The sequence below is a fragment of the Lepidochelys kempii genome, chromosome 15, assembly GCF_965140265.1.
Source record: "Lepidochelys kempii isolate rLepKem1 chromosome 15, rLepKem1.hap2, whole genome shotgun sequence".
Taxonomy (NCBI): domain Eukaryota; kingdom Metazoa; phylum Chordata; order Testudines; family Cheloniidae; genus Lepidochelys; species Lepidochelys kempii.
This window is the reverse complement of record NC_133270.1, coordinates 14,948,108-15,092,286: the sequence shown is the minus strand read 5'-3', so window position 1 is coordinate 15,092,286 and position 144,179 is coordinate 14,948,108. Positions and strand designations below refer to the sequence as shown.

The following is a 144,179-nucleotide window of genomic DNA, read 5'->3' as shown; positions in this document are numbered from 1 at the left end:
TTTGGGTTAACGGCGCTGCTGATTCTCACTATAACCTTCAGCTGGGGCACAGTCTCTAGAAATTATTTAAACGTTTTGCTTCAGCTGCCTTTGTTAGTGTTTTAGGCAATAACTTTATATACTTTTTTGTAAAATAGCCCTGCCTGAGTGCCCAGATGTTCAGTGTACGCCCCTTAGGTTTTAACACTTTATTGGCAGTGGCATGAACATGCCTAAGAACTTTGTCAGTACCCCCCATAAATTTGCTAACATTCCTCCGGTCATCTCCAAGTTGCCTCTTTCCTTTCAGAATAAGCCCACCTCCCTTAACGTTTTCCCCGCCTAACACCTATCCTGCTAAAGAGATTATCACACCTAATATTACATGCTCTCCAAGGCAACAGTATACTTCCTGTGGGATGGTGCCCAGGACCAGTGGGAGATTGGCCAAGGGGGCACATGCCCAGGGGCCCCGACCAATTGGGGGGGCCCCCAGAAAAATGGGTGCCCTTGTGCCCTGACCTGCTCCGCCTGCCCAGCGCTCCTGCCGGGGAGCCGGGTGGAGCTGTTCGGGCTTGCCCTGCTCTGCCCGCCCGGTGCTCCTGCTGGGGAGTGCGGGGAAGCGTCTCGACCCCATTTCCCCGGCAGGAGTGCCGGGGAGGGGGGACTGCAGGTGGAAGGGGTGGGGAAGGGCCCCCACTTGCCCTGGCGCAGGGCCCCACAAACCCCAATCCACCTCTGACCAGGACTATATGCATGATTCCAATTAGAGATCTAAGGGCTTGGCTAGATGAACAGTTAGCATGCCACAAGCAGGGGTATGAATCTACCCTGCACTAGCTTGCCTCACACTAACTGTCCATGTGGACCCTGCTGCCATGCACGAAACATTCGCTAGTGCACTTTGATCACCTCTGCTTCGGAACGGGAGTAGATCAAAGTGCAAGGGAGCAAGGCAATTAGTATGCAGCGGCAACACTAGTGCTCTGTAGATGGACACCCCAGGTTGCCTCACCGTATTTGTCCAGACAAGGCCTAAAATCCTAAATGAATACAGGAAGGGCTAAATGAGGAGAAGTGGAGAGCACCCATGACTCTGCTGAATTCAGGTTTGGCCCAAACACTGTCACCTCTTTTCCTTAGTATTCCATCCTTCTGCTGATTTAACGTAGTGTTTGTCTTTTTATCTGTGGTCATGTACTTTAATGGCTACAGTGATTTTTCTGTAACAATCCCCAGATCTTTTTCCTCCTTCATGTACATGATGGTGGTTGAATTTTGAACTCACTTAGTTCCTTGCCTTTGGCCTAAGCATTTTACATGTCTACACTGAACTGCATTATTCCTCTCCCGACCCAGTCACCAGGGCCATCCAAATCATTCTGAATCTGGCTTTCTTTGTTTCACGATTATTTCCCTCTGTTTTAAATATCAAGATTATCTATGAAGTTTTGGGTCATGTTCTGTATAGAAAGACAAATGTTTTCCTCTGTGATTTCTTGCAGAGTGCTCAAGCCAACCTGCAATTCAATTTGCCACCATTTTTGTTCACGAAATCTGCATGAAGTGCTCACGAAGGATATGTCTACACTGCAAAAAAAAAAAATGGTATGGTATGGTCTTAACCCAAGTTAGCAAACATGGGTCAAAATAGCTGTGAACACATGGCAATTCGGCTTTAAACTTAGGTCAGCAGCAGCTCTAGTTCAACCCCAGGCTCTTCTCAAGGTTTTAACTTGAGCTGCTAATCTTCATTAAAAGATGAATTGCTGAGTCTTCGCTGCTATTTGGAGTTTGCTAACCTGAGTTAAGAACATACAGGTATTTTCAGTGCAGACAGACTGAAGCAGCGAACACTCCTGTTTGAATCTATTTGTGGGCTGATTTTTTCTTTTTTAATAGTAACACCACTGCCGCGCTAGAAGCTCCCACAACCTATTTACACTGGGGTCATGGGGGAGCAGAAGGGGTGGAAGCAGGCACTGGTCCTGATTCTGCCCTGCTCTTCCCCCTGTGTGGTCGTTCCATTTGTGTAAATGCAGCCTAGTCAGAATTCTTCACTCACATCAGTTTTACACCCATTTTGTACAGGTGTAACTGATCACCCAAGGTGCAGCACAGGGGGGAACAGCTCCGTCTTGCCTTCCTAAAACACTACGTTGCTGAGGTGGCAGGGGAACATGTTGGGTAGTGGGACTGTTACAACTGCCCGGCAGTGTCCCCTTTGCATAGGCCCACCCAGATGAGCCCGCTCTGGCTATTGCGTTACCACCTTTCAAATGCAAAAAAACCCAGCCTCCTACACACAAGGAAAGCCTGCCACAACTTCAACCCCCAACCACAAGACAACTCCGGAACCCCTCCTTTCAGGAGCCTCTTATAGTATGCAGAGTGATAACACATATGGGTAAGATTGATACCATCACAGGTCTCCTCACTCTCCTGTGACTCAAACCCTCTCTCACACGCACATGCGTGCGGTGCACTGGCATGTTGCTGGGCAGACGCTGTTGTATTTTCAACAGTGTTAATCTGTTATTGCTTAAACTGTGGAAGTGGGAATGCGGCAGCATCTTTAGCTGGACACAGACACTTTCCCAGTGCACTGTGATAATAATGCAAATCTTTAGACCTATGTTAAAAAAAAAAACCCGGTAGATTAAATTATTTTTCTGGTAATTGGCACATCCATAAAAAAAACTGGCCAGGCTGGTCAAATACTGGCCAGGTGGTAACCCTAGCTGGCTACATCCTAGCACTCTCCAGTCAAATGAGAGCAGCCTCTTTTGCATGTGCTATAGGGTCAGAAAGGATTCCCTGAATCTTCTTCCCCCAGTGCACCTGAACCAAAATGAAAATAATTTGTCCCATATCAGTTTCTGCACAGGAACTCCTGAGTTTTACTCCTGGCTGTAACACTGTCAGTGTCACGGTGGCCCATGGTTAAGTGACAACCTTTCTGCCTCAGTTTCCCCATCTGTAAAAAGAGGATAACTGTGCTTACCTACCTCTTGGAGGTTTGAGGAGGATTAATTACAGGCTTGTAAAGTGCTTTGAAGAAGAAAACGGCATTGTACAGTAAGTGCTAAGCTAAGTATTAATTATTAAATGGCAATCAGACTTCAGGAGCTTTATAACAGAGAAAGGTTAAGAGAGTGTAATATCAGAGATACATGTAATGAAGCACTGCACTGCCCTCTAATAGTGCATGTAAAAAGCTAATAACCCACAGCAACAATTCCCACTCTGTGGCCTATGTAGAATATTCTGCTCTGCTGCTATAATGATGACACTTAGAATTAGACCAACATAACCCACAGAGCTCTGGGGGCTCATCATCTCTGAGATTTCACTTAATTATTGGCAAACTCTGTCATTTAGTATCCTGAGTAGGCTGCGCTATGTATAACCAACACATCTAATTTCATTTAATCTTGAATTGCTCCTATGAGTGGTCCTGAATGGAACCACATCTGGTATCTTGGCAACATCTCTTCTTCTCTTGGAGAGAGCTGTCCTTGAATCTATAAAATGGATCTCTTAAACAGGGGGTGTGTGAAATAAACCCCTTCCGAGAGCATGATGGAAGGCTTTGCGCACATGTACATTTGATCTGTTTAGGCTTTTAATCATGTTATCTAGGTAGATTAAGTCCATGAATGTTTGTGTAAGTGAGTTTAAGACAGGGCAGCAGATTTAAAAAAGCATTGAGGCTTCTTTGTTTTTAACTGGATCTTTGAAGACAGATTTGGCTGCTGCTATGCATGGTATGAAATGTTCCTGATTTCCCCTCTGCAATATACAGTTATAGGGGAGAAAATCAAGTGTATGATTAAAGAAAAAAAAAAGACTTAAAAACATGTTCAGAACTTGATGGCTCAGTTCCAAAATGTAACCTAATGAAGTCCAGAATGTTCGTATACTCAGGGCCAGCCTTGAGCACGAGCAGCCACTTGGGGTTTGCAGTTGGCCATTCACTGTCCAGCCTGCTCTCCCCTCCAGCAGAAAGTCTGCAGGGGAAGAAAACTCTCCCCGTCCATATCCTCCTTCTCCCTTTATCTGCCAGACAGAAGGGGGAGGCAATTCAGAACTCAGTTCCTTCCCCAGCGCCTTGGACCCTGCTTTTGCTGGGGGACCTGTGGAATGTAAAATGAGCCCTGGTAAATGAATGAGGATAGAACAATTTTTTAAAGCAGAGACTTCATCTCTGCACTCAACTGCTCTGATTCCATATGGTGGGAAATGCATAACTATTGCACACACAAAAGCTATTTCAGTAACTGTTTCTCTTTGTTAAACTGCAGAATAAGAGCTTCCTCCGTGATACCCAGCTTGCTTGCCTTTCAGTTATGATAGGCTTATGAAGTCATTAGATTTTCTTTAGATCCACACCACTTCCTAGTTTACAATAAGAATTGGTCCCACAAATCTGAAAGCATGAGGATTTTATTTATTTATTTATTTATTTGGTTTAGCACTACTGGCCCTCCACAGGGAATTCCAATCAGCTTTATAATGGGACTAGGATTGTGGCTATAAATATGGAAAGTCTGTCCCCATTTCATAATAAACTGCCTACGCTTGCAGAGGCAGATTTGGAAGTGTTCTCCCAGCTCCAGAAAACAGGTCCCTGCTACCTGAGCGGAAGGAAGATCTCTTGGCTGGTATTTATAGAAATAGTCTAATGTTCCTTCTAATCTGCAGCCAGCCAAGAGAAACGTCTTTGCACAAAAATATAGTGCCCTGATCCTGCTCCCACTAAAGTAATGGCAAAATACTCCCAATGGCATCAACGGGAGTAGGAGCTGGCCCTGAATTAAGAACAACTTTGGTTAATTTCTTCCTATGTTCTTCAAAGGTAGACAAAGCAAATGTTTTCAAGGAAGCTTAACTAGCTACAAGTTTGAAGGGGTAGAAATAAACTGTTACTGAGCTGGAAGGAGAAATAAACTTTAGGGGGGAAAATCAGAAATGAACGAGAGTTGAAATGTCAATGAGCTGTAACTCAGAAACCATTCGATTTGGGTTGGTTTTTTTTTTTTTTTTGCAGACTACTCTTTTGCCTTCAGAATAAATGCAGCAATTTTCAGGCCAAACCAACGTTCCACATTAAAGTTATAATGGGACTAGAATGAGGGAAGAGGGTCCCAACCTTAGTTATGGAGAGGCTGCTGCCTAGTTTGTAAACAAATTTTCCTGTAATATCAGTCCTTTCTTTCCCCAGTGGTGATCCACCGTCTCTGTACCGAAAGGGAAACCTGTGCTGTCTTTTATGGGAAGGATAGAAGAGCTCCTCCTAAAAGCTAGGATGATACAAGCTGTCATATGCCGTATCTACTGGCTCTTCCTCCCCTCCCCCACACCCTTTCACAACCTCTCCTAAGCAGAATGCAACACCAGTAATGTCGGCATTTGTTTAAACCCGCAGTGTTTGAGTGGCCCAAGAGCATTCCCCAATCCCTAATAAAAATAATACTTAGCACTTGCATTCTGGATTTACATCTTCAAAGCACTGGACAGGCACTCATTAGTTAATGTGTGTGAGCTAAGCACGTACAAGCATTACAAACCCTCCGATGACATTAACTTGAGGACTTTGGAGCTGCAGCATGCCGGAAGGATGATATTAGAATGATAGAGTGATATACTGTACAGTTCAACAGACTCAGCCAAGGAGTGGCATACCCTCACCCAGGCAAATGAGGAATTAATAATCAAAACATGGTGTCTTCAATTAGTGTTCTCTCATGCAATTCTACCTTTCACTTAAGGGATATCTTTCTGACTGGTTATCCTCCTGCATCATTATAGCCTGCTTCTTTCAGGTGTGGGATGGTCATTACTATTTATAATTTTTTTGTGGCTGTGGTTTGGTACAGTATCTTTCCATGGCCGCTCAGATAATCTTAGGAAATAAAAATGGCATAGGCCCCATGGGATTCCTGATCAAGTTTGAAGGGAGGAAACATCTGGAATGGAACTGGACTTGGTTGTGCTGCTCAAATAGTTCACACCAAAGTGTAACCTCCCTGGGGTACACTTCAGGAAGTCAGTGGAGTGATGCTATGGATGAAAATGGGACTTCCGATTCAAACAGAGACTCCACAGTTCATTTTGGTGTAGATCTAGTCTAATCAATGCTTACAACATGTTCCAAAAGTCAGGTTAGCCAGCAGAGTCTGAACAGAGCTAGGAGATTTGTGCTTGGTTTTAGTAACGATAGGCCTGACCCAAAACTTTTGAAATTTTAGAACCAAATCTGGGTACAAACTGTGTCTAGTTTGGAGCGACCTTTCACTTAAAATCCTGGCAAGAACACAGTCGCTGATGTATTATCCAGTAGTTTCATACTAGGGATGGTGCAACAAGCCAAGTCCTCCTTAAGTGCCCCCAGCATGGCAGGAAAGTGCCCTGTAGGTGCTCAGCCTCAGTTTCCCCCTTCTTGGGATCCCTCCAAACCTTCCTCCAGTACTCTCTGGGGCAGAGAACACCCTTGTCACATCTCAAAGGCATCACCCTTTTTCTTTGGAAGAGAATTCCTTCACCCTCATTCCTTCAGCTTGTCCCTCTTCCAGTTCTCCTGTCTCTCCATGTATTAGTGATAGAATCATAGAATCATAGAACTGGAAGGGAGCTCGAGGGGTCATCTAGTCCAGCCCCCTGCACTCAAGGCAGGACTAAGTATTATCTAGACTAGTGGTTCTCAAAGCTGGTCCGCCGTTTGTTCAGGGAAAGCCCCTGGTGGGCCAGACCGGTTTGTTTACCTGCCGCATCCGCAGGTTCGGCCGACTGCGGCTCCCACTGGCCGCGGTTCGCCGCTCCAGGCCAATGGGGGCTGCGGGAAGGGCTGCCAGCACATCCCTTGGCCCGCGCCGCTTTCCACAGCCCCTATTGGCCTGGAGCGGCGAACCGCGGCCAGTGGGAGCCGCGATAGGCCGAACCTGTGGACGCGGCAGCTAAACAAACCGGTCCAGCGTGCCAGGGGCTTTCCCTGAACAAGCGGCAGACCGGCTTTGAGAACCACTGATCTAGACCATCCCTGTCAGGTGTTTGTCCAACCTGCTCTTAAAAATCCCCAGTGATGGAGATTCCACAACCTCCATGGGCAATGTGTTCCAGTGCTTAACCACCCTGACAGTAAGGAAGTTTTTCCTAATGTCCAACCTAAACTGCCCTTGCTGCAATTTAAGCCCATTGCTTCTTCGCCTGTCCTCAGAAGTTAAGAAGAACAATTTTTCTCCCTCCTCCTTGTAACAACCTTTTACATACTTGAAAACTGTTATCATGTCTCCTCTCAGTCTTCTCTTCTCCAGACTAAACAAACCCAATTTTTTCAATCTTCCCCTTATAGGTCATGTTTTCTCGACTTTTAATAATTTTTGTCGCTCTTCTCTAAAATGTGGTGCCCAGAACTGGACACAGTACTCCAGTTGAGACCTAATCAGCACAGAATAGAGGAGAAGAATTACTTTTCAAGTCTTGCTTACAATACTCCTGCTAATACATCCCAGAATGATGTTTGCTTTTTTTGCAACAGCATTACACTGTTGACTCATATATAGCTTGTGATCCACTATGTCCCCCAAATCTCTTCCTAGGCAGTCATTTCCCATTTTGTATATGTGCAGCTCATGGTTCCTTCCTAAGTGGAATACATTGCATTTGTCCTTATTGAATTTCATCCTATTTACTTCAAACCATCGCATACATCGCATACATCTTCCCATGGCTCCCTGGGAGGGTCTCTGTTTTTGCTCCCTACCCTAGATCACTGTTCACAATCTTTTATTTCAAAAATCCCTTTCAATTCACTGAAGAAGTTAGTGCATGAAAAGAAAAAGTGGCTGGTTTGCTATGTAGGAAAAGGGAAGTGATTTTTCTAAAGAGCAGTTGGGTTTCAGTAGGAAGTAATAGCTTTCTGATCGGCCAGCTGTGCTCAGACTGGGGTTTGTGAAAACTTCCGAGCATGCACGTGTCCAGAAAATACCCTGATTTTTTCTTTAAAACATGATTTACTGAAAATCATGATCAACCGAAATAGCGAAAGGCTGTGATTTTTTTTAAAGCATTAGCAGATAAGGTTCCTCAGCAGCAGCGTTTCAGACGCAATGTTCTTCCATACATGGAGCTGCATTATAATTTCAGGGCAAATGTCACAGATTTTAGATCAACAGGAACAAAGCCAACCCAACAAAAACCAAAAAAAAAAAGGTGATGTATTCCTGGGAGAGCACAGTGAATATGTCCATGGTGACATTCAGAGTTCGGTCCACCTCTCTAATTACAGCCTGAGCTACAATACTTCTATATTCTCTTTCACCCTAGCATGAGGAGAGGGTGCTCTTAACAAGCACTGTAAGAGACCCCCCAGTTAAGCAGAAGGTGGAAGCAAACGCTAGTACCATATTATTAATCTTAAACTTAGTATTTACAATTTAAACACACTGTTCTTGTTGGCCTGTTTATTTTCCATTCACCTGATGCGCACTCACTGATCTGGGAAACACCTAGCAAAAATAAACTTTCTGAAGAAAAGCATAAAAGCTCATTCTACAGCTAGCCTTTCTGACTTACAGTCAGGATGTATTCTGTTTGTCAAAGAAAAAAAATGATTCCCGCCCCCGAGCTATTGCTTTAACTGCATTATTTAGCCTGGGTTCGCTACTGGTGCATTAGCGCTGTGACTCTGAGTTCATTATTTAGACCAAAATGTGGAGATGCACAAATCCTTGCTTTTATGGAGCAGGTGAGAATTCCAGGGTCTCATTCTGCTCTCCAAGTCCCCTTCCCAAATCCTTCTCCTTATGGCTTGCTTCCCACTACTAACCGGACACCCCGTCTCACATCACTTAGCTTATATTACAATTTAACCATTAAAAACAAATTTTTAAGAAGCCATTGGAACTAGGAGGACATCTCTGCTCAGTCGCTCTCCTTTTAGGTTGCATCCGGCATTGGTGTGCGTTTAGACTGTGAGCTCCTTGGGGCAGGGATTGTATCTTCTGACCTGTCTGTGAACCATGTGTATAGATGGCAACACTGTCACAAGTGGTCTCTGCCTTTGGGTGCTGAGCGTGAGACACGCTGTGCTTGATTTTCAAAGAGGGCTGAGCAGCCGCAGTTCCCACTGATTTGACTTGGCAATGCCTGTGTTCAGCAGTTTTGGAAGCAGATTGTCAGGTGTCTCAAGCCGAGTGTCTGAAAATCAAGGCGGCCAAATTCACTTATGACAATTTGGGGCCAGGTGAATAATATTGTTGCCGATGCACACCCAACCGTAGGAATTTTTCTTTGAGTGCTTAATACATTGGTTCCTAGAAAAAGCTGAAAGCAGGGGGTTGGACTAGGTGACCTCCTGAGGTCCCTTCCAACCCTGATATTCTATGATTCTATGAAAGGAGAATCTGGAGATTGCCCCCAAATTTTTGCTGTACATTTGAGATCTTGTTTTGAAAAACGCAGCCTGTTGTCAAAGGTGCATGCTCAGCCTGCAGTAAAACCATGTTCGCTTTGGCCCGTAAGTAAGCAGATGCATGTGCCGCATACCAGGGTGCGTAAGTGGTTCACAGTCTGGCCCTGAGCCTTCATTTAACAGCACAGCTGCCCGCGGGTTGACTCTTTAATAATGGGTTTTGCTTTGGCTTTGCCTGTCAGGCTGTAGCTCTCTCCACCTTCCGAATCCCATCTTCTCCCCTCCCCTCCCCCCAAGGATTTTGCCAGGGGTTGGGGGTGGGAGGGAGCAAGGATTGGGGGAGGAAAGGAAGAGCAGGATCAATCTTTTCTCCCCGACGTTGTGATTCTAAATTGTTCTCGCTCATAACAAGCCTTCCTGCTATTTACTAGTTAGATTATTGCCTCCCACAAGTAACCATTAAAAAGAGGAAGGAGGAGGGAGTCAGGTTCCCTCTTAAGCATTTAGGAAATATGGTGCATTTTAGAAGTAAACCCTAAGGGAGAAGCAGGAGGGCTACAGGCTGACCCTGCCCCACTGAAAGCAATGTGAGTGGGATCAGGCTGGACCTGAGCCACCACTCTGAGCGGGAGCTTGGCGCAGCTGTAGATTGATTCCTCCAGTGGGAGAAGACATCACACTGACACCCCACCCTGAAGATTGTACTGCTGCCAGAGGAACTGAAAAATTTTCCCTTCGCCTGCTACGTAACCTCTGGAGGAAAACTGAAAAGAATAAAAACAAATATGGGCTGGCTCTGGGGAAATGAAAGTAACAAAATGAAAAAATGGCATTATGTGTGGTGGGGAAATAGTTCCCTCCAGCTGTCTATATTACACCTATTGTAATAGGTTCTCTTCAATATCTTCATCAATGATTTAGATAACAGCAGAGAGAGTACACTTACAAAGTTTGCAGATGATCCCAAGCTGGGAGGGGTTGCAAGTGCTTTGGAGGATAGGATTAAAATTCAGAATGACCTGGACAAACTGGAGAAATGGTCCGAAGTAAATGAGATGAAATTCAATAAGGACAAATGCAAAGTATTCTACTTTGGAGGGAACAATCAGTTGCACACATACAAAATGGGAAATGACTGCCGAGGAAGGAGTACTGCAGGAAGGGATCCGGGGGTCATAGTGGATCACAAACTAAATATAAGTCAACAGTGGAACACTGTCGCAAAAAAAAGCAAATATCATTGTGGGATGTATTAGCAGGTGTGTTGTAAGCAAGACAAAATAAATAATTCTTCCACTCTACTCTGCACTGATTCGGCCTCAACTGGAGTACTGTGTCCAGTTCTGGGCACCACATTTCAGGAAAGATGTGGACAAATTGGAGAAAGTCCAGAGAAGAGCTACAAAAATAATTAAAGGTCTAGAAAACATGACTTTTGAGGGAAGATATTAAAAAATGGGCTTATTTGGTCTGGAGAAGAGAAGACTGAGGGGGACATGATAACAGTTTTCAAGTACATAAAAGGTTGTTACAAAGAGGAGGGAGAAAAATTGTTCTTCTTAACCTCTGAGGATAGGAGAAGAAGCAACGGGCTTAAATTGCAGCAAGGGCGGTTTAGGTTGGACATTAAGAAAAACTTCCTAACGGTCAGAGTGGTTAAGCATTGGAACACATTGCCCAGGGAGGTTGTGGAATCTCCATCTTTGGAGGTTTTTAAGAGCAGATTAGGCAAACACCTGTCAGAGATGATCTACATAATACTTAGTCCTGCCATGAATTCAGGGGACTGGACTATATGACCTCTCAAGGTGCCTTCCAGTCCTACGAAATTCTATGATTGTCCAAAAATCCCAGTCTCAGGAACTGTTTGTGTTTACCTGTGGATCAGATTCTGTTACCAGTTACAGCAGTACAAGCCTGGGGTAATGCCACTGACATGTAGATCAGAATCTGGCCCAATACAGATGTGCAAAAGGGTATCAGTCTATTGCTGATTGTTATTTTAAAATCTCAAACTTCTGATTCTTATGTGTCCCACAAGGAAATATACTTGGCTCACCTGTGGAGTGATTTTTTATTATTATTCCTCTTAAGAGACACGGGACAGATTGCAAACAAACAGCCTGCTCCTGCCCTCATTGAGGCAATGAGATTACAAACAAGAGTTCATTGCATGTTCCTCTGTGGGCTCTATGATACAAAGAAATAAATCAGAGCCATAGTAGGTAAGAAGGTGAGCACTGACATGCTAGCAGACCCCTGATCACCTTTGAGAGAAGAAATTCTGATATAGATATATATATATATGGATAAATTCACCTGGCCTTTAATGAAAATGAACAAATTCCAATGAGTTTCTTCCTCTGCCTGCTTTGCGATCTGCTTCAGCTTCATTTCACGTGCTGTCTCACACAATAGCCTCCAGGGATTCTCAGAGGAAAAATTTAGCTGCCTCACCTTCCATACCCGACTCTTGCCTTACTGCATGAAACTTATTTGCTTCTGTCCCAACAAATCAGCTTTAGTAATCACTGTAGTTAAGACTATGTCAACACTTCTTGTTCTAAGCTTTTCTTGTTGGGAATTTACAAGTTGGCTGTAAAAATTCCCTTTGGACTGAATCTTGGCATAGCCGGTGAACGCCTTTGAGCACATTATTAAAAAAAATAAAAATGTATTTGTTAGCGTTTAACCTGTTCCAAGAACGGTACATTTCAGTATTAAGGGTAGACACTGTATCATCAAGGCACAGAGTTAAAGTAACACCCCAAGCCACAGTTGTAGTGTGTAACCTCCATTAAAATAAGTCACCTTGGAATGTCCTGTGTTATCAGGCCTCTGTATTATTGACAATACGGGAATTTTCATATACTGAGTAGTGTAACAGGAATGAGAATACCTCCTCCCATGCTCTTTATGCTGTAATAAATACACTGCAAATTATCCTGTTTATCTACAGCTAAATCCTGTCTTCCATGCTAAGCAGCTGGTTTAAGGCGGGGGAGAGGGGCTTTCTGGAGCTGAGGAAGAATTATTTACATCTCTATCTTAGGCACTTATATGGTTCCCCCATCACCACCCCAGCACCTCACAATCACTAATCACTGTACCCTTGCAACACCCTTTGTGGCACAGAAGTGCTGTTATCCCCATTTTACAGATGGCTTACTGAGACCCCCTATGGCTGTAGTGCAGTCCTGGGGTGCAATCACAGCTTGCGTAGGCCTCCCCGAGCTAGCTTTCATCTACCTAGCTCAGGACCTGAGCAGAGAAGACATGGCGAGATGTGCTCCCGCACGGGCTCCAGAAGCCTGCCTGGAACGCTGGGTAATTATTTGCACAGCTAGCCTGTGCTGAAACGTGTGTTGCCACTGGCTGCGTTAAAGCTTGCTCAGGTACCTTACTTGAGTTTGCACTCACACCCTGTGATTGCAGGATAGACACTCAGTGACCTGCCCAAGAACACAGAGGGCATCTGTGGCAGAGCAGGGAATTGAACCCAGGTGTTCGGCTAGCACCCTAACAACTAGAGCATCCTTTCTCTCATGGAGGGTGCGGCGTGGCAGAGCAACCCATGGCCCTTAATATAGCTCTGAGGCTGCTGACTTGGGCTCATGGGCTTGGGCTGCAAGGCTAAAAGCTGGTGTGTAGACATTTGGGCTCAGGTTGGTGTCTGGGCTCTGGGAGGACCCTCCCCCTTCACGTGGTCCCAGAGCTCAGGCTCCAGCTCAAGCCCAGATGTCTACACAGCAATTTGACAGCCCCACAGCCAAAGCCTGGCAAGCCCAAGTCAGCTGACCTGGGCCAGCTTTAACTGCTGTGTAGACGTACCCAGTGAGTACAAGTGACTTCAGTGGGACTGCACATGAGTATGGTGGGCTAGATGTGATCCTCAAATTGTGTAGGCCTGATGCTCATCTCACCTTGGTGTAAATCAAGAATTCATGCCTTTGAAATCTGTATAAAACCAGTGTGAGATCAGAATGGGGCTCAATAAGAGCAAAAGAAATTTACAAAGCATGCTTTTGAGTGATATGGTCCAATGGCTTTTAATAATAAAAACTACATTATAAATGGCCAAGAAATTAATCTTTAAAAAGGCTGCAATACCCCATGTGTATTAACTATTTTTCAAAGACATTTCTTCTGGATTTTTGGTTATCTCCTTTAATATGTGTTGCTAGCTAGCAGAGCTGTTATGCTCTGTGGAGTAAATAGAATATGCATTTTTAAAACATTTATAAATATGTATTCACCCTATGGACCACAATGGCCTTGTACAAGCTGGGTTCTGATCTGTCTTGAGAGTAATGCAGTCTTTAAAAATAATTATAAATATACTGAGGTATATGCTCAACGCAATGCATGGGGATTTAGCCACATAAATTTCATTAACACTAATGAGAGGTGTGCAGCTAAAGCCCTGCTATCAAGACGTCGTGCATAAAGAAAAGCCTGTCTAATGATATATTTACTTATTAAATCAGCACAGCTCTGAACGGCATGACTGTTGATCAATTTTTATTTATTCTTTTTAAAAATGAAATTAACCACACACACACGTAGGCACTGTAGAACTGAAAATAATGACGGAAAATTAATTTTTGCTCTATTCATGAATTTGAAAAAAAATCTGTGAAAATGACTCTTCAGCAATTATTTTTTGCAATAGGCAAGTGGCAAGCATCCTCTGTGGACGCTGCTTGCATTGCAAATAATTCAGGATAAATACAGGTCCTGTTGCTTTTGTACCAGAATAAACAGACACTAATGTAAAGAGGACTCTGGTATATTTTGGTATTGTTGAAGTTATGGGCACACGCCACTGAAAGCTGGGAAATTCACACTTCTGGCTAATTTATACCTCAGCTCACTCACTCTCTGATGCCTTGTAAAAACTTTCTTCTTTCAGGAATAGTGGGAGTAAAGTGCAGAACTTCCTTGTTAACTGAATGCCCTGTTTTTAGTGCATGCATTTGGGTCACAAACTCGGGATTCTGTCACTACACTTTTGTTAATTCCTGGACATGAAAGAACGCATCATTATTTTGGTTGTAGTATCAAAAGCAATTGCTTATTTACTTTACTATATTACAAGTGGTCCCTTTGTTCAATGGATACCACATGTGTTTGCTGCCAAGTTCAGGGTCTTAACATGTTGCTCCAATGTATCATTTGAAGACTTTGGTGCCATCTACTAGATCATTGTATTATGGGGCCAAGTAAGGGCCAGCAGAGTAAAGGCAATTTATAACCCACATTGTGACATCAATCTAACCTAGCAACCTCCTTAGCAACACTGCCAAAGTATCACAATGTTGCCCCCATCACTCAGATGATATGAAGATAGCAGCATTGTTAGGGTGGGAGGCTGCCACTTTGGCCTAGCAACAAACAACTGCCTGACCTTGGGATCTATTGAAAGCTGAGAAGCCAAGCAGAACAGAGAGAGCACCACCAAATGAACCCCCTAGGTTCCTGCCTGTTTCTTTTATTTAACCTAAACAAATTCTTCAGTGAAAAAATATGGCGATCCATTCAGACAGTCTGCATGTGTATATTCAGGATTGCCTTTCCGTATTGATGGGTCTTCTGCATTGTGATTCTGAATTCTTAAAATCAGTACATACACACCAGAAAAAATAATCACTAGAAAAAATTCTCAATGGTGACAAACAAGTTAAATATTATTATTACAGTGTACTAGCTACGCTAGCATTGAGCTCTAGCAGCTGCAAAGAGGGTATTTGCTCACTTAAGAAAGCCAGTTGGAGCCAGTTTGTGTATAAGCATTCTGTCGCTTAAAATAACTAAATGGACATAAATCACAGGTTTTCTTCTTCTCTTTCCTCTTGTTACTTATTCAAATGAGCCCCCTACACATGCCATTGTGTCAATTCTTCTCCACATGCAGCTGCTGATGTAAGGTAACATTTTTCTTTTTCACTTATACACACACACACGTACACATTCAAGCATAGAATCACTTTAATATCTGCTACTGTACATCCCCTGTTGGGAGGCTAACTATATTCTGGAAATGTAAGGAGAAAGATGACCTAATTGGTCTTTTCAGTAGCTAACTATGATATTCCTAAAATGGGGAGTGAGGGGGGGTTGTGTTTTTAAGTTAAATGCCACTTCTTAAAGTTAAATGCCACTTCTTGTAAATGCCACACTTACAATGATTTGACAGGAAATTGAGAGAGAAACAAATACTAATTATAGGGGAAAAAGCCAAAGAAATGTTCTGAGAACGATGTATTTCTAGACAGGTGGCGCTGAGTCAATGTGAGACGCTGTATATTCTCCGGGAGAGGGAGCTTCTAGCCTGGTGCAGAGTCCTACTAAGTGAAATTCAGCTAGTAATATCAACACAGCAGTACTTCCCAGTGAGTAATAACCCATCTTCTAACAAAGCCACCTTGTACTCTGGCTAGTTCAAGGACCAAGTTAGGGAAGACATCTCACCCCCCTCCCCCACTTTCGCTGGCCAGTGCAAAGTGCAAATTGCAGCTGCCTTTACCCTGTTTAGCATTTGAGAGAAACAGATGACTTTAGTTTGGAGCAGCAAGACATGTCACAACGACCATTACATTTTCATAAGTGTGAATTGTTTCTGTCAAGGAAATTCACACTTGTACAGACTGTGTGTTTGTATATATATGAGAAATCTCTACACCTAATTATAAATATTTGAAAGGGAATTTCTTTGAGCATTTAATAATTTTCATTTGGTTACATGTTTGTTTTATTTAACACTTGGTAATCATCTTCAGTTTATAACCTGTTTTAAGAGAGCGCCACAAGTTACAGTCAGTTGCATATTAGTGGTAGACTTTAAAGGGTTAACATAGTTAAACTTGAAAGCTGACTTTGGTGATAGTATCAAGTGCTTACATAAGACTGAGGTGACTTACTATAGGCGACCCTTAGCACAGGTTTCATTGTGGTATGTTGCATATGTTTATTGGATCAGATTTTGGCTCTGAGCCCTGGCAAACCCACTGAACTTAAGAGGGTTGGTTGTATGATGTGACAGAGAGCAGAATTTGATCCATTATAGGCTTCATAAAGTACATACGTTATATGAATTTAAAATGGGTTCACACATGAGCCAAGGCTGGGAGAAATCTCTCGTGTCATTTAGTCCTGTTTCAGAAACTATCAGAGTTTTTAAATTGAAAAACTGGCTGATTTTGTAATACTGAGCCCAATTGCATCACCCTATAGAAAAGTCCACAGAGAGCGCTTCTTGGCCTCGGAGTGAGAGTTTCCTCCAAATCCTCCTGGGAAGTGATAGGAGGAGGGTATTAGCTAAGGAACCAGTGGGTCTAACTCCTAACCCTGCAAATCAGCTGGGATTCACACAGACCCTGGGGGAACTGCTGCCTCTTCATGGCTTCCTAGCCCCTTGCAGTTATCCCCTGCCACCGGCTCCTCTGTCCCGTGGGCTCTGCCTCTGGAACATTGTCTAGGAAAAGTGACAATGTGAAGGGCTGGGGCGGGGGGCACAAAAATGTCAATATAACCTCTGTCTCTCTTACTTTTCCATGAATTCCCTTCAGGGCTTCACAGGGAACAGTATTCATCCCCTATGGCTCCAACTCTGGCCTTCCTGCTCACAGCCTGCCCCTCTTTGTCTCCCAGCGTGGGGGGCGGGACAGTACCACAGAGACAACTGAGCCCCCCACTCTCTGTGAGATGGAGTACGCCTCCCTGCCTGGACTTCAGAGGGATTTTGGGCATAGTGTAGTTTACATATTTTCCCATGTATGGTAATCTGGCAATCTGAAGTAGATAACATGTGCGATGCACTTTGTAAAATATATGAGAAGCATCTTATCTCCCCACCTAGTACTCAACAACCAGCACCTCTGCATTACACTCACATCATGGGCAGTCTGAGCTCTCTCCAATTCCAGTGTTGGTATTCCCATGGGATTCCGAATCTGGCTCGGGCTGTTGTCTCTAATAGCCAGTGCAGTGCCATTCACAATCTAAAACTCCAGTGTAACGAATAACAAGAGGGAGACCCAGTGGGACCCAGACAGCAAGAAGGCGATTTTGCTGTCTGTGCTTGCGATTATTCAGTGTGGTTCATTCCTTTCCAGCTTCTGAAACAGAGTAATTGGGGCAAAGACCAAAGTCAGGAACAACTGCTCAGAAGAAGGATAAAAGATTCCTTCATGAATCTATTCAAGAATGAGGCGATGCTTTCAGGTGACAGATATTACGCATACATTTGATTTTTTAAAAATCTGTAAATTTAGATTGTTTGTTAGCAACAATGGATTTTTAAACAAAAAGCTAAATTAATCCTTAAAAAATGAAATCTTTATCTCATGCTCTTAAAATTGCTGGTTCCCCCAGAGTGAGATGAATGAAGCTGGGCCACTGAAGCCAAGGAATTACTTATATTCTACAGAGGGAAAATAAAATCTCGTGTCTCTACTGAAGGCCAACACCAACCTGAGAAATAATGAGTTTCTGGGGCAAAGATGAGGGAGGAAATCTGGGAAAGCTTGGGATGTTTGGATCTGGGGTCTTTGGTTGATTCATTCAAGACAGGGTGGCAGGCCCAGAATCTGAATCCAATTCAGCTCCTGGATTTAGGTTTGCGGCCATCTCTGGTGTACAGCATGGTAAGCCCATACGTAAGTGCCTAGGAAGATGCAGCATCACTTGAACACATACATGCTTTGTGGGTGGAGGGGAAAGCAACCCAGCATTTGAGAGAGGAATGTGGCTATATATAAATATAAGGATCTTCAGTGCCTGTGGCTGTAGTTAATGCCAAGGTCAACTTTTTCAGCTGACACTTGTGCCTTCAGGCTGGGGGAGGGTTAGTTGTATTTTGCAGTGAAGCCACAAGATGTCAGGAGATCGCTGCTCTGATTCACTAATTTGTTAGCTGAGTACAGACTGTTTTAAGGGATGAGAACAGGCTGCAAGGTTTTATCCTCATTTGTAGAGCTGGCCTGTTTCTTAACTATGCTGTCCGGCCTAGTTCCCCATACCCCTTCTGTTTCTCAATGCGAGCAAGCAAATAAGAAATTCTCCATCTTGGGATAGCTGTTCTCAGCCCCTTATTTCCACGGCTTGCCGATTCCCTACCAGTGTGTCTCTAGGCACATTTCTTCCTTTTTAACTGTACTTTCGTTACTGGTGGACACTTCCATTTGAGGTCCTGTCAGTTACAGCATATTACACAATCACTGACTTAACCCAATGTTTTAAGCAACCTGCATCGTATTCACTTACAGTTCCCCCGTGTGAAATTCAAAACTCGGCTCGTCACGTACAAGAGAGCAGCAGTTTGCTAGAACAATCATGTTAATAAAAATTTGAACACAATCTTACAAACTGGTTGTGAAACTGAGCTGGGACTTGCGTCCGAATTCACCATGTTGTGCCTGAACGGCGTTAAAAATAAAGGAAAGTGAATAATGTGTATTTCCCATTGGCAGCATGTGTCCTTCCAGTGAGAACTGTGATGCCAGTTAACATCCTGAGTGAAATGTGAAAATACTGCAGGATTCTGCTTGTGGGATAAACCCTTTCCCTGCAGGTAGAGTGCATTCATTTGGGGCTTATTAGCTGTTTGTGCCTAAGGTAGATTGCAGTTTCTGCCCATAATTCACAATGAGAAAAGCCCTGTTTGCATGGTTCAATCCCTATACAGTAGTTAGGATTCAGGTAATTGCTGTTCCTTGCACAGAAATTGCACATGGGCCAAGAGAAAGCACTCCTTTTAATCCAGACTGATCACAGAGCTAACATCTGGAATTTTTGTGGGGCATTATCCAAGGGAGCACTAATAGCAACCATTTTGTTGCTTTTTATCAGAGCAAGAACAAAATGGTGGCCTGGAAAACCTGCCTCATCTCTCTCTCACATGCGTACATTCAGCCATGCACTTGTCTATACATGCAGAGCGAAACCCTCTTATAGAGAAGTCTTTTTTTCCCACAGAACCGCCTTACTGTCAGCAGATATTCACTGTAACCAGGACCTGCACAATGAAGTGTGTAAAACAATCTGGGACCTTTAAGGGCCCAGTTCTTCACTGCTTTGCTCCCTTTGTAAACTGCTCACACCTATGCAGACTGGCTGCAAACTGCTGCTCTTCTGAATTGGTAACATTTTACACTCATTTTGCACAGGTGTAAATGGCGACACAAGGGACAAGGCAGCAGAAAGCAGCTCCCACATTCTGCCACACTATAACTCAAGTTTTACTACAGGAAAAGGTGTACAAAAGATCATCCTTCCTTGGCAATCTCCTGCCTTAAGGTACCTTCCCTTATACATTGAGTCTGGTTCACCAGGCTGTTACTTCAGTTTTATGACAGCATAACACCTTTGCCTTAAATGGAGCCACGCTGACTTAAATGGAGTCATACCAGTACAAAGCTGGTAGAGTGGAGTGGTGAATCAGGCCCATTGAGTGCAGCTGAACTCCGTCTTTGAAGACCAACTGTGCTCACTGAGTCTCTCAATTCCTTGAGTCATCACAAGTCAGGTTTCGCTGTATGTCCAACTTCCCTAAAAAGTGCTAGCTCTGTAGATAAAACTGCGCACGTATGCACGAGTTACTCCTTTCACATTTCCCCACAGCTACCCCATTCCTGTCACATTAGATCTCGTGTGCTATTTTCTGTGGTTGCTTCAAAAGATCATTTAAAAAGAGTGAAATAATCTGTTAAAATGATCATTCAAATTTGATCAAACCAGTGTTCTGAACCCCTTGACTGCTTTGGGTGCGTACACCAGGTACGTTCTTGATTTTGCTACATGCTTTGCTGGCTGGATCTAGCTGGTTCACCATGCAGGTCATGGTCTTTGTCTTCCGTCTTCTGACTCTGGTCTTAGAGCTGGCTGGATATTGGATGAACGGAGTGAGGCCTCCTCTCTGAGATCAAAAAGCCGGTGTGAGCAGTTGCATGGCCCCCAGCTCATGGCTATCTGTATGCAACCCACAAGTCAAACAACTAGACCATGGTCTCTCATGATGCTCCCTAGCCAAGACATAACTGACCAGTTTGCAGCTGAGCATGGCTCTTTGTTAGCATCCCCATCTGATCCCTAACACACACCCCTGCTAAATAATACTTCATTCTAGTTATTCCAGAAGCATTTAAGGCTAAGCATTAAATGTTTTTCCTCCTATAACTTCTCCTCCCCATTTTTTAACCTGAAAAATAGGTTAAGACAGAGCCTATGGCAGGCGCTGTGCAGGCTTCGTGCACTTGTAATATTCTTGCCATAACAGAGTACTGGGACAAAACAATCTAGCATCTGAGGGTATGTCTACCCTCCACCCACTTCAGTGGCATAGCTACAATACTGCCGTTGTGCTGCTGTAGCACCATCGTGTCGATATCTCCTACATCAAAAGAAAAGATTTTTCCATCGATACAGTTACTCCTCCTCTCCCTGAGGCAGTAGCTAGGTCAATGAAGAATTCTTCTGTCGACCTAGCTGCAGAACTCAGGACACTAAATTTTTCACAGCCCTGAGCAAGGTAGCTAGGTCAATCTAATTTTGAAGTGTTGAGCAGGCCTCTGTGTAAAAGTATGAGTGCCGGAGATTTGGAACTCTGAAGTTGAGGGACAACAACCTCTGTTCTGCTGGTCATAAATGACAGCTGCAATTTTTTACTTATTTTTGACACTGCTGATGGCCTACCAGGAGATCAAAACATATGGTGAAGCCAGGATTATTCAGGATAAATTGTTAGTAGGAAATATTTGGGGGAAAGGGGAAGGTGGTACGGAAAGCGATAATGTAATACCCAGGGGTCAAGCCGGTCAAAGGACAGTTCAGATCAGTGGTCAGAGGTCACACAAGAGGTCCAACAGGCAGGAGATCCAATCCAAGAGGAAGGTACAACAAGGCAGCTGGCAGGGTCAAGCAGGGTCCAAATAGCCGCTAGCAGGCAACAGCTTGTTGTTCAGACAAGGCCAGAAAGAAAGCAGGAAGTTTATATACGGTCACAGCCAATCAGGGTGAAGACCATGTGCCCAATCAGGAAGCAGATTGCGGAACCCTAGAAACTGGCCCATCCAAGTCTGTGAATTCCCTGGTATGTAGACAAATTGGTGTGGCATGATGGTCCAAGCTGCTTCTCAAGAACCCCATGGGTCTGGGCTCAAGACCAGGGTCCTGACCGATTGGCTAAGTAAGGGACTGTGGCACTGTAGTGATGCCAGCATAACCCTGTTGTGTAGATGCAGCCTACAGCAACAGCAGGGGTTTTCATGTCGCTGTAGGAACACCACCTCCCTGATCAACGTTAATTAGGGTGATAGAAGCATTCTTCTGTCAGCCTACTTGAGTCTCCAATGGGGGTTAGGCTGGCATAGCTAAACCAGTCAAAAGTGCGAATAGCTATGTCGATCTAAATTTTAAGTACAGACCAGTCCTTAGTTAGAATCAGCCACCTAATGGCATGAAATGCTTTCACCCTGAGGACACTGGTTCAGCTTTGGGCCGGGCAGTGAATGGAAATAATTCAATTGTTTGTTAGCAGCTTATATGAAATGACGTGTAGGCCAACAAGTTCTTATGGATGTGTTCGCATCCCAAAAACCGCACCCACAGTTGATACCCCTTGTTTTACTGGCAGAGTCAGCAGAGAGGCCAAGGATTAATTGGCATGAAGGTGGAATCCTGGCTCCTTTATGTCAGTGCCAAAACTCTAATTGATTCCAATAGGATCGTGACTTCACCTGAGCACAAGAACTGTCCTCTCTGTTCTAGAGGTTGGTGCTATCTGTCAGGACCGAGGCTCATTAGTGGAGTGGCATGGAGAAACTTGCACTGTCCTGGTACATTCTTCAGCTGTTGTGGCTAGCAGATTTAGATTTCTAGTGCAACCAACCTAGGATCTCTCCCCAGCACACAGTCAAGGTTTTTTAATAAAAGTCTCTTCTCTTCTCATAACTTTAGGAAATATGGACTTTCCAGTCTTTTCCTCTGTTTTCAACCACTGGTCAGGCAACCAATAAATGGGTGGATACCAGAAAGTGGAGAGTACTAAATGCAAGCACACAAGGTAGATGAAGTTTAAGGGTCTAATCTTGCCCCCCTTCTTGTTAATGTTTCACTGAAGTAAATAGGAATACCAATATGAGTAAAACTTGCTATGTGAGTAATGGTTGCAGAACTGGGCTGTAAAGCTTTAGGTATCTACAGAATTCAGAACTGCCATGTAATGGTTCACATCCTGCATTTGGTATTGTAATCAGAGCATTTAAATTAATTAAAATATATGCATATTTTAATGACGACGTAGGGCATATAGGTGATTTTTACTGTGCTATCTTACCCTTGCAAATTCAAGGAACATCAAAGAGGCAAGGAGTGCAGCCCTCAAGTCTGTTAAGTTTTAGAGACTGTATACACTTGCCAAGGTACAGCTTCACTGTGTTTTGCCACAGCAACCTTATTTATGTGGTCACCCTGTAGACCACAACTCTGTCAACAAAAGAGCACTGTCACAATTAGGATACCTCAGGAAATTATAGTGCTTTCATTTTATCTTAGCAGCACATTTCCCAAAACCATATGGAGAAAAAGGACTAGAGACAAAGTGATGTCTCTTCCTAGGTGGATCTTGCTTTTATTTCAAAGAGAATTGTGGGAATATAAATAATAGTAATGAGATACGGAAATTGTTACACATATTAGCAGTAATCTTTTACATGTGCTTGTGTCCCAGGCTCTCTCATTGGTAAGGTACTGTTTTGGCATGCCAGAATTAGGATGTGTGCCATATAGCATGGTCTGCAAACAGACTGGAGAAGTAGGAGATTGATTTCTATGGTGGCCAAAACAAAGTCAGGTGTGCAAATAACTTCATACAGTATTGATAGGTAACATTCCCAAGCATTCAAGTGCCTGAACAACTGTGGATTGTACTTCCACTTACAAATGAAGATTCTGATTCTACAAAGCCTGGTTCCCATTTTCCTCCTTGATAGTTTTCTAAGTATTTTGAGATATATTTCTAGTTTCTTGCAACAGAAGCCAGTTGGGGTTTTGTAAATTTACAATTAGTTATTAAACCAAGACAGAATGTTTTAAGGTGTTTAGATCCCTGGGAATTAACTAGATTCCTCTACTTCTACTGATTATGTTCCTTCTGTCCCTTTTGAGACCTTCCTTCTCTTGAGCCAAGTGCATACCCCACTAAGCTGCACATTGCAAGCACTGGTTTCAGAGTAACAGCCATGTTAGTCTGTATCCGCAAAAAGAACAGGAGTACTTGTGGCACCTTAGAGACTCCTGTTCTTTTTGCGGATACAGACTAACACGGTTGCTACTCTGAAACCTGTCATTATGCAAGGCACTGAATTTAGCCGTATGGAATGGAAATCCATCGACTTTATGAAAAAACTCGTACAGATACAGACAGACATCATCTTCCTTTCCAAATGCAAACAGATGGACATCATACCAAAAGGACTAAAGGTAAAAAATCCATTACAATCTACATATCACACAGACTATGATGAGCGATTGTGCCACACACTCTCAAAGAAACTGTGAAACCACCTGATCAACCTCCTATACAGCAAACAGGGAAAGATTAAGAATGAGCTCTCAAAACTGGATACTCTCATAAAAAACCAACCTTCCACACAAACTTCCTCATGGATAGATTTTACAAAAACTAGACAAGCCACTTACAACACACACTTTGCTTCTCTACAAAGGAAAAAGGACACTAAACTATCTAAACTACTACTTGCCACAAGGAGCCACAACAGTGGTTCCCTTAGCCCACCCAACAATATTGTTAATCTTTCCAGCTATAAAAAAGTTATTGTTAGTCTCTAAGGTGCCACAAGTACTCCTTATCTCAAGCATTGTGTTTGGAGCCAGACAAAACTCTTCTGTCAAAAGTTTTTGAGTTAAAAATATGGATTCCCCAACATTGAAGTGTTTTGCAAACGTATGTTGTTTCAACATTCTAGAAACAAAATAGTTTGATTTTGGGGTCAAAATAACTTTTTTTCAAAATTTCCTTCAATTTAAAAAAAATGCAAAAAAAGAGCTTGAAATCAGAATGAAATATTTGTCCAAGTCAAAGCAAATTTTCCTTCAGCTTTTCAATCTGCTGAAAATTTCATTTTTGGGTCAATGGGAAATGATTTTTATTATTATTTTTCTTTTCATTAATCAGAACCATCAGCAAACCAAAAACCCACATCTCTAACTGTGTCACCTCGTCATCAGTGTTGACATTTGCTTGCAGAGAATGTAGAAAATACGGGGAGAGTGCATGTTTCCTGCGGATGGAAGTCAAGACTGAATCCAGCTGAGCAACTCTGCCTTAGCAAGCTGCATCACGGGAGCCAACTGAAATTGCTGCAGGCATTCCAAGGTGCAAAGGGATACTTTATAAGAAAGAACTCGAACATGAAGTAATGTCCCTAAGTGAACATTAACAGTAACTGGATGACGATGTTGTTTTGACTGAACCAAAAACTCCTAAGTGATTATGTGTAGGATTGCATGATTTTACAATGCAGACGAGTGACAGGTCAAAAAGAATGACACTGTTTTTGTAAAAAAGGAAAGGAGTACTTGTGGCACCTTAGAAACTAACCAATTTATTTGAGCATCAGCTTTCGTGAGCCACAGCTCACTTCATCGGATGCATGCTGTGGAAAGTGTAGAAGATCTTTTATACACACAAAGCATGAAAAAATACCTCCCCCCACCCCACTCTGTGTTCAACAGAGTTTAGAACTAGGCATCAATTTATTGTCTTGTGGAAGACAATGCAAAGAAGCAGATTTTGTCAGATGAATCAGGATTTTCTTTTAAATAGTTGCAAACTATTTTTTCCAAGAAACATGTTATCATTGCTATTTGATTACTCACTAATAGTATTGTTTTCAGCATATACATCACTGAACTTTGTATTAAATGCACTTGTGGGGACAGAATATAGTGACAGAGCACTTTTATTTTTCACTTTCCAGGAATGTTCTTCTTGCAAAACTAGGTTTCAGAGGAGCAGCCGTGTTAGTCTGTATCCACAAAAAGAACAGGAGGACTTGTGGCACCTTAGAGACTAACCAATTTATTTGAGCATGAGCTTCCGTGAGCTGCAGCTCACTTCATTGGATGCATTCAGTGGAAAATACAGTGGGGAGATTTATACACACAGAGAACGTGAAACAATGGGTGTTACCGTACACACTGTGACGAGAGTGATCAGGTAAGGTGAGCTCTGACCAGCAGGAGGGCTGACTCAAACTGAGTGCTCACGTGATGACGGATCATTTAAAAAATAAATATTAAAAGAACCTGTGTTCCATCTGCTCAGCCATTTCACAGAGGAACAAGGACAGGACTGTGTTAGGACTGCAGCGTGGTGTAGTGTGGTTTTGTGCTTCCCATTAGTGGAAAAAACAAGTAGACGCCAGCACAATTTGTAAACCAATTACAGCCTCTGGAATTGATGGTCTTGTGCTGCTAACTGGAGTTCGAAGAGAATCAGGTGTTTGGCTGCAGCAATGACCAAACAAGGAGAGACAGTAAATTAAGTGCCATTCGGAATGGCAAAGAGAATATTAAGTTTCTTACTAACAGCGAGTCATTAATTTAAACTTCGCAGTTTTACTTAGAGCGCAGAGCAGCATGTTGAGCATTGGGACCAGTTTGCTGGAAGAAGCTAGATTAAAAAGAAAACTGAAAGTCAAAAAATCCTCTTAAATGTAACCTTGGGGCTTGCGTTGAAGAGACCACAAACTCAGTTATCATTTCCCATTGCATCATGTGATGTACCTAACCCTGCCTGAAGACCATGTGTTACCACAGACATTATTTGGCTACACACATGACCTCACCAAAAAAAACACTACTTCTGCAAGAAGGGATAATTTCCTCATGCAGAAATGGGAACTAGGAGTTTTGCATTCCTCCCAAAAGAGAACTAAGCTTTTCTCTCACACCAGTGATTGGACTAAGTAATGACTAATTAGATGAGATCACCACATTTGATGTTGTCACATATGGACAATATTTATGGAGAATTTGCTCATTCTAATTAACAAAGTAGAAATCCTTTCATTTTCCTGAAATTAAGAGTCTTGAATTTGTTCCACTTTTGATCTTTCTTCAGTGGCTATGTTTGCTTCATGTTAAAATAAATTCTAACATTCCCATTAAGGATAATCCCTCCAGCAGCCACAGTATGACATTTCTATATTAATCTTTTAAGCATTTTAGAAAAGCAAGGTTTCATGTTTTAATAATCACAGTGTTTTTCTCCAAGGAGTTGTAAAAATTTATGGGGCCTTTCTATCCTGTTTGACTTCTACATCTTTAGAGTTTGGTGCTAATGGCCCATTCAGACAGCTTACTCTTTGACTCCTTTTTTACATCTTTTTCATCTTCTTGCAAAAGAAAAATTGCTTCCATGCCGTACGCTGTTGCAGATGCTCTTCAAGTGGTAAGTAATTTCAACCCAACTAGGCGAAAAAAATACAGTTTACCCTCATCTCAAAATCACTTGGGGGGTCTTCACTGTACGTATGTGCATATAGACCCTTTAATTCTTAATTACAAAGGTGCAGTGGCTTACTTTTAAAACAACACCAACAGATATCCATGCATTTTTTATTAGGGCACTGTCTGTTTTTTTTTTTAAATATCTTTTCTCATTTTCCTTAAAATAGTTTATCTCACTCCTGGATTCTGAGCAGCAAAGTAACATGAACAGATGCCATTTATTTGTTTACTATGATATTTTAAAAGACTAAAAGAAGTGCCTCTGCAATACTCCTAAGAGCCTTCACAGGTGTAAAACGTTGCACACAAAATTTTAAAATACAGAAAGTCATTCAAGCCAATGAAATCCAGCCATACAATGACACCCCACCTTTCCAAATATCCAGGAAAATACATCGTCTCAGTAGCATGCCCTGAAGGTCAACACATTTAAGCCATTTTGGACCAAAAGGGTGCAGTAATTCCAAAACGGAAGGAGAATGGCTTGCCAGCAACTCCCTGTTACATAAATCAAGTGGGCTCTAGCTCAACTGCCTCTGGTGATTGGTAGGTGGAACTTGCTCTCCTCACCTCCATCTTATTTTGATTGAACTTCAACCAATTATCCTTCACCCCTGCCGCAAGACTCATCTGCACCAGTACGATTAGTTAGCAGGAAGGTATAGAAGGGAGTGACGTCAACATACTGATGCAGCCACCAGTCATGTCTCCGCCCTATCTCACTTACTTGCCCCACATACATACTGAACAAGAGGGTTAATAAGATGGAACCCCGCAGCATCCTGCATGATGGCCATGAGCAGTTTCCTGGTACAATCTTCCGAGACCTAATTATGAGTCAACATCACCTCATGATTAGCAGTACTAAAAGCGGCTGAAATATCTAATACTGTCACTATGGACACTTCAGAAGACCATTGACCAGTTTGATAAGCGTAGTTTCTGAAGCATATCCAGTACTGTAACCCTGCTGACATGGGTCTAGAACAGTAGTTTTCAAATTGTGGTCTGCGCACCCCTGGGGGTCCACACACTATGCCTTAAGATTTCCAAAGGGATCCGCAATCTCCATTTGAAATTTTTTATGGGTTTGCAAATGACAAAATGTTGAAAATCACTGAACTAGAAGTTCTGAGGCAGCTTTTATTAATTATTATTATTACCATAGTGCCATAGTGTTGTTATACCGTTCCAGATATGAAGGGCCCTTGTTCACCTGCTTACTGGAAGCAATAATTTGTCCACATTTATGGAATAATGAGGATAATATTTACTGCCCTGTATCTTAGAAGGCTGTCTGCTTAGAAGGCTTAGCTACTGTCTGCTGAAAAGCACTATGTAAATGCTACATTTTATTTATGATACAGAGATATATTTTTTGCAATTATTGTTCATGATGTCCATTTTCTCTCTCTCTTTCCCTCCCTCTCCCCTACATCAATTTTTATCTTTACTTGGGTTTTAGATTAAGCAGAATATCACCTGGCAACATGTGATTCAGTTTGCAAATATCACACTAGGGAATTGGGTTAGCATAAAGAGTTAATGTACTCTACCCCTTCTCCCCTACAGAGATCCAAGATGAAAGCCTGCTGAGTACCTCTTGCTGCAGTTACTTTACTAACCGACTGAAACTATGGCAGTGATAAACCAGTATGCAGCTCTCCATTCTCCCCTGCATCTGAACTCCACTTTGCACAGGAAGCAGGAGAAAAGTAAGGGAGCCAGTTACAGCTCCCTGATTCTGCACCAGCTTGGCCCCAGCATCAGTTAGAGCCGGGGTGGGTTTAGTGTGGGTTCAACTGCACAGAAATCACACAACCAAGGATGCCAAATCTAAGTGGCGCTGCAACCCCATGTGCCAGGTTGCAATGCCTGAAATGGCAAGCCAGGCCCAGCCTCGTGGGAGGGGAGGTGCCGCTGTTGGGTAAGTGCAGAGAGGGCTCACTGTCCTGCCCCACCACACCCCATGGCCTTCCTCCACCATACCAGGCCAGGATTAGGACTGCAGTGCCCGGGCAGTGGGTGCTGCTGCAGGTGGCCAGTGCCCTCCTTCACTACAACTCAAAATCATGTCCAAGAAGCTATTGTGTGATTTACTGCAATTACACTAGAGTTTAGTGCAGTGCACCCATTGAGTCAGGAGACTACATTCTCTCCTGGTTAGAGCAAACCAGGGGAAGCTCTGTCTCACACCACTGGCATATGATCCCTAGGAGAGGGTACAGGGACCACACTGCATGGCATGGGCTTTGTGTGCTTTCTTCAGCTTCTTAGCAGTTCACATAGGACTTGAATTGTCCTTTGAGCTTGAACAATGTGAGGGCAAGGCCATGTTCCTTCTGTCTTAAAGAAAAATAGACTACAAATCTTAAAGAGAGGAAAGAAAAAATTAATAACTGGAGTTCTGTCCCCATACTATCAGCCCTGGACTGGTATCTCACACCCAAAGCAAGCCAGAAAGCCACGTTAATACCTCAGTGCCAACGCAGACAATCAGGAGACTAAACATTTGCAGATGCTCATAACCAGTCTCCTGTCTGCAGCTGAAAAAAACCCAACCCCTTTATTCTTTGTCCCCTGAACTATAGTCACCTTCCATTACACGGTATGAAATGACTTGCAAGGCTTTCCATGGTGATCAGCATTAATCACAGAAGATGACTTTCAAAACTGACCCTGAGTGTTTATAACCTCATTTAAACCACATCAAACACTGGGCTGGATTCTCCTCTGACATACACCAGGATAACTTCATGGATGCCAGTAGAGTTACTCCTGATTTACACCAGTAACAGTGATATCAGGATCAGACGGGAGGGTGGTTTTTAGAAGACAAGAAGAAAACAGATCAATATCAACAGAAGGGAAAGTCTCAGTGAAGCTATTTTCTCCTTTGTCAGGTGCATTCGACTGCCTCAGCCTCTCAAATTAGCAAAGCATCCGGTAGAGTAAGGCAGTCTGGCCTCCAAGGCAAATCCTCTGCCAGCATAAAGCATAACATACTTCACACCCATATTTTTGCATTAATATTTTAGGTCATAATAAACACAGTCTGCTCTGGTGCAAAACAAGATGACTCACGGTTGGTATAGAGGCTTGAGTCCTCAACCAGTGCCGTCCTGTTGACAAAAGGACATATGGGTTTTATTAGCATTTAGCAGCCTTTGTTACCGTTAGCCACTAGGCATTGCTGACTTGCCAATGGGCACTTTCACAGGTGGAGAAGTAGCCACTCTGTAACTGTCACCCACTCTTGTCAGTGTGTTTGCACATGACATGTTCTAATTCCTATGATGGTGCAGGAGACTGAACTCACTGCTGGGCATGGCGTGGCCGCTCTGTCCTCTTTAACACCTGCTGCAGGCAATCGCTCTGTTCCTGGGCAGGTCTCTTTTCCCGTGACTCGGCCCACTGGACAGGTAAAAGAAAGTCCAATAGGAAACCCAGTGTCTTTACACCTAGTACACTCCACCTCTTGGCCCCGTGGTCTTCACACTCTTCTCTCAGGGCTTTAAATTGTCCTTGCTCCTTCATGTCAGGGGGCTTCACAGCACTTTCCTGCAGAGTGGTAGGGGAACCCAGCCAGGCTCACCCACTACACTGGGTTCCAGTCCAGTATCCTGAGGACAAGCAGCCACGTTTTGCTCCATCAGACACCTCACCATTGCCTCCTATGACTCCTTCCTACCATTAGCCATCTACAGGCCTTTCCCCCAGCCCCTTCCTGAGCTCTTTGTGACCAAAGCACCCCCCAAGACTTCTCCTCAGAGGTCCAGTTTCTACCCTTGTGTCAGGGTCATGCACAGGAGCTTGCTCCAATCCTGTGTCTTTCAGGTGTCTTTTCCCCTTTCACTCCAGGCTTCCTGCTCACCGGCAGGAGCCTTCCTGGTCCCCACAGGTTTCTCCACTCTCTGCTACCAAGAAAGTGACTGGTCACGGCAGAATTCTCTCCTCTCCTTACAGCCCCCTTCTGCTCCTGTCTTCCTCTCTTCATAGCACCAACCAGATCTTCTCCAGCTGGGTTTCATTCTTAATTAGGCCTGACCCACCCTCCAGGTGCAACCAGGTGATTAACTGACCTCTCAAGCCAACATTAACCCTTTCACCACCTGCATGGAGTAGAACCCATTGCAAAGAGTAACACAGACGATCCAGAAAAAAAGTTGATGGAAGAGAGTCAGATAAAGATTATGGATGAAATTCTGATTCCATTGAAGTCAATGGCAAGACTCCACCAAGTCCAGGATTTCACCCTACAGGTATATAATGAGACAGAGAAAGTGATGTTTGCATTTCTATGGATTTTAAAAAGGAGCTTTTGCCATGCAGCTGCAGTGCAATGTGTCCTAACATGCCAGGATCGTCTTTGCATGTAATTGAACCTAATAGAATCTTCCTTGTTCTTCTGATCTGTATCTGGTGACTACCTTCTTCACCGTCTTAATTCAGAAGACTGCTTTGGATTGTCCAAGTCTGAAGCATTGCCTTGATCTTTAATTCTGTTCTGGACAATTTCCTCCACCCTTTCAGGGCTTGTCATTGAATAGCCTTATGAGGGCTCTTCTCTTTGGCTACATCTTCACTGCAAGATAGGTGTGTTTGTACAATGAAGTAGCTATCTCCATGTAAAACCCTGGAGCAGACAGGCACCGGTCGTTTTTACCTCAGAGTTGCTAGTCAGGTAGGAGGGGTATAAGGTTGACCTCCACTAGATACAGTGACTGTGACATGTCTCCCGTAGGGTTTGACACTAAGGCTATATCTACACTACAGCGCTCACAGCTGCACAGCTTGTGGTGGAGCGGAGATGCGCTAAGCTGACAAGAGAGAGCTCTCCCATCCACATGGCACTGTTCACACTGGCGCTTCGGTCAGTATAACTGATGTCACTCAGGGATGTGGATTACTGACACCCCCTGAGCGATGTAAGTTATACTGAAGTAACCTGTAGTGTAGACAAGGTCTGAGATAGCTAACCCAATGTAAGAACACATCTCTTTTTGCAGGGTAGACATAGCCTTTGTGTTCCTCTTCTGGAACGAATTCCATTTCTTCCATCACGCTTACACCGGCGAATGAGCCATCTCACACCATTCCCAAGTAGGTCCCAAAGCATTCAGGCAAAACCAGTACTTTAAATTCCACCTAGACACCAACTGGCAACCAGTGTACTGTTCTCCAATACATGTTACTTCTTAATGCACTCCTCTTATTGGAATGGCTTTCTTGGCCATGTTATCTACTTCCTATCCATCTTACGACAGGTTAATCTTTCAGCATGCAATCTTAATTACTCATATAAGCAGCACACACATTCATTCAAACAGGCACACACACACAAAGAAAGCAAAAAGTATTTATATATTGTTGTATTTGCTTTTCTAATATTTATCTCTAACATGTAGAAAGAGAGAGATTAATTCTAGGCTACATGTAATCTGAAAATCTACTCCACAAGTATTTCAGAACTGCATTTTAACAAGCACCTGCTGGTTCTATGGTTTGTTATAGACAATCTAAAATACGACTTAGTACCCCTATCTTAGCAATAAATAATAACATAAAAACTCTAACCAAAGATGTTATAAGTACAAAAATAAAAGTGGAACTGAACAAATCAGACTGAAATTTGTACACACACTTACTGATCACTTGTCTTCCACCTGTGATATTGTGTACCCATAATCTAATGGAGATAAACCACTGCACAGACTATAGCCAGTAACATTTCAGACATAGGTATTTTATAGTGCATTAATAAAATGTTTGGTATAAAACAAAAGAACTCATCCTACAGCAATACAACTGTCCCTCCTTCTCCCCCCAAAATTAAAATAATATATCACTGTGTATATGATATTGAACTGTTTGCAAAGAGAATCTTCCAAATCTGAACCAGCGCAGGACTGTCCCACTGAGTTTACAGCTAGACACACAAAAACAATAGTTTTGAGAGGTGGGACCTGAACAATTCATCTCTTCACTAGATAGCTCTGGATTCATATTATGTTTCCAGTAAAGATTCCTTCTCAATTAAACACGTGTTTCCTAAAAACTTGTGTTTTGCCTTTCAATTCCATTGGAACAAAGCTCCATGAAAAATGAAAGTGGAACTCCAGCACTATCTAGAATTTAATTATCAAAGAATTTTTTTAGAGGTGGAGGTTTTTATATGCAAGGGTAAAAAAGTAATTTTCCTGCAAGCATCTATCAACTGCAATAATAATTCGAGTAGCAATAATCCACAAAAAGGGGTGGGGAATTGAAATAACCTAATTATGAAGAGGTCTTAGTGAGAATAGTCTAACAGTGCATGGATGTATTTACAGATGAAGAGATAGAAGAGATGGAGAAGCTTTTCAAATACATCTTGGCATAAAACACAGTGTCCTCCATGGCCATTCTGGAGTGTCTCTTGTTGAGTGGATTAGTGAACATGCCTTCCAGGGGCTTATGGTCTGATTGTAGAAGAACCTCTTTATCAGACATTGGTACGACTACATTGCATATACTATTACCAACAGGTCTTTTTCTACTTGAGCACAATTCGCACAGTTCTAGGTCAGAACTTAAGTACCAATGCCTAAAAAGATGCATCTTTCAGTTGCTCATAGGCAATCTTATGTTCTCATCCTCATATCATTAAGAAACAGTTTTTCCAGTTGGACTCTCAGTCTTGTCCCATTCGGGATGCAGTATATCAGGTAGCAGACCACGCCTAGAAACTGCTGTAGCCACTTCTTGTCTTTGTGGAGCTGGTAGCTTAGCAATTGCCTGTATTTTCCTTTCAGTCAAACCTTTGGTGGTATGATTATTTGCCCCCGTACTTTGCTTCCTTCCTAGAACTGCATTTTATTCCTGATTTAGTTCACAATTTTCTTCCTTTGTGCATTTTATACCCTGCCGACCTTTGCAGTCAGATTATTTTCTGTGTTGCACCTGCAATAAAGACATTGCAAAAAGCCAATGAAGTGGCTCTCTTGTACCTCCCTGGAAGTTTCACTGCTGGAAATTTCCCTTGCTGTCTAACTGCAAAAAGTGATTATTTAAATCTGCACCTGCACTAGAAGGTGCAGAAAGAGAACACAGTACTAGCCGATGCCGAGTTTAACTCACCCATACCCACCCTTTTCATTCACTATTGTAAACAACTGCTTTGCCTGCTAGGTGGCACTGGACATCCACTGCCGCTGGGAGCGGTGGTGCTGAATGGCTGTCAGGGCACAGGGGCACACCAGCTCCGGAGTCCTCTTTACTTTCTGCAGTGACATGTTCTTTTCTGTGAGGGCTTCACTGCTGATCCACAGGGTAGGGATTCAACTCTACACATCACAGCAATGTCCTCCTCCATGAGCATAAGCCAGCCATCAGCATAGCTTTGAAAGCCTGGAGGTGCTTTAAAGTCCATCCATGCGTGGCGAGTGCCTTTCAACTTACTACAGCCCTGAAAAGGTTTCATCTACCAATTTTGCCTGCAGTGCCTCCATCTTGTATTTAATATTAAGGTCCACAGATGCTTCTCTGCTCAGAAACAGCGTCACTGAGACGTTTATGAGGAAGGGCTGGAGACTAATGGGAGTAGGGGATATAATTCCAGTCAGGTTATCTAGCTCTTCAGCTTCTATTCTGAACTATTAATACACTACTAGGATGAAATCCGTTTGTTGTACTTGCATCAGATCCAGTGGCTTCAACATATTCACCACCATCCACAGGACAAGGTCAGTGTCTTTGTATGTGTCTGTACAGCACCTGGCACAAAGGGCCCTGATCCTGATTGGGGCCTCAGCGGGCTACTGCAGCATATATATATATATATAAATAACTGTTATAAGCACCAGTATCTGATTAGAACTGGAACGGTTGTCCTCCTCAAGATATCACTGAGTACCAACCATCTCTCAGAACTTAGAATCATAGAATATCAGGGTTGGAAGGGACCTCAGGAGGTCATCTAGTCCAACTTACTCATATGTGCCACACCACAATCCCCAGGAACAATGTATTTATGCCAGAGTTGTCTTTCTCATTTGGTCTTGGCCCTGACATTGCTGCTGTCCATGCCTGAGTAGTACTTTTACTTGGCACATGTTGTACCCAATGCTAGACATGCCCACAGTGGATGTGTTTTGGGGGCACTGTCTGTTTGGATGGCAACATCCATGGCTGTGTGCCTTGTTTGGACACACTATAAGTATCTTGGTATCTCTCTTGTATGCCTGTAAGTCTTGTTCAGATGGAGGTGTGGTCATAGCCTGTGCCCTACTTGTTCCAGCAGATTCTCAGCTATCCACAGTTTTAATGGAAGGGCCAAGTCTGGAGTTCTCATTAGCCCCTCTTTAGCCATATAACTCTAATGTATATATTAAGCTGAACACAGATTTGTGTCCTATCATAGCATTTTCCACCGTGCCAACCTCCTAATGTATAGTTTTTTGTCTCAGCTCCATTAGGTATTTGTCCAGGTCTCCATTTCCTTAGAGTGGGTGTGTCCAGAACGGAGGGTCCTATGGAGATTTTGGATGAAAGTAATTTCTAAACTTGGCTAAAACAGCTTCCAGATTGGTCTCTCTTCCCTGCTTAGTTCACATGCCACAAAGGTTGGGCATTCTCCTATGACTCCTCCAGCACAGCATGGAGTAAGATGGTTCCCTGCACCTCTCTAGCTTTTTGCAAGGCCACTAGGTTTAAAATATAGCTGGGAACCACTCCCATCACCATTTCTCTGTGAGCATCAGTGAGGCAGGAATCTTGAACTGATCTAGATATAATTCGCTGTGTCTTGTACTCACAGTCAGATCCGCTGTTCTCTCCACAGCGGAGGTTTTCTGCTCTTTACTGAGGGTATGGTGAGAGTACTGCAGGTCCAGACCCTTCTGACACTCGGTTGTGATCTCTCTTATCTTTATTTGTCTATTCAGGCCCCTATGGTGGGACTGAGACCTCTGTGGCAAAAACCCCAGGTGAGCAACTATGAAAGGAACTTTATTATCAGACAAGGCTAATATAGGCTGTGGGGCTATGATGGAGCTTAACTGCCTGGATCTGCACAAGAAGCCCCTGAAATACTTGATATTGCCAGGGCTACCATCAAATTCTCAGAGACATTACAAATTATAGGATCAACTTCAGTAATGTCATCACCCTGCCCAATGTAAAAGGGACTTGGGTCCTGGGCGATATTGAGGACTTTACTTCTGAGAGGCAAAACCCCCTTGGCACAATAATTTCCTCCTTTATTAATAAATATATAACATATCAAATAAAAGAAAACGTTATCTCACACTTGCAAATATTCCAATTATTTCTGTGTCGGAGCAAAAGAATCTTATATCTAATTGCCATAATATGTGGTCATATATGTTGCTTCATTATTAGAGGTTAATTAGTTAAGTTCCGTATAGCATTTGGAAAATGTAACACATTTGAAAATGTAATACTAAATATTATTCCTATTCAGCATTACATGCATGTTGCTGGCCATGCTCATCAATGTGGAAAAGTTGACACTTATCTATCCGTTCAAAAATTTTAAAATTAAAGCCCTAATCCTAAAAAAATTATGCACATGCTCAATTTAAGCACTTAGTCCCATTTTGTTCAAGGGAATTACTCATGTGTGTAAAATTAAACACGTGTCAATGCTTGCAGGACTGGGGATATAAATCCCAAACAACTTTCTCCTCCAATACAGTTCCAATAAATAAAAGAAATCTTAAATTCCTATTGAGTCCTTGGGGCAAGGGCTATGTCTCTATTGCTGTCTTGTATGATACAGAACATACTGGCAGTGCTTAACAAATAAGTAATGGTAATAAACGAATAACATACAGATTGCACTGTAAAATTTTCTGGTTTTGCATACAGCATGAAACTAATTTTTTAAAAGAAAATCTCAACACATTTACAGGTTATAGTCCCTATAATTATTTTACAGACACAGTCTAGATCTCACTAGGAGAGGGGGAAATAATCTTCACAAATGCCTTTCTGATTGCTGAAAATCGGAGCGTGAGTAGCGATATTTAGATTGCCATAAACGAGTGCTAGGATGCCGGGGTTGAATTCGGAGGTGTGGGTGGTAGGGGAGGGGGGTGGGGGAAGCCTGCGTCCTTTAATGGGAATTACAAAGCTCGCTGTCCCTCTCTCCCAGCGCTGCTGCTGCAACATTTATTGCAAAAGCAGGAAATTGCTTATTACTAAACTAGCTGGCAAGAGGGCAGGAGCTGATGTGTTATTGGCGCAGCACTTGCTTGGCTGTTGCCTTTCTCTCTCTCCTTCTCTTTCTTTTTGTTCTTCCCCCTCTCCCTCTCTCTTCCCCCCTCTCCTCCTTTTCTTTTCTTTCTCCCCCCCCCCCTTTTTTTTTTTTTCATTTTGGCTTCTATTCAAATGTGGGTCAGGGGTGAGCAGCTCCCAACGTCACAAGCTTGCAAGATGGCGCTGGGAGGAAGGCTGTGAGATGAGGAACAGGCTGGTATAGCCCGAGAGCCGAAGGGGAAGGGGGAGCAAAGCCGCGGCTGCCCGTACAATAAAAGAGAAAACAGGTAACGAGGCAAAGTAGCCGTGGAGGGCCCGGGGCTCTCCGCCCGGGGGCCGGACGCGGCAGACTCCAGCCCAGCGGCTGCTGCTCGGGGCTCTCCGCCCAGCCCTGCTGCCCCGTGCTCTTTATGTGCCCACTGCTCGGGTGCAATGGGGGGGGGGGGAGACCCACGCACAGGGGCGTGGGGGGGGTCCCCTGCCTTGCAGTGCCCGTGCCCGGCAGCCGCTGCTCTCTCCCCCCATGTGCTGCCCCTGCTGCATGGGAAGGGGGCGGGGAAGGGGGTGAATTTGGATGGATCGCTGGATGGTAAATCGCTGCTATTTGGTGGCAGCGGCTGGAAACTTTTTGCTCCCCCTCCCCGGGTGCTCTGCCCCTTTTGCTCGATGCCTAGCGTTCGGGGGGAGGGGGCAGCGGGGAGGTTGCGGCAGCTGCTGCCTGGAGGAGCCAAGGGGGACCAGCAGCCCCCGGAGTCGCTAGCTGCCCCAGCCCCCTCCCCGCCCCCTGCGTGGAGATCGCGGTTGAGCCATTCTTGGGCAGGGAGGGTGCAGTGCATTGGGGTGGGGGCGTGTTTTGCGTTTGCCTGTATTGTGCTAGGGGTTCCCATGAATATCTTCCCCCCCCCCTCAGGTCCACCAATTTCCACCCTCCCCTCCCCCCGGAGCGCTCAGGAGGGAGGTCGAGATAGGGGTGGCAATCGCCGGCCACTGTTCTTCTTCCCATGCCGCTCTCCGGAGCCCGGAGGCCAGGTTTCCTCCCCATAAAGCTTACCCCTTCCCCCAAACACGCACCCCTACCGCTCAGTGGGATCGCATTGAACTTTTGCCCCATCTCCTCCTCCTCCCCACCGCCCTGAGATCAAGGAGGGACGGAGCCGCCGCTGCTACTGTGTGTGTTTGTGTGTGTGTGTGTGGGGGGGTGTCTCTGGCTTTTGTTACCGATTGCACCGTCTCCAATGCAATGGACGGAGCAGAGGATACTACGCAGCCCCACTGTTTGGGGCTCGCTAGGACCCGGCTTCCCGGTGCGCCCCCCCCACAGTCCCTTTAGTGTACGAGCTACCTGGGGAAAAGATTTAAAACCTGGCCAAGCTGCTGTTAAATCAGACCGGAGGGTAACATTTTATCTGCCATTGAGTGGGGCTTCTGCCCGCCCCCCCCTTCAGCTGTATACCATACTCCCCCTCCCCTGGGTTACAAAGCAAGACCCGGTGGGATCCCCATGGCTAAGCCGTGAACTCTTCTTTTTCTCAATGGGGGCTCTGAGGCTTACGTGGGCTCCCTCTTCCCAGATCAATAAGAATGGTGAGACGTGTGAGTGAATCTTTTACCCCGGCCGAATTCTGAATGAAAACCTCTCGCGCCCGGGAAATGACCACGCTCGGCAGCTGCTGCGGGGCGATCTCCGAGGCGCCCATTATGCTCGCCGCAGTTCGGTGCGTGTTGTGAACACCCAGTCCGAGCTGATCGTGACCGGTGCGAGAGGGGAGAAGTCAATAATTTACTTCGGTCTGCACTTGTCCCACGTAGAAGCGGGCATCTGAGCGAGGGGTGGAGGGTTTTCCAGCATGTCTGTTTATCCCTTTATCAGTGCTGCCAGCTGGGCGCTCTTATTTGGTCATTTCACAGCAGTGCAGAGAGAGTAGCTAGTCGGTTCGTCGCTAATGCGAGCAGAGCGCCTTTTATTTAGGCGCAGCTTGGAGTCTTTTGTGTACCCTATAATATACTCTGGGATTTTTATAACTTCTGCCAACTTTTTGCTAGGAAAACTTGCCATTTAGAAACAAAATAAAACCGCTACCTCTTGTTACTGAGAGAGCTGTAACTTTGCATTCAGTGTCTGTGAGTGTAAGGGTGTATAGCTCTACATAAAATGAATGAATTATATATGAAACCAAGTATGTACCAGAGGGCTACTCAGATCCCACTGGATACTACTTAATTAGGGAATATATTCATGCAACAAGCCAAAAACCAATAAGAACACGATTTATTACAAAATGACTGTTTTTATCTTTTGATTGAAGGAAGCTTAAAATACTGCAAAATGCTCTTTGAATAATCTGGTGGAATTTATATACCAACTAAGGGAGATGATAATATGCTACTCCTCATGGTTTTCACTGAAAAAACATCCTGAACTTTGAACAAAAATATTTAATTTTTATGTTTAATAAATGCACTGTACATATAAATAGCACAGTCCGAATTTTTTGTGACTTAAAGCTATTGCTTATGCCGCAGCAGTTCTGGAGAGGGAACCATAAATGGCTCCTTAGGATCATATCACAGCAGCTCTGCATGGAGAAAATGACATATGAAAGGAAAATTGACTTATTTCCACAACTGCAAGTGGCCTCTTTTTTGTGCCTTTTCATTAGCAATCTAATCCTAAAAGCATTAGGAGCAATTATTTGTGGTGGTGCCTGACATTCTAGGTCTAATTATTTAAATCAGTTTAACTCTTGATGGTTGACCCATTAGGTCAAATCTGGCTGCCCTTTGTTGTTATATTTATTAAAAGGAAAGAAAGAAAAGAAACAACTCCCATCCCCCCCTCAAACTTGCCACCTGCCACTGGCATATCATTTTAGTTATAGGGGAGATCAGCATTAAGAATAAACGGCTGCTTACATTTGTTACTTTCCATTCAAATGTGGGTAGAAGACACCAACCATAAATACCTTGTTCTCTGGGGTCTAAAATATATTGTTTGATCTAAGTGTGGTGGGGTGCAAAAGGGAGTGAGTGTGAGCCTGTAGCACTTGTTCTCTTAGTGTATCCTCTCTATTCTGGGTGAAATGTAGAAAAAATACATAATTATATCCCCCCCCCCCTTTAAAAACAACTCTCTTGCCAAAGATCTGGGAGAGATTTACATCTTTAATGCAATAACTCATGTTAGTGTCCACATACGTTGCTGTGCAAAATGACTTATGGACCTGTAGATAGTAATAAATATCGTAAGATGCTTGAAGCACTTGCTATCATGTGCTGTGTTGTTGTGGCCGTACTGAATTGTTTGGCAGAGGCCAATGAGTGAAAGGATAAAGGGGGTGAGGGGAGGCATCAGTCCTAGAAGGTGCATGGCTCAATTTACTTTCATTAGCATCATGGTACTTTTTTTTTAATTTTTTTTTTTTATGGCTAATCTGTTTTGGTGTGGAATGGATTGAAAAGCCCCCCCAAACCACTGCAATCCAAAAATACTGTTCAGATTTGAAAATCCAAATTTTGACTAAAGGATGTTGCTGCGAGTTCTTAGATTCCAGCATTTTTAAAGCTTGTAGTGATAAACCTAAATTGCATATTACAAATTCTTTTGCCCTTGTAGAAAATGGAATATATAGCTCTGTTTTGATTCCCATCCATACTTCTGGCTAATAGGTATAGAAAAATAGGATAATGCTTTTTAGTGGATGCATAGTTGCTTTAGAATCAGAATTCCTATTTGCATTGTTTATGGTGTTTTGCACTTCCGTCTTTTGATGGATGTATCGTGGCTTGATAGATTGCAGGTCGTGGTACTGCTAGAAAGATGGTCTTCAGTTTCCCTACCACAGGACACCAAACTTTTGGTACACTAGCAAAATTAGACTTTATTGTAACTTAACGATTCATTGTACCCCAAAGCTGCTGCTGCATCTTGTGATTTAATGGCAGTCAACAATACTTGCCACAAAGTGAGTCCCTGGGTTTCAACACCACAGCAGATATAGTCTCAGAGTGGGAGAAAATGGAATTGCATTTGCAATGCAGCCATTACGTAGGCTGTACTGTGACAGGCAAAGCTCAGTGAGAAGGGGGACCATTTCAGCATCAGTGGACATGCCTACCCTGCTGGGCTTGGAGAAGAATTAACAGGGCTCAGCTGTGGAATTGCTTACAACACCAGAGTCCTGGCCCAACTACAAGCGGAAGAATATTTTTGAGAAAAATATCTGAAAAGCCTTGTCCCATTGGGTTGGCTGTGATTGAAAAGGACTGACTGTATCACTGAGGCTGCTTAAGTGAGTTTACAATACACTCTCCATTTCAGGGATAGTGCATTGTGATAGAGATTTGTCTCCTGCTCTGCAGCTTCGGTGCTAAAGCAACTATTTTAAGCTGCCGCAATGGTACATGTAATTATTTTTTCTTCTGCCTGGAGTAGTTCAAAATCTGCCTCAAAATATTCTTTAAAATTGCGTTTTCCTGTTAAATTGGCCCATCAAACTTCCACCAGAATGCCAATTTGAAGACCAGAATATTTTCCCTGAAGAATGTGTGCCTTAGCAGCTAGCTGTCAAAATTTGTAAGAGTTAGTCACTTTTTTTTTTTTAATTCGCAATTTTGTGGAAGGAGAATTCACCCTCCATTCTTGGTTGTTGGCAAAACAAGAAACAAACAAAATAATGAGCTCATTATGAATGTGAAACTGATATAAAAGTGATTGTCACAATAGCTGTAGGGGAGAGAGACTACAACACTGCAATAATTGTACCTGCTTTAAGTGACAGGTGGGAGAAAACTTCGCTCCTTGTCATCGGTGTTTGGATGGAGGCCCAGTGTTGGCCACAAACTGCAATCCAGGATTAATCCCCAGTGTTTTCTTTCTATATATCCAATTTCCTATTTTGTTAATAAGCACAGCCTACTATGCACCTGCAGTCAGCTGTTCTGGAGTGGAAGCAACAGGGTTTTGTATTATTGAAATGACAACCCTCGTGCCTTCCTAGAGCCCGTATTGTTTGAGGAGGAAGGGGTGGAGAGTGATCCTGGTAATTGCAGATCCCAAACAAGGGCTCTACTTGCAGACCTGAGTTATTGAAAAAGTTTGGAAATTAGTGGGGAATCTGATTTACCCAAGCCTACATCTCTTGCCCATCAGGCAACCTGAAATGTATGTTGCAGGACGTGAAGAGACAAGGCTGCACTTACACAGTAACTAAAATTGTAACCTGAGAGCTGAAGGCCCTGTCTCTGCTAGTGAACAGATCTGTTGTAGAAAATGGTAGTCAGAAATGGAGCCACCTCAGCCAGTGCTGAATGGGTTTCTGTTGCTAGCATAGCTGGAACAAACTGTTCATCTCCATCACGCTTTCTGTTACAGTGTTGATGTTCTACCAGGCTCAACAGCCAGCATGATGGAGATACTGATCCATTCTGTCTCCCTACTCTGTCAATTCAGCTGGCGGTGAAAACTGTTTACAGAAAAGCAGGAAGTCCACGTCTGAAAAACATTGTCATCAGTGGATCATTTTCCTAATACCACTGGACCTAAAACTGGGATGCATCATTATTCGTTTTTTGCTTCCTTTGCAGAAAGCTTTCAGATATATTGATAGTGCTGTCCAAGAGCTAGGTGTGATTCCACCCATTAGCTAAAGCAGGTGTTGTCTGTCAGGACTAGGTTTTAAAAACTTTCTACTGTTGCCCTAGCTCATCCTCTGGCTGAGAGAGGTAGAAAGCATTGCGCTTTAGCAAGCTGGCCTGAGGCATTATCTATCCTTCAGTCTCTTAGGTAAAGGAAGAAGGGGTAACTTTCAATGATACATGAACTTATCAAACCAAAGCAGCTCTTCTTATATTCTAAGGCCAGAAGGGACCATTGTCATCATCTTGTCTGACCTCCTGTAGAACACAGGCCATAGAACTTCCCCAAAATAATTCCTAGAGCAGATCTTTTAGGAAAAACGTCCAATCTTGATTTAAAAATTGTCCATGGTGGAGAATCCACCACGAACCTTGGTAAATTGTTCCAATGGTTAACTAGCCTCGTTGGTTTTAAAAACAAAAACAAAAAAAAACACCACCACCCAAAAATGTGTCTTATTTACAGTCTGAATTAGTCTAGCTTCAGCTTCTAGCACTGGATCGTGTCAGACCTTCCTCTGCTAGATTGAAGAGCCCATTATTAAATATTTGTTCCCCATGTACATACTTGTAGACTGTAATCCAGTCACCTATTAACTTCCTCTTTGTTTAGCTAAGTAGACTGAACAAGCTCAATCTGTCACTATAAGACGTGTTTTCTAATACTGTAATCATCCTCATAGCTCTTCCTGGAACCCTGTCCAATTTATCAACACCCTCCTTGAATTTTGGACATCAGAACTGGACACAGTATTCTACCAGTGCCAAATACAGAGGTGAAAACATCTCTGCTCCTACTAGAGGTTCCCCTATTTATGTATCCATGAATTACATTAGCCCTTTTGGTCATAGCATTGCAGTGGGAGCTCACGTTCAGCTGATTATCCACCATGTCCCCCCACATCTTATTCTGAATGACTGCTTCCCTGGAGAGAGTTTCCCATCTTGTAAGTATGGCGTATGTTCTTTACATACTTTTTACATGTAGCCATATTAAAATGCATAGTTTGGTTGTACCCAGTTTACCAAGTGAACCAGATCGCTCTGTCAGTGACTTGTCCTCTGCATTATTTACCACTCCTCTAATTTTTGTGATATCTTCAAACTTTATCAGTGATGATTTTATTTTCTTCCAGGTCTGTCACACACATGTTATACAGATGAGGGCCAAATATTGCTCACTGGGGAAACCTCCAGAAGCACCTCCTCAATGGTGATTCTCTGTTTACAGTTATTTTAAGATCGATCAGTTAGCCAGTTTTTAATCCACTTAACGTGTGCCATGTTCATTTTATATCTTTCTAGTTTTTTAATCAAAATGTTGTGCTATACCAAATGCCTTTCAGAAGTCTAAGTATATTACATAAACGTTATTACCTTTTATCAACCAAACTTGTAATCTCATTTAAAAAAAAAATCAAGTTAATTTGATGGGCTCTGTTTTCCACAAACCCCTGTGGCATTAACAATATTATCACCCCTTTAATTCTTAATTAATCTAGTCCCATATCAGCTTCTCCACTACCTTGCCCAGGATCAATGTCTGACTGAAAGACCTATAATTACTCACGTCATCCAGTTTACCCTTCTTAAATATTGTCACATTAGCTTTCCTCCAGTCTTTTGAAATTTCCCAGCATTCCACAATTTACTGAAAATCAAACATTAACAGTCCAGCAAGGTCCTCAGCCAGCTCTTTTAAAATTCTTAGATGCAAATTATCTGAATCTGCTGATTTAAAGATGTCTAACTTTAGTAGCTGCTGTTTGTGGCATTGCAGCTGTGTGGATCCCAAGATATGAGACACATGGTGGGGGAGGTAATATCTTTTATTGGACCAACTTCTGTTGGTAAAAGAGAAGCCTCTGTCCCCTTAGTGGTGGCTGTTTAATGACCTTCTGAGATATTAGTGCAATGGAAAGAGTGTCGTCCGATGATATGACTACATTATCTCCCCCCCCCCCCCCCCCCCCCCCCGAATGTAGAACAGAAATACTTATTGAAACCTTCTGCCTTTTCTGCATTATAATTCTATAATTTCTACCAGTGGACAATACCATTGTTTGGATTTTTTTTGTTTCTAATAAGGAGTTTTTTAAAGTATATTGTCCTTAACTCTGCTGGCCATAGACTTCTCCTTGTTTCCCTTTGCTTTTACAACTCTGGGTTTTAAAAGTGATGCATGATATGGTGGCCATTGGAAATGCCACAACACAGAAGTTAATTTACTATGCTGCTTGACATTTTGCAAGCCCAGCTCACCCCTAAATTGCCTTCACCTAGGTATACAGAAAATTCTCACTCATGAAATGTATGTTTGTAGCTTTTCTTTTTTCTTTTAAATAAAAGAAGCATTCATTGTACATGGATCCAGTCTTCAATGTGCCACAAGAAGATACCGTCATACAGGACTAAAATCATCATGCTTATTTTAGTCTTTCCACGTGCTGTCAGTATGCCACTGTCCCATCTGAGTTTTGTCTGACCCTATGAAACCTTTCCTTTTGTCCAATAAAGACTTCAGAGCAGTGTTTGTGGGGAATATTTTTGAATTAAACTCTGAGTCTCTGAAAAAAAACCTGTTGTCCATTTTCAGAAAGCTCTTGATACTCTGATGTTTCAGACATGACACAACCTATTTTTCAAAGAAAAATCTGTAAGTGTTTTGGGGCAGGGACCAGGCCTACCAATGTTTGTATGACAGAGAATGTATCCATTAACTTCCCACATACGCATTTTCAGAGCTCTGCTCATACATTTAAATCCTGACCTGTGGGTGATGTCCTTAAAAGGTTTCCTTTCGTCAGAGATGGCCAGTTGTGTTGTAGCTTTGTGAGGTTCATAGGCTGATGTCTGCTTAGGATTGGTTTGAAAGTAATTTCACTTGTGACCTGAAATCCAGTTATACCCAAGTTTCCCAAAGCTGAAAGCTTCTTATACCTGCTGAATTGATTTAATAACTGGTCTGACGTTGTTCGTTTAAAAAGGGGGAAAACCTTGTTCTGCCCTGAGTTGGTGCATATGAATGCACCAGTGGCTTGTATGTCGGCTCTTCTGGATGGTCTTGATTGGGACTTGGGAGATCTGGGTTTGGTTTGTGGCTCTGCCACATACTTCCTGTGTGACTTAGGGCAAGTCACTTAATTTCTCTCTGCCTCAGTTCCCCATCTGTAAGATGGGGATGATATCCGTTGTCTATTTAGCTCTCAGCCCTCTGGAGGAGGGACTGTATTTTACTGGATCTTTTCACAATGGGACTCTGACCTCAGTTGCGGGCCTTTAGGAGCCACCATAATACAAATAATAATGCATCCTAAAGGGCTGAGTCAATGATCTTATGCAAAACTTGATATCCAGGCCTCTTGTAAGTTGGGCTTGTTAGGCTCTGTTGTACGGTTATTAAATCAGTGTTGCAAAATATCATGAATATTTACCATCCGGAGTATCAAATCTACTTAACCTTACCACAACAATGAAAATATGAATGCGATTTTGTTCCCCTGTGGTGAATAGCTCTTCGGAAAGAGTCTCTTGCACCACCACCTCTTTCCTGGAAATGTCCCCGAATAATTTGAAAACCGTCATCTGTCCCCCTTTAACCTCTGCTAGGAGTGGTTTCTTCTCTTGTGTTTGTTTTCCCCTCTTGGGTTACGTGGTCCAGTGCCAGCATACAGCGTGACTCAACAGCCTTAAAGATTCTTGGAAAAGCACTTCCGTTTGCTCTAGGTCAAAATTGTGTTGGCAGCAAACTGACTCTACTGTTTACAAGTTGGCAGCACTCTTAAGCGAACTCCAAGAAGAACAGTTTAATGCGTGTTGCGCTCTACATCCATCCAAGTTGCGGAGGTGTTTGAAAATACTGGCCTGTTATAATGGGTGGGACTGCTTGAAAAGGAAAGGAAGGGCATGGGCTAATGCAGAGTTTCCCAAACTGTGGTCTGTGGACCACTTGATAGTGGTTAGTAGACAGCTGGCTGGCCACTTGGTGCTGGCACTCGTCATTTCCAGTTATTAAATGTCATCAGCTGCTGTAGTTGCCATAGTGCTGTTACTCCGTCACCAGTTAGAGGCAAGGTGGTCCATGCTTGGAAAGCTACAAGGGGATCTCCTCATTAACTTGCAGTACGCAGCGAGGAAAGAGTCTGAGAATCCCTGGTTAGTGGCTAAAACAAAGGCTTGGATGTAATGATTCCTTTGCCACTCACTGGCTGTGTAATTTTGGGAAAGTCACTCGCGCCTCTGTTTCCCCATCTGTATAATGGGCATGATATTTGAAAGATGGGCTAGATGACCTCCTGGGCTTTTTCCTTCATCTTTTATGAAAGGAAAGGAGTAATAGCTGCTACCATTGTCTAACTTCTTCTGGTGCAAACTGCCTAATTATTTCAGGCTTAACACTTCTGGTTCAGTTGCCCATATCTGCAAGGAGAGCTGGTTGTTAAGGAAAAGCAGTTCGAATTTGCAGTACTACTGCAGTGGGAAGCAGTTTGTTAAATGGAAAGCTGTTTCAAGGGTGTGGTCAGCTACTGTAGGCTGTGGGAAAAGGAATATATACAGTAGCTTTACATTAAAACAGTGGTGGTTTCAGGTTGGAAGTGGTAGAATACTTGTCCTTATATAGCATTTTCATCCAAAGATCTCAAAGTGCTTTATAAACAGTTAAGCCTCATAACTGTCAGATTGATGGTGCTAACTCCTCTGTGCCTGCATTTCCAGATCTGAAATATGGCAATGCTGTGATTTCCCCGACACCCCCTCAACCCCACCCAGGTCACACCATCAATGTGTGTGATGGTACATATTTCCTCCCCACGTAGAGCAAACTAAACTGTAAAACTTAACCAATCTTTTGTGACTCCTTTCCCCTCCCGGAATCTGGGGGATTCAGATGAGTGGGATCTGTATTTGAACCATATGTGAGTAGGGTTTTGTGAAATACAACCTCATCCAACAGAGTCCTGAGAAACCAAATCCACCCATGATATCCCCCCGCCCCCTCTAATGGCAGGGAAACCAGCTGCATCCCTGGCACAGCCCGACTTTACTGATGGCAGTGTACTAAATCAGCCCAGCACATCCAGTAGTATGTGTTAGACGCTTGGGGGTTCATCTCACCCCCCGCTCTCAGTGAACTGGTTAGACAAGAGAGAAGGGACAGGAGTCCAGAGAAGTCCAAGCCAGTTTACAGATGTTCTGACATTATTCAAAATATTTGCTGACTCGCCTTTGTCTCTTCACTGATCATACATAGATCCATGCTTGTCTGTCTCTGAAACTGCTTGATCTGCACCCTCTCTCCTCTCCCTGCCCTCCCCCAAAACCTCTTGAAGCAATAGCCATGCACATGCCTGTTTGAGGTTGAGAGGAAAGCTGCCTTATTTCACTAGGTTTGGCCAGTCAAAGTGGTGAGTAAGAGGGTATCTTACAGCCCTAGGGCTGTAGCTTGATTGGCTGAGGTCACGTTTTTGTAAGTGAGAAGGTAACAGCTGTCCTTTGTGGCATGCAGCAATTCAGGGGAAGTTTCAGAAAGTGTTCCCCCCTCCGCCCCGCCCCTCCCCCCCGCACCCAAAAATAAGAATCGCCATGTTATTGCCCCACCCCCACGCTGAGCTGTGCCTCACGAGGTGTAGGAGGAGTGATTCGTGTGTTGGCCAGGAGCTCGTATATTGGCAGTGGGAGAGAGAACCCAGTCGCTGCTAAATTTAGTGTAAATTATTGGAAACTAATTGGGCATGTTTGTGCTAGAAAAACGTTCAGTTCCCACTCTTCTTAAATCTTCCAGAAGGAGGGAATGCCAAGGTGCGAAGGGTATCCTGGCATTGCACGGACTTCAGTGCTGTGCCATATAGGTATTTCTGCAAGCCCGTACTTTGCAGATTGATTTTTTTTTTCTTTTAATTTAGAGTCAGGGTTTGAATATTAAACAAGTGGTAATATGAACACACGACTTTTGCAGTAAAATAAAGAAATCAATTAATTAGTGCAAACTAATTGTTGGTCAGAGCTAAATGTTCAGTGGAAAAAGCCCCTATGAGCATATGATAGAGTGTAGAGTTGCTCTTTGCACCAAAAATTAGACTTAGTGCCACACATGGACACAGAGCACTTTGCAGCTGATAGAATGTACTCAAAAACCAGACCGCCTTCCTGGCCCGAAGGAGCTTGTAATCCAAAGGCTCAGATAGGTGCAAGACGGATAACTGATTAGGGTCAGACTCTGCAAACGTTTGGGCACTTCTCCGGAAGTCAGTGTGACTCTGCTGGAGTAAGGGCTTGCACAGTCCAGTCCAAGGAGTGGGGACATTGCAGCTGTTGAACAAAAGAGAACTGCTGGTGGATTATTATTATTATTAATGTGATTTTATGCAGAGGGCTCTTGGCAAAGGCCTGGTTCTCACATGGGTGAATGCTTTGTACGCTACCAAGGCAAAAGTCTAGTGGACTTTTCCTACTTTGTAACTGACACTTGGTGTGGTCCAGTCTTTTGGGCCAGGAGCTGAAGATACTATTTCAAAATGGTCCCTGGGTCACAGTTGATACTTTGGGACAGCTTCTCGGTCCTGTTCTGCTCCCTGTGCTCTGTAAAGGGAATGGAAACCACCTGCAAGTTTCCTGCTGGAGATCCTCTCAAAATGTGGAGGAGACTCAAACAGGTGTGGAGCCGCCATAGTCCCTAGTGCAGGAAGTGAGAAGGGGCATGTGTCTGGAGCACATTTTAACCCACATTGGGGCTGGCGCAGAGCATTGGAGAGTCTTCACTGGGTGTGGGTTCTCAGCTTCTCTTACTTCAGTCCCCACTCCTCCCACTCTCCTGCTTCCCGGGCTGTCCTTTATTCGGGAGGGGAACTGTCCTTTGCTAGGTGCGCCCCTACGCTCAGACAGCGGCATCTGAGCTCAGACCTGCTCTCCTCCTTTCTCCCAGAGCCTGGCTGGGAAGCAGATGGTAGAGCCAGCGCCACTCTTCTCCCTCCCCTGTGCTGCAGCAAGGGGAGCTGCGACCGGAAAGGGGCGTCCATTTTGACATTACAGTTGCTCGTGAGGCTGCAGAGGAAGTGGTGGGGACAGTTTGAGAAGCGGCACCCTCTACCTCCTCTCTCTAGCAATGGGACTGGCTCAAACGCTGCAGGGGACCGTCTGGGGAAGGCATGTTCGAGTCCTAACCCTATGCACATTTTGTTCTTCGACCAGTCGGCCTCAGGCCACAGTGTAGAGGTTTGAGATAAGACATGATTCTTCCAGCTGCACACGCATTTCAGGGTTTTGTCCTGTGCCCATTATCATAATGTCAGAGTGCCTTCCATGTAAAATAGATTGGCACGAGTGATTCTCAGTAAGTCTCTGGCTCTTCTTGTCGGTCTTTATTTTTTTTTAAAAAGAAGAAAACCCTAAAATCTCCTGAATAGGTTTGTTAGTCAATGAATTACCAAAAATTCTTCTCTCTGATGTGCCAGTGGACCCAGAGATTTTTGTTTTTTGGATTTACTCCGAAAACTACCTAATTTCAAGGACATGCAACACTTACTTGACATAATGTAAAAGAGAGACAAGGTAATATCTCTTCTGTTGGTGAGAGAGAGAAGCTTGCAAGCTTGTCTCTCTCACCAACAGAAGTTGGTCCAATAAAAGATCTCACCCATGTTGTCTCCCCAATATCCTGGGACCAACACAGCTAAAACAACACCGCACACAATGCGAAAGAAGCATTTGATGAGAACATAAAACCTTCATTTGAAGGGCAGGGAAATGGACAACTTATTATCTTACTTGCAATTCTCCTGCTAATCAGGCCCCTTGGTAAACTTTTTAAATCAAACATTATCACTTTGGTGTATCAAATAAAAACCACCTTTTTAAAAAATGATACTTTACAGTAACTCCTCACTTAACGTTGTAGTTATGTTCCTGAAAAATGCAACTTTAAGTGAAACTATGTTAAACTAATCCGATTTTCCCATAAGATTTAATGTAAATGCAGAGGGTTAGGTTCCAAGGAAATTTTTTTGGGGCAGACAAAAGGCATTGTATACTGTACAGTACTGTACTGTGGTTGGGAGGTGCCCCTGGCTTACCCCACACAAGCACAGCCCGTTGCAGGCAAGGATGCTAGAAAGCACCTTGTGCAGCAGCAGCGGCAGCTTCCCCCAAGAAGAACAGGCACTGACTTTGCTGGGGGATGCTCCAGGCCCGCCTTTTCCTGTCCCTGCTCCACTCCAGGCCCACCTCTTCTCACCCCCACTCCACCCCCTCTCCAGAGCACACCCCGTCCCCGTTCCTCTCCCTCCCAGTGCTTCCTTGCTGCCAAACGGCTGTTTGGTGGTGCCTAGGACTTTCTGGGAGGGAGGGGCAGGAGTGGAGATGCAGTGAGTCCTACCTGGGGCCAAACAACTGTTTGGCAGCGGGGGAAGCACTGGGAGGGAGGGGGGAGGAGGCGGAGAAGAGGAACTTGTGCAATGCTCCCTTGTAAAGTTGCTGCTCTTCCACAGAATCTTACAAGCAGTGGACAGAGCAGGCAGCCAAACGATGTTATAAGGGAGCACTGTACAACTTTAAACGAGCATGTTCCCTAGTGGAGCAGCGATGTAACTTCGAAACAACATTAAGCGGGGAGATGTTAAGTGAGGAGTTACTGTACTTGTTTTAAGAATGGCTTTCTAATGGGACCTGATTCTGCAAGGCACCAGAGTCAACAGAATTGGAGTTGTCCCTAATAGAAGAGCAACTCTTCACTATGCAGTAATTAGTAAAATGGACTCTCTCTTGCATAGTAGTTTCTAATTCACTGGTATTTGAGTGAACAATCTCTCCCTCAAAAGCAGAGTCTACAATGGACAACTGCATAAAAGTGTCACTTGATTTTAGAACTGTTTAGTAATGAACATCAGTTCTGTTTTGGGTGGTAGGCAGCTTGAGGATTTGAGCAAGTTGGTTCGTAAAAGTCTCTGTATTGTTTCCCTTCTTTTGTTCTAGGAATTGACAGAATGAAGTCAGCCACCTTGTTGATCCAGTTCTATCAAAATAAATAAATATATAAAATATGCTGTCCAAGATTGAACCAGCACAGTAGTGCTGTTTAACATGCACTGTTTTGAAAAAAAAACTTCTATCCCATTCATAGAAAGCTTAGCTTAGCTTTGTAGTGGATGGAGATGGGATTTAAGTTCTGATGCTTGAGTGACTGAGATGGGTTGGGAGGAGAATTTTAATGGTCAAATAATTTGCAATCCTCTGAACCCAGTTCTCCTACGGCAGTCCTCATAATTGACCTGTCTCTTTTATTAAACAATTTGGTGCATGACTTAACTCTTTTACTATGCCAGTTCTTAAATTCCAGTTGACCATCTGATCTCCATGCTGACTTCCCCTTTCCATGTCTTTTAAAGTCAAGTTTTGCCTTTCTTCCAAAGCCCCCAGACTCTGCATGTTCCTCTGTTTCCAACTCTGCCTTCGTGTCTGCCCTACTTTCTCCTGTGCACCTTCCCATTCTTAGCACCGTGCTCCTTCCTGTCTGTCGTCATCTTGTTTTGTCTCCTCCACTCAGATTTGCATTGGGTCTCATGCTGCACTTTATATGGAGCAGCCAGCCATCTAATACGTACTGAACTACTCCATGAAGCGTTGCATTTGTAACAGTCCCCTACAGTGCTTTGTGTGCTGCACTTACTTGTGCCTATAGACTGTAGGCTGTTTGTTTTGAACTGCTCTGGGTACACTGGGCCTGTAAGAATACCTGACCACCGTTCAGATGGAGTTTGTAAGGGGTGTCCGTTTGCTGCTGCATATGCTTTGTTCTTGCTGGATGCCAATGGTTAAACTGAAGCCTTCAGTCAGACAATTCATGCTTGTTCTTGTTCTTAAAAACATCCAGCCTACCCACCAGGGTGCCATCTGTGTGTTCCTGGACTGGCCTCCTCAGGGATATCCAGGGCCTAGTGATTATCTCTTTTTGGGGGAACCTGTGACTGTGGGCCTGATCCTGTAACATGCTGAATGCCCTCAAATGCCACTGACATCAGTCAGTTGAAGGTGCTCAGTATCTTGCAGCAATTACTTAGCTTGTAAGTCCCTGGGGGCCAGGACCATCTTCTTGTTCTCTGTTCGTACAGCACCTAGTATGCTGGCCTCCTGGACCATGACAAGGGCCCCAGATGCTTTGGTGGGATAAATACTTAGGCCTAATCTCAGCAACCCACAGACCACATCAGCTCTTCACTTGGCCATGGAACCGAAGAGGAAGGCAACATACAGTCCACTTCTCTTTCCCTCCCTGGGCAGTATTGAGACCCAAACTAAATGATAAGGCCCCATCTATAACACCAGACAAGAGCCTCCCTGTTGGGATAACTACAAAATATGAAAAGAAAAAATTGAGCCTTAAGTTCGCTTTTGCAATTTAAAAACTTTGTCTGAATTTCATAAATTTTGCATGAAAATAGGCAAACACGCAGCACCCAGCATCATAGGACTGGAAGGGACCTCGAGAGGTCATCTTGTCCAGTCCCCTGCACTCAAGGCAGGACTAAGCATTATCTAGACCATCCCTGTCAGGTGTTTGTCCAACCTGCTCTTAAAAATCCCCAGTGATGGAGATTCCACAACCTCCCTAGGCAGTTTATTCCAGTGCTTTTCCACTCTGACAGTAAGGAAGTTTTTCCTAATGTCCAGCCTAAACTGCCCTTGCTGCAATTTAAGCCCATTGCTTCTTATCCTATCCTCAGAGGTTAAGAAGAACAAATGTTCTCCCTCTTCCTTGTAACAACAGTTTTCAAGTACATAAAACTTTGTCCCCTCTGTCTTCTCTTCTCCAGACTAAACAAACCCAATTTTTTTTTTTCAATCTTCCGTCATAGGTCATGTTTTCTAGACCTTTAATCATTTTTTTTGCTCTTCTCTGTCCATATCTTTCCTGAAATGTGGCACCCAGAACTGGACACAATACTCCAGTTGAGGCCTAATCAGCACAGAGTAGAGCTGAAGAATTAATTCTCATGTCTTGTTTGACTATACTCCTGCTAATACATCCCAGAATGATGTTTGCTTTTTTTTTTTGCAACAGCGTTACACTGTTGACTCATATTTAGCTTGTGATCCACTATGATCTCCAGATCTCTTCCTGCAGTACTCCTTCCTAGGCAGTCATTTCCCATTTTGTTTGTGTGCAACTGATTGTTCCTTCCTAAACGGAGTACTTTGCATTTGTCCTTATTGAATTTCATTCTGTTTATTTCAAACCATTTCTCCAGTTTGTCCAGATCATTTTGAATTTTAATCCTATCCTCCAAAGCACTTGCAACCCCTCCCAGCTTGGGATTGTCCACAAACTTTGTAAGTGTACTCTCTCTGCCATTATCTAAATCATTAATGAAGATATTGAACAGAACCGATCCCTGCGGAACCCCACTCGTTATGCCCTCCCAGCATGACTGTGAACCACTGATAACTACTCTCTGGGAATGATTTTTCAATCAGTTGTGCACCCACCTTATAACAACTCCATCTAGGTTGTATTTCTCGATTTTGTTTATGAGAAGGTAATGCGAGACAGTATCAAAAGCCTTACTAAAGTCAAAATATACCACATCCACAGCTTCCCCCCTATCCACAAGGCTTGTTACCCTGTCAAAGAAAGCTATCAGGTTGGTTTGACACGATTTGTGATATGAAGTGCATAAAATGAAAGTTAGCATGTACAGTTATTCAGTATGTCAATCTCTTGCTGGTTGAAATAAAATATGAATTTTCTGTACCCTTCTAGCTGTGCCATGACCAAATGAAAGTTACAGAGCTTTCTACTGCCAGGAAAGATGGGGGCAAGACATCTGCTCCCCTGTAGAAAAGACCGTGAAGCTGCAGCCAAATCGCAACTGGAAAGTGAGAGCATGGTAGCTAATCACCATCAATGGGCAGATATCTAACCACGTGAAGGCTGACATCTAGTATTGGGACACTTGTCTCTGGGGAGAGTTATGGTGTCTGTAGTGTTCTTCTCTTTCAGGCACAGAGAGCTTGTCGCCAAATAAAAGTTGTTTCCGTTTTAATCATTACGTAACTTAGCACACAACAGCAGCCAGCGTGAGGTGGTGTCAGCAGCCTGCCGCAGCAAGCCAGCCAGAGCCCTCTGTCCAAAATGGAGGATGAGCTTTGGCCCCGGACACCACCGCCTGGTGTAACGACAACAGCTATCCACAAAGTGGGGAGGAAGAGAGTTAATTATGTGATACGTTGGGAAGCTCTTTCTAAAGGCCTAAGCTCCTTTCAAACGCTAGGGTTTCAAGTGCCTAGATACATGGAATCAGTGCCTATTAGGAAAAGAGCATAACACTGGTGCGTGTGTGTGTGTTTTGTGTTTCTGGTCAAGGTGTCCTCCTGCCACTCTTTGGGGTGGGGGTGACACTGAACCCTCTTTAGTCAGTTGGTGTGTCTGTGCTGGAGCTGGAGGTGAAATTGCCAGCTCTGACCGAGCTAGCATGGTGAGAAGAGAGGCGCAGCTGTGGCTGCACACTTGGAGAGAGGTGTAGCCTCCTGAGGACAGGGCTGAGGTCTTGGATGGTGTTCTGTGGGGGTGGCTAGCCCGTCCTGCCGTGGCTACACTTCCGTGTTTAGCACCCTAGCTCGATCAGAGAGAGCACGGCATGCCTACCTGGGCTGGAAATTGCACTTCCAGCTCCAGCACAGAGATACCCTGTAGCTCCATTCTGTGCTCTGTTTAAAATAGAGCCAATGCAGGCCAACAGAGAGCTGGGTGAGGGGGAAATGTGGGGAACACCAGTATCCCTGCAGGTCGTGCAAGTAACCTGGTGAAGAGCAGCTACTGAGGGCTTTGGCGTGGCCGCTTTCACAGACAGCTGCACCCCACCCAGTGTGGGTGTTACCTAGCATTTAGCGGATGTAGTTTCCTATTGATTTTTGGGTGGAACTGATTTATAGAGCTATTTAATGGAATTGATTCTTTTTCTTTTTCTCAGAGTCTGCAAGTTTGCAGGTGTACAAATATACAAACATACCCCAGCAGTCCCTACTCTGTCCTGTCCTTTACATTCTCCCCTAAAAAAAAAAAATAAATAAAAACCGTCCAAATCTTGAACGCCTCCTTTTGACTTGACTTGATATGTGAGCTGCAATAAATTCAAACATGATGAAATCCCAGTGGTGGGTATAACCACAGAGTGGTGCTCCATTAAGCCATTGACTTGGGAATGTTTGTTGTGGTTGTGTCTGAAGTGAGGGGAGGGCTCCCTTTAGCTTAGTGTAGGCAGATATTTTTAATTCTTCCTGGCTCACGAATGAGGGAAAGAGAATCTAGAAATCCCCTAAGATGTGTAGGATTGTGCAGTCTCTCCCTTTGTAAGTGACCAGGTAGGGATGACAATATTACTCCACTTACTGTCTTTCGCGCTCTGTCCCCAAGATGCAGATTGTATTAAGAATATGTTTTGACTACAGAAATATTGCGAGACAGTGGAAATATTTCCGGGTTTCTTTGTTTACTGTTTGCAGCCTTATTTTTTTAGTATGTTGGTAATCTTACAATACTAAATACCAGGGTGTGGAATTTGGTTGTGCATGTTAGATAGACTCTTGATTGGGTGGCATAACTACCAGCCTACCGCCCTGCTAACGAAAACCGGGTGTTAATATGCAAGAAGAGAGCTGATCTCTAGCCAGGACCCAAATCATGCAGGGCTTCAGTAATTAAAAGCACCCCCTGGAATTACACTCAGTAACTAAGTGGAAGCCACCACAGAACCCAGGTGTCCTATGTGATTTCTGTGAGAAATGCAGCTAAGTGAGCAGGCAGCTGTATTCTGCACTAGCTGAAACTTCAAAGTCATACTGTAGCCCCAAGAAGGGTACATTGCAATAATCCAACCAGGAGGTGACACAGACATGGTTAACAGGTAAAGACCCCATCTGAGTGGGGAAAAATCCCTTGCTCCTTGCTGACTGCAGACAGAAAATCTCCGCCACAGATGATAGTTGACGATCTCAGGACCCAGTACGATTCCTAGATTGCACACTCAACTGTTTAGTTTTACAGGACTGCCAAAAAACACATTGTGTGTACGCTGAATCTCCTGCTACTATGGTACTGTGTCAGTGGGGCTTGGCAGATACATCCTAAACAGTGCATGCATGATGTAGAGCAGCTAATAGTTTGGTCAGTGGTCTTATATCTACCATTTTAAATACCATATATCATCAGCTTTGGGAAAGGATTACAAAAATAAGTAAATTGCCCTGGCCCAAATGTCAGTGGCGCAGGGACTTGCATTCTCACACAGGAAATTCTGTGTATGTATGGTTGCAATACAGGCTTTTAAACATGTGGGTCTAGCTTGCAGTATGCTACCCTTTCGTAGCTTCCCAGCAACAGTAACTACTGTTAACCTTCTTTTGGCACTTTGTACAACATCTTGGCAAATCCTAAAGGACACTCTGGAGGGGGGGAAAAGGAACTTTATTGTTGCTTCATAAATGAAACCTGCAGCAATTGGATTATACTGTTGTGTTTTTTATGGAGGTGTTTTATATACTCTAACCATGCTGTAAACTACAGGTTCTGTTTACTTGGCTATCATACCAGCTATTTGTAGTCTGAGTCTTTTGCAGATGTAATTCATAGGTTTTTAAAGCCAGCAGGGACCATTACCATCTTGTCTGACCTCCTGCATAGTACAGTCCAGAGAACCTCACCCAGTAATTCCTGTATCAAACCTGTAACTCCTGGTTAAGATACAGTGTATTCTTTAGAAGAGGCACCCAATCTTGATTTAAAGACTTAGTGATGGAGAATTCACCACGTTCCAGTGGTTCATTACCCTCACTGTTAAAAATTTGCCCCTTTTTTCCAGGCTGTCTCCTTCTTGCCATCACATGCCCAAAGCATCCAGGTAGACTTAACAAAACCTGCAGCTAAGGCAAGCATTCTTATCTGTCTCACCCCACTGCCAATCCTCTCCTCTCCATTCTCTGTAGGGAAATAGAAGAAATTCCAGACATTCTTTGGAAGGGAGAGGGTTAAGTTTAAAGAGCTGGATGTCTTGTCTTTAACTGCTGCTGGTGGAGGAGGGGATTGAACTGAGTGTGCTCTCTGGAACTGCTTTATTATAGGTTTGACATGGCCTTGGCGTGTCCTTGGTTGGTTTGGTTAGGTAGCTCTTCCTTGTCCAGGGGTCCTCAACACAGAGCCTGGCAGCAACAACTTAGAAAACATTTACTTTGGAAGATGAGATTTCTTCAATAAAGAGAGTCACAATTATTATCTTGTGTAATTTAGCTTCAAACAGGTAGGGGCTAAAGGGCCATGTTAGTTTAGGATTCTGAAGTCACTAAAGTTTTTGCTAGGTGCTATACTAACGAAGTAATAGACAGACTCTGCCACCAAGCGCTTACAATTTAAATAGACAAGACAAAGGGTGGGAGGGGAAGTAGAGGCACAGAGGTGAACTAATGGGCTCAATTTCACACAGCAGGTGAGTGGCAGAGCCCTGTCTACTGAGACATGCACTCTTTCCTAAATCCCTGTGTCTCAGTCCTCTTACTTGGACTCTTGAAATTCTGTCTTAAGGCCTTGTCTAATTGACCGATCTAGCTGTTCCAAAGAAACTATCCCACTATAACTATCTTGGTAGAATTTAGCTTTATGAGTAGATTAATTATTCTATAATAGTCACTTTATTTCAGAACAGTGTGTCCATGCAGGGAAATATTCCAGAATAGCCGTGTCTCCCCCTAAAGACAAGCCATTAGAGCAAGAAGAGGCTATTGACACTCATCTTCCCATTCTCCTAGATGACTAAGTGAAAATAACTTACTTGTGGTCTCTTAGAAAGTTGATATTCTTTGACTTAAAGGAGATGCTACGTAAGAAGAATGACCAATCATGAAAGGACATCTAGAACTCCTGGTGCCCAGCTCTGCAAGTAGACCTCTCCCTGGGCTCTTGGATATAACCCATCCTAGTTGCCAGTACTTCCCCAAGGACTTTCTATGCTGGAGGAGATCTGTGGCAAAAAACCCCAAACATTAACTTGATGTGGCCATTCTGGGATGCGCAGAATGTGCCCTATGCATCTTTTTCCCAGTATCTTTATAGAATAAGTCTCCAGCTGCAAGTGGCCAAGTCTTGGCTCCCTAAGCAAACACCATAACTCATAATTTCACCCACTGTAAAATTCGTGGTCCCTTCAGACAGGCAGCTAAAGTATAACTGCATGTTCAGTTCTCACTAGGGAAATGACTGAAAATGAATACCAATTCTGTAGGTAGTGAATGCACCAATGCTCTCCCAGTTCACTGTACATTTTAATGTAACAATTGGATTCTCAGTCCTTCTCTGACTCCTTGCATGGGAGAACGTTGAAGAAAATATAAAAGGCAGAGCAGCTGTGGTCTTGGTCACGCAGGTCCATCCAGGAAGGCCTGGACAACAGCTACCCACCTATCACTAAGTTCAAAAATGTTATGTTCTCCAAGTTGTTTGGTGTTGATTCAAATGTAGTTACAGCTCTGGAAGTCCTCAGATTGGGAAAAGGAGAGGCAACAGCGAGGAGCCTAGCTGCTAGAGGGTTTGAAGAGTTGGTTCCTCACCACTATTTGTCCTGGCTTTGCTGCTTTTCACCCCTTCAGGTATGTCTACTCTGCAATTAGCTGACTTGGGCGAAGGGGCTTGGGCTAAGGGGCTGTTAACTGCGGTGTAGACATTCGAGCTCTGGACCCTCCCACCTTGTAGGGTCCTAGCTCCTGGCCCCAGCCCAAGCCCAAATGTCTACATGGCCTTTAAACAGCCTCTTAACCAGAACCCCACAAGCCTGAGTCAGCTGGCACTGGCTACCTATAGATTTTTAATTGCAGCGTAGACATACCCATAGAATCCAAGCTGCAATCAGAAAACACACATGTGACTCCACTGTATCATTCACTCACTGCACCAATATAGCAGGCTCCCTTTAATGGACCTTTATTTAGTCACTAATCTGTGTAGGCTGCAGTGTTTGGCTATATCCTACTGGTCACGAGCATTTTCTGCTTGTTGGGGCTGGGTGTGGGGTGGGAAGTCAGTCAAGGAAAGACTTCAGTGACCAGGAATCCAGATTTCCCTTTTGTCTAACATAGTCTAAACTGAAATACTGCCTGTAGCTGGTCAAAACTAGTTACACTTTCTGTCCAGAACACCTTGGGAAGAGCTTTCTCTGCTCAGCTAAACAAGTCATCTCTGCACTCATGTCTTATACAGCTGTCATGAGCCCTGGCTGGTCTGAAGATGCCCTGCCTATTGCTTCGTGCTCTCGAAACCTAATTATCCTGCAGTGTAGCATTAGCTTTGCCAACACATGCGGTCACCCAGGAACTTGAAACAGTTCTTGCTTTCCCTCTCAACGTCCCTGGCATGCGTATATCCTACTCGGACTGCTTCTAAGCTCTGCCAGCTCTCTGATTGGGTCAAGTGATAAGATGTCATTCTTGATGGTGCATCTCTTGAGCTACAACCGACTGCACTGAGCCTCCCTGCTGTGTGTTCTCAGAACAAGAACTTGACAGGTTTTCCCATACATACCTCCTGGTGACAGAGCACCAACAGATTAAAACAGTGAATTGTCATTGGTCACACTCAAGAAACACAGACCACGAGGAATGTTTTCTGATTCAAACCCCCCCATCTCTCTGTTACTTATCTCACTAGTATTTAAGTTTCTGTCCTGCCTTGCCAAGTGCCCTCATGATATTTGTTACTGCTTGCCTCATAAAAATTACCAAAGGAAAACTAGCTTACCTATGCCATAACATGATAACCACCGTCACAAATGTTACCTACCATTTGTGCTGTGATTTCACTGCTGTAAATACTATAGTAACTTGCTTTAAAAAGCTCTTGTAATCTAGCTAACTGTTGCTCTGGGTGCTCGAGGTCCCGTATGCTCTCATGGTTTAACTTCTACAGTTGGGGGTGAGGGGAACTAGAATGGTGTTTACTGAGCTAATAAACTTCTCACTAAACACAATTCACAGGGTCTAGTTGGCTAATACCCAGGACCTCCAGCTCAATGCACTAACAGCTGGCCCTATACATTTTAAAACAAAGCTTTATTTGAAGTGAAAACTTAAAAAAAAACAACAAAAAAACACTACAGGATTTAATTCCTCTTTTTACTATTCTCCATGCCCACCCCTCCAGAGACATGAAAAAGCCTATAACTATTGCATGCATTTTAGAATATTTCCATTACAGTTCTTTGACAAATGCTAGTAGCCACCAAATCTCTCATCCCCCTTGGAATCTAGGGTGTGTGTGTGTATCTATCTATAATAATATAAAGAGCCCTCATCTTTAAAGCTGCACTGGGTGGATTTTTTTCTTATTAATATTTTAAAAACTGAGTCTGACCGTTCTGCCCTCTGTGAGCTGTTTGTTTCCCCTGTCTGCTATGGGAGTGGGGGAGGAGGAGAAGTGAAGTATTCACTTTTTTTGTTTGTAGTTGTTTTTTGTTACTTCAGTGCTTTTAAATTAATTTCATGATCTTTCTTATACCCCCAGTTGAAGTAAGATTTTTGTTTCCCCCCTTCCCCCCGCTCTGCCAAGGAGAGAGAGAGAGCTTCACTTTAGCAGGCTTGTTTAAAATGTCTGAAGGATTAGTAGCAGGATTTTTCTCCTTTCTCGAAGTAAAAGCATTCTAATTCTACAGGTTCATTCTGTGGATGTTCTTCCTTGTAACATCATAGTGTTCATAACTCCAAATGGGCTTCAAATGCTCTGCTTTTTCAAGGGTGCACAAATTTATACCAGATATGTAATGTGCTTAATATTCAGCTGCTTCAGAGCCAGGGTGATGGGTTAAATACCCCTGGTGATGAGGACTATTCTCTATTAGATACATACATAGCTCCCGTTGTTTAGGATGCAGTGTTAAGTGGTTAGATCCAGGATTTGGGAGTCAGTGAACTTGGGTTTCTATTTTTACTCTGCCCCAACTTGCTCCATGATCTTGGGTGAGACACCTGACTTGTTTGTGTGTGCATGCCTCAGTTTCACCAGGGGTAAGAACACATCCCGATGTTCTGTAAATCACTTTGAGGCCTGTATACCAAAGATGCTATATAAATGCAAGGTATTAACCTATTAATTGTTAATAAGGTGTTACACATGTGCCTTGAGAGGACAAGAGACATGGTAGTTTTGCCCTCCACTTAATGGATTTGTTACCATTGCCCTTGTACAGAGCTTTTGGGGTAATTCTATAGACTGCCCTTTTTGGAGGGGTGGAAAGAAGTTAGTAAGGAACAATGAGATGTTCCGAAAAGCAGTTTTCCTGGCCATGATGTACAAGTTTGAGTAGGGTTGCCAGCCCTCCAGGATTGTCCTGGAGGTCTCTAGGAATTAAAGATGGTCATGTGATGAAACCTTCAGGAATACATCCAACGAAAACTGGCAACCCTATGTACAACTTTAAAGGATAACAGTAAGTAGTATTTTTTTAAGAGGCAAGGGAATCATTAATGCACATATACAGTAACTGGGTTTGTCAGTCACCCCGTGCCTGCTAAATTTGTCCTCCCCATTCCCAATCTTTTGAGGACTTTTTTTGTGATACAGACTCAGGATTTTGTTCTATTGCTGTATGGAGACATTCGATTTTTATGTACTGATTTGATGAGATAATGGAATAAACCTTGGTTCATTCATGCAGCCCTTTTTGGTCCAAAAATAAGTTTACTGTGTCAACTCTTCTTCTTTAATGAATTAAATTGACATATTGCTAACCATTTTAGACAAATTTATGTCGAATAGTAACTGAGTTAAGAAATTCAAATGAAGTTAAATAGTCAGTCATCAGTGTGGACAATAATGTAGTTTTCTCTGTTTTACAATAAGCGAGAGTATCTTTACTTGTAGGTTCTGGATTTCCTGGCTTTTATTAGCTAGTGTTGCAACTACTTCTAATGTTGATCGGTTTATTTGTCTCTTGTCTGTGGTGGTGCCTGCTGCTCGATATCTGGCATGGGTAGTTGAATGAGGACTTGGGGGCAGGAGGGGTGGTTCTGAGTTTGTACAGCACCTAGTACAGTGAGGTTCTGGTCCATGTCTAGAGTGCCTGGGTGCTATGATAATAGTTACTAATAATGCAACAATGGCAGCTGATTTCAAGCAGAGTGTCCGCAAAGCAGGGGTATGAGCGAGCTGGTTTTCCAGGATGCTGCTCTGGGCAGATATCCGGTAGCAATTTCTGTAGAGTACACCTCACAAGGCCTCAATCTGAGGGCTAATCTGGCTTGGAGCCAAAGCCAACGGGGAAGCTTCATCCAGAGACATGGGCCTAATTTCCTCAGCTGACTCAGAACCTCCTAGCTCAAGAGGAAGACAGAGGCCATTGTCTTAAATGCCCCTTTGGAGTGGATGCAGTGTGTCCTGGGCCTGAGGTTTACAAACTGGTGTATGAATTTGCCCTACCGCTCTGCTGTGAGAGGTAAGGCTCATCCAAAGGCTAATAGGAAGGAGCGCTAAGAAAACTAGGTTTTCTAGCTGCAGAAGCACTCGTAGCACAGGAGTGATTGGTTTGGGTGTGTTGTTTTTTTTTTTTAAGCTCGCTCTTGGGACCTTCATGTCTGGCGCTGTCAGTATTTCTGCTTTAAATCTAGCATTTTACAGTACAGTCTGCAAATGGCCGTTTTGCTGGTCCTTCTTTTCTTTTGTAACACATCTACTCCAGTGCACCCCTTCCCCCATTGAGGGGGGCTTAAAGGGCCAAACTTAGCCCCCTAAGCACCTACAACTGAAGTCCAAGTTTGGCCCTTGGTGTTCTTGAAGTAACCTACCCACTGCCATGCTCTCCTGCTTCCCACTATCCTGAGTGCAGGCCTGATGGGGAGCAAAGGCTATCTAACAGGGCTGTCTGTTAATGGAACTTGCTATCTAATATTCTACACTTTCCCCAGCATGTTCTTTCCTTTCCAGCTTGGAATGCAGGAATTGCTATGCCAGATCAGAACCAGGATCTGTCTGTCTAGTCTGGCATCCACTCCAATAGAGGCAAATGCCAGATGCTTCAGAGAAAGGTGACAGGACCAGTAAAAGTAAATTTTTAAGGAATAACCTGCTCATAGAGGAGGCAAGTAGTTGGTTTTATGTACTGAAGCACGAGGTCTTTTATCCCTCAGATTTGTATTCAGATTTGTGTAGCTGGGTATTCACATCCATTTTTAAATTTTCTTTTTTTTTTTTAAATCCTCCTAAGCTCCCAGCCTCTTGTATCTTGTGGCAATGAGTTCCATAGGCTAACTGCGTGTTGTATTTCAGTTTCAAATGCATTTTGAGTTGTTATTGGGGGGGGGGGGATAAATAGTGCCTGCTTGCCTTTCTTTCTTCTCTGTAGCATTCCTTGTTTTGCAAACCTCCATTATGTCTTCTCAGTGAACTAAATAGCTCCAATCTTTTCTTGCTGTACTCCTACAAAAGTCTTTTCATGCTGTAATTTTTTTTTTAACCTGAATCTCAATCTTTTTTTATTTCTGCTAGACCTGGAATTCTGTTGGTCATGCTGGATGTTCCACACCTTAAAATAACTTGATATGGAGATGGTCATCTCATGAGACTGTGTTCCAAGATGCTCTAACCAGACACATCAATATTTTTCCTGTTCAGTAAATCATTGCATAAACTCTTCCTTCTCTCTCTCTCTCTCTCTCTCTCGCCAATGAACGGGAGGGAGCTGCTGATCCATTCCATTCAGTACAGACTTGAGTTCAATAACTGAGTACCATCTATTGCAGGACAAGATAAGAACTCCCTATCTTCTCTCCCATGCCTAGTGTTTTCCAGCAGCTAAACCCTTTATCACAAACTACATGCATAAACAGTGTGTCCTGCCACGTAGCAATATTGCTGGTCGCTGGTGTGAAATAGCCTCAAAGCAACACAACACAAGGGGGAGAGGCCTTGTCAGCTCCTTGCTCGAGAGGAGCAAGACCTTAAGCAGCAACTCCGTTTCTGGTGTTGAGGCAGAAGCCAATTTTAGGCAGGACCAGTATCCACCTCTGGGGGTGGCATATCTTAATTTCTGATTTGCTAATTCTTCTGCAGTCACTCAGTGCCCAGGCTTCCCCAGCATTCTGAAGCAGTATTGTATTTAGCTTAAGGACGTTGCTCACAGAATGCTTCGCAATCTACACTCGCTTGAGAGGGGAGTTTTCTTCCTGGTGGAATATTCCATTGTGGCAGGCGTGTCTCTCAACAAATTTATTTTTTAAATTATTGATATAAATTAGAGAAATTCTTCACCCAATCCCCCACCTCACTGCCACCATCAGGGGAAAAAAAATGCTGGTGATAAGGACAATATATAAAACTAGCACATACTGTATTTGGAAATGGTGCCCTGCTTCATAGCATATTCACCTTGGCAAATACTCTTACCCTAAACCCCCGCTCAATGACTTGTATGCCAGCTGAGGGATCTTATTGCTCACCTGTGGTTAATTGTTTTCTGGCCTACTATACAACAGTATAAAGGTGAAATGTAAGACAGCATGTCTCGTGGTTAGAGCCTGGAAAGGGGAAATTTGGGACTACTTGGGTTCTCGCTTGCTCTGCCTTGGCGCAAATCACTTAACCTCGGCCTCAGTTCACCCGTCTGGAAACTGGGTATAATAAATCCTCCTCACTTCTGAAGAGTGCTTTGCTTTGAGGTCATCTGATGGAAAAACTATATAAATGCACGTATTTAAGTTACATAGTATGGCATTTGATATTATAGAGCTGTATTACAGAGCTCATAGTCTCTTTGAGGCAGGGATTCTGTTATGTGTTTGTGCAGTGTTCACCCCAAGGGGGCCTTCTCGGCATTACTATCCAAACAAATAATACAACTTTAAGATGTTTGAGAGTCCCTCTTTCCAGCAACCTGGCAAGAAGGTTAGTGGGCCTGAGCTAGGGAGTTCAGATCTGGATGCAGTTCCAGAATCAAACTTCTCCAGAGATGGGCTGGGGGTGGTTAGTCACTTGGCCTGGTCCCCTTCTATGTGAGAGTGCTCTGTGAGTTTCTATGTACTAGTGACAGGCTGTCTTTTTCTCTGTCTGGAACTGATTTAATGTTACCTTCTCTTCCTTCCTATGTTGTTGTTGTTCTTGGACCCAAAACCATATTGTACTCACACGCACATGGCTGTACCGTTCATGGTTCCAATGGATTGAAATAAAGTGGAGGGCAAATGCAGGACTACTGGAGTTCGCACAGACTTGTTCAGAACCTCGCAAGAGTGAGGCCAGGGGATGGCAGAGCCATTTCTGTCCAGAAGCAGTCTAGCATGCAGCTGACCCTTTCAGTGAGGGTTTCTGGGCTTTGAGTGGCATTAGCAATTGGATCAGCCTGCCCCCTCCTGTTTCTTTACTTCTGTAGCACATCTCCACTCCTCTATCACTGCTATAAGCCACTTGTTGTACAATTAAGACAAAATGCTTCAGTTTGGATCATTTCAGAAGAGGAAAGTCATTTTTCAGGTTCTAGGAATTTATTTTGTGATCTGAAAGGCTGTGTCTGGCAAAGGTTTATTTAGATTGTGCAGGACAAGCCAAGGGTGAGGGGGAAAATGTGCGACTTACAGCCATTGCTATGAGGACCTGCACAGTGAAATTCTGCTAGCTGCTTTGCATTTGGATGTGAAAGCAAAACCAGCAGAGTTGCACACGAAACTATTTTTTTGGATCGGCACTCAAGTAAAATTGTGTCTCTCTGGATGGGCATGCTTTGCTGCCCAGAAACAATTTTGTGCTCTCATTTTTCCTTTAGTAAGAAAGTGTGAAACTGGTCACGTGAGTTAAATAAACCCATGCAAACGCTGCTGAAGAAACTTGCTGTCTTCGTCAAGCTCAAGGAGTGCCAGGCCATGTGAACACTGACCGGCTAGCATTCCCAGCTCTATTTATTGCGCTGTGTCCCTCCGAGATGTAATGCTCTAATGGAAATTCCAGTAGACTCATTATAATCCTTTGCCTGGCGTCTCATTTCTGCTGGAGGACTAGTAGGCCAGGACCCACTGTATTGCTCCAAAACAGAGATGAAAATGTTTCAGCTGGAATTTCCAGTCGGCTGATTGTGTCTGTTTAAGAGCAGTGGGGAGACAGGTAGTACCTTTTGCTGTACTATTTTCTTTGTATGTGATTAGGATATGGGGACAGGCAGACCTAGGGAAAGTGGTTCTCTATGGATCAGTTAATGAGTAAATGCTCTTCCACCTGGCAAGAGGTGTGTCTGGAATAAAGGCTGCAGCAGCTCATGAGTGCAAAGGCCCTCTCTAGGCTTGTACTGCTTCTGAAAGCCTGGTTCACTGTATGCACGTAATATAAATAAAAATAACTTTTTGAAAACACCATTTAAAAAAACACCTCTGGCAAGGCACATGGTTAACTGAAAACAGCTTGGTGATGGCCACCTCATGTGTGTTGAAAGGGGACTGGAGGGGGGGAGTGGGGAAGAGAAGAAGTGGAGACTGTTCTCTCAGAACAGCCTCTTGTTTGTAGCATTCAGCTGCCCAAGCTCTAGGCATCACAACCTTGGGAAGTCCCTAGGGACTCTTGATATTTAGCCTTGGTTTGTGTATGTGGATGGAACGCTCAAGTACTAAGAAACCTGCACGAGCAGACCTTCAGTCCCCTATCAAAGGATCAAACCTACTAACTACACTTCGGCATTGCGCAGTTCTCCAGCTTCAGAAAACCAAAGGGCTCTCAGCGATTGACTCAATGGAGACCGGTTTCAGAATGGCAGCCACCTTAGTCTGTATCAGCACAAAACAAAACAAAAATGAGGAGTACTTGTGGCACCTTAGAGACTAAAAAATTTATTTGGGCATAAGCTTTCGTGGGCTAAAACCCACTTAATTGGATCTGATGGTTTGACTCAATGGAGTTATTTCTGTCTGTGCCCTTTTTACAAAGGCACTGATGCAGAAGACCATTACTCACAGACCAGTAAGGGGTTAAATGAAATGCCCAGGCCGAGACCCCTTCCTGTAAGAAGGCATTGGCTAGAGGAGGGTTTTGCTGCAGACACGGGCTGATGCACTCCCAGCCAAGATTGCAGGCTTATCAGTAAAGATAAACACAGTGGGGTTTCCAAAACCGTGGGCTCCAGCCACTTATTTGAGATCCTTTTTCAGAAACCAGGCAAAAATGCAAGATCGTCTTGGAGATAGGAGCTCCTTCCAGGAGAGCTGCCAGCAGGCTTTGTAGAAACAGAAGCCATGTATTAATATGTGGTTTGGAACAGGTACAAGCAATATTAGTTTACCTGCTTCAGAACAGTACTTGAGCTGTTGCAATATCATGTAGGGTTAGGTCTGTGTTCTTAATTATCAGCCTTTTGCTGAGCATCCAAACGCATGGCAATATCAGCCCTCCTGCCAGGGCTTTTTGCTGCCTTGACACCCCAGGGTTTTATCACCTGTCTGTTTACCACTCTGCATAAATACCATGTAGGTGCTTTCCTTTTTTCCTTTTTATTCTGATGCTAGGAGCGGGAGGATGGGGATTCATGATGCTTCCTCATACGGGTTGAAGTAAAAATGTCAGACCAGCTCTTGAAGAATTTCAGGACACTGAGGGCATGGCTACACTAGAAGCTTCCAAGTGTTCCCACGGCAGCGCTTTGACGTGCGAGTGTGGTCGTGCACGAGCGCTGGGAGAGACTCTCCCGGTGCTCCTGGTAATCCACCTCCACGAGAGGATTAGCTCCCCTGTCTACACTAGCGCCTTTGAAGCGCTCAGACTTGCTTGCTCAGGGGGGCGATTTTTCGCACCCCTGAGCCAGCAAGTTAGAGCGCTATAAAATGTAAGTGTAGACAAGCCCTGAGTGTAGGCAGTTTAAGTCTGTAAAAACTCTCATTCATACAATACCTATCTCCTGTATAGCTTATATATAACTGGTTTCTTTCCCTCTTTTCTTCGTCACTACCAAAAGTGTCACTTTGTGTGAAACTGGAGATAGATAAACAAAACTAGAATGGAGTAGCATCTGGCTTCTCCAAGTACCAACCCCGGAGTCAATACTAACAATTCAGATAAATTGGTTAGTCTCTAAGGTGCCACAAGTACTCCTTTTCTTTTTGCGAATACAGACTAACACGGCTGTTACTCTGAAAATTCAGAGGGTGTTCCAGATGTGTTAGGGGACTGGCAGTTTCTCTCCCCACAAAAAAAGTTTGTGCCATTCTGAAATCTCAGCCTGAGCGCCTCTGTTTTGCCACAGTGGCTGATTGACACGTGTGTGCAGCCCCTTTATACAGGACTAGACTTGAGTTTTAAAACCCCGACATTTCTGGACTGTGACAGCAGTTGGTTTGGTGTTTCAGGCCATGGTTTAGCTTAGTTACTGGCAGTTTAAAAATAGTATTGCAAACTATTGTACAAATCAAGTGGTAGAGAGATTTATAAAAAATTTCTCCCAATCTAAGAAAGGGCCTCAGAACTTGGGAACAGGGGAGGCTTTTGATTATAGGTGCCCAAACCCACATTTAAAACGGATTAATTTTTGCATTTAGATGACTAATGTTGGGTTCCATGTGCTAAAAGGTGTGAATGAAAAGGACTGCGTTGGTGTGAACATGGGATTTCCTGGCTCTGTACTTTTTGTATCATAGCAGTGGCACGAACTGAAAAGTGAACTAAATCGCCCTATCAGGAAAAGACCAGCTCCAGCCAAAAATTCTGACCCATTAGGGGGAGACCTGAGGAAGAGTGGTGTTGCTCGTTTGTGTTTGATCTCAATTGCTCTTTATTGCTGACGGTAGCATGTTAATGATGTCAGTGGGAGGTGAAAGATAGGTGAATTTCTACTAGGGCTGAGTGGCAGTTTAATTTTTGTCATCTGGGCTGCCGTGTACTCATAAAGAGGAATTTCTTGTTAGACTAATCTTTGGTCTTTGAGCAGTTTAAAGCACTGTGAATCAAAAAGGCTCTTGGTATTTGACTCAGGTGGTTTTAAGTTTTCTCCCCTCTCCCTGTTCTTGTATTTAAAACTGTGAACTGTTGGTGTTTAAGGGAAGTGACAAGTTCGAAATTCTGAGAATAGTCTGAGCCTCAGTGATCAGTGGCCATCTGTCGACCACAGCATGTTCAGCTTTTGTTCGACTTCTGATGTCGAAATCTCAAGTGCCTCCTGAATGCCCATTAGTTACCTCTTCCAGCAGGGACAGATAGACTCCAGCCTTGGTCAGGGGTATTGAAATAGACTTTCAATCCTTTCTTGGTCTGAGGTTTTATCCCACTGATGCAATTTGGGATCTTTTCTACATTGGACACCTACACGCTATTTGTTATGTTTTTGACTCAGATGAAGACTGGAGATGTTTTGCAGCATGGAGACAGGAGCAGCAAGGGAGCACTCGGAAGGGATGCTCAGCAATGTTTGTGTGGTTTGGAGAGTTGACCTAAATAGTCTCTGGGTCCTTTTTTATAGGCCTGTAAAGCAGGGATCTGCTAGAGGGAGCAGTAGGGCCACTACTAGGGTTGCCAACCCTCTCGGGTTCGCCAGGAATCTCCCAGAATTGGACTCTACATCTCTCGGAGGTTACTGAAGCCAAACTGGAAGATTTTAGGCTAAAAGTCCAGTGGCGCAGCGGGGCTAAGGCAGGTTCCCTGCCTGCCCTGACCCCACACCGCTCCCAGAAGCAGCTGGCATGTCCCTGGGGCGGAGGTCCAGGGGGTCTCTGCATGCTGCCCCCACACCCAATCACCAGCTCTGCAGCTCCCATTGGCCAGGAACTGAGGCCAAGGGGGGGGCAGGGGGGATGCCTGCAGGCAGGGGCAGAGGCCCCGCCCCCCCGAGGCTACAGGGACATGCCGGCCACTTCCGGGAGCAGCGTGGGGCCAGGGCAGGCACGGAGCCTGCCTTAGCCCCACTGTACCACTGACCAGGAGCCACCCGAGGGAAGCGCTGCCTGGCCAGAGCCCGCACCCCTCACTCCCTCCTGTACCCCAGCCCGGAGCCCCCTCCCGTACCCAGACTCCCTCCCAGAGCTTGCACCCTGCATCCCCGCCCCAGGCTCAGCCCAGACCCCACTCCACACCCCTTGGCCCCAGCCCAGAGCCTGCACCCCCCCTCCCGCACCCCAACACCTTGCCCCAGCCCGGTGAAAGTGAGTGAGGGTGGGGGGGAGGGAGCGACAGAGAGGGGGGATGGAGGGGGCAGGGCAAGGGTGTTTGGGTTTGTGTGATTAGACAGTTGGCAACCCAGCCCCTACTCCAGTGGTTTAATCCTAACCCACTTTCTTGGTTGGTAGGCTCCAGTTGTGTTCTGAATGAAAAGCAGTGGCTCTGTCCCTTCCTTTACAAAATGGGACTTCTCCATGCAGGTGAAGCATGTTTTGCTGGAGATGGATCATCCTTGATGTTTCTGCAACTAAATGCTTAAAAGTAGTGTTGAAAGTCAACAGTAAGCACTGTGCCAGGCAACTTTATTACAGTGCTGCTGTGCCCAAGACCTGTATTATAGACCTGGGCGAATTTTGCTTTTTATAAATAAATGTGAGACTTTGTAGATAGAGCATTGTTTTGCCACTAATTAATCCTAATTAAACTTCAGCTGACATAACTGACAGGTTTTTTTTAAGTCTGGGTTTATTTTCTTTGTGAATGTATCTAAGTAGTTAGAGAGGGCAGGTGGAATACCCCAGTGATGGGTGCTGTAAATGCCTAGATGGAATAAGAGGAAACAAGATACATGTACAGGGGGAAAAACACCTGCTCTGTGGAAAAACTCCAAATCAAGGAGAAGAGCAAACTTCTAAGGTTAGGACATTACGTTCTTTATCAAAAGCTGATGTTTAACTCACTAAAACTAAGACAGATGGAAAGTTGTTCCTGCCTGCTACTAGAATCTAGTGCCTCTTGGTCAGTGTTGGACACCTTAACCCTGACACAGTACCGGACTGATGTCCAAGTACACTTCCCTGGCTGTTGTGCCCTTCCTTTAGCGATCACCAGAGGGAATTTAGATGCTGCTACAAAGAAGTTTGTTTGGGGGAAAAATGTAAATCCTCTCATGCTCTGGTTTTGCAATGTATCTTCATGTCTGAGCCCTTAAATGAGATATGGAGATGAATTGGGTGCCAATTAACTGAATTCTGGGGGGCAGATGTAGGGGCATAGTGTATCCAATTTCCTCTAATATGACACTTTCCAAATTGACTTTTTTTGGGGGGCTGCTGTTCAGTGAGAGGGATAAGCCACCATGGAAGCTAGGTTTTTCTCTTAAAATAAAATCAGAAATCTGGGCCTGGGGAAGGACCTCAAGAGGTCATTTAGTCCATCCCCCTGCACTGAGGTAGGATGAAGTATACCCAGACCCATCTCTGACAGGAGTTAGTGTAACCTGTTCCCATAAAAGCCTCCAATAATAAAGATTCTACAACCTCCTTACATAACCTGTTAGGAAAAAAGTTTTAATATCCAATCTAAATCTCCCTTGCAGCAAACTAAGCAGATTACTTCTTGCCCTAGCCTCAGTCGACATGGAGAATAATTGATCAGTCCTCTTTTAAACAGCTTTTTATTTATTTGAAGACTGTCATGCATCTCTCCAGCCTTCTCTTCCCTAGGCTAAACATGCCCATTTCTGTGAACCTCTCCTCATAGGTCATGTTTTCTAAACATACCCCCCCTCCCGCCCCCAATTCTTTCCAGTTTGTTCATGTCCTTCTTCAAATGTGGAGCCTAAAACTGGACACATTACTCCAGATGAGGCCTCACCAGTGCTGAGTAGAGTGGAACAATTATTTCCCCTGTTTCACATATTGCGTGGTGTGTGTGGTTTTTTTTTTGCATCATCATCATTGACTGACTGTTTCAATTCGTGATCCACTATAACCCCACATCCTTTTGTGCAGTACTGCTGCCTAGCCAGTTATTTCCTATGTTGCATAGGAGCTTTTGATTTTTCCCCCTCCCTAAATATTGTACTTCTCTTTAGTGACTTTTTCATCTTGTTGATTTTTCAGACCAATTTAAGATCATTTTGAATTCTAATCCTGTCCTCCAAAGTGCTAGCAACTCTTCTGACTGTGGTGTCATCTGAAAATTTTATAAGCATACTCTCTACTCTTTCATCCATCATTATGGAAAATATTGACTAGTACCTGACCCAGGCTAGATCCCTGTGGGACTTCAATTGATATGTCCTACCAGTTTGACAATGAGCCATTGATAACTGCTCTTTGAGTATGGCCTTTCAGTCAGTTATCACGGTAGATGTGCAAAAGTCAGCTGGAAAAAGCTGACTAACCATCCACTTTCTGTGTAAGGTGTTGGTTTTTTGGGGTTTGATTCAGTGAGATGCTGCTACCAGTTCCATGTTTTAGATAACATGCCACTACCTAGACACAACACCACCCTTGACTCTGAAGGCGTTTAAAAGTAGGCAGCATGGACTCTGGATACACTAAGCAGTTCTTAACCCAGGTCATGAACATCCAGTATCCACAGTAATGATCCTGTTGCTTGTTTTTTCTGAAAATCTCCCACCATTGCTGTAGCACGAATGCTAACAACATAAAAGCATGTGCATTCTTCCTCGCTGCCCTTTCTGGACCTGTTCTAAGCAGTTAGATGATGCAACTGGAAGTGTCTGAGTCACGTCTACGTCATGGTTTCCACTGCTGCTACCACCATTAATAAAATCTAGGTCCCAGTTTTCCTAGTGTATATACAGCCAGTGCATGAACCTGAACCAGGGGTGAAAGCTTAATAGCAAATGTACAAGGCAACAAGCCATTCCAGCATTGTTCCAAAAAGCATGGTTGAGGTTAGCAAGCTTGTATGCAGGGATACAGGCTAAACATTTTAAAAGTGCTTAAGTGACTTAGGTCTTCCCTGGGTACTACATCATGAGATGCAGCAGGAAGGCTTGTGTGTTTAAATGACCCTTAAAGCAATGCTGGTGGGACCTTTAACTCTAGGGAGGACTGTCAAAGGGTAGGGACCACCGGAAAAGCAGCCAACTGGCCCTCCAGCCTAACCTGTCCCAGTAAAAAAGTTATGTTTATAGAAACACAAAGTAGGTGTTCTGCCAAACAACATGATAGGGAGGGAGAGAGGGTGGGGTCTTGTTCATGCCCTAAGCCAGTGGTCTCCAACCTTTGTATGCCCAAGATCACTTTTTGAATTTAAGGACAACCTAGGATCTACCCCACCCCTTCCCCAAAGCCCTGCCCTGCTCACTCCATCCTCTCTCTCTGTCACTCGCTCTCCCCCACCCTCACTCGCTTTCACTGGGCTGGGGTAAGGGTTTGGGAGGGGGTGAGGGGTGCAGGCTCTGGGAGGGAGTTCAGATGCAGGACGGGGTCCAGACTGGGGCAGAGTGTTGAGGTGCAGGAGAGGGTGTGGGGTGCTGGCTCCAGGAGGGGCTCAGGTCTGGGGCAGGGGCTTGAGGTGCAGGAGGGGGTTTGGGCTGCTGGCTCCTGGAGGGGCTGGGGGTTGGGGTGCGGCCTCCCGCCAGGCAGCACTTACCTTAGGCAGCTCCTGGTTGGTAGCGCAGCAAGGCAGGTTCCCTGCCTACCCCAGCCGTACGCCGCTCCCAGAAGGGGCCAACGCACCCCTGGAGGGTGGGGGGCATGTGATTCTGCACACCGTGCCTCTCTTCCAGCAACGCCCCCGCAGCTCCCATTAGCCGCAGCTCCCTGTTCCCAGCCAATGGGAGCTTCGGGGGTGGTGCTCGCAGGCAGGAGCAGCGCTTGGAAGGAGACCCCTGCCCCTCCGTCCCCAGGGCCACATTGGCCACTTCGGGGAGTGGTGTGGGGCCAGGGCAGGCAGGAAGCCTGCCTTAGCGGCTGCACTGCAAGAGATCGCAATTGACTAGGAGATTCTCTAGGATTGACTAGTGACGACGACTGCCCTAAGCAAAATGTGATGGCATGGGAAGGATTCAGATTCAGATGTGACTTAGTATCATTAGTCCCCATGACTTTCTTAGGCTATGTCTATGCCACAAAATTACGTGGACCTAACTTACATCGGCATACAGTCACCGCAGTTATTAAATCGCTTGCGTGCGCACACTTGGCTCCTTATGTCGGTAGTGCGTGTCCCTCACCAGGAGCACTTGTATGGATTGTCTTGTCAGTGCGGGGCATTGCGGGACTGCTCCTGAAAGCCAGCAACAGTTGATGTAAGCAATGCCGTGTCTACACTGACGCTGCGTTGACCTAACTACATCCACGTTGACTCTCTGCTGCTTGGGGAGGTGGTGTCGCTAAGGGCAGGTCTACGCTAAAAACGCTGATGCAGCTGTAGCGCTTAAGTGAAGATGCTGCGATGACCACGGGAGGGAGCTCTCCCATTGGCATAGTTAATCCACCTCCCTGAGAGGCAGTAGCTCTGTCAGTGGGAGAAGCTCTCCATCGACACGGCACTGTCTATGGGGGGTGGGGGGGAGTAGGTTGATATAACTGTCCTGTCCTCTCCTCCCCCCTGAGTTATACCAATATAGGTCTGTAGTGTAGACCTGTTGTAGAGAGGCACTTATGTTGGCGGTAGCCAAACTTAAGTGGAGACACTTCTACAGCTAGGTTGATGCAAGGCAGCTTACGTCAACCTAACCGTGCAGTGCGGAGCAGGCTAAAGTGATGTAGGAACTTACATTATACAGGTTTCAGAGTAACAGCCGTGTTAGTCTGTATTCGCAAAAAGAAAAGGAGGACTTGTGGCACCTTAGAGACTAACCAATTTATTTGAGCATAAGCTTTCGTGAGCTACAGCTCACTTCATCGGATGCATATGAAGTGAGCTGTAGCTCACGAAAGCTCATGCTCAAATAAATTGGTTAGTCTCTAAGGTGCCACAAGTACTCCTTTTCTTTTTACATTACACAGGGACTCTTGACAATTTTATTCAAGGTCTCCTTTGCCTGGCTGCCAACAACTGTCTTCCGTGCCTAGAATAGGAATCCTCTTCAGCAAGGTAAGGCTGCTAATGAGGCTCAGAATTTTACCCAGGAGCTGGGCTGGGAGAGGCACAGATTCCATTGCCTTTGATCCCCATTGTCTTTAATATTAAAGAATAGAGCTGTGGGACCCTACAAGAAACAATTGGCAAACAGCCTCTCTGGAAACCACTCTTGCTGCCTGGGGCCATACTGCATTCCGGAGACTTGCTGCAAAGAGCCGCCTTTTCACATGCCTCCCAGGCAGGGTAGGGGATGAGAGAGGCTCTGCTGTAGATCGCATTCTAATGCTGCCTCTGTCATTGGACTGCAATACTCGCGGAGAGTCATGGCCAGAGCCCGAGACCTTTCTGAAGCATGTTCAAAACAGTATGTTGGTGTTACTTCTGTTCTGGTTATGGTGGCTTAAAGCAGAAGCTGAGCCTTAACATATGTGTGAGATGGGGGTGGGGGGTTCAGTCATTCATGCTGCGCAAAAACGTATACTGTGTGTGAACTCCTGCCACACTATTGTACACGTTACTGGGAAGCAAACATCCCCCCGCATTTTCACCCCACTTCCCTCCCCTTTAACTCCAGTTGCTCAGTGATATTTCTAGAGGAGGGATATTTCTTTAGAGGAGAAGGAAGAGAAAATTCTTATTTCCCAGCTGATTTGGTCGATGTTCACAATGTTGTTCTATTATTAATGTGGTGTGTGGGGAATAAGATCTACATGATTGAAAATGTGCCCCCGCTAATATTAGAGAGATACTGTATAACTTTGCCTAAGGATAAAATGTAACTTTAATTGAAAGCTGCTGTAACCTGGTAGACAATACTCCGTCTCCAGGATATCTAGTTTAACTTTTCTTTTCTTTTCTTTTTTTTAAACACAGAACCAACTCCTATTGCTGTCTCTCTTAGCTCTACATGCCCTCTTTGATCCATGCATGGAATTCACTATTCCCAAGAGCAGGATGGATAAAAATCATATTTTTAATAAAAAAAAAAACCCTTACAGTTTTACTTAAATTAGATTTCATTTAAATAAAGGTTTTTTTTCAATAAACCTATTTAAAATTAAATTTGAAAATTATGACAACCTACATTAAGGCCTACACTTTTATTATAATCTATTAGAATAATTTAATACAAAAAAATTAAGCAGTACTTTTGCTGCCAAGTTTTGAAGAAAATCAAACCACTGAGCTGCTGGAAGTTACAGGCTAAACACCTGTAACCACACTTGTTAAAGAGCGAAACCAGCTTTTAACAGTCATCTCTCCCGCAGATGCAGAGAATATTTTCTTCATTTTAGTTCAGCTCATTTAAAAAAGTGAGGAAACCAACTGAGAGTTGAAACTGCAGGAAAGTTTGTTTTCCTCTTCCAATCTATGAATTAAAAACTAGGTGTGAGAGGGTAAGATCTACTAGTTCTAAAATCTTGAAGGACAGGGTGGCCAGAATCTATCAGTTCAGTTACTTAACTATTCATACTTCCTTTGCTTAATCAATTTTCATATCAAAACATCTTTTGGTAAGAAAAGAGTTAATATATCAGGCACTTTTAAGGTAGTTTAATTTAAAAAAATTAAAATTGTTTGTATATTTTGAATTGAATTTCCATCCAAATAGAGCTTGACACAAATCACATTTTTTTTATTTACTAAATTTTTTCTTGCATCTTCAAGCATTTTCTAACATAGTAAATGTAAAAAGTAAGAATCTGAATAAAGGTAAAGTTGAGCTATATAATTTAATTGTGTATCGATATAGTGTAGTCTCCTGGTTAGCAAAGAGAAGCATCAAAGTTAGTGAAAAGGCTATATTTAGTTGCAAATAACGTGTGTTAACAAGAATCCACCTACTTCAGGAAAATAAAATACAGTGCAAAATGAAATTTAAAAATCAATAATTTAAATCGGGGTTTCCTGCTTGCTGATTTAAATCAATCTACCCTGCCCAAGAGACAGATCCCTTGCCCATAGCCACAGGTTTTTATATGAAGATCTGTGTACTTCCCAAAAATATATTTATTCAGCGGCAAAAAACTACATTAACACAGAGTTACGGTTGCTTGCTGGTAGGTGAGCCTCTTGCAGAACACAGAGTTGAGGAAAATTTAAAACTTCTCAAAACCAGGAAATGCTCACTTAAGGTTGTCGATACAATCTTAACTCTGCCCTCTTTTCAGCTATGCCCCTTTAACACACAGTTGCTACAGTGTCCAAGCTCTTTGCGTAGCCTGCTCACACTCACTCACAGGATTCAATCTCAGGTGCCACAAGTCCTCCTTTTCTTTTTGCGAGTACAGACTTAACACGGCTGCTACTCTAAAAGGATTCAGTCTAACACTGTTAAAAGACAAAAAGGGTGGGGGGAGAGAAGTTGCCTAGGCCACTTTCCCTCTTTGGACAGAGGTACAAAGGTTCGGACTAGAAACATCAGTGGCAAGGTGTTCACTGGGGCAGTTGTGTCAGCACATTCCCTTGGATTATGCAGGCAAGCACAAAGTGGCTGCATAGAAATGGTTCTTTCTTTATCGGCGCATGCACACTTCAGTCCTTCCAGACTGCACATCTGTGCAAGCGAAGTGAACGTGTTCTTAAATACCATTCACAATTTGGGTTTTCCAAAGACTTAGTGGGTACCATGCACTACCTCGGGTGAAAATTGACTGATTGGAGACCATTCTGACACACATCACAGCAACAGTTTGATCTTCAGCTCCGTGCAAAACAAGATAAACCCTAGAAACTTTTTCAAAAATGTCTATTTTTTTCTCCAGGATTGTATCTCCGGAACCCCTGGCTCGATTGACTCCAAATGTGGGTCAGTGACCCTACCCTGCACTCCCACAAAGCATAGCAAATTTCAAGGAAATCCATGCAGGCATTTATACCCCTGAGCAACGCAGTTATCCCGAACTAACTCCCAGGGTAGACAGCACTATGTCAATGGGAGGGCTTCTCCCCTTGACATAGCTACTGCCTCTTGGGCAGGTGGAGTACCTACACCTCCTTTAGGTATCATTTTCACGGAAATGCTACAGCGGTGCAGCTGAACTGCTGCAGCATTTTAAGTGTAGGCAAGCCCTTACAATCATCGTCCTTTAAACAGGAGGGCTTGAGGGACGATGGAGGGAAAAGGCTCCTCTGCTTGGGCATCTGTAGCATTGGAGGCTCTGAAAGGTCCGAAGTGGCCCATTCCTCACACTGTGATGGTCTGAGCTGAATGAGAACACCCCATGGAGATGAATACAACCTGAAACAGCAGTGAGATATGTGAACTGCTCCATTCATCTCTCTGGGTGTTCCATCCCTCTCGTGTGCTTTAGAGCCTATGATATGGATGAACTGTACCTGTTCTCTGCACCCCCACTCAAATGGGCAGATCCTGGCTGGGGATGGGGCCTCTGACCCTTCCAGAAGGGTAGGCTCCCCCAGAACGAGCTCATATGGCGGGGGAGTAAGGAGGGAATCCGACCCCTATAGGTGGGCATGGTCCTTCCAGATCCTGGAGTACACAAAGGCAGTAACAACAGGGGCTCAGACACCCTCAGAGGGGCAAGCTCCCCATATCTGAGCTATATTAAAACCATGCAACACCCTATAGTTTCTCCCTTTTGTAGACTGCAGAGCTGAGACCCGGAAAGTTTGTGCGCTGCTTGAGTTAATATGGTAAGTCACTGTAAACAGAGATTAGAATTTAAGACCTGCTGATTCCTGGTCCCTGGCTCTAAGTTTGGCTACTATGATGTACCTAGTTTCAAGGCCTACTTTATTTGTTTTCTCCCACCGTGTCCGAAGAAGCAGCACAAACTCTTTTCTGGGAACGGAGTGCATTGCATGTCTACATAGCATGGACTAAATGGGTCCACAAATGAGTGAATGAAAGGAACTTGATCTTCTGTGGTCTTCTCCAGAAGAACTGTGGGGTATAGGAATCCCTATCTGCCAAATGAGAGGGGAGAAAAGGAGGACTGCCTCTGTAGGTTGCAGGTTTTTTTAAAAAGGTTTTATAGAGAAGCATTTGAGTGTGCCTTCAATCTTGGAGCATTAACCTTTTTGTAAAACGTCAGATTGTAAAGGAAGGATGGCAAGTTGTAATCCAGGTCAGACCTGGGCTATTTCCTCTTCCTCCATTTTTCACATAGCCTGTGGGATGAAGGAGCACAGAGGAGTGTGCTTGCTGTGCAGTTACCGTTGCTGGCTGCAAACGCCCAAGTTGTACAAGTGGTTCAAACTTTCATCTTTTTGTTGTGGAAATGAAATCTGAGACCAGGAAACCTGCCCTTAGTCACAAACAATGCGGTGGACATTACCCAAACCCAGCTGGAAATGCAAGTGAAGCCAAATCTGATCAAAACAAAAACACTTCCCCCCCCCCCACCCCGCCTTTGCCCTCTGGTGTATATAACCTGCTCTTACCAGCGGCTTCCACTCCTGCTTGCCCAGCTCTGTTTGTGAACGCAGGCCTGAGTCCCACACCTGGAATGCCCAAATCCAAATACTCCCAAGTGCTGTTGGGGATAATGTTTAAACCACAGGTGCAATTAAGCTTTTAAGTGGTAAGCCTATTTGGTGAGGGGCACACCTATTGCCCAGGACAAGCAATGAGAAATTATCAGTCTTCCAGCAGTATTTGGGGAACAGTTTGTCAGCTTGAAAGGGCTAGAAGACGTCACAAGATTCATAACTCTTCTGGTATTTATTGTAAGAACTCTGAACCAGCTCTGTGTCGATGGGCGATGCTGCCCCAGCACGGGGGAACTCTGTGTATTTGAATAATAAGTCGGGTAATGGATTGTGAAAATGGTGTTGCAGGGATCCAGGGCATCATCTTTATTGCCCCTTGAAAACTTGCTATAAGCACTTTGGTCATCACTGGAGGAGGAAAGGGGGCAAGTCCAGTTCCCTTCTTACGGATTCACTGACTCCTTCTGGTCTTGGAATCTATGTGGTCATCTAGTCTGACCCCCTGTGTACCACAGGTCATAGAACTTCACCAAAATAATTGCTAGAGCATATCCCTTAGATAAACATCCAATCTTGATCTTAAAAATTGTCAGTGATGGAGAATCCACCATGACCCTGGGTAAATTAACCACTGGAACAATTACCCCTACTGTCAAATATTTACTCCTATCCAGTCTGAATTTGTCTAGCTTCAGCTTCCAGCTATTGGATCGTGTTAGACCTTTGCTAGATGGAAGAGCCCATTATTAAATATTTGTTCCCCATGGAGATACTATGGCCATCCACCCCTTAGTGACGTAGTTCTGTTGATCTAACCCCTCATGTAGACAGTGCCATGTTCCCAGGAGAGCGTCTCCTATTGACATAGGTACTGTCTCTCGCAGAGGTGGATTAACAAAGACGACGAGAGAAAATGTCCCATCGACATAATCTTCACTGAAGCCTACGGCAGCATAGCTGCAGTGCTGTCTGTGTAGACAAGCCCTTAGACTTGTAATCAAGTCACCTCAACCTTCTCTTCGTTAGACTCAAGGAGCTCAATCTGTTTATTTTATCGCTATAAGGCAGGTTTTCTAATCTTTAATGATGGCTCTTCTCTGAATCCTCTCCAATTTATCAACATCTTTCTTGAATTGTCAGCACTAGAACTGGCCACAGTATTTCAGCAGTGATCGCACCAGTGCCAAATACAGAGGTAAAATAACCTCTCTACTCCTATGCGAGATTCCCCTATTGATGCATCCCAGGATTGCATTAGTTCTTTTGGCCACATGAACATGAGTTCATGTTCAGCTGCTTATCCATTATGACCCCCAAATCTCTTTGAATCACTGGTTCTCAGATAGAATCCCCTATCCCATATGTATGCCACACTCCCACAAAATAAAACTTCAGAGTTCAGTTTTAGACTTTCCTTGCTCTCCTTCTATACACTCTTTGGAGCCATAAAGACCAAGGAGACCATGCCCCTAATAATGCGACCCCAGCTCTAGAGAACAGAGACCATTGCCAAGAAGTGGAATCCCCTTGTTGAAGTGGGGTGGGGGTGGGTGTTTTGGTCTCTGTGGCCTTGGATAAGTCACTTAGGTGCCTAATGTTAGCCAAAATTTCCAGGCTTCAATAATTAAGTAAAGGTAGCCTGATTGGTGGTTTTATTTATTTATTTATTTTTTTCCCTTTCAGAAATGATGAGCACCCACAACTCACATTGAAGTCAACATCTTTGGGTCAAATATGCCCTCAATCACAGCCTTGCAATCTCGGTGACTTCAGAGGGACTGTTTACCCATCTATCAAACGGGTATACTATTTATAGCTGCGTTCAAGGTAGGTGAGTCATTGATTTTAAAGCAATTTGAAATCCTCTGATTTGGAAAGTTCGAGGGGAGTGCAAACTAGTAGTTTAATCCCTTTTTCCATTGGGTAATGGGGCTTTGGATGAAGCAGCAGAGAGAATACTAGCCTTGTGGTAGTGTCTAACTACAAAATGATACTAGAAATTGAAATATTAACTTTTTCACATGCAACCTTCGGCCTGAGAAGTACAACTTATTCTTGTCTATCGAATATAAAATACACCAGAACATAGATGCAAGGTGCTCTCTATTGCTTGTCATCCCAGTGACCTCACACCACATTATAGCTTTGCTCTTGGTCCCTGTGATGTCATCAGAAACTCGATCCATATAGACTTGAATGCTTCTACTAGGATTTAGAAATGTGATGTTAGCTAACGTGTCCTGACTAGCTTAGTCTGCAGAGGGTCTTAAAAGCTGCATGGTTTGGTTGCTAATTAGCACCAAGGAGGGAAATTATGCTGCCCGTCAGGATCTTTGCTATTTCTGCGCCTTTTGTCGTCTTCCCATCTTCCTTTTCCTTCTCTCTGCCTTCCCTGTCTGTGCCACCTCTGTTCTTCCCTACAGTAACTCCCATTCCATCTGCTCAAATGGAAGCATTAACTATTTAATTGCTGATCACTGAAGTGTTGTCATTGGGCTTCAGCATTAATATCCTAATGAGATTAATGGGGGGTGGGCAGTCAACATCTTTCAGGCTGCCTGCAGCCCTGGAAGGATGCTGCTGTCGGGCTTCACACACTTATTTGGATTGTTACCTTCATAACCATGAAGACTAGAAATGCTTTTTTCAAAATAAAAGCTTCAGATTTTGCAGTATTTGAATGTCAAAGGCCAGACAAGTCCATCGGCTGAGCTTGATCTGGCCTGCCTACCCCATTGTTTGACGCCTTTGGTCTAGAGGTTAGGGTAGTGGGTTCAGAATTGGAGAAGTCTGGACTCCATGTCCAGTTTCCCCCTTTATTGCTTTTTGGCCTTGGGCATTTCCCCCTTTTATTGCTTTGTGACCTTGAGCAAGTCATCTAACCTCACATCTGTGAAGTGGCAAATAGTACTGCCAAGCGCCATGAGATTCTTGAATCAAGTGACCTATTTAAAGACAAAGGACTAGTCATGTTATCTAGAGTCACAAATACCTTTTTCTAATGATTTTTCGGAATTGTACCCCGAGCTGAGGACGGGAGCTAAGCAGGAGGAAAAAACGGCACTTCTCTGGATAGCGAAAAATACTTGGTCTTTTAGCTTTGTGCTTCAGCAGAAGCAGGTTGGGTTTTGCCCTATCAACACCATGTGGTGTGCTGCTGGTGGATTGGGTGTCCCCTGATATCAGATGTTCTGAGCATCCCTGTGCTGGCTATATTTTTGGCTTCCATTTACATCTATAATACCTGTGTACTTCAGCCAGCTGTCGTATAATAACCTAAAAATTGGGGGGTGAGGGGGAGATGACCAGCAAATGGGGGTGGGTGGCTAGAATTGCACTTGGAACCTTGTCTGGTCTTTGGTAGGAAAAAGAGTGGCCTGAAAGATTCTGAGGACTTGAGAATGAATGAAATGGTGACCTTGCAAGAGTTAAGACAGTGATAGTTTGAACAATTAAGCGGGAAAAGGGATTTTTAGTCAGACTCAAACTCTTTTCATTAACACCTGTTTAACTTAAATGATAATCATTTTGGGGAGAGGAAGTTTTTGTTTAAGACTCTCTACACTTGCACCAATTAAGGAGTCCGTGCTCGCAAAATACAGCCTCAGAGACCCTCCTAATGACTAGTGTCACATTCCTGATATTTCCAAGGAGGGAGGGGGAAGAGGAAGATGACAAACAGGGGAAAAACCACAACTTTGAGAGAGTGACAAATACCGGTATCTATCCTATACCTTCTTTAGCCATCACAAAGAAGACAAAAAGCACACATGTCAAATGTTTAGAAGTCTTCTTTCAACTGCTAAAGACCATTAGCCCCCCTGAAAAGGGGAGCGCAAACTTCTGAAACAAAGCAAACTGGGTTGAAGTCCTACGCATTTAAAACAAAAAAAGAAAAAAAAAAATGCAGCTGCCTTCTTAACGTGCTTCTGATTCTGGATTCTGATTTCAGTTTTGCTACTGTAAATCTGGAGTAACTTAACTGGTGTGATGTAAGTGCAGCCAGAATCTGGTCTGCTAATTTTGCTGCTTCATCTTCTGTTGGTGACCTATTCGAGTTATGGACTGAAATTTTTGGCCTATTTTGTGGTGTTCAAGGGCCGCTTAAAATTATACTCCCTCTATCATCCAGCCGTAGTTTAGAGATGGCAGCGACCTATAAAATGAGATTTCTGTGTGTGAGTTTCAGATATTGTTACCAAAACATGCAGTGGATTTCCCTCCTTCCCCCTTGATATGTTTAATTTCCAGGACATATGACTCAACTGAATTTGTGTTGGAGTTTGCAAAATGGTCTGGATAATAGGAGAAAATCAGGTTGCACAATAAGGGTTCAAAACCGAACCACGAAACAGACGTTGCAACTCCTTATTCAGTATAACATCTAGTGACATGTGTTTCCCTCCAGCCCATCGTGAAAGTGGTTTCACAATTGAAATGAGCCAGGACAGGTATTTCTGCCACCTCCCTCTTTCTGGTGGCTGGACTTTCAGCCTCTTGCTTTTTCCACTGCACCCCCAAAGGGTGTGGGTATTAGGGAAAGGGGGGGGGGGAGAGGCTCTCACACCTTGTTCTGCCTTATTGCTTACGCTGTAGAATCTCCAGCCTATCCGCCCAGTGCAGTTGACTGTATGTGGAGGAGGGGGAGAGAGCGTGTGTTGCAACCTCTGAGATCTCTTTTGCAGCTGCAGCACTTCTCGCTACTCCCCCCCCGAACCCCCCCAGACTGGTATGTCTGAACCATATCCTTCAAAACCAGTTTTCTAAGCAGATTAGATGGGTAGCAGAGACAGCTATGCAATCAGGCAAAAATGTGAGCTCAAGCCTTCATTTTTTTTGCAGTGGCCAGAGCAATAAGCGTCTCACACCTGGATATTTTTTCTCTGTCTCTCCAACATGTTGTAGTCTGTCCGTTGCTGTAGAGTGGAACTAAAAGTTCATCCTAGGCACTAATAATGTTACAATTTAATATTGAGCAGGGAGGTGACTGGTTCCATGTGGTGAATAACTGTATCCAGGAAGCAGTTTCCTACTGCTTCAAACGTGAATTCCTTCTGCTATCAGGGAGCCAATGTCCCTCCCTGTATGTTCTGAAGTTCTTGATGGGATTCTACTGTGAAAGGTTATGTGGGCCTAGCAGCATAGGTCATGGATATGGAAAAAACCCACACCCTGACCAATGTAGCTATGCTGACATAGTTCCATCTACACTGGGGCTTATGTCAACTTAAGAGGCGTCTGCTGACCTAGCCAACGTCGTTCAGGAAAAAAAATGCTCCTGTTGGCATAGGCGTCTATATTACAGCACTACGTGAGAGTGTAGAAAACTCTCTCCAGTATCCTGAGTCAGCCGTGCTGACACACTTGGTTTCATTGGTCTTGCTACTGTTGAAACCAGGGCTCCCTGGTTCAACATCAAAAGACTTTTTGTAAGCATCAGTAGTGGTTTCAGGTCTGGCTCGTTCTGTATGCAAGCGACTATAAAATGCATTCAGGGTTCTCTTAATCTCGGTTTGGAAAAACTTACTTAACCGTTCTTGCAGAGTGAACGGGCAACTGGGATCGGTTAGAGGGCTGAGTAGCAGGTCCGGGGTCGGAAGGATTGAGTGAGCTGCTGTCTTCCTTTCTGGAGGAAGAGTGGGGAGTTGCATGTCCCTAGGAGCTGTTTGCTACTTCTCTGGAGGATAGGAAGGAACCAAATGTGGAGTGGGCCAGAACTCTGTTCCCTGAAGGGTATTGAGGAGCGTGTGAGTGGGTAGGAAAAAGAAGGGAGAGGTTTAAGATCTAGATGATTGAATTATTAAGCCAGAGAAGAGAAGTAGAGGACAGATTTCAGGTGAGAAGGCAGGAGAGAGAAAATAGAGGGGAAAGAGCAGCTAGGGTGTAGGGAAATGAAGGAGACATGAAACATACCCTAAAAACAAGGCAAGAAGACCTACCCTATGATCTGTGCTAGGAAAGAAAGTGGAATGAAGCTAGAAAAGAAAAAACTAACATTTCAAATATTAAGTAGAGAATTGATATTAAAAATGTTAGGTTTCAGAGTAGCAGCCATGTTAGTCTGTATTCGCAAAAAGAAAAGGAGTACTTGTGGCACCTTAGAGACTAACCAATTTATTTGAGCACAAGCTTTCGTGAGCTACAGCTCACTTCATCGGATGAACAGATGCAACTTCATCCAATGAAGTGAGCTGTAGCTCACGAAAGCTTGTGCTCAAATAAATTGGTTAGTCTCTAAGGTGCCACAAGTACTCCTTTTTCTTTTTCTTAAAAATGTTGTATACAATGCATTGTTGTTGTATTCCTTTACATGTCAGGCAGCATAGCTTTGGGGAGTGCATGGTGGCAAAGGCCCTGTCCCCCATTGCATATCTTACTGTAGTGAGAAACAGAAAAATCAAATCTCCCAGCTAAAGGAGGAAATAAAAAGAAAGCTGGTCATGTGTGTCACAGCCATATGGAGAATGTCCAACAGCAGTAAAATACAACTGTAAAACATATATTGAAGGCTTAAAATCATGAATAAAAACAGTGTTTTTTCCACTCTGGCTAGTAGGCTTAGTCCTTGGGCTAGTAGGTGCTGGGCTGAGACATTTACTCTGGCTTCAGGGGTAATTTTAAGTTTAAGATCCCATTAAATCCATACTCAGTCTGTATAAGTTACTCTGTGAAATCATTAGTCTCCTTATTGCCTTTATATTAGATGTGACAGATTAATATGTTTGAGGGCAGATCACTGCTAGACTAAATCTTTCTCTGGTTATGATTCCTTACAACTATAAAACAGTCACAAGGTTATGGGGTTTATAAAAAAGTTTATTACAGTTTCCAACATTGGAATTCTGTGGGCTAAGTGTTTTTTAAAAAAGTAAATCAAAATATATGCGCACCTCCCATTTCCCCTTTCCCAAGATATATAAGAATTAGGAATACACATTGGTCCTTATGCAGCATCTTGCTATTTACAGTGGGAGGGTAACCCTGCACTCCTTCTAACAGTAGGATCCTCCATTGTGTCATTATGGATGATCTGGACACATACGTGTGGGATGAGAAAGAACTTGCAACCTCAAGAACCTCCATACACACTCACTGCTTCAACCCAGTGAGTAAAGAAGCATCAACAGCTCAAGCAGTAGAAGGATGGGATCTACCTACGGGCAACTGTGTTGAGTAACCTCTATAGTAGAGGCTCTCAAAATTCTTTCCAAACCCTACAGTCTAGTCTTACGATGACCTCAATCCTTTTGAGGTCGTGGGGGGGAGGGAAGGGGTGTTTTCCCTAATTTCTAAAGCCCCTTTCCATAGCTGTGAAACTGACTCAAGTCTAAAATACCATTTTAGAGAAATTTCTGTTCTAGAGAATGAGCTTCAATCAAAAGCTTATTTTTAAAGTATCCCAGAATTCTACAGCAGAGAGAGAATTTATTCTAGGAGGATCCAGGAAACTCCACAGAGAAGTTATCCTTCTGTATAAAATTTGATGGAACTTTTGATGAAGTTAATGAGGGCTGGGAAGGGGTGCAGGCTGTAGCTAGTGGGTAAGGGTGTACGTGGGGTTGTAGGATACTTTCTGTGCCCCTCGATTCTGCGTTATGCTTCCCAGAAGTGTCTTTTATACATAGTGAGACACGGAGCTACTTGGAAATTCTGTCAATGATTGTCCAATGGAAAATACAGTTTCTGCAAAATCAAAGTCTTCTGTGGGGAAAATTGATTTTGTTGAAAATCTTCAGCTCTTCCCCCTGCCCCGGTTAAGAAAATGAAATAAATTTGGGTCGGTTCAACCAGAGTTTAAAAAAAAAAATCAAAATGTTAAAACTGATTGGAAAGAAAATGTTTCAGGTCAGTTCAACAAAACATTACACTGCATTTCCCTGACAGCGCATTGCCTTTTGGGAGGAGTTGTTCAAGCCATCTTTATCTTCTGTGGGGCAGAATCCCTGGGGATTATGCCTTCCCTTAATGAAACACAGATTTTCCTGTGACTGAGGTTTAATAGCACACTGACTTGAAATAAAACATTTCAGCTCAGTTCAGTAAACTGCCCAAACTGAAGTTATTTAGTTTCAGTGTCTAACTGGTTTGATGGAAAATGTCCAATTGAAACATTACAACTTTTTGGAAAGACATTTTTCAGAATTTCTGTTCTGCAAAAAGTTTCACAATTTCAACTTTGTGCCCTGATTCGGGATGAAGACAAATGTTGAAATGTCAGAATTCCCTGTGGGATGGAAATTCTGGGTTTTGCATAGCTCTAGGGAAGAGGCAGGTGACAGCTGTGAGCTACTGGTTGTTCTTCTCTAGAGCAGAATGTGTGAGGAAGGGAGGAGGAAGGAATGAGAAGGTGCTGTGGGGCAAGGGTGAAGCAGTGACAACAGCAGGAGGGAAAAAAAGCTTAGTTCCTTGGAGTCTAGTGGCTGCTAGGTTTTGGTGATCTTGCTGTGTCCCCATACCCCTGCCTGGTATGAGAATTCTTTTATCTTCCTGGATCATTTGCTTAAACACAGTCCAGTATGTTACACCATGGATGGTCAAGATGCAGGGTTTCATCTTCTTCCGTGAGGAGGCCTGGATAGCCCCTCTTTCGGGCCAGTTTGTGGTGCTTTTTGCTGAGAGCAGGAGTTTGTTCAGTTGGATGTCCTAACAGCACTGTCTGTTAGGATTATAGGACTTGAGAGGTTTCTGAGCAGTTTGCTGGCCTTTACTGAATGGAACTGGGTGCTTGGGCACACTTGTCAAATTTTGTTACAGTACAAACTGACTTACTCTTTTTCAAAGAGGGCCTTGTGGCCAACTGGTCTGAACACAGGACAGGAAGTGGGCAACGTCTAATTCTAATCCTAGCTTTGACCATGACTCTGACCTTGAACAAGTTTTCTAATATCTCTCTGCCTCATTGTCCTATCTGTGAAGTGGGAATAAAAACACTCCCCGTCTTCACCTGAATGTTCAGGTAAAATAGTGGCAGTGTGTATTGCACTGTAGATTGATTTATTAACAAATTTAGTGTCTTGTGTAGAAAATTGATAATTTCATCCAACAGCCTTGCCCTCTGAGAATGAGTAGCTGAGTAAAGAGGGACGTGTGAAAAGACAAACCCAGGTTACACATTAAACAGGTTCTCCGGTATTATTGCCTACGTTACTGGCAAAGACCCCCCTGTAAGTAATCATCAAATAATCAGCCTGGCTCCTTTTGTGAATGGCTTGAATCTGTGTGGTCCTCCTTTGTTAGGGCAGCTCGTGGGCTCTGAAAGCTTCTGCACCCCCTGTTCTGTACTGCAGGGCCTGGTGGCACCAGCTGCTTCTGCCTGAAACACGCATTTGCATGAGACAGTGGCTCTCCCCTCCCCCCCTCCCCTTATATTTCAAAATGTATTTCCCATCTTTTCAACCCCTTCATTTTTAAGCTCCTCTCAGAACTTTTGGTGCACTTTATTTTTATTTTGCCACATGCCTATTTTTACCAAGTAAAGCTCGGAGGAGGGAGAAGTCGTCTTTCCTTCAGAAATAAAACAGCCGCCAGTGTTTGGAAATATCTTAACAATAGACCATATGGGAGTCCCAAACTGTTAAGCTTTATTATTCAGAAGGCAGAAAATGTGGTTTGATATTCAATTGATGTACAGCATAAATGAGAGCCACAAACTAGGCTCCCTTGAGCTGGGATTCAAGTATTCTTTTGAATATAACTACTAATACTTTGGCCTAGTTCCACAGAATGCGTCCCAGCTTGCTGATCACAAGCCAAGAAACTGGAGGCTATTCCCTCTACCCACCTCCCCCTCCTTCTCAGAAGCAGTTTCCTCTCCTGCCAGCATGGGCTCTTGCCCTGAATATAAATCTCCTGATATTAGTTCTTCAAAGAAGACAGAGAGGGCACAAGCACAGGCTGTTTGTTCGTTTCCTCCCCTTCAACATAAAGTTTACCATGTGCAAGATTCTGGTCAGGAAGTACAATGGCTGTTCCAGGTGGGATCCTCTTCGTGCCTGTTTCTGTAGCCACTGAGGAAATCGTGTACACTGAAACAGGTGAACATGCTTCTTCCCCAGGTTACTCTGAAGTGGTGCCAGAGAGCACATGGGAGAGGGATTTGTGGGATACAGAGATTAGAACTGGTTTCAGTTTACTTCTGTGACCCTATTTGATTTACACGTACTATAATTTTCCTCTCTCCATTAGGTTGACTATTCTTCTTAGCTATGCTGGTCTCTGGGGAAATGAACCCACAAAAGTTGCTTCAGGCTCCAATTTTTTATAGCCTTGAGCAGCCCCCAAACCTGGCAAATTCAACTGAGAAAAATCAAGTTTGTGTTTTCACAGATGGTCTGTAAATGTTCTTTCAAAAGCAATCACACAACACTACATTAAAAGAACATTAGTAAGGTTGCAAAGTCAAGTTATGAAATGCCACTATTAAGGTTGCCTGTGTAACCTTAATTCAGCCTTTTGTGCATATGCATTGATACAGGATTTAATTACATGATCATAGTATTTTTTTCCCCACAGGATGCTTGTCTCATACGTTGCAGATGGACCTATTCTGGGGATGATTCAGTAGGACCCATGTTTTGCTTATTGCAGCAGTTGGAAAGAGTGTCACAAGTGAGGCGGGGGATTGCTGGCATAGAAGGGACAGTGTCACAGATAAGACAGCTGACTTCTGGAGAACGTGACTATTGATGTCTCTGCCAGAGTTCCTGTGTGATGCTAGTTAAGTCACTTAAACCAAACATTGCACAGGTGCTCACTAATTGTCTGTGCCTCATTTTCTGGGTGCCCTGCTTGAGACCCTGGTTCTGATTTGCAGAAGTGCCGGGCACCCACAGCTGCAACAGAAGCAGCTGAGCTCTGCTTTGAACAAATGAAGTGTGATTATAAGTGCTCCGAGGGCCTAGGCATCTCAAATTGTACACCCAAACTCAGTGTTAATTTTGACCTTAATCTGACTCAGTTTCCAGCTGCAAAATGGGGATGATGTTCCCTCAGCTCACAGGGTGTTGTGAAAATAAATTCATGAATGTTTCTGAAGTACTCGGCCTCTAGTGACGAGCACCATAGAAAAACCACTGTGGAAATTGATAACTCTGCCTCAGAGCAGGGTTTGGATAGAATACAGTGAATAAGGCTCCTGGCCACACATTGTGCAACGAGAAAGCAATATTGTGAATAGCCGCTCATTAAGTGAGCGCCATCCATCCTGGGCACTGAATGAGGCAGGAGGCCTGTGGAAAATATGTACTTATGCATACGTTCAAGGGGACCAAATTAAAGCTGCACAGGCCACTTTGATTCTGAGGGCTTGACTTTGTGACATTAATGTCCTTTTAACATGGTTGTGGGTGTTTTGATAGCCTACTTTAAAAAAAAAAAAGAGAGAGAGAGAGAACTGAAGAAGCTGATTCCATCATATTGACACCTAAGTAGGTCATCAGCAGAGTTGGACCCTTCAGATGCACCAAACTGGCCTCTGCCACTTGAGCAAACAGAGTAACTAGTAACTGTAGTAGGCTGTTACCTTGTGCGGACTGGCACTAGAGGAGGATTGGACACTTTGCCAGTGGGTTTCACAGATATTGGACAGAGTCTGAGGGTTTGTCTATACTTGACAATTTACCAGAATAGCCATTCTGGAAAAGGTATTAATAATCGTAGTAATTAAGCTGCTAAAATCTGAAGTCTGAGCATGAGAGAACTTGGGTTTGGTTTTGGTTTTTTTTGTTTTTTTTTCCCCCCCGAAAAAAAAGTTTCCATAACTTGGCTAGGTTTGGTCAGATTTTCACCAAGGCCACCCTCACGCTAAAAGTCAAGTTCTACCTTCAACACATAGCGGGCTTGGAGTTTTTCAAAGAGAAGTTTGCTAGAATTTAATATGGGCCAAACATTATATATTTTTCCCCCCACCCTCCCTTGGCAATGGCTGAACTATTTTCCTTTCAAATTTTCTTTAAAAAGAAAAAAAAAAAATCAGCCTGAGGCAGACAGCATGGAAAACTTCAGTCCAATCAGTTACAAACTGGTAAAATTATGAGCAACTGAAAACACCATCTTACGATGAAATGGATCAAGCAACCTTAATGGGCAGTGTGATCATCCCCACTTGTAAGATTACATTATATAAAACAAAATGGTGGTTTAAGATATTTAGGTGTATCTGTATTCTGGGTGTTCCTAAATTCTTGCGCTGCAGGACTCTTGGCATGTCAATAAATATTACTACTCTCTGGCTTCATGATAAAATCCTTAGATAATTCAAGTTTGGGGAGATTTTTTTCCCCCCTCTTTTTTTGAATCTGAGTTCCACAAAGGAATTTAATTTGGGCTGCTGTAATTTTAACTGCATAGGTTGGAGGATTCCAAACTTGGCCTGACTTGTATTTTCCTTAAAAGCGTGCAGAGCCCGTATAAAAAAATTCTTTATGAATGTGTTAATGCAATTGCACGTGACAGGCCTTCACATAGTAGTGGACATAGGTTGCGCACACTGTAGTGAAGGCTGAATTTCAGTGTTTGTGTTTTTCCTCCATTTACCCTTTCAGTTGCACATAAAGAAGTTTTCTATTTATTTATTTTTTTATTTACATCTGCATCTGTTTAGTGGAGGGAGGGGAGAGAATTTGTCAGGTGTTTATTTAATTTAGTCAATAATGCCTAGCATCCCTAATGTGCTAGGCATTTTCCATCCTTTTTGGATCAGAAATCTTTTACGCTAATAATGGAAGAACATAAAAAGCTCAAAGATCCCTTTGACTTGTGACCTCACTTAAATCTGAGGAATAAGCCAAATTTGAAGAAAATCTGTCCAGAGGTTTTAAAGTGCAAAAATGTCGCATGTGTATAAGGCCTTCTCTATGCTACAAGTACAATCATGGCTTTTTAACGAGTTCTTGTCTCAACTGTGTTGTAACAAGCATCGGTTAATTTTATGTCCACGTAGCAGCTCTTTTCACAGCACAACTCTCTGTTCATTTCCTCGTTGTAGACCAGGGGTAGGCAAACTTTTTGGCTTGAGGGCCACATCTGGCTATGGAAACTGTATGGCGGGCCATGGATGCTCATGAAATTGGAGGTTGGGGACCAGGAGGGGGCTCCAGACTGGGACAGGAGGTTGCAGTGGGGGGATGAGGGCTCCAGCTTGGGGTGCAGGCTCTGGGGTGCAGGAGGCTGGGACCGAGGGGTTTGGAGGATGGAAGGGGGATCAGGGCTGCTCCCAGAAGCAGGAGCAGCACGTTCCCCCTCTGGCTCCTACGCAGAGGCATGGCCAGGCGGCTCTGTGCACTGCCCGGTCTGCAGGCATCCCTCCTGCAGCTCCCATTGGCTGTGGTTGCCGGCCAATGGGAGCTGCAGGAGTGATGCTATCTGCCCCTGTGTGTAGGAGCCAGAGGGGAGACATGCTGCTGCTTCCGGAAGCCGCATGGACCCACGGCACGCACGGAACGGGCAAGCTGTGGACCCCACTCTCTGGCAGGAGCTCGAGGGCCGGATTAAAATGTCTGAAGCACTGGATGCGGCCCCTGGGCCGTAGTTTGCCCACCCCTGGTATAGACATCTATCACAATGGCTAACTCTCTATAATTGCATTCTGGAACACAATCCCATACTGTCTCAGGGGTGTTCTTGGAAGACCTACAGCTAGAGCAGCATTAGCAGTGAATGGGGCATTACACACTATGATACCCTATTACTATTAGTTGAGAGGGAGTAGAAATAGAAAAACTGGTTACACGTGCACAATAGAGTATGTAGGGGGAGCTGTTCTATTCACCATGCAAAAAACTACATTGAACTGGTTATAGAAAGACCGTTTTCTCTTCTGGCAGGGGTGGAATACTGTAAGCTACCAGTTGCCAAACAAGAATTAACCTTGTGATGTGTGAACACAAAGTATGTTTGGAGCTGTTTATGCAGGTAACTGATAAACTTGGTTTAAAAGTTGTAGTGTGGACAGGACCTGTGTATTTTATACCATTAATTTGTTTACATGTAATACCCCTAACATATGAACAGTCCCTACAATTACAAAAAATCTGTGTATGCTGGGTCAGGACAGTCCTGTCTAAGACTGACTCTAAGAACCAGGAGGCTTATAACTTTTATTTTGGCCTGGAATTTGATATGAGCTTCTAAGACTGGAAGTGAATGTGTGTGTTTCGGGGGGTGGAGGGGAGAGGTGCTCTTGTAGAATTTATTTTGTGAGAGAGAGCTCATGATGGTGTTCTTAGTATATTTGGTATACTACTCCTGACCTGGGTACTGTTAGTTCTGTTTTCCTTTTGGACTCTTCTTTCCCCCCTCCCCTTTTTTGGGGGGGAGGTAATGCCGGGGGGGGGGGGGGACGGGGATGGGAGTGGAACAGAGCTTCTCCATTCCATTCTAACTACAGCACTTAACAAGTTAGTCCAGCTGGCCTTCCTCCAGTCTCAAACCTAAATCATTCTCTCAGTGATCACCATGATTATCATCCCCTTGCAGGATTCTCTGCTTCACTGGAACACACACATTGTAAGCAACAGAGGGCAGGGAGCTTTTGTCTGGTCTCTATAAAGTGTTATATTTGCATTTAGATATCTCTGTGATAGGCACCTTAAATGTTACATTTTGCATGGCTCACCCTATAGATCTGTGCATAATGTACTGCCTATGTATGTGTGTAATATAATTCTCTAGTGTCTGGCCCTCAGAAGAAGAGGGGCTTTATTATTAATTATTATAAGCTATGGGGGAGCAGCTTTAGCCCAGGTGATAGAGGTCATTGTGTGTGTGTGTGTGTGTGTGTTTTGGGGGAGCTGAAAGATCAGTGCTCTAGTCCAAACTATGCAGATACGTAATTTACTTAACTGCCTGTCTACTATGTTGGATTTGTTACAAAAGGACAGCGAGTTGGGTTGTAGACCATGCTCTTCTACTGGGCATGCTTTGGGACCTCGGCCAAGTTACTTAACCTCTCCACGGTTTCTCTGTTCAGTATACTACTTTAATTTATCAAGCAACTCTCCTTTTAATAATGGGGGGGGTGGGGGGAGGAAAGTTGGTGGAGCAAGGAAATACAAGCTTGCTGGAAAATCCCAAGAGTGTGGTTTTTAGATGGTGTACCCAAACACAGCAAAACCACTTCAAAGTATCCTCAGGGTTTCCACTATAATCTTGTTCAACCTTTTTAGTTAAAGGTCCACCTTTAAGAGGCAACCAACTCTCTCTCTCTCCGGTCCCTTGGATAGTTGTGTTAGAAATATTCATGTACATGGAAAATTATTATTTCAGGTCATTTCAGACTTGTCAGTCTTTATAACTCATCTCTATAAAGGACTAATTTGATTCCTTGTATTTATTCAACATCAGTTTGTTGGTGATTGCTTTAGTTTGTTCAAAATATTCATCCCAAATTGCAAAGTTCTCTTCCCTCCCCCACCCCCCAGTCCATGTGACTTATGGGTAAAGTTTTCAGAAGTGCCTGTGTCTCTTAGCAGCAATAACTTCTCTTCAAGTACTATGCTGCTCAGGGCCAAAGATTATGAAGATGTGGAGGATCTACTGGAGTGGTATTTTCTGGTGTCTTGTGTTTTAACAGTGTTATTGGCTACACTTCTTAGACACTTGTCTTCATTGGGGATAGGACACTAGCAGAACTAGGGCCTGGTCTACGCTGCAAAGTTAGCAGGGTTGCCAACCCTCCAGGCTTGGCCTGTAGTCTCCTGGAATTGGCATCAATCTCCCACAGACTATTGAAAGCAATCCAGGAGATTTTAATAGGATATTTTAAGAAAACGACATTACGTAATGTTGGGGGAGGGGGGAATCTCCTGGAATATCTTCAGTTAAGAGTAGACAGCCCTAAAGGTTAGGTTGACATAAGTCACCTTGCTGTAGAAACGTAGACACCTATGAAAAGATAGCACAGGGGTTGCAGCAAAGGGGCATAATAGGGACCAGCTGCAGCACCCCATGAAAATAAAGGAATTTGGCCAGGCATATCACGAGGCCAGGGAGGCCAACAATCAATCTGGTGCTGAGCCACACACTTGCCGCTTTTACAACGAGCAGCATGCCGTTGTTGGCGGAGACCCCAGAGACCACCATGGATACCTCTGAGAAGCCAGAGGTTTCTTCTGTGAACAGCGACGAGGAAGAGACGAGACTCCAACGATGTCATGAGCCAAGACCTGTTTGAGACTTCGCCCCATCTAGCGAGTCCCAGCAGGCGAGCATGGACGAGCCCAGTGGAGGGGAAGGGACCTCTGGCAAGCATGCATTTTTCTTTACAATGTTGAAGTTCCAAGATGGCAGCTGGCCCATCCCCTGGTTAAGACAAAGGTATCTGCTTTTCATTGTTCTGCTCTTGCCAAACGAGTTAGAGCTGGCACCTGCTCTTCGTTCCCCTGTTGGATTAGAGGTGGGAGCTGGTGGGGAGCCAGATGGAGCTTGTTTATCTACATAGGGAAGTCTCTTATAGCCGGGAGATACTCTGCAACCCTCTCCTGAAGATTTCCAGGGATGGCTGATTTCTTCCTCCGCGGTAGTACATGTTCCCACACCATTGCAGTGAACAGGCAAGAGGCATGTGGACCCGGGCAGCCATTGGCAGCTGAGTGTTCTATGCCTTCGTTACCCTCAGGGGCAAGAGGTCAGCTAAAACTCTCGCTGCCTTGGAAAATAGTGCCACTATTCAGTGCCGTTGCCCTGCACATGTAACCATGGAATAGAGACCAACATTTATTGTTTCATGCAACTGAAATTCCTTCCTCGCCCTTGGTGGGCTGCTCTCCTTGTGGCTGGGCTCCAAAGCTGAAGTATCTATAAGCATTTCATATTAAGTGTTTATGGGAACAAGAGAAGGGAGTTTTGAAAGTCTTTCCCTTTCCATTGGGACTGTAAATCCAATGACATCTGTTTTTTTTATCAGCAGCTGCTGCTTTTGCAGCCTTGAAGGGCACCCTTCCCTTGCTCACAGAACTCCTGGCCCTGACTAGGAGGAGAACGAGGAATAGGGAGGACATATTCAGGGAGATCCTGCAAGCTAATGCTGCACTGGACTGCAAACAAATGGCCTGGAGGGCCAACATGGCAGATGGCATGGAGAAGGAAAGAACGGACAGGAGACAGGCCCAGAAATCCTGTCAGGAAAAGGAGAGGGAGATGATCCAGCACATAATGGATTTTCTCAGGCAGCAAACCCAACTGCTGCAGACCCTGGTTGACCTACAGATCCAAGGATTCCAGACTCTCTCCTTTTGCCATCGTTGGAGGACTCCATAGTAGCAGCTCCCTACATCCATCCCCCCCCCTCACCCCCGTGGCATCACAGGCTGCATCCTTAGCCTTTCTATTCCATGTTGGGTGACAGCAAGGGAAACCCCAGCTGCACGTACACCAACCTTGGCTCTTACAGGTCAGTGTATGTGTAGCCACAGACTACATTTGTGCACTGAAATGGGCAGAAATGTTTGCTGCCTTTCCAATGTCAAAGTTCCATTCTGTTAAGTTTAAAGTTTGTATTTCATTGCCTGCTGTTTTTTGCACATTGCTTTTCTACACTGGTTTTGCAAGTCAATAAATTTCTATTTTTGAAGAATACTATTATTTTTGAGTTCCCAAGAAATGTTGCAGAATGCACGGCGGTACTCAAAGCACACAGCATTTGTAAGTGTACAGCAAGCACCACATAATTCCTAGCTTGAGGGAAATACACATTTATAAATGTACAGCAAGCACTACACAGTTCCTAGAAGCACCGGTTCTCCAGGCACGGAGAACAGTCGAGCACAGAACATTACTGTGGCTGACCACTGAAGGGGTTTTTCAAAACCTCCCTCAACTGCATAACTCAAAGCTGAGCTCTTGTCTAGCTGTTCAAAGTCAGAGAGCTGCTGCACCTCCACCTTGGCTGTGGCTTTTCCTCTTGGATAGCGTCCGTCACTACAGGCAGTTCTAACCATTGGTATTTTTCTCACTGCCAGCATCCCAACAGTCTACCAACAGCACATTCAAGTCATTTGGCACCAGCTGAGCCAATAACTGAATCTCTCCTTGGTGCTGTCAAGGTGGCTGGTGTACGACTTTGTGAGCAAGAGGGAGTCTGGGTTCCCAGAGTGACTATGGGCATTTCAGCTGGGAAAGATTGTCCCTGTCCGCAGCTTTATGAACAGTCCTGTGTTCTTATAGATTCAAGTGTCATGCGTCTTCCCTGACCAGCCGCCTTGGATATTGGTGCCGTGTGATCCACCAACACTTGCATACTCATAGAAAGTTAGCCTTTTCTGTTTATGTACTCTGTAGCAAGGCGGGCTAGTGCCAAAAGTGCTGTACTTCTGTATGGATTTTGGAAAAAAAAGGCAAAAAGATTATGGGACGTGGATGACATTCTGGGATGGCAAAAGTTGCGTGCTGGGAACTTGACCCCTAGCTCCCAGAGATTCCTGGGACAGTGATTTTCTACCCCAGAACACATTGTGAAAAGGCCTCACGCTAGATGGCAGCACGTAGCATGCTGGGATACTTATCTCTGGTGCACCACACTTTACACTGACTAAAGCACTCCTGGTGAGTAGGCATGGTGCCAATCCAAACAGCCAACTATGCCTGTGCACAAATGATATATCAACTTTAGCAGCTCTTTGCCCATGTAACTTGCATCAACTAAAGTCTGTAGTGTAGACCTGGCCTGAGTTTTTAAATGCATTTTCCACAAACCGTTTGTCAAATATTCCAAACCTAGGTCCTGTCAGTACTGGGCTTCTGACAGAGCAAAACCTGGCCCGGAAGGTGGTCAGAACATGTCACGTTCTATGGCATCCTCAGTATCCAGCCAAACCATTGTTGGAAACCTGATTAGCTGGAACTGTGTGTTTAGACTGAGATAAAAAGTATTTCCCTGGAGTATGCTGAAGCTGGCTAACATGGCATACACACCACCTCCCCTGGGTACCTATTCAAAGTAGTGGGTGGAACATGCTGATGCTCAGCTCTTGGCCGAGAGCACTCCCAGCAGCCAGTGCTAGCTGCTTCTTGGTGCACATGCTTTCTCTCCCAATGATCAGCAAATAGCTAGCCCAGTGAATTTAGCCCCTCTTCCTGCCCATGGAATATCCATGAGCAGATGGTCACTGTCACATTTTATTTGGCAGCTGTTTTGTGAATTATTTTATTCTATGAATTGCTCCTGTTCATTGTGTGACTGACTGTTCAATCTTCACGCTGCTATTTATGATTGGTCATATAGGCTACCTTGTACTTTTTCTGTTCCCTGATTGGAAGAGGGTAATTTTATCATCTGGAGGCAGCCTCGGAGAAGGCATGTCTTAGGGATTCCGTAGTTTTGGGAAAGGTTGAAGATAAGCAGGATCCGGGAATCTTAGAAAATTGGAAATGGTTTTTCCCCTTTCTGGGCTACACAGTCCTTGCCTGAGGTGGTATTCAGAGAGAGAAGTTAGGCTATGGTAATGCTTATGGGCTAATGTAATGTTCCTTTCACACAAAGTAGCTGTGATGGGTGTGGTCAGGTCTTTGCCTGGCTCTCACAATTACCTCCATGCCAGGGCTCTAGCAAGGGTCTTGGGGGAGCTCCTGTTGTGCCAAGATTAAATTAGTCTGATTTATATAACAAAAAACTGGGAGTGCACAAGAGTTGTTGACTTTTTTGTTTTGTTTTTGCAAACACTTGTCTGAGTAAAACCCAATTGCTCAACCCTTCCGTCGGCAAAGGAGAGTTGTACCTGCCCAGTGTGCCTGATTCGGTGCCCCTCTGGTTAACACCAGGCAGACGCGAATACCTTTTAAAACCTCTGCGGAATGAGGTTCTTGGGAGTCGACAGTCTCGGACTGTCCTCCCTATCGGACAGGACTGAACAAGCGTGGAAGTAACTCCTCCTTTTTAAGCAGGTTTCTAATTCCAAAGGCCTCAAGCACACAATATTGGTCTTATTCTGGTTTTAACCGATGGATATTTTTAGTCACTTACTCATGGGTTTTCTCCCTCTCCCACCCTCCGTCAGTCTTGTCTCTTTAGATTGTAAGCTGTTCAGGACAGTGGGGCACTGATCTCAGTTGGGGCCAACGGGTATTATTACTGTAATTCAGATTAATTGCAGAAAAGACCTATCCAAACGGGACCAGAACAGCCCCCTCTGCCTCCTTATTAAGGGAATTGTTATGGACATTGGTAAACTATTGCAAAAAGTCACTTTCTTCTAACACTGAACAAAGAACTTTATTAGCTAAGGGAAGTAGTATTGTCCATAAAACTCTTCATTCTTTCTGAAGTCGCTGCCCAGAAGCTCCTCCAGCCCCTGTTTAAAGGAACAGTACACTAGTCTTTGAACCATCCACCTGCCTGCCCCCACTCACACGCAAACAAGAATTAATATAGATAGCAACAAATTTGTAGCTCCAAAGGAGTCACCAGTTTCACTATTTGGCCAGATGTGGTCTTGAATTTTAATTTTTAGGACCTTCTATTCGAAGTGTGCACCATCGGAATCTCCCCTCCCCCATCAGTCCATTTAAAAAAGGTTGTTCGTGTGTGTGTGTGTGTTAAGAGTTTTGAGATCCCCATGTGGAAGGCACTAGGAAAGCACCAACTCTTATACCACCCGGGGCATATGCTCTGGTGATTCACACCAGGCCTGCACATCATACAATACAAGCAGCAAAAATACATGACAAATAAGCCACATACCCCCCTCTTTCTCCTGCCTATTCAGTCCATAATACTAAAGTTCAGGATTTGATTGCCCTGCCCCAGGATTTCACCCCCCATTTGAAAACCAACAATATTGTTAACCTCCCAGAAAGTGTGAGTGGCCGAGTGGTGTTTGCCACACTTGTCCTGACACATGCTTGAATTAGGAAAATTTAGCTCAGTCTGATGTAGGATTTTTTTTATCATTGTAATTACACCAAACAGGTTACTGGATGGCTGATCTTTAGGCGTGGTTGGGTGGTGTGGGGTGGGTTTTTTTTTGTTTGCTTGTTTGTTTTAATCTTAATAACTAAATCCAGACCAGATTAGTTATTATGTACTTTTGTGGTTAACTCTGCCTCTTGATTGGCTGAAGTGTACAAGAGGTCTGTTCCTAAAGCCAATCAGAGTGTACTATATTAATGACTGGGTAAAATGAAGAACTCATTCTACCAACAGCCATCAGATTAAATCACTCATCTGATGTATGAGAAACTACATTGCTGGGCAAGAAACCTCATCACAGGATCAGTGTCCCTTGATTTAAAAACCAAACAGGTTAGCTTTGCATTGGCATTAGTTTAGCTGCAGGAAATCGTTAGCATGTCCACTTGCTATGAGAGTAAACATAGTAATAAGTTGATCTATAGTCTTTAAACAAGACTCTGAGCTTTACTGTTCTCCATCAGTTAATGGAATGTTTATTTTCCAATAAAAGAGTCCAGGTACACCTTCTGCAGGGGTGCTAACCAGCTGCCTAACGTCAAATCTGGGTGTGCAATGAGAAGAGAACTTACAACTCTGCTTCACTTCTGTTTTCCAGGCTTTACAGGTTCAGTCAAAGGCCACATCTACTCTAAGCATAATGGTGTGGGTTTTTTACAATGAGAAAGCTATCTTGTAAGAAAAGAGAGAAGCTATACTTTTTACTAGTATAGACAAGGCTCAGGTGGGGATAAATCTCATTCCTTTCTTCATCATGCCAGCTTCTTACTCTCCTGTTTGTTCTCTTCAACAAGCTGCAGGACTCATTAATTTTCACTCCTAGTTTTGTCCCAGTCCCTGACTCTAATGTGGCTGTCCTCCTGCACAGTTTCACTCTCTCCTGATGAGAGAACATTTTAAGGGATGGATGCTCCAGACAGTACTGTGGGCACACATGCAGACAGCCGAAAGGTAGAACAGGGAAGTTGCTTAGTGTCAGTTTCCATAGGAACAGTGTGATGAATACCTGTCTTCTGCTTCTTCATGTAAAGTGGGCTCTGCTCAGGAAAAAGGCTGTGTGGTTTTTTTTTTAATACTTTCCCTGATGGCAATATATGCTTAATCTTTATACTCAGGACATGTCCTATATTTTTCCGTAACCTCCTCTCCCTAATCCAAGCAGTTAAAGGAAATGTAGATTGACAACAGGATTAAATGGTTACCATTAATTGAAAATTATGATTTTTTTTTTTAAACTGACACAATGTCCATTTTCTAATAAGGGGTATTATGGAAGTGTGGTGGAGGTTCCAGCGTGACCAGTATCCAGCACATCAGCGTCTCCATCATTAGACCATGGAAAGCAAAGCAGAATGGAAATTGTCAGGAAACTGTCTGCGTTATCTGGGGTTTTTGGGTGTGGTTTTAGTATTACTTACACTTTCAGAATTGAACATAGGTAGAAGGCTGGAGGAGGTTGTGGGAAGTGTACAGTAGGTGCCATGAAGAAGTGGTTGCTAACCACCCATGGTCGTTAAGAATAGGAACCACCACAGCAAGTTTATTACAGGAAATAGCACACATACTGTAATATGACAAATGTCAAAAAAAACTCTAGTGGCACCCACTCTGCATGTGAGTGTGTTATAATATTATGCACACACATAGCATAGCCTTGGATTTTCCTTTCATCCCCAAAAATTTAAAAAAAAGAAGGGGGAATAGCAGGCATCTAACACCAATCTTCCAGACCTCCCAGGGAGCAAATCAACTATAGGAATCTGAGAGCAAAATTTAAGTGATCTGGTGTTGTCAGGATGCTAGCATTCATGTACAGCTGTTCTATCTTCCTATGCTCTGTGTATTGAAAAAGAAAACCTAAGGGGATTGTTTTTATTTAACCCTTTAACCATATATTTGGTCTTGTGATTTAGGAAAGGGAAAAACGTGATATGAAAGGCAGATGGTAAAATGGTTTGAATGCTGAGCTAGCTGCTGGGTAAAATTATTTTAAAATGTAGGTTATTTATACATTACATTTTTAAAAGCCTAATTCATGGCTATGGTTTCACAGTAAACATGACAGCCTTCTGAATAATCATTGCTGTTCAGTAGCTCATGAATTTTTATTCTTAATGGCAGTGGGATTTGTGCTGTTTCACTAATAAAACTCCTTTCAATTACATAATGCATTCAGTCCAGTTTAAAGGGAATGTTGCTAGGAGTTTATACTCCCAAGACTGACATTTCTCAAAATAGCTATAGTTTGCTGGAGAACATCGAGTGGATTAGGTGCTTAGCTATGCTGGCAGCAGTGAGAGTTCAACGCTTGGACTGAGTCCTGGCCATAGGCTATTGTACAGCTCAATTCCCACACAGCTAGCAACTGGCAGCTAAATCCTTGTGCATCAAGCTGAAATTAGCTATTTTCCCCCCTTTGCACCGAAATTAAGACCCAGTGGCTCTGTGTGGAAACAGAAAGGTGTACTATCCCAGTCCAGATGTGGGCACGTTCGGATAGAGTTATAAGTTGACCTTGTCCATGGTGGTATGAGTTCTTCCACTCCTGACACTTGCATTTAGCAAAGAAAGTGAGTGAGTATACTAGAGCTGAAGACAATATATTTTATTGCTCTCTCTTAAATAAGACTATATCTAACCAAGTAGCAATTAAGTATGAAAGATTCCCTAGATTTGTATCCTGTTTGTTGTGAGGAACAGAAAAGTAATTGGGTTTAAACTTCTCTCCAGGTGAGGCAGATGTGATCTTGTGGTTGGTTTTCAGTAGCTGGAATGTTAACATCCTGCGTTTTGGCTTTCTGGAAGTAAAACAGCAGAAGAGCTGCGTTGTGTGTTCATTTTCTTGTGGAGTGACTTGGGCCCTTACCCTTAGTGGTCAGCTCGGTTATGTCTATACTGCATCTGGAAGTAAGCTTCCAAGCCCAGGTAGACAGACTCGTGTTAGCTAGCATGCTAAAAATAGTAGTGTGTATGTGGCAACTCAGACTCTCAAGCCCACCTGACCCCTGGGTCTGAGCTCAGGTGGCTAAACCAAGTCTCTGCCAGAGCTGTGACGTCCCCGCTGATATTTTTAGCATGCTAGCTTGTGTAGAACTAGCTCAAGGCTGGCTTGCAGCTGCAGTGTAGACATACTCTGCCAAGAAATCCCTGACGTAGCAGTCACTGTAATAGCAGGTTTCAGAGTAGCAGCCGTGTTAGTCTGTATTCGCAAAAAGAAAAGGAGGACGTGTGGCACCTTAGAGACTAACCAATTTATTTGAGCATAAGTTTTCGTGAGCCACAGCTCACTTCATCGGATGCATTCAGTGGATTTCCACTGAATGCATTCGATGAAGTGAGATGTAGCTCACGAAAGCTTATGCTCAAATAAATTTGTAATAGCAGTGAAGAGTGGAAACTGTTTAAAATCTTTGGGTTAGGAAAAGCTTAACTGTTGAACTTCAGTTGTGACAGAACACCGGGTGATGGTTGTTATGCCATAGATCTTTTCCTGGTCAAAGACCAAGTTGAGTAAAGAATAAGGGTACAGCTGACAGCTGTTTGTGTAGGTATGAATTTGGATCGCTTGAATAGAGGGGAGAGAACAGTGATTAGAGCTAGGGGTATGTTTTGCCTACACAAACCTCAAATCAGAACTGCCAGAGGATGCCCCAGCTCTAGGCTTCCCCGGTGCAGACAGAGGCAGTTTAAGATTCTGTGGGATAAATGGATGCAGGTTTACTAAGGCCTAGACTGAAACCAAGGACTCCTCTCTTCACTGGTGACCTAAACTGGACTGAGGAGCTGGTTCATCTAACCTGCTCTCAGCCAGTCCTAAAAAAGCTGGGTCTCAGAAGATGATTGAACTCTGGACTCTGCCCAGCCCTATTAAAGGCACTTGGGCATCCATTTGCTTCATGCCTCCAGGCTACTCATGATTTCTGAAGCTCTCTCTACCTTCACAACAGTATGGATGGACGGATATGCTCATCTGCAGGGCCCTGCCAAATTCACGGCCATGAAAAACACGTCATGGACCGTGAAACCTGGTGGTCTCCCATGAAATCTGTGTAGTATAGGATAAAAACACACAAAAGACCAGATTTCATGGGGGAGACCAGTGTTTGTCAAATCTGGGGCCCTGACCCAAAAGGGAGTGGCAAGGGGGTTGCAAGGTTATTTGCGGGGGGGGATGGTCACAGTATGGCCACCCTTACTTCTGCGCTGCCCTCTGAGCAGAGCAGCCGAAGAATGGCAGCTGTTGGCTGGGTGCCCAGTTCTGAAGGCAGCGCCCTGCCAGTATCAGTGTAGAAGTAAGGGTGGAAATACCATAGCAGGGCATCCTTACTTCTGCTCTGCTGCTGCCAGTGGCTCTGAAGGGCTCCTGGCCAGCAGCCGCAGCTGTCCAGCTCGGAAGGCAGCGTCGCCGGCGCAGAAGTGCAGGTAGCAGTACCACGACCCCCCCCTACAATAACCTTGCAAAACCGCCCCCCACACACACACGCATGCACACAACTCCTTTTGGGGGCAGGACCCTACAATTACAACGCTGTGAAATTTCAGAGTTAAATAGCTGAAATCGTGACATTTATGATTTTTAAAAATCCTACGGCCGTGAAATTGACCAAAATGGACCATGAATTTGGTAGGGCCCTACTCATGTGAGTTCAGGCGGTTCAATCTGAATTAACCATTGGAACAGTCTACCTAGGGATATGGCTGATTCTCCATCACTTGGAGTCTTTTTAATTTGAGGTTGGATGCCTTTCTAAACTATACTCTAGCTCAGCCAGAAATTATGGGCTTGATGCAGGAATCACTTGGTGGAATTCTCTAGCTTTTGTTATGCAGGAGGTCAGACTGGATGGTCACAGTGGTCCCTTCTGGCCTTACTCTATAACCCAGTGGTCCTCAAACACCACCACCCCGTCCACACCCCCTGGGGACTGAGAGCCGGGCCGGAGTGGATCTGGGGGCAAAGCATGGCTGGGGAGTGCTCCCTCCCCACCTCCTGTGGGGTTTGACCTAGTCCCCGCCATGCCTCCCCGAACTTCCCTCTGCATCCTCCCTAGGGGTGCATGCCCGCCATTTGGGCATCGTTGCGATAGCCTATGAATACCCTGGGACAGCTTGGTACCAGCGGTCCCCAGGCTCCCCACCACATACTTTGAGCTGTCTTTTGTGGGGCAGGAGGTGATGCAGTGACCGTATACATGTGTAGGGATGTCCAGCTGGCCCCTTTGGTGGAGGAGGATAGAGAAGTAAGGACTGGCCACCAAACTAGCATTGCTCTTTGTGTTACCCAGAAGCTTTTACTATTCAATTTGCCCTTTCTTGGTATCTGCTGTAGGTGATGGCACTTCCTGACCTGCTGCCTCAAGTTTCCTCTTCGTAACCCACAGTCCCTTTGGCAAATGCTGGGTCTTGGGCCAACAGTTTCTTAAGAATTAAATTGGAACTTCTCTATCACATCAAACATAAACTGCTTCTATTCACTTGCAGGGCCCTTCAGTCAGTCCGCACCCTACCTGCCATCTCTGATTCACCATCACACTGCTGGTGCTTGCCTCTGATTGACCCACGATGCCAGCCTCCCCTGCCCATGTGGATTTTCAAACACATACCTTAGTGCTTTCTCCCATGCTGCACTTGGTGGCATCCTCTCAAGCATCCATAAAGCCACCTCATTATCCACCTTCAAGTCCCTCCTTTATCACAGTGGCTACAGAAAACTTGACAACAGGCAGTTGGTGTGCAGAGCCTACACCCTATCCTGCTGACCAGTATTGTCTCATGATTACTTGTACTCCCGCATCCGTTGTCTCGTCTTACACTTAGATTGTACACCCAGGAAGGCAAGGACAGTCTTTTTGTTCTGTGTTTATACAGCATCTAGCACAATGGGGACCTGGTCTAGGACTAGGGTCCCTAGGTGCAACAGTAAAACGAATAACCAATAACAACACCCCCCCACGCACACAATGTGGATGGCTTTTCACTTACTTTTAGATGTATATGTTGCTCACTTTCCTTTGTTCCAGATTCTTGTCACAGTTTAACTTCCTCTGAGGCCCTGTGGCTTCCCTGCCTCAGTTTCCACATATCCAACTTTTCAGTCACTCCTGCAGATGCACATGGCTTGGCCCCCACAGCCTTCTGGCCTTTGTGGGCTGAGACCCTGTCCTCTTCCAGTCTTTTTTACCATAGCAGATTTTCAGGCTGCTTCCCTCAGAGTCCTAACGTAACAGAAAACTGATGGTTGGTCACCTGCTCCTCCAGGGCTCAACTCTCCCTCCCACAGTAATCAAAGTCCCAAATGAAACACCTGAATCTTCTACTAGGCCCAGCTCGTCCACGCTAAGGGTCTGCTCTGGCTTTGCTCCCAGCTTTTCTGGGGTCCCAGAGAACCCAACCATCCTTCTGGCTTCCCTCTGGCTGAGCTTGCCCAGCTGTGTTGTTAAAAACCCTCTGACCTCTCCCCAGCTGGGCCCAATAATTGACCAGGGCCCTCTGATTCCTAGTCCGTTAGGACCAGCTGGGAGGATGGCTGGCCTGCTTCAGGGAAGGTTGAGCCCAACTCCTCTTAAAGGGCCAGTCAGCCTGTGATAATCCTGCATATACAATATTTGAATAGCAGTTCCAGCTTATGAAGTGAGTCCGAGCAGTTGTTCCCTAGTTAAGTAGTTCTGTATCCTCCTTCAAGGCGATCTTCCGTGTTTTCATTTGGCATAAAATCAGCCAAGGATTTGCAAGTAATAAATGAAAAATAACCAGCATAATTATTTGAAACCCTTTGTACATTTAACTTGGAAATACACTCGTTGTTATGTGAGTCTGGGGGAGGAGGGCATGCCTTTTGCTTCTGTATTTGTGCATGCACTGAGAGCACAAGTGTTTGTAAGATGCCAATGAATGACTGTAGAAGGTCATATGGTGAGGGGCTCTGCACGCAATTGAGAGTAGCCCCTCCTCTTCCCCCCCCCTTTGTAGGGTGTTACAGGATACCTCTGTGGGGTGAACTACAGCTGGTGTGCAGTGGTACTAAATCCCTAGAACAGTGTCCAAGGGACACAAGTGTGACATGGGAAGTATTTAATGGGACACACCTGTTCTAGAAGTGGTCATGGCTGTTGCATGCCTTAGAAATGGAAGGTTTTAGGGAGGTAAAAGAAAGGTTTGCTCATTTATCCACACTGGTTTCCCTCTTCTCTCCCCTCCTTCCTATTGAATTAGAAAAATTGATATTCTTTGTTTAGAATCCTAATGTTCAGGTTGTGATGGGCTGTTTGGTGGCTGAGATTTGCATTTGAACTTTCTTACCTTACTGTGTGTTCCCGGCAGGGTTAGCACAACAGAACAGCTACTGGACTGAGGCCTGGTCTACACCTAAAATGTAAGTGTGCTTTGGGAGACTTAGTTAAGCTGACCTAACCTCCAGTGTAGACACCACTAGGTTGACAAAAGAATTCTTCCATTGACCTAGGTACCACCTCTCAAAGGGACGGATTTACTACAGCGATGGAAAAACCCTTTCTGTCCCTATAGCAAGAGTCTACACTACAGTGCTACAGCAGTATAACTACTGTAGTGTAGACATACCGGTGACTGATGGTTTGGGTGTAACTACTTCCAAGAAAAGGCGGGGGAATTCAGAGAATGTTTTATTATTTATTTGACAATTTAAGTACTCCTCTGTTTACTTATGTTTTTATTAGAAGACCTAGAGCTTGCAGTTAGCAGCAGTAAATTGTGAAAAAGCGATAATATTTTCATAGAACTTTGTTTGAAACTGTTTCATCCTCTTGTTCCAGACCATTTTTTGACCCAAAAACTTTGGGGGTATTATGCCAAATCCTCACGAAATGGCCGCTTTCACATCAAAAACCTGTGAAATGAAAAGTTTCAAAGTTTTCCAATGTGAATTGATATTTTTGGACAAATTAAATTGGGTTTGCTTGAGAATAATATTCCTTTTCCATGGAAAGGGGACCATTTTGGGAGTAGAAAAAACACTACATTTTGTGGGACTTTTCCACACAAGTGGACCACTTCCTTATATTTTGAATGGAAACACACTTTGACTTTTTCACACGCCTTCATTTGAGGGTAAAACAGAATGGGTCACCTTTTGAAAGCCCTAATCTGCAAGCTGGCCTGTGTGACTGGATCCCTGAATTTCATATGGCTGCAGATGAGCACAGGGACTGGTCTGCATAAAGCAGTTTGCAGGATTGGCACCAAAGTTGCTTCCTAACTGTCAGTCTGTCTGTATGTATGTAGCAGTGGTTTTAAGTCACCACTTTAATTGGTCAGTAAAATTCAGCATACTGGTCCAATAGGTCATTTGCCTCTAGCCCGGTAATAGCTGTTAGGGATGGCGAAGAGAAACTAACATTTGTCCATTTTGCTGTTCTTGTGGGGCTTGACTAGCTTTTTGTGGTTATGGGCCTAGGGGCACCATTCACTTACCTGTGAAAACCCCTGAATGGGCTGGAAGGACTAATGGGAATAACCCGAGCCTACAGGAACAAAAATATCCTTTAAAAATGAGGGGTCCTTAGAACAAGGTCCTAGGAGTCACTACTCCCAGGGTCTAGACTTTGTTCTGCCACTTATCCGTGCTGTGGCTTCCCCCTGGCTGAACTGATGAACTTCTGTATAAAATGGGCATAGCACATTTCAGAGAGAGAAAAGGCCGGGGCGCTGGGACGGTTTGTATTGGGAGGGGCTCTGAGAGCCATGGAACCCACTTCAAGCCAGGGGGTGCGGCAGCACTGCAAGAGCCCTCCCCAACCCCAGTTCCAGCACCTACGTATGAGGCTTAGTGGAAGGATGTCTCTAGCGCTTTTTGAGTTTGACATAAAGGTGCTAGAGAGCAAACTGCTGTCCACTGAAAATGAGATGGTTGGCAGAAGAGCACTTTCTGAAAAGGAATGACCAAATAAACCCTGGTCGGAGCAGGTCACCGGGTTCCCTTTCTAGCCACCATGTTCTGGGCTTTCAGAAGAAGCTGAGGCACCAAAATAAGGGGTCGGATCCTCCAAGCGCTCAACCCGCTGCGTGATGGCCACTTCTGGAAATCCAGCCCTTGGTTTTATATCTGAACTAGCACACGTGGATTTTGGTCCAACTTAGGTGTTCCAACGCACCATGTAAAAACAAATGAGGAAGTATTGAAGTGAGACAGACTTATAAAGGAGGGAAGAGCTCATGCTATATAGTCTTCCGAACCCTGCCGCCTGTTAAACAGTGGGGTGTCTTCCCCCACTCTCCTCCAAAAAGTTAATTGAGTGCAACACAAGTCTGTGTGTTTTCCATCTGTCACCCCACCCCGCAAAACCCCTGCCCTGCTGAAGTGCTTCCAAATACTGGCATCTCTGGGAAAGGGTTATAAATCACTAATTTAAAGTCTACAACAGGATAATTAACTAACCAGTTTGATGTAAATGGCTTAATGGGGCTTTACTAGACCCTTTGAACTTAAAGTAGCACTAAAAAGTAAACTGTAAATACCTTCAAGAAAAGTAATGCCATGTGTGAATGTGTCACTCCTTGGAGTGAGTGAGCCTGTTTTACTTGCCTGGAATCCAGTGGCTCATGTGACAGCAAACATGTCAATGGACAAAACACCCCTTTGAGATGACTGCAAATCCTCTGGAACACCAGAGTTTGCGCTCTTTGTGGGTTACTAACCCACTTTCCCTGCTTCAGAAAATAAACTGAATTCTCAGTTGAAGTGCAACTGTAATGAAGTGTATTGGGATTGAAGAAAAAGCCCTGAGGGGGAGGGAACCATAGAGCCCACCCTCACTTTCCTGGGGCTGTATTTGCATTAAGGTCTTTTGGCAAGCCCAGGCAGGAACACTAAATCACTTGAGCTGTTCGACTTGGTTTCAGAAGACCTTGTTACTTACTGAATCAGCTGCTACAATGCACGCCCCCGTGCAGCAGATTCTAGCTGTAGCTTCAGGGCCATTTGGGAGAAAGGGAGTCGCAAAAGCCTTTCCCTTCCACAAGATGAAGAATGATCTAGTGACTAAAGTATCAGACTGGGGCTTGGGAAACCTGGGTTCTGTTCTAGTCTCTGTCACTGACTTGAAATATGGCCTTGGGGGAAGTCACTGATTTTTCTGTGCCCTATTTTCCCCAGCTGTAAAATGGGAGTAATGCACTCATTCACTCTCCCTCACAGCCGTGTCCAGGAAGGTTCGTGAAAAGCTGAGATCTGGTACGGAAGGTGATGATGACAAAATTCAGTACTATACTTTCCTTGCTCAGGTGGCTTCCTGCTTTATTGTAATCAAAGAGTAACTGTTTACTGTCATGTAGGAGAAGAGACAATAAAATGGCCCCAATTTGTTGACTGAAGAAGTTGACAAAATTGGCATTTCCGGCTTGCTGTGGGTGGGTGGGCGATATCAAGGAGCAGTACTGATTTAATTCAGGTTTGGCATATGTTGACAGAGAGGTTTGGGGAAAGCTTGCCCAGAGCCTGCCTACACTAGGCTAGAGCTGTTACTCTCTCATGTGAGCACTAAAACTAGATCACAAACTTAAAAAACCAAACTATACTCACTCACTCATGCTGCTTGCAGTGTCTGCTATTAGGTAGCCACCCCCGCTACACCAGTACACCTTAGTACGCAGGCTTTGATATCTCAGCATCTGACTGGGAAATGCTGTGAATACTTTATCTTAATCCCTCACTCCCACATGCTGACTTGAATCCAAGGGGAACTTCTGTGAATATTCTAATTATTTCAGTGTCGTTATAACCATATTTTTTTTAAACATTTCTTATCGGGCACAGTGTTCACCAGGCCTTTTATGCTGGATCTTTCAGATTCAGTGTCTCAAATGAGGAGGCAGAATGGCATTTAATGGTTGTGCACAGCAGGGGAAAGGAACCCTGTGGTGGTAAAGTGGTTCTTGTTTTGTGGGGGGGGTTTTCTTTCTAATTTATTTTTTTCCCTCAAACTATTTTTAAGATAATCTGTCACTGAGTTCTCCAATAATTTGACTCATTAAAAGAGAAATACTCTTTACCCTTTCTAGGAAAATAGCAATTAATTTAAAAAAAAAAAAGCAGAGTTGAATAACAATTTTCTTTTTTTAATTAGCAATGATCCAAGAAGGATGCACTGGGGGCTAAGGTTTGAATTCAATGGTGCTGAATTCCAAATGGCTGAGATCCAGCAAGATCCACTGGGATTTTGGCCATGTTAAGTGGAGGATTTTTTTAGTAGGTTAGCATTCTCATGAGACTTTCCACCATCCTTGGCAAAAGTCTGGCATTTTCCTGTGAAATTTCAGCTGCCAGAACTGGAAAGAGGGATGGATCCTTACAGTTGTGTGGTTTTTTTGTTTTTTAATTCAAACCAGGGAAAAAAGCCTTAGGTGTTGGTTTCAATTTGGAGATTTAAATATCTCGCTCACGCAAAATTATGGAGGTTTAATTTTTAGGTTTTGTTTCTTAAATACAAGCAGTCCTAAATGTAAAATTCAGATCTGAACCTGGATTTTCTTCTCCCTGAAGTTCTAATGTGTTTTAGATAAGCCCATATCTTTTTTTAAAAAAGCTTGTTTTATATCCTAAAATGGGAATACTATTCATCAGTTTCTAAAATTTGTAGTATGTATAAATAATCATTGTGGGTGGGGATTTCAGCAGCTCCTAAGTCACTTACAGCATGTCTTCATGGCAATTAGAGATCCACACTGGGCCCGTGCCAGCTGACTCAAGCTGCAGGGCTATTTAATTGTGGTGTAGACAATTTGTTCGGGCTGGGGCTGCAGCCCGAGCTCTGGGACCCTCCCACCTTTCAGGGTCCTAGAGCCTCAGGGCTGGACGTCTACACTGCAATTAAACAGCCCCTTGGTCTGAGCCCCATGAGTCCGAGTCAGCTGGCAAGGGCCAGCTACGGGTTTTTAATTGTAGTGTAGAGATACTCTTAGGCTCCTTTATAAATCTCAGCTTGTGTGTTTAGGCCCAATGCAGGAATTTCTCTTAAAACTACCCTAGTCATGGAATTCAGAATTCCAAAGCTCTATTTATTTCCTCCACTTTCTTACTAAGACCATGTTTTTTGTTTTGTTTTTGTTTTTTAAAAAGTCAATTTTCTTCTGAGACACACCAACCTGCTGTCCAAGATCCCTTTGGCTCTGCAGTTTGAGGGGCAGAAGCTACCCATAAATCCTGCTGTTAGCATTGTAGATGTTTCTGTGGCTGTCAGTGATGTCTGTTCTTTGTATACCAGCTAAACCCAACAGAGCTAAGTAGGGTTCTCCCTGTTATAAACTCCAGGAATGGGTGTCAGAAAATCTCTCTGCTAAATAGTCAGGGCAAAATCAGTGGGAGAGAGCAATAGCATTGAAAATAAAAATGCTAACAGTAAAGCGTAGTTTAAAAAAAAAAGTCACAAATTTAGACATGTGTCTGTTTCAGGTTCTTGGGTGTATTCATTGAATGGCCTTCCTGTTAGAACAGGAGATGAGAATTCAACCCCTTTCCCAACATGTCACATCCAACTCCTGCATAGGATCCAGCCGCTGTGCCAAGACCCATTACCTGTTCAGAAATGAATATGTACAGTTGGGAATATCTCTGTGAGGGAGCCAGCATTCTCATATACAGCTGGGATGCATTAAACCAGACTGATGAAAAATTGGCTAAAAAAAGTTAGTGTTTTTTTAAAAAAGGAAATAACCCCCTTTGAAAGTGGAATGTTTCTCCAGGCTGCTCCCAGCCATCTAGGATTTCTCCCCTGTGTAAGATGATGAGGGGCCCAGTAAATACCTTGTTACAAAACTCTCATTGACTTCAGTGGGAGACCTGGATATGCAAGGACTAACTTTGTGAGAAACTCAGAGATACGAGGACTCTTGGATACGGGTGTATTGTCGTTGTTACTCTAAGGTCTGCAGGAACACTGGTATTAATAAGGAAGCTGAGGAGACAAGCCTCCAAAAACATCAGCATCATAGTAGTCGGGGATGGAGAAGACCTACTACTAGTACATTATCTTCTCCTCCTGTCGCAGGATGGACTAGTTCCTTGTTGCAGGATGGATGGATGGTGAGGTGGTTTTTGCTATTCTAGTTCTTTAAAATGGCTGAGCAGTGTATTTTATCTTAAAGACTGACACCTCTGTGGAATTCTAGAGAAATCACCTTGAATACTGTATAGCTAGGGTAGTAGATTGATCAGGCAATCAACCAACCAGGGGTTGAAGACAGCTGGACTGCATCAGAGTATGACTGTTTCCTACCTAGTGTGGTTAGGGTTCTTGATGAGTGCGGTTTCTTCACCTGCTTGAGTCTCACCAGGTGTTTTGTTTGAGGCAGCAAGGATGCAGATTGTGCTGATGCACCTGCACTGTGGCACAATGATGCTTAAATTTAAGTTAGCCCACCATGTGGTTAAATGCTGTTCAGCCAAGGTCCTGCAATGGCAGTTAAATACTGGGTACAGGTGTTTGAGAATTCACCATGCCAAGAGTAAAGTTTTAGTCCAAATATATTCTTCCAAAGAGCATATCGGCATCCCTTCTAGAGAGCTCCTTGATGCTGTTACTTTATTTTAGTGAGCTCAGATAGAAATGGCAGAGTGGTAACCATACTTTTCCCCCCTGATATATAGCATCCATGTTCCTTGAGGTGGTTACTGATAGTTTGTTCTGTTTAGCTGAGCCAGACTCTGATCTCCGTGATATGGCTGTAAACGTGCTGGGATCAACTACTCCATTTAAACCAGTGTAAATCAGTCCAACCTGCTGTTTTTACCACCTGCCCCTTCAAGTGGAAAGGGGAGAGCTCTATAGGAAGTGACTTGGCAGTTTTTTATATTTAAATAGCCTTTTAGTTCTTCTCTCCTGCAGCTTTGGAATACACCTATGTGAATTCTCATCAGGAGTGCCTGTGAAACCTGCCAGCCAAGCCTAAAACTTGAATGTGGCCCCACCTATTGCATGTTGTGAGAGCTTTCTTTGGCACAAAGACTGTGTCTGCACCTTTTGCTAGATTCAGCATTGTCACAGCTTCACCCCTCACGGTTGATTCTCCAGTAGCTCCTGTTTCTTCCAGTGTTATCCTCTATAAATAGAATCTGCCTCACCCCTCTGCTCCCCAGCACCCTTGGGGGCAATTGCCAAATGAGGTTGTGCTAATATATCTTAAAGAACTAAGGGAATCCATTCAGTCTTCATATAAAATGTTCTTTGAGGCTTCTGTCCTTCAGCAAATGAATAGGCAGTTAAAGTAGCAGTTTGCATAGGTGGTAACTGAAGATGAATGACTTTTGAAATACTTAACCCTGGGTATTCAGGCAGTTACCAACAAAACACCCATAGGTAATCCTGATAATGGGACTTTCCTAGTTGCCCCATACTCATCGCTTGATTGTTTTGTAACCCATAGAATGTACTTTAAACTGGCATTATAGAATTGTTATGACAATATACCTGCCTAGGTCAGTATCTACTCACTTGCCTGTATCGTGGTGGTGATGATGGAAAATACTAATGGCATCTCACTCACCTGTCCAGAAAACAAAAAAATCACACACCCCAAGCAAACAGAATTTTGCAAGGGGTGCTGTTGGATCTGCTTCAGATTGTGCCACATTGAATTCTCTCAGTATTTGAAACTGGTGCCAGAACACGTAGGCATGAAAACTCAGCGACACAGGAAGGTGGGGAACTAAAAGAGAGCCGTGGTGGGTAGGAGGGTGGGGAACCCTTCATCACTGTGCTGTAGACTCTAGCTCTACCAACTCAGGACGAGATTCTCATGGAGTAACAGCAAAATCTGGTCCTCCAAACTATATGAAGTAACTGGCAAGTGATATGCTCAGCTACCATGGTGCTCAGCATGGTATGAAAGCCTAGACAGACACAGATGCTTTGTAAATGAATCATTAGTGGTACACAGATGCAAACTGGCAAATTAGACTCTACTGGATGAAGGGAAGAGACATCTCCCACAGTATATTTAATCATCCTCATCACCTCTCTGTTAAAACATTAATCTCAACAGTGTCAATAAAAGCAGATGTCCAGCATAGGAAATCTTCCAAATCGCCTCTAAAATAAAAACAGGGTGCTTGTTGGAGTAAGTCAGGTGAGGGCAAGCAGTATCTCTGGCAGTCCTACCAACAGCATTGATTAAGGTATGGAACAGCAGTGTTTTTCCAATTTTACAGACAGCATCTCTGCTAAATGATGATTATTTATTATTTACTACTCCTTGTTTGGTACTCTGTGAAGTTAAATGGTGCTTTACAAAGTAAGACATGCGCCCTGTCCTGCGGAATTTGTGGCCAATTTCATCTTTCATTGGATTTACTCTTTTTTGCCTTTTACTGGTGGGAGGGAGAGGACTTTCCAGGACAAGAATTTCTAGCGGCTGACTCAGAAGTGGAGACTTCTCTGAGGTGTAGAAACCTGTACAGGGCTGAGGAACCAGTTAGTACTTAGCAAACCATTCATAGTACATAATGGCCGCTCAAGGTAACTGAGCGCCAAAGGCACCGCCTTCATTTCTTGCTGAGGAGCTGGATGACGACTTTGCTGTTTAATGCATTACGTCATCACTAGCTGCACAGACATTTGGGTCTAGGCAAAAATTGCATACCTGTGATAACAAAATCTATTTCTTTGTCTGTTGAGGACACCCAACTTCTGTGCTCTCTGGTAGTCAGGATGTAGAAGTGTAATGACAGCTTGGTCTAAGTTCTCATGGCAGCGCAAAATGTGCTCATATACCTTTTCCTCTCCTCAGCCCCTGCCATCACTGCCTTCACACTCAGTGTTCAGGGCAGCTGCTGCAGCAGTGAGTGCATGGGGTTATTGCACTGTCACGCTGTGCAGTCAGCTCTGTGTGGAATGCTCCTCTCGTGACACAACCAGCGAAGCTCACTGAGGACACACAATAAATGGGACTTGTGTGGGAGAGCCTGTCTCCAGATCTGCCCCGTTCCCTCAGCACTCCAAAGCCTGGTTTAACAAACTTTATAACTCTTAATTCTCTACCGGCGATTGCAACAATGCAAGTGGTAGTAGATAGGAATAGCGGAGCTACAGCTGTGAAGTTTGCCACCGTCGGGCAAAGGAGAGCGCCAAAGATTGAGTGGGGCACTCCCTCCCGCTCCGGGATCCTGAAAGGGTACGTCTACACTATGGGTGCTACCCCGTAGAGTAGGTGCTTCCTGCATCAACAGAACTGCTCTTTTTCTGTGGGTGTAGGTCTTCCACCTCCCTGAGCAGCAGTACTTTGTCAATGGCAGAATGCTTCCATTGATGCAGCAGCGTCCGCACCGGGAGCTAGTTTAGCTTACCACCGATAGCCGCTGTTGCTCAGGGGTGTGAATTTTCCCCAGCCCCGAGCAATGTAGCTGGATTGATCTAAATGTTAAATGTAGACCGGGGCTGAAAATCTAAAACCTCTAAAATCTCTTCCCTTGCCAACTAAACTCCACAGCCACTGCTTCCTCCATCCTCCAGGCTGTCCAGCACACTGATGTTCAGCTCCTCTTATGACAGTGGGAATGTTTGCTCCTTTCCCATCCCTGACCACCTCTTTATTTGCTGGAGGGATAGCCATACTTGGGGTTCGCTGAGGGGCACGGCTTCACGTTGGAGCAGGACTTCAGCAGAGTATTCAGAGCTGCTTATAGCAACAGTGCATGTGCAGTGCCCTGTTGGAAAGGGTGTGCAGGAGGGGTTGGGAGAACGAATGATGGGGCTGAAGAATGTAGCTCTCATGGTTTATAGGTTAGTTTGTGGCTGTAGAGTCTGGACGTTGATTTTATGTGATGCAGCATGGGTCAGGCAGGCAGGTTGCTGGTGTTGATGGTGGACTTGGTTGCCATTGTACATGGCGCTTGGTTTGTCAATCATGCTAGTTTTATGCAAAGGAAGATCGTTAAAGGGGAACCTGCCTGCCTGGAGGTTTTTGACTTCAGTTTTAACCCTACAACCCAAAGAGGAAATGTGCTAATTCTTGAAGCTCTAAGATACAAGCATAGTAAATTCTGTCCCCTGAATAGGCAAAGAATCTCCTGGACTTCTTTCCACCTCTCATGAGTCACTTGCCAGCTTTGGCAGAGAGTTGTTCTATGCCCAGTCCCCTAGCCTGCCATCCTAAAATGAAACATGGCAAGCCAGGGCAGGTAGGGGAAAACGTGACCATTTGACTTGCTCCAGGCAAGAAAGACTTCGAAAGGTCTCGGACATCCAGATAAATCTTAAAGGAAGAACTCTGTATATCAAGGCCCAAAGGTAATTGACTGTAAGAAGCTAGATTAATTTTTGCATACATAAGAACGGCCATACTGCATCAGACCAAAGGTCCATCTAGTCCAGTATTCGGACAGTGGCCAATGCCAGGTGCCCCAGAGGGAATGAACAGAACAGGTAATCATCAAGTGATTCATCCCCTGTCGCCCATTTCCAGCTTCTGGCAAAGGGACCCGGGTGGTAGGTGCGTCAGGGGTGTCTTCTGCTTGTATGTGCTGGGTCTGCTTAAGGATATGGACGTCTTTCTGAAATAAGAGGCTGTGTCAGACGACTGCTTGGCTTTAGGGCTGCCTTTGTCTGGTGGGTTTTGTCGAAATGCAGGTTTTGGTGAGCTTGTTCAGCCAGTTCTGAGTTGCATGAGTGTCAGCGTCTGTTGATTGCTACCTGCTCCTCCTGTCTCCTGTGGTTTTTGTTTCATGGTTCTGCTACATCCCTGGAGTCCATCATGCTTGGCAAATATCACAAGGGTTTCACTGCTTCATGGGTGCTGGTTCATGTGGGCAGCAGTAGACAAACGTGTTCTGTACAAGATTTCTGCTTAGGGATGGGCAGCACAAGCAGAGACCAGTGGGAAGTTTGGCCTCCGTGTGAATGGGGAGGCTCCACCAGTGGGAAATGTATCTTTATTTAAACAGTTCTGTGTTGTTTCCGCAAGCTGTTTTTCCCTTACAGCAGTAACCACTGAGCAGAGCTTCTTGCTTCACAGTAGCTAGTAGCAAATTGCTGTAATCTGTATGTAAATCTGCATTTGAGCTGCTGTCTCACTCCAGATTCCAGAAATGCTTTAATGCGTTGCTCAGCACCCCCCTCCTAAACTGGGTATCGCCACGTGCTTCACAGAGTTAGTGTTGGCATATGCAGCCACCATTATATACTCAGCAGTAGCTTACCCACAGCCTGGATGTCATTGGCTTACTCCAGAAAGAGCCGAGAGGTAAAGGTTCCAGTTCGCAGGGGCTGAAACCCTTGTGCCTAAGCTAATACAGACACTCTGTTTAAACACAGCTTTTCACACTGGCAGTGGTCCATTTTAAACCGGTTCTGCACTGCTGATCCTGGTCCAGTGTAAACTGGGTCAGTAGGAGTGTATGTGCTTAAATTTCACCTTTGTTTGATGAAATCTTGTCAATAAATCTGGCCTGTTTTGACAGCTATAATCTTAATGCAAAAGGCCTGTTATTTCAGCATAAAAATGATTTAGTTACAAAAGTGACAGGTGGTATTGGTTCAGCTTTCTGTATATTTCGGGCCTGAACCCAGCACACGTCCAGGCAGAATGAAGAACCTTCTCTCTGCATTCTGTATCCTCTCCAGGGAGGAGCTTTATAGCTGCAAGGCCAGTGGTCCTCATTTACTATCAATCCCTTTTAAGGAAATTCATTACAGTGAAGGTGTCTTGCAGTTTGATTTTTTTTCTGGGACATGGAAATGATGGCCAGAATCGTAACTTACTTGAGAAGTGCTATCCAATCATTAACTCCCAGCTGGACAGGCACACAAGGCAGGCAAAAAGAACTAGAGCTATGCAAATGTATTGCTCCCTAACGGGGGAGCAGAACCTCATTGCTGAGAGTCCTGTGAAGCTAGGCAAGTTTTCTAGTCCATGAGTACCTATGAAGCTAGGCAGGGGGTTTATTTCCTCTTGGACAAGCTTTGTAGATTGTAATTTCTACTTTTGCTGAGAAAATTCTGAAATATCAACACAGTCCCTCATAAAAACTATGCCTGATAAGCCAGGTAGGCCTGAGCCCAAAAATCAAATGCTGTCTAGGAACTTTCCAGCCATCCTTCCTCTTCCTGAGTTTTACCTTGTCCTCCTTTAAAGCCTACCTCCCCCCCCCCGGCCGAGTCTTTTTGGGGGGGTATGTCCACAGGCTTCCACGTAGACCAATAGTAGGAGGGATGCTGGGAGACATTGTGGGGAAGGGAAAGAATGTTTGCCATGTTCTGTCCTTGAACCCCTGGTTTATCAGGCCCAGACATATTGTGTAACTGTGTTCACCTGACAACAACATTCACAGCATTAAAAGTGCTTTGCAGGCTCTCCTCCAATTTGAAGCAAAATTTAGTTTTAATTACTTCCCTGATTTCACAAGTGGTATATACCTCTTTTACAAACAGCCCTATAAAGGGACCCATATTTAATGTCTCATCCAAAGGATTATCCTTCTCAGTAATCCTTCTTTATTTGATTATGCTAACTCCTGAGGGAGGAGACTCTGAGGTTGTAGGACTTGCACTAAGTTTCACAAGCCTGGAGCATCTATGTAACATTCACTTAAAATGGGGAGGTCGCATAAGCTTTTCTTTTCAGCAGGAAAGGTGGAATTATACATTTTTAATGTACAGCAACCTTCAGCTGCAGCACTGCAGTGTAGCTGCTTCCTGCAATGATGGAAGGGGTTTTTCTCTGCGAGGCGGTAGCTAGGTCAATGGAAGAATTCTTCTGTCCACCTAGCTGTGTCTGCAACAGGGAATAGGTTGAGCTATCTGGTCGCACAGGACATAACGTTTTCACAGCCCTGAGCAATGTAGTTAGATGGACCTAAGTTTTAGGTGGGGACTGTGGTGTAGTTTGCCATGAATCTGTTTAATCCTCAATCACTGAGACACAGTGAAAGTCCTAAATCGTCAGAGCTCCGTTATCATTGTGGTACACTGAGGCCTGGTCTATGCTTAAAAATTAGATCAGCAGAGCTACGTCACACAGGGCTGTGAACCATTTTTGTGCCATGAGTGCTGTATTTAGGTTGATCTAATCCCTGGTGTAAACACAGCTACCTGCTGCCTCTTGGAGAGACTGATTAACTAGGTAGGGGGAAAAGCTTCTTCCGTCAGCGCAAGAAGCCTCTACGCTACGGTGCGTCCCTGGGAGAGCTGCAGATGTGCCACTGTAGTGCGATACAGTAGGCCATGCCCTGAGGTTCAGTCTTGGAATAATGGACTCTTTCCCTTTCTGTATATAACTGGGTCCACAGGAAACCAGATTGGCTTAACGCGATGGCAGTTCTGTGACAGGCGGATTTCAAGGTAGGGCAGTGGCAGCTTTTAGAAGTGCTCCTTCAAAGCCATGCGAAAAGCATCGTGCAGAGTATGGGACTCTGAAGATTGTGGCATGAAGACTTCAACAATGGAGAAGCATTTCTAAATCACCCATCACTGTAGTGTCTAGTTGCTAGATAGCCTTCAGGGGGCAAAATGAGGTGATGAAGGTGTCTTATGGACAGCTATTCCCTGGGAAGCATTTCCGTGTTCCTATCTGAAGCTCTTCGGGTTCTTGTATTTCTGAGAAAGGAGGTTGCCAGAGAAAAGGATCCAAGAGGTTTGCAAGGGGTTCCCCATAATGTTTGCACATCCCTGCCCTGTGCAGCTCAACAGTCTGAGAGGGGGTTAACGATAGAAGCAGTTGTTGTTGTCTTTAAATTAGGTGGCCATTTGAAATGTACGTTTCAATTTTGATTGCAGTTTTTTAATTGCATTTAACAGCGTCCCTGCTGGTTCTTCATTCAGCATCTGTGCAGCCACGTTCTATTGATGGCCTGTTGTGATTTCAATGGAACATCATGGGATGTACCTGGCACGTCAGGCAGCACTGGATGGAGGTGCCCTTAGCCCAATGTACCTGGCATGGTAAGCGGCAACGAAGTGGTTAACGTGCATTCTAATGCTCCGAGTTTCAACACATAACAAGTTGCCCCTGCTTTGCTGCAGCTTCACGCAGACCTGATCGCCCTTTGTTTTCCTGGTATTGTCAACACATACTAGCCTTAAGGAATCCCTGCATTCTTCACCCTCTTGAGTTTTTCTGCCCCATGTGCAGTTTGCTATGCATCAGGTATCTGGCGCTGCTTGTTACCTTTTGGGCAGGAGGACACGGTGCTGCAGGAATCCTCAAACCTTTTTGCTCTTCACATTTTGAGGACAGAAGCCAGGGGTCCCTAGCTGCTGAGCTTGTTTTTCCCCTCGTGCTTCATGTCCAGACATCACAACACAGGCTACCAAACCCAAGGATGCTTGTGTCAAAAACCAAGCAGAACAGATTCTGCAGCAATTCTGAGGCATTTGCTTTAGTAAGCAGAGACTCCCTTTCTTTTTGAGAGCAGTTCTGCACAGTACTAATTTCACCACAGCAGCCCAAGTGTGGCTCACGTTAATTTCCCAACATCTTACCCTATGGTTTGACAAGATATCGCACTCCTCCCTTCTCTCCCCCATCCCTATTCCTACCGCTTTAACTGTGCAGCCGGTTCCTACTGTGCATGCTGCTCGGCCCCTGCTGTGCACACCTTTGCCCTTGTATTGCTTGCAGGGCTAGTCTGAAATATATTGAGACGAAGTGTGAGATTCTCTCTCCATGAACACCATGGTGCTGCGTCCAGTTTCCCACCTGGATCTCCTGGGGTTTCACCCCTTCCACCTAGAGCTTTTGCTGATCCTCTTCTTCTTCTTTTTTTTTTTTTAAAGAGAGAGAGAGAGAATGAAAAGGGGGACTTTATTGACGCTACTTCAGCTCCAGTGCTTTGACTGTGTTCAGGGGATGGGAGGTTGCCATTTGGGATATCACTATCAGCACATCCCTAGGGCCAGCTTTGACTGCTTTAGAGCTGAACCCATGCACCCCGTGTGTGTTTAATTACAGGGCATTTGCAGCTCCCCAGGGAACCTGTGAGGCACCACCAGTCTGCAGGGAGGTGCGCATCCGTGAGAGCCCACGTTTCCTATGCCTCGTCCCAAAGACCACGATGAAATTAACATGTGGGCAGTATTCCCACAGCGCAGATGGCCGTGGGGTGAAGGGAGCGTTAGAGTAGGAATACATCCTGATAAAGCCCTTTTTCACCCAAGCCTCTTGAAAAGGGTTAAGTGTTGTCACCCCATTTTACAGATAGGGAAGCTGAAGCAGAGAGAAGTGAAGTGACTTGCCCACAGGAATTTGGTGGCAGTTGGACACAGTGCATTCTTCTGTCTGTTAAAGGCTAGAGGGACCCAAATAAATTGGTGGAAGAAGAAAGCAGAACAGGGAATAAACTTCCCGTTTGTTTTTTGTTCATGTTCACCGGAGTGCTGCAGAGCTGCTGGGGACAGCAGGCAGTCAAGGAGAATACCACCTTTTCCTTCGTATATTAAAATGTGCAAGGCAGGCTAAAGTTTAATGGCATCTAATTTGATGCAGAGCTTCTGATCTCCATGTTAGATTTTTATCAATCATAGTTATTTCAGTACACAGCTTCTCCATATCTAGCCTCTCTGCCGCCCACAAATTCTCTAAATGAAGCAAGGGATTCGTTAGGTCTGCTTTGGAACTATTCTTTGCTTCACTGGTGTTCCTTTCAAAATATAAACACTGTCTAACACTCCAGTCTGAAACTCAGCAGTGAAATGAAATAGCGTCTCCTGCCATAGGTTGCAAAGATAGTTACAGTCTTCGTTTCTTTGGGATTTGCTTTGGGGATGGGTGTAAGTATCTTTTTTTTTTATGGTCCTTAAACAATCCTAAAGCACTGTAGTGGCATTTAGTATTTCATCCTAAGTAGTTATTTTTTGTTACTGTTTGTATGTGTTTTGACAGTCTAATTTTAACCAATTTCCTTTCCGAAGTCTTGATGGTAAATGGAGAGAGGATTAAGTTGTTCTCACTTTGTAATAAAGCAGCAAAGCTCTTAGAGCACATGGTATGTTCTACGCTGTATTCAATGCCCATCAGACCAGAATATGCCCTAGTTTGGCTTTGAGCCACTGATTTAATAAATTGATTATCAATTCTCACAAGCATCCAGTTCCTTAGGCAATATTGCTTATGAAGACACTGCCAGCTCCTAGTTAGTGTAGGTTTATTTTAATGCTGTTCATTGTGTGTAATATCTTAGAAGCATAACATTTCTGTTCTCTCCCATTTTTCCATTAGCTAGACTCTGGCTGTGGGTGGGGGTGAATTCCCTGTAACGCTAAGACTCCCATTTTGTTTCCTTCCTTTATTGTGCATCAGGATCCTTGATGAGGTTCACACTTCTGGAAACGGTGTATACTAAGCGGTTGCTGTTACTGCAGGGTCACTGAAACTGGGCAGGAGCCTTCCTTTATAACTGGGTTATCTCTACTACTATGTGACCAATACACCCCTAGTTCTGTTTGGTCCTAGACAGTATGCAAAGGACGCTCCATTGTGTTTGATCACAAATGTTAGTAATAAGTCTCCTACTCAGCAAAGAGAGTCTGCCATGTTTTTAAGTATCTTTCTTAATGGAAAAGCATCTGAAATCCCACTGTGCCCATGCTACTCCTGGAATGGAACAACTTTTGTTTTTTATTTCCTTCCCCTAGAATAGAGCAAGGCTTCTTTCAGTGGTCCAAAAACAGTCTTAGCATTTGATGCTCCACAGTTGTTGTTTTGGGTTTTTTCAGGAAGCTCTCTTGAGCATTCAGCACTAATACAGTTGTAAAGCTTTAATATCCTGTCCCCTTTCAGAGCTATGATACAGGTGCACCAGGTATTTATAATAAAGTTGTAATGTTCACCATTTATTTATTTGGAATGCTGTGGTATTTTTTTTAATTGGATCTATGCTGTTCCTTACTGTTTGGGAGCATCCTAGGGATTGTATAGTCTCCTAAATGCTATGGATTGCTGAACAATTCCTGCACCCATCTAGTGAACAAGAGGATGCACTCCATCTCAGGATGCATCCCTGTTAAGTGGGTGTTTGGAGCTGGTCAGTTCTGGACCAATGTCTGTAATGGATTTATGATGATTTGCTGAGCACTTCAGAAGATACAGATAAAGGCCAGGTCTACACTACAAATATCTGCTGGCATAGTTGTGCCACTTGCTTTTGCTGGTAAAGCTTATTTTGCTTGTGGGGGCTGAAATAAGCTGTGTCCACACTAGGAGCTTTTTGCTAGTACAGTATACTGATATAGCTATACTGGCAAAGTGCCTCTAGACCTGGCCTGGGACAGTGCTGCTTCATGGAGTTCACTACGCTGTTGCTGCTAAATCAACAGGAATCTCTAGTCTGGGGAACACTTAATCCGTTACGTTGCATTGGAGTGCTTGAAGTTGAAAAGTGACTACTGGTTTTAAAATCTTCAACCCCATCTCTGCTACTCCATGATTGCTTTAGAAAGCTCACTGGTTTTCATGAGTGCCACAAAATAGCAATGTGTGGTAGTAATTACTTAATACTTGTGATGCTGATGCACAAAGATACAAATTGAAGCTCTGTAATAAGCAGTCATCATTAAAGAACACGCACCATGCTAAAAAAACTAAAGAAGACTTACTTAGGAAGGAAGGTCACAGACGTATTTTCATACCTCATAAATAAGAGTTAAAATTCAACACTTCTTTCTTCCCACCCCTCCAAGTACTGACTTGCCCATTTAGGATAGTTACTTCCATAGTTGGCATTTGTGCTGTAACGTGGAAATGAATATGCCAGCTACTTCAGCTAGTTCCCTGATTTATTTGATATGATTTAATCAAAGGTCTTTCCCCTGAGCAACTAAAGGAGCCCTTTAATCTCTGCAAAGCCTTATATCAGACTGGCATTTGCAATTCAGGCATATTGCATGTTCTGTATATACAAATTTGCCTGGACAATCACTATTTCCAAGTGACATAAACTGTGAAATAAGTTGGGTTTTAGTTCAGTAACCTACTAAATTTCTCATTTGTCTGGCTAGGCAAGACTTCTTATTGTCTCTCATTTTCCTTCCCACATATTTCCTTTATGGAACAGCTTAAAATCACTCTCTTTTTGTGGGAAGGGGTGTTATATGCACATAAAACAACAACCATACTGTTAGTGAGACCAATGCAACTAGCTGACCATTTGCTCTGCTTGAGCAATGGGTATTTATTTATGTGTAGGTGTTGTATTTAGTTATGCTGTAAGTAACGTTTTTCTCCCCTTCCCTGTCCATATGGCTCGATGACGCAGAAGTTAGTCATATTTTACATGACTAGATGATAAATGTGGGTGTCTGGTGCTTTTGTGTGCTGCTGTCTCTTCCCCTTAATCAGGAGTTCCGGAAACAAGCCATGAAAACCAGACAAATTGGATGTGTGCTGCAACTCTCCAGTTTGGCTAATTACAGCATGCATAGTTTTTTAAAGTGCTTGTCAGTATCAAATAGTGGAGACCCTAGTCTCCTAGGGCTTTCATGCAGCTAGTGTGTGCTTCCCTACCAGACAGAAATGCCATATGGGGAGGGGAGAAGAAATGAATAATTACTATTTTGCTCAGGCTTGTATTTTATTCTTTGTCCTCCACCCTTTCTAGCATCCACCCATCTCTGGGAACAGTGTTAAACTTCTGCACAGTAGAGGCCAGATTCACCAGTACGCTCTGGCTGCCTTGTGTTACTGAGACAATACAGAACAGCCAGGGTGTACAGGTGAATGTAGCTCTCGGTATTTAAATTCAAATACCAAGTATGTGTGCGCGAGCACTGGATTGGATGAATGTGGATAATGAACATGATTTGAAAATTTTACCAAACACCTACTTGCTGTCAGATCCACCTACTAGCCAGATGTAAAAAGTGAGTCTTCTTGTAGAAGAGTAAACTGACTGCCTTGCAAACTGTTAGCAGCCGTGGAAGCACTGGTGGAGCAGCCTGTTAGCCGACTTGGGAAGAAAGCTTTGCATTGGCTTATATTTGGAAGGTTTTCTATACAGCCATAAGAGCTAGAAACTCTGCTGTCCAGTGAAAGCCTGCATGGCACAGAAATTGATGGCACAGGCCACCCTTGACAGGGAACTCTTAACCATTTACCACTGGCTAATGGTAGCATGGATTTTTTTTTTTCCCTTCAAGCCTCGAGATTGACAACATAATTCAATATTTCTTTAGCCTGAGTACATGAGACTTGACCCAGAGGGATACGGTGGGTCTGAATGGGGTAATGGGAAGCACAAGTAATAAAAACATTAACTGGTAACTAACTTACTGAGCTTAAAAAGAGGAAGTTAACCCCTTCACTGCTACCAGAATACTATATTCCAGGCCTGTTTCCTTGGAGAAAGCCATTTGAATGATAGACAGCAGGATGGGGAGTGGGAGAGAAGCTTGTAATGCTGAAAGAGACCTAGTGGAAGCAAATTTTCACTACAATTCTGGATTTCATATGAGCATGGAGGGAACTAGAAAGATGTAGACAAATGGGAGGGAGAATATTTTGGAGTATTCTAAAGGAGTTGTCAGCACATTGGAACCTTCAGCCTTTGCCCACCCCGTTTCCCTTCTTTTCCTTTTAGAAATCCAAGGGCTGGTCTACCCTCCATTCCTGGACTGCTTTAACTAGACTGATTTGAAACTGGTCTTGTTAAGTTGGCACATCTAGTGTGGTGACAGTTATATCAGTGCAAAGGTACTTAAAGTTATAGCAATAGGATCTACTGGTATAAGGTGCCTTTATACCAATATAACTGTTTGTGTGTCAATTGTAGCGGTTGTACTGATTTAACAATATCAGTATAAAATCACAGCATTAACTGAAATAGTTAAATTGGTACAAAAACTGTGTGGAACAGGCCCAAGTCACAGAGATGGTTAAAAGCATGAACACGCTCTGGCAGATGCTGTATATCCAAGAGAATCCAGCCAGAACTTTTATGGCCTCCAAACGCTCTGCTTAATTCTCTGTTCTCACTTCTCATGTTGCTTACTGCTGATTTTTGGAGACCAGTCCTTATATTCAATTACTTCAGTATGAACTCTCCCTGGGTAAGAGCTTCATAATGAAGATGATAGTGGTTTTATTCCAGCTCTGGGTCAAAAGTTAATTGGAATTAATTCTTGAGGTTCACTAGAGGGAGAAGAATAGAGGATAATCTACAAACTAATTAACCAAGGTCTAGAGAACGTGTTGACGTGTGTTGTATGTTTGGTGTTTAATAGAGACCAATGAATTTAAGCAACCATTTATAATGAGAAAAATCACAAACTTTTTTTTTTTTTTAAGAGGAAACTTACATTTCTATCTGGAGGAAGTTCATTAACCCCAGACCGGTTACCCAAAACTCGTTTGGCTGAGAGGGAACAGGTACTTTTTAAAATAGATGTCAGGGAAATGCCTCCACAGAATTTGAATGCTGAGATCAGTGAAGTACAGGGCTGGATTCTGTGTGTATGAAATCCAGCTAATGAAGTATAAAAGGAACTGGAAATCCAAATACAATGCGCATAATAGAGGGTTAGTGTCAAGTATTCCATGTAATACCCAGGAAATCCTCAAATGTAATTGATCTTGATTTTCCCCCTTGCCATGCATTTCAAAAGATAAAATAGTGCTTGGAAATCCAGTGGATTTTTATGATGTTTAAAAGTCAGTCGTGCTGCCAACATTAAAAGTCCAGATATATTAGCGCACTCTGTGTGTGTGTGTGTGTGTGTGTGTGTGTGTGTAATAAAAAATATGCAATATATGGATAGAAAAGGTGTTTGTGGTCTTTAATCTCACCATCATTCAGGGGACAGAATGAGAGAGGAAACATGAGATAGGTGATTTATCTGTTTAAACAAAACCCTTGTGTACTATTATTTCATTTTTCTTTTTTAATCCAAGAAAATAATGTAAAGTTATTGACAAGCTTTTTCTTTTTTTAGGAGTGGTAACATGAACATTTAGCACTTTAAAGAACTTTAACAATGCTAATTAATTTGGAGCCCTGGTTTTGTCGTCCTTGTCTTCCTGGGGACCAGGATGTGGATTTGAACAGGGGGAAATTTTTAAACTCACATTTTATACTCTTACAAGTTTCCCCTTCTCTTCCCCCTCCCCTCCCCCCCCCCGATTTCCCACCTCGATGTAATTAACTTGCATTGCATATGGAATAAATTGCTGCCTGTATTATTTTTAACCCCAAAGACAGAAACCATATATTTAAAGCAATGAAAGCTGCTGCTTATGATAAATATTTTACATGTTTCAAATATATGAATAATGGTGGAACAGCTTGCTTTTTTTCCCCATCCCCCTTAAAGGGGTTCACGCCGAAGGAAAAAAACAAACTGAAAACTAACCATTGCTTCCCTGCTGATCTTTGGATAGGTAGTTTCAGCCTATCATGAGTGTTTAAGATATAGATATAGATATATATTTTAAAAACCCTGAGGCTTTAGCATGAGAAATGTTTCTCCCTGTATTCTTAGCAGGAGCACAGCTTGCAGTGCTGGAATGCACCCAGAACTCCTTAGTCAGTGTCAAACCTAATATTAAACAGCAGTCTGTTAAACCAGTCTATTAAACACAGGTTTGTCCAAGTGGAAATGGTGGGCTCACAGATCTTATTCTCTTGTCTTGTAGGTGGTAAAGTGAAGGTGAAAGGAAGAGAAGGTGGAGATGGAACTGCCAAATCATGCCAAACAACTGCTACTGCAGCTGAACCAGCAACGAGCCAAAGGTTTCCTCTGTGATGTGATTATTGTGGTAGAAAATGCCCTGTTTCGTGCCCACAAGAACATCCTGGCAGCCAGCAGCATGTATTTCAAATCCCTCGTCCTGCATGACAACCTGATTAACTTAGACACGGACATGGTGAACCCCACCGTGTTCCGACAGATCTTGGACTTTATTTATACTGGGAAGCTCTTAACGACTGACCAGCCCGGTGAACAGAACTTTAATGCTCTCCTCACCGCAGCAAGCTACCTCCAACTGCACGACCTGGCAGCTCTCTGCAGGAAGAAGCTGAAGCGGAATGGGAGGTCTTTCACTGGCAGGGCCGGCGGCCCCAGTGTCGGGAGACCCCCCAGGAGTCAGAGGCTTTCTACCACTTCAGTCATCCAAACTCGTTATTCAGGGTCAACTGAGGGCATGAAGGGCTCACACTCAAAGGAGCTGCCAAAGGGAAAGGTCTCTGACGATGAGATCTTCATCAGCAGCTCTAACCAAGAGAACTCTCACTCCTTAAGCAGGGGAGCCAGCAAGAACGGCGGCAGTGCAAATGGAAGCAGTGGCGACCAGGAGCTCGGCCTCGACCTGTCCAAAAAAAGCCCGTCGCTCCCCGCGGCAGCCTCCCAGGACGACACACAGCACAGTGAAAGCCAGCACGGCTCTCCCCAATCTGCCTCAGCCCCCGCAGCCAACAGTGCCTCATCATTCGACGAGTCTGCAGCCGGAGCCCCCCAGAGTGCAGCAGACAGCAGCGAGCCCATGGAGATGGACATGAACGAGGAGAGCCACTCCCTGGCGGAGAGCGGCCAGCGCAAGAGCCTCCGGCACTCGGCACGCAAGAAGGAGTGGATCAAGAAAGACAATGCTTTTGACCGGAAAGAGGGGGGCAAAGGTGGTGAGGAAGGCGAGGGGCTACCCAATGGCATCCTGGTGGGTCCCTTGTCCAAGTCGGCCGAGCGGAACCTGAGCAACGCCTATGGCCCGGAGCAGGCATTCCAGTGTAAAGAGGAGATAGAAAACGGCAAGGAGATGAGCGATGACAGTGGACAGAGCGAGTGTGAGAGTGGGGGGCACACCAGCGCCAACTACGTCTACCGGCAGGAGGGGTTTGAGCCTGTGGCCTACGGTGACAACCTGTATGTCTGCATCCCCTGTGGCAAGGGCTTCCCCAGCTCCGAGCAGCTCAACGCCCACGTAGAGACGCACACTGAGGAAGACCTCTACATCAAGGAGGAAGGCACATATGGCGACAAGGAGGAAGCTGAGGATTTGTCCAACCCTAACCAGCCCTATGCTGCAGAATCCCGGCCCTTTAAGTGTTCAGTATGCGAGAAGAGCTACAAGGATCCAGCCACTCTGCGGCAGCATGAGAAGACTCACTGGCTGACACGGCCCTTCCCTTGCAACATCTGCGGCAAGATGTTCACACAGCGGGGCACCATGACACGGCACATGCGCAGCCATTTAGGGCTCAAGCCCTTTGCTTGCGAGGAATGCGGGATGCGCTTTACCCGGCAGTACCGACTGACAGAGCATATGCGTGTCCACTCAGGAGAAAAACCCTACGAATGTCAACTGTGTGGTGGGAAATTCACCCAGCAGCGCAATCTGATCAGCCACCTGCGAATGCATACCTCTCCCACATAAGCCAAAGACTCCAGAATGAGCTTCAAGCCCATCCGCAGTGATTTACCTTTCTGTAGACTTGCTGCTTAAGAGGGCAACTCCCCTCCTCTGTTCAGTCATGGGCGGCCTAAACAAACGTAGCTTTAAGATTTTTTTTTTTTTTAATAAAAGACAAAGAAACGTAGGTCCACAGCCAAGCTGATGCCCTTCTCAAATCATTCCCCACCCCCCCCTTTCTAAATCTCAGTGGCGTGGCAAGAAATGCCGTTTATTTTTGTGGGTGTTGACTTGGTCTCTCTTTTGATCCCTCTACCCAGGTAGCAGGAGTGAGGTCTCCTGCCTGTTGGATGGTAAGTGGGAATGGGGAGAGACATTCCATCTGATCAGCTGGGGCTGTACCAACTCTTTATTCCCCCGCCCCCCTCTTCCTTGGCACTCCTGTAGTGCTTTATAGACATTGATCAAGTGTTATTTTCTGCACTAACAAAAAGTGCAAGTGGAACGTGTTATCCACTGGCTACTCTGTGGGCTTTGCCTTTCCTTTTGCATTAATGTTACATTACTAATGTCCTTACAACCAGATTCAATAAGGGCATTTCTTGCGACTCCTTTAAAAAACAAAAAAATTAAAAAAAAAAAAAAAAAGAACCCCATTTTCTAACAATGTGTTACAAAACCACAAAGCATTGCTTTTGCTGTACCCAGTGCAGAAGCTGTGGACTGACTGTGACAGGGTTGGCAGCCCATTTAAATTCTGTGGGAAGCTGTGATGGTGATGGGAGTCGTCATCCTTCCCCATGAGGTGGAGATGGCTAAAGCAGTCTACCTAGGTGTGTGCCACGTAGTGTTTCAGTTCAGGAAATGGCAACACTTTTTTTTTTTTCCCCCCTTTTGGGTTTAGTCTTTAACCTTGGCATACCTAACCACATGCCTCACCCCTCCTCGCCACCTCTGCAGCCTTACCCATGACTGAACAGGGGTGTGGGTGCCCTGGAAATTTCTTTCAGTGAGCAGGGGGTTGTCTTTACTTTTCTAGTAGTTTCGTATGAATATTCTTTGCTTAGAGGTACTTGTTTTATTAAAGGAAAAACCATTGTAATGTTTATGTGAATGTTTGAACTGGAAGGTCTGAGGTTAATTCTTGGGGTGGGTGGGGTAGGGAAGGGGTTTGATGTAGGCTGGACTTGCTACAAGTTCCTTAGGTACTTTTTTTTTTAATTTTTTTTTATTTTATTTTTGTGTGTGTGTATGTTTTTAGCTTTCCTCCCTCACTAAAGAGCGAGTCTGTGTGAACAGACCCGTTACCTTTGCTACCTCTTGAATTCATGAGAACAATAAGATGGTTAGTGAAAGATTAGGCAGGTATTTTTTTTTTTATTGTAAGTAAATGTATAAAGTAGAAGCTAAATTAAAATTAAGGGATTTTTTTACCACCCCGTCCTTCCATCAAAAGTCAGCTAGAAAAATATTAAAGCAAAGCTCGGCCAAAGACAAAAATGTATTAAGCCAGAGACCCCAGTGCATAGATGCTTAGAATGGTTCACTCAGCAAACTCTTGGCTTTTTGTAGTCACTTTTAGATAAAAGGAAGGAAACTTCTTAGAGCTTTTGGGCCCTTTCCAGCTTTGTTTATTGAACCTGGATGCTATGGAAAAAAGGTCCCCTCATCCTCCATTCTTCCAGCACATCTGGGTCAGTGTGTAAACACCTGGCAGGACAGAGGGTGAGGGGGAGTCGCAGCCTATAACTTACTAGAATCCAGAGTGCAATAAGATGGGGAGGAGGGGGAAAAAAAAAAAAACCAAAGTGTTTCATATCCTCCCTTTTAGAAAATTGCTCACGCGCACACACACACATATACACCTCAAAATGAAAAAAGCAACAAAACGTTTTTGCAACATCTGCCTAAGACATCACAGCCAACAGCTGCTATTGGTTTAGGAGAGAAGACAGAGAGTTTAGCCTGCCGATTCTTGGCCCCTCGACTTTGTTGGCGTGACCTTGTGGAAAGCTATGGCTTATTTCAAGCCTCCCATGACTGGTGGAGTGTGGTGGTAAAAATTCACAGCCAGTAGAATCATCCCTTCTGAACTGAGTAAGGTTTACACACTCCCCCCCCCCCCCCGCCCCCTTCCCTCCCGGCTCAAAACCGTTGTCCTCTGTATCCGTAGGGTTCACTGAACCCTGCATGTCTTGTTTTCAAAACAAAAAACTTTTTTTTTTTTAAGTTTTAGACCAAAAAAAGACAAGTGAGCATGTTCAATTAAAACAAAGAAATATAAGCTTCATTTTCACTAGTGTTTTTCTGTTAAGGTAGACTAGTCCATAAGAAGTTTTTTGGGTCATTTGAATGAACTGAGGAAACTGGAATCCAGGCTCCATGCAATAGACAAACCAAACCTTGCTGAGCCTTGGCCTGGTGTCATGTTCCACAGAACACACTTGTCCCCACTCCTTTGCCCTCCCCACACCACCATGGTGGTTCTAGTGCCATTGTCTTGTTGCTCCTAGACTCGGTCAGTGTGAGTCATGGGGCACCCGTGGGGAGAATGGATCTCTTGATCCAAGTGCTGAGATGCGCTGTTTTTTAGTGTCTTTAGCATTTCCATGTTTAAAAGAAAAAAAAAATTCTTCCTCTGAGCCCTTGCCAAACCCTCCTGAGAGAGTCCCTTGAAACATTTGAATAGCGAAGGCCTCTTCTATCCACCTTCTCCTCAGAGAAGTCTTTAGCTGGGCCAAGGAACACCAGTGCAAGATTAGCATCTAGGCTTTTATTTATCCCCCTTTCCGCCTTTTCCCCTCCCTTTAAAATTCCTAAAGCTGAACTGAATCCCATATTGGTTTAGAGTGCAGCCAGTGCAGAGTTCCCATTGCCACTGACTGGCTAAGAAACCACCGAGTCCAGAGTTTCAAAATGATTTTTCAGCTCTTTTGTTCAGGAACACAGCTGTCAATGGGGGCTTTGCTGCGTCCTTTGTGGGGCCTTTTTTTTTTTTTTCCCCCCATTCCTGATTGTGGTGCTACAGTGAATATCTCCATTCCATGCTGCAGTTTCCTGAGGTGCCCTCTGCCACACGCTCCCACCCTCTCTAATGCATCAGTGACGGGACTAGCCAGGCTAGGAATTGCTAGAGCAAAGCTGGTAATGGCAAGGGGGGGGGGGAGTGTGTGTGCGCAGAATCCAGCTTTCGGAAACTAGCTCAAGCTGTGACTGACTGAGCCAAGACGTGAAATAGCCCGGAGCTGCAGAGAGTGCTAAAACCAGAGCTAGGCCCTGTTATTGAGCAGATACCCCACTCCCCCCGTGTTTGATTAGACTAACAGGTGTGTGTGGGTGTTTGTTTGTTTTTTCTCCCTCCTCGGTTTGTTTTTTAAGCCTTGAGAATCATTTTGAAGCTCAGGACCCAATGCTATATATTTTGTAAAGGAGCCTCCTTTATTTTATTTTTCCCCCCTCAGCACTTAAACAATACGACATAAAGTCTGTGTACAGCAAGAGTATTGTACAAAAGGAAATTTGTTTTTCTTTTTCAAGTAGCTGTGTTAGAGGTGTGTTCCATAGACTAACTCTAAACAACATTTTCCAAATTGTGACAGTAATAATGATGAATAACTAGTAATACTCAAAACTTCAGGGACTGTTTGAGGCCTGCTTGGGGGCCTGAACACTCAACCGCATTTGTACGACATAGTATTGTATCAAACATTTTTCTGTATTTTAATGAGAAAGCAAAACACTAGTTTCATATTTAAGATTTTAAGAGTTTTAGGGTTGGGGGGAGGGAGTTACATTTTTTAATTTTGTTTTTTTTTATTTTGGTTTTCTTTTCTTTTTTTTTAAGATACACAAAGAGCCTCAAGAGGAATAAAACAATTTAAAAACAAAAATAGAGGCCAGGCAGCTTAAATATATGCTTTAGTCACTTAGTTCCAGAATGTTTTCGGAGTAACAGGATAAAATGGCAAAAGTTGTATAAAAAAATAAAAAAGCTCATACCCAAATTCACAAAACTATTTTTTAAACCAAAGCACATTTGAATGAGTATGGAACCTCACTTGGCTCAGAAAAATACTAATATATTTATCTCATTGTTTACATAAACTTTTACAGTTTCAGACCTCAACAGATCTAGGGGCCAGTCAAAATTAATCTTTGCTTTTTCCATTGATTTGTCTTTGAAGACTATAACAACATTTCTTAAACTAGAACCACGCAAAAACAAAAAGTCATCTATGAACCAAACTGCATTCCAACACGACTTACGGTCTGGGAGATGTAATTAGGGAAATGGGTTTATTTTATTTTTGTCCTCATAACCCATAAGAGAGGTCTTAGGAGAAAAAAGACACGACATCTGCAGGGTTGTGTTGGGTGTGGAGTCTTTGAGGGGGTGGGTAGCCTCATCTGATGTGTTTCATTGCTAAGTTACAAAAAGAAAATTCCACAGTCTATCATTGACAACTAAGGTAGAGTAGGCCGTGGGTCTGTGCCAATGGGAAACGGGTGCAGAAAGAAGAGAGTGGCTATTAGTCCTAAGCAGCCTGGTTCTTCCTCTGAAGGTCTGGCTGTGTGACCAGCAGTGTGGGGAGGAATATACAAGACTCCTAGAAAGGAGAGACTGATGTTGCCTGCAAATGACTCCAGCCACCGTACCCCATACATTTCCCTAACGTTAGCCACAAGAGCTGGGCTAATCTCACAGTCTATCCCTTTAGTGGGAGCTGCCAAAAGAAACCCAGAAGCCCAGCCCTGTGCTGTAGGGTAGCTGAGAGAAGCCACAAAGATCACAGGAGACACCAAAGAGCTCTTGCCACGCAGCTTCTGTGAGTCTTTGTCGCTGTGGAAGAGAAGGGAAAGTGCAACTTTCAACTGGCCCTCTGCACTGAATAAAAACTATTGCAGAGACCACACGAAGAGGCCAAGCTGGGTAGCTTTAATGGTCTAGATTGAGGGAAGTAGTATATTGTACATATAGTGCCCTTCCTACATTCAGGATAGTGCAGAAGCATGAGCCAAACTGTTTGGACTGTTTTATCCTTCTGTTAATTAAGATAGCTCTACTAATTCACTCCAAACCTTAATATCTTGTGTAAAAGAGCCCAGTTAAAACCCATGTGGAAACATACGCTTGATTTGCATGTTAGAATAGTCTAAAGATTGCCAATGACGATGGTTTGTTAAAATACCGCTGAAGCCAAAAAAAAAAAAAAAAACCCTCTAAAAGCTCCCCACCCATAGTCTTGATGATTTCTTTTTAGTTTATAAAATTTGACACCAAAGCCACTTCAAACACCTGAGGGAGGCTGATGGAAAATGAAACATTAATTTTGCCTGGTCTTAATATCTAACAAAGATGGTGCAAACACTATTTGACAGTGTTGTTTTTTGTATCAATATGTATGTGCAGTAATGAATGTATTTATTTCTCAGATTCTGTATGCACAGTTTTGCAATGAAATTCAGAACAGTTGCAAACACAAAGATGTGTCCGCAGGGTCTTCTCTACAGGATTTCAAAAAAAAGAAAAAGAAAAAGAGAAAAAAAAAAGAAAAAATATATTAAAAAAAAAAAATCTCAGAGACTCAGCATAGCCATAAACCATAACCTGTGAAGACAATACAAAGACTGGACTTTTGTAGCTTTGCATAGAAGAGGAATTTATGTTTTGCTGTATTTAAATGTTTCCAGTTATGTCACTCTTAAGATTCCTGTCTTTATTTTTATTTTTTTCCTCTCTCTTGTGCGTGGAAAGCATTGTTTTTGAGCAGTGCAGGTTCAAAGTCTGGGTTAACAGTATTTTACCGTGTTGCTTCAGTTCTGAAATGCAGGAGTGTGGGGCTTGGCCAGGGAAACATCCAGGGCATGTTGCAAAGCAAAACCTATGGTTTCTGAGTGACTGTTGGAAAAACGTGGAGAGGGGGTAAATGTAGGGGAGGAAGGCTGGTCTGGCACTGCTGATTAGAACTGGTGACTGATGATTGCATTCCCTTGCCTCTCTAGCCTGTTCTTCTACCATCTTCTCGATACTTACTGTGAAAGCAGTAAGGATCTCCAAGGTGAAGAGTTGGTGCCCAAGATAACTGGAAGAAGTCTAATCCCAGCTGCAGCCAAAGAGCATCCTGGCATTGTGATGGGATTTGCAATTTTAAGTTGAAGCACTGCATTCACTGTTGTAGCTATGTGGAGTCCAAGATCTGTATAAAACATAGCTGGCTGTGACACTTCAGACGTAAACTGAAGCTTGCTGAAGCTAGACAGTCATAGCTGGGGTCTAAAACAAAGAAGCCCTTCCAATCAGCAGTGCTGGGCTTAAGACAAAAGGAATATTTTGGAGGGAGGTTGGTAGACCTCAAACCTGTAAGCAGGTCCACAGCAAAGACCATGCATGCAAACCACTTCCCCTTTACAGACTCACTCTCGCAGTCTGTACCTAGCCATATTCTCTAGATGCAAAACTTCAAAATCCTATTAATTTAATTAGTTAACGAGCTCGTTACAGAACACACAGTTCTCCAGACTCTCTAGGAGCAGCATAGGCAGGCCGTGTCGGATTTCCAGGCCCCTTCCTTTCCAAGTGTTCCCTTGTTGTAGGTCAGGGAGAGAAACTGCATTTTTCTCTCACTGGTTTCTGTAATTGCTTCTTTTCTTTTGAAAGGAGATGGTGCCCAGAACTTCACTGAGATCTCCCACTGGGCACTTCCAACTCGCGTAGAGCTCTGAGCTGGACCTCATAGAGAGGAGCGACCCTGATTCCTCTCGGTCCTATGCAGACCTGCTGCGGTCACAATTTTCCTTACTGTAATTTACTGCTCTGAGATGCTGGACCATGAACTTAATGAGAGGGGGAAGTGGCTTTGTTAGATTAATTCCACCCCACTGCTGCTGTTTCATCAGGCACCGACTCCCTCGTCCCTTTTTTCCCCCATTGGGTATTTGCCACACATTTTGTAGGCCAGTATTAACCATGTGGGTATTGGTGGGACTGATGCTTATATTACTGAGCACTCCCTACAGGATGGAGTGGGGAAGGTTTAGAATAGGGCACCACATCCTGCTACAATGTGCTGATGGCATTGGGGAAACTTTTTAGGTTTTGCTTTCATCAAACTGCTGGATGTTTTTAAACATTATTCACAAATAACCAATCAAAGCACCCAGGATCACTGTTACTATAACTTCCCAAACAGCTTGGATTGACTTTTCCTGAGGGGAGGGAGGAGGGTCTCGTTCTGGGTGGGTTTTCTTTTCTTATTTTAAATAAAACTGGAAAAGGGAGTTTGCATTATCTCCTTTTTAAGCCTTAACTATGTCAGCCCAAGAGCCCTGGATGTTTCCAGAGGAGGGACCGACACTCCTGTAATGTTCTGTTCATTTCCTTCAAGAGCTTGAATTCAGGTCAGAGCCACATGCTGCTGTGGCTCCAACACAAGTGTCATATAAAAATATACAGAAACTATAATATGATCTCAGCATTCAGAAATTTACAGTCTTAATGTACAGTGATAAGAAACTGTTATTTTATGATCTTTTCATTAAAAGCTTGATTGAAAATTATACCTTCTGTTTGGATTTGACTTTTTCTCCAATATAGCATATATCTGTGCATGCATGCACCAACATAAAATCATTTGTGTTTAAAACAGGAATTTTTGCCCTGCTGCAAGAAGTAAAATGCTCAACTCAACTATGCAACTCACCACTGCACCTACACAGTGCGTACGCACGATGGTCATTAAAGTACAGGAAAGGATTGAATTGCACTGGCTAGGGCTAGATCCAGGCCTGTGCATGTTTATCACATCCCCTCACCCACTACAAAAGCACCTCTATCCTGACCCTTGATGCAGGGGCCCTGAGCAAAGCAGGCGAGAACGGCCTACTAGGAATAAAGGTGAGATGCACAAACCCGTTTTCACTTGTGTCCTAACAAGAATTTTTAAACTGGATCTGCAAAGAGATTTGTGCATGGGCCTACTGCTGCGGTGAGACCCTTGCAGAAATGTTTCCTCTGTAAATCTTATGGCCCAGATGCATACTGGGGAACAAGGAAGCAGAAGATTGCATGCTGGCTAACACAGGGCACTTTTCCTAAAGGGAATTCTAGGTTCAAATTCTACCATCAGTTACACAAGTGTAAACTGGGATTTACTTCAGATTCACACTGGTGTAACTAGTGATAAAACTTGGCCTATATTTATTTTAGATTTCAGCTGCAAGGAGTTGAAGGACCAAAGCTATTTTTCTGACCAATCTTTTTATACCATTTGATTATGGCCTTAACAAGAAATGATGAGCTCTCTTGGATCTGAAATCTTAATGGGCATCTCCTGTTTTCCATGGGTACCTTTTCAGGTAGATGGTTTTGCTTGTAATTGCTTTTCTTTATTAGCTGGACAGATCTAGTTACCTTCACCACCACACAAGATCCAAGCTCAATATTTTGTGACGGCTTCTTCTGTCACATTGCCTAGCACAACGTAGTTTTACTTATATTCCTGCTGGAGCTCCTTGAGATACAGCAGAGTAACCCTGGCTTGGAATTAGTATATTTCATCTTTTAACACAATGCTGACTATATTTTAAAGTGACTGACTGAAAGAGCTTAAAGTTTAGTCAGTTTTCTGACAGGCTGCAAAGTCAGCAATGCTGGTAAGAAAATCATTTTTATTTGTCCTTGGAGATGTTTTCCCAAGCAAGGTTAAAGAGAAGGACAAAAATGAACAGAAAAACAGATGAAGAGCTACAGAAAAAGCAGCTGTTATTCTACAGTTCAGATGCGGGAATGAGCCCCTACTCTTCTACCAAGTACTTTTTCCCCTCCCCCAGGAGCTTCTACTCGTTGGCGCATCCTCCTATCTGAAAGTCCACTCCTCAGTAGCAGGAGTAGTTTCCAGCAGAGCTCATGGTTTCGTGCTCTGTTTTACTTTGCACTGGTCGGTCCCTTTTTAATACCATAAAATCCTATAAATGCAATACAAAACTGCATGTGTAACGTACCACCAAAAGGCAGCTGCCTATAGGCATTTTACACACCAGTTCAGGACATAAACAATACCCTAGGTGTTTGAACTGCATGGGAATGTGCACCCTCCTTCCCTCAACACCACAGCTCTCCATTTTTATTTCTTCATTCCCACCTTCATCCGAGCCTCCCATAATCTACCCTCCCCTTCTTGAAAAAATAAATCACTAGAGTTGGTCAAATCTTATGACTGAACATTTCTCCTTTGGAAAATGGTGCTTCCTCAAAATCAAAACTTTCTGTGGGAACTTTTGGTCAATTTTGACCATTTTGTTTTGGGGGAATTAATGTTAACATCAAAACCGCTGCATTGTCGATCAGAATGGAACACTTTTCATTTTGAAGTCATTGCTTCATCATTTTTTATATTGTTACAAATTCTAATAGAAAATGTAAAAAGTCAAAATTGGAACAAAACATTTCAGTTTTATCAGAATGAAACTGGGTGACCTGAATAAAATTTTTTCAAAAATTTTTGTTTTGGGGAAAATTTCAGGTGTTTTGTGTGTTGGGTTTTTTTTTTTGGGGGGGGGGGGTTGTTGTTTTTTTTTGGGAGGGGGGTGTTGGTGTGTTGTTTGTTTTTTTGCTCTCATTCCAATCTTGGACCCAAGATACACTTCTTATTAGAATTTCCTGCAGAATGGAAATTCCAAGTTTTTAAACCAACTTTAATAAAACTTTTTTTTATTTTTAGAATCACCTGTTTCTTGTAAGGCTTTGTCAGTACTAGACAAGCTGCGCTGGTTTAAACTAAAATTATTTTAATTTAAATGGTGCACGCCCCTAAAGTTAACACACTTAAACTGGTGTAACCCTTGCTTAAATCAGTACAGCTTGCAATTTAAGCAAATACTAAATTGTGTAAATGCATATACAATAGGTTTATATTGATTTTAACTAAACTGAATTTTATAATCAACCAACCATTGCAATAGTTTTGGCATTGATGGGACTTAAGAAGTTTGGAAACCTAACCAAAGAAATCAAGTGCTCTCTTGGTAAAAACCTTCGTTCTTCCTTCCACAATCCTCTCCCCTCCTGTTTGTCCTTTGTGCAGTCTGTTCTTTGGGACATGGTTTGTGTCTTGGGTATAAAGCATAGCACATCTGGGATGCTGTACGAGTGATCGTGTAGGGAGATCAGCACTCTTTCACTCTGTGCTTATATCAGTTATTACCATTATCCTTCGCCTTGCACTGTATAAAACTCTCCATAAGTACTTGAACACAGACATTTGTTTCCATCCCATTTCTGTTAATTTCCACATGTCCAGTGTTACTCAGACTCTCATATTTCTCCCCACCCCGAGTTGGCATTCTTTCTCTTTACATACCTGGTGGTGTAGTGGGTTTTCTGTTTGTACGAATAATCTCTTTTTCCCCTGTGCTGCAGCAGCTCTGCTAGCTCTTCTGTATCTCAAGGCTCTAGCCCAGACCCACTACTTTTTCTTGTCCATTAAGCTATTTTCTCTGGATCCGGCTGAGTTCTAGTGCCATTGCTCCATCATCTGTTCTGTAAAAGTGACACAGCTTCCACATCCATCTTTAGTTCACTCTTCCTTTCTCATCCATTTACTGATATCTGCCTGATGCCTTAGTTTGCACCTGGTAATGCTATCACTTCATGCTGTTAACTGCTTTAAGAGGGTGCTTCCCTTATAACACCAGTCTCCTTAAGTCTGACTCAGTGCGCTTCCAGCGTTGGGCATGTAGCACCAGGAAGATACCGGAATTTACCGTTTTAACCAATACGTCCCTTGTTTCCCTATCACCTCCTCCTAGAACACTTCTTAGATCGTCTCTTTCCTGGATTCTACCTCTTTAGTGATCCTTACTCCTTTGGATTATCACACTACATCTTTACCCTTGTAATTCTTCCTTTTCAGGCGTGGCCTGGATGTGTTCTGTGGTTGCCTGTAACCATGACGTGAAGTGGTTACAAACATTGAGAGAGGCTTAAATTCTTACGTTCAGATTCCATTTGGTCAGAACCCAGGGTAACTAGTTACAGGAGCACATTATGTCAGTAGTAGCATTGCACCTACACTCAGTGCATTGAAGCAAAACCCATTCATCTTGCTGCCTTCTGTTGGCCCTGATAGCATCTCCAGGTGCTCGGAAGAGAGGCCAGCCTTGTAAGTAAAAATCTGAACAGCTAGAGAAGGAGGTGGTGGGTGGTCTATGTCATTCCTTTGCTCTCTTACCCCTACTCTTCATTTCCTGCTTGGCTGAAGAAAAGAGTGCCAGGCTGGTGATGGCACAAGCAGCATCTTGGCTCTTTCAGAAGGCCATGGTGGGTTTCTGACAAAAGGATACTATACCATGGAAATCCTGACTCTCTCTGCTTGTTCACCAGCTCCTTCTTATAAAGAGTAATTAAAACCGTCCCCATCTGCTTCAACCTCATGTTAAAACCAACAGCTCTTATAAAATAAACCACTGACTTGGTGCAAATAAAGAAATCCCTTAGGAGCCCAACTCCAAGAAAGTAGGAATCAAGGCATTTTTATTAATCTAGTAAAAACTAGAACCCAGCTCCTGCCCCTTCTGGTGGAAGAGAGGAAAGGAGCCTGGCACGATGTCTGACCTAATCATCCCTGCCTCGGTAAAGCAGGAGGGCTCCAGGCAGATGCAGGCAAAGTGTGCATGATGGGGTGCAGCTTTCTGATGTTCACAAAATGATCACTGTGCTGCTCTCCATTCTGGCAATGCCACGCACCTTACGGTATGTAGCCTATGGATGTAGGCCCAGCAACCTGATCATCCTGCCCAACCCTATGCTCAATACTTAGTACGAGTCAGCTATCCCGCCCAACAACTGTGCAGACTCTCTTCCTCTGCACTGCCCCCGTGATTGACGTGTCTTGTGTGTGCTACTGTAGCATGACTGATTGTATTCAAACACCACTGAGCTACTGGCTGGATAGATGTAGCTGTGTGGCAGTGAAGAGGACTGAACGCCAGAGGAGAGAACAAATGATGTCACGTATAACAATCCTGAGCTGCCCAGTGGCTGAGCAGCTGCCTAACATGCAGAAATAAAGTACTGGTTTCTAGGATTGTGGCCACTGAAGGCTCCTTGTTGGCTCTTGGTGTTTCCCTGACTGGCAATGACCAGCAGTCAATTCCAGCTGTTCCCCTTGCCACCCTAGCTAAAGGCCATCCAGGGAGGGTTGCACAATCAGAGCTTGATCGGTATTTTCCACAGCTTAGCTGGCAAAGCCCCTCCTTTTTCCAGCACAGATGTTTTCCATCTCTGCTCAGGAAATGTGCACTGTTTTTTTTAATTCCTGGGGCTGGCGTTACAAAGCAGTCATGGCCAGGCTGTCTGGGTGGAATGTGCCACAAAGTGGCCATGGGGTAACTCTGGATTCTTAAAGCAAACACAATGGAAAGATGATTCTTGCACAGGCCCAAGTGAGGTGGGGTCAGTGCACAGACACTCAGATGAGGTAGCCATAGACACAATTTTTTCTCTTGGGTGTTGTATCCAGACACCCCCTTTCGCCACTGTTCTCTTTCCCATATTGATACAGCTCTTTTCTTTGTTACCAGATTTATAGAACATATCACTAAGGCTGGGAGGTTTAAGAAGGCACATGTGTTGTCTGACCCTATTTTTTGGTAAAAATAGGGAGGTCAGTTGGCCATTAGTTGCCTATCCTCAAGGTGGCTATTGTGGGTGGAGAAGCTAAAATGTTACCCTCATCTACACTATTTAATTTACTGTGTTATTAGAGACCGCTGCAGCCTGGTGC

At 44.0% G+C, this 144,179-nt stretch overlaps 1 protein-coding gene across 2 annotated transcripts; it reads left to right on the top strand.

The window, feature by feature from the left end:
* The first annotated feature begins 37,116 nt into the window (after window positions 1–37,116).
* HIC2 (HIC ZBTB transcriptional repressor 2) lies at window positions 37,117–132,503 on the top strand. Of its 2 annotated transcripts, XM_073313415.1 has the most exons (4): window positions 37,132–37,470; window positions 81,882–82,025; window positions 121,860–122,003; window positions 129,685–132,503. In XM_073313415.1, exon 4 carries the CDS (start codon window positions 129,721–129,723, stop codon window positions 131,419–131,421), a length of 1,701 nt encoding a protein of 566 aa, XP_073169516.1. In that variant the 5' UTR covers window positions 37,132–37,470; window positions 81,882–82,025; window positions 121,860–122,003; window positions 129,685–129,720; the 3' UTR covers window positions 131,422–132,503. The 2 variants fall into 2 exon arrangements, 1 of the variants encoding a protein (XP_073169516.1); XR_012155125.1 differs by lacking the exons at window positions 81,882–82,025; window positions 121,860–122,003; window positions 129,685–132,503 and adding an exon at window positions 54,570–54,852 and having other exon boundaries at window positions 37,117–37,470.
* The last annotated feature ends 11,676 nt before the right edge of the window (window positions 132,504–144,179 follow it).

Excerpts from the sequence above, each read along its gene's own strand:
- HIC2 (XM_073313415.1), top strand. The coding sequence starts at position 129,721 with ATGGAACTGCCAAATCATGCCAAACAACTGCTACTGCAGCTGAACCAG.